The sequence below is a fragment of the Rhipicephalus microplus genome, chromosome X (assembly GCF_043290135.1).
Source record: "Rhipicephalus microplus isolate Deutch F79 chromosome X, USDA_Rmic, whole genome shotgun sequence".
Classification (NCBI taxonomy): domain Eukaryota; kingdom Metazoa; phylum Arthropoda; class Arachnida; order Ixodida; family Ixodidae; genus Rhipicephalus; species Rhipicephalus microplus.
The window spans coordinates 227,017,436-227,161,614 of NC_134710.1; the positions used below are offsets into that span (position 1 = coordinate 227,017,436).

Genomic DNA, 144,179 nt, shown 5'->3' on the forward strand with positions numbered 1-144,179 from the left:
ATGGACGTATGCTACATGGTGAAATATTCTGTACAGTTCTTAGTATGTTCAGGTAAAGTGAAAAGTAGGCTGCACGCTTGCAAACAACGGAAGACACCTTGCCGCAACGCTATCGTTTCAGAGAGCTGAAAGAAGAGAGCAACGACACACACAAAAAATATGAGAACATACTACGTTTTTTGCGCGCATTTAAGTGTTTTAGCGCATATGCGCAGCGACCAAGTTTTATGCACGTAGGTGCGTATAGTCCGGTCGCACGTACACTTTTGATATAGACCAAGTGGACATTTCTCATCAATGTTTACCTTGCCCTCGCAGATTGCACAATAAAACCTCTACGATTGCAGTACTTCATTGCTATCATTAGTCACAGTGCAACTGAAAGTCTACCCGATAATTAACGTGTGCAAATTAGTGTTGCCAAGATGCAGCATATCTTACAAAAAAAATTACTTATTGCGTATCGCAAGCATGCTTGGATGCACGTTGTAAAGTAAAAAAAAATGACTAAAAGCTACCACTGCTGGGTGGCTTGACATAGAGAGATTAATGTATAAATCATTCCCACAGGCATGAAGTCACAGACATCGACAGTAAGAATTTCGCTCTACAAAGTAAGCAAAACCAAAATGTAATTATGAATGTACAAAAACATGCTGTGTACACCTCTCATTCCTCGTTGTAAGCGGAACCCTCCTTGACCCGTCAAACGCACTGCGCCCTGATGAGGACTGCGACGTCTACACTTAACAAAAATTAACGAATAGCGATGTAGTCTTCAATTGGGTTGGTAATCGCAATAATGCGTTTTTGAAAACTAGTCTGTTCAATGGTGCGGCGAGAGGCTGTTGCTCCAAACGCTCACTGTACCTGTCATTTACTGTATTTAGAGTACTTAACTTACAGTACTGCACCACCGCCGTGGTCTAGTGGGTAAGGTACTCGGCTGCTAACCCGCCGGTCTCAGTATCGAATCCCGGGTGCAGCTGCTACATTTCCCATGGAGGCGAAAATGCTGTAGGCCTGTGGGCTCAGATTTGGGTGCACGTTAAAGAACCCCAGGTGGTCCAATATTCTGGATCCCTTCACTACGGCGTCTCTTATAATCATATAATGGTTTTGGGACGTGAAACCCCACATATCAATCAACCATTCTTATAGTACTTTCACTTACTCTCTTCACAACTATACGCATGGGGAGAGGGGAAATTTATGACTTGATATACATGCACTGCTACCGATCGTGACGTCACAGAGAAAAGCTGATGCCTGTGCTCGCCCCCCCCCCCCACGTTGGGTGTGTGACCTCCTCCCCCCCATAAAAATTCTGGCTACGTCCCCGAGTCTACAACGTGGTCACCTGCGTGCTCATTTTTGGTCTGGGTATTTTTAGTGAACAACGACCTAACTAGCACAACCTTATCCTTTTGCGTCCGACGAGGTGGGCGCAGTGTTGTGCCATAGCCTCCTTGATTTCCCTCGCCTGCCGGATTATCGGTGGTCACTTAGAAAGCGGGCGTCATTGAAACTATGGTGGTGGCGCCACCTAAGTAGGGGTGTTTTTAAATAAGTTTTTACGTTTTTTGGAACTTATATGCAACAAAAATAACGTAAATATTTTAAAAAGGCGTAAACGTAGTTTTAATCAACCCTACATAAGTGACGCCGTCATTCAACAGGCAACATCTTCAATACAAGGCACAGCCTCTGAAATTGGTAGCAAACGCCAAAATTGCCTATTCTAAAGGCCAAGTACAAAGACGTTTACCCCTACGTAGGCAGCGCCGTCATTGATGACCGGCGTTTCGCGCTCAACCGGCAGGCAAGGAAAATCTAGGAGGCTGTGGTTGTGTATGAAGTGCCCGTCGCGTGATTCGCGGGAAGATGTAGGGCTTCACCGATACAACTACTAAATTACCTAGCCAAAAAAGCGAATCTTTTTTGTCAGTTCAGCGGATGAGATCATTTTTACTTGCCAGCCGAAACAGATTGAAATTCCCTCCCAAACTAATCCACCAATCATATTTTTGCTCACTTCTTCTTCTGTACAGCGGTTATACCCGTTGACATCTTGGCAACACTGTTGATACCGCAGTGACGCTTGTGACGAATCTGTTTGTAGTTGCTCGTTCACTTGTCCTCGTTCACTTTTGCTTTGCGCCTGTCTGCATTGCCTGCAAGCGCAAAGTTATGAGTGAAAGCGGGCGTTGATATGTGAAATCGCCGTTACCGCTATCATGTGAGCCTCTTTTGATATCTGCTTCTCCCGTTTGCATGCAGGCATTTAAGCCTATATGTTTCTCGGAATTGACGTATTCCATTCATAGCACTTGTTATCCCATTCGCTTAAGTAACACCTAATAATGATCGCTTTCAAATTCGGAAAGTGACGACTGGTTCGAAACAGAGTGTTGGTATTGCTTTACGCCGAGGTTGTGTGGACGAAGTCGCTGGTGCCGCTGGTTTGCAGAAAGCTGATGGCAGATATGACGATGCATTGGTTCGTGAACGCGGGTTCGTGTCCGAGGGCGTGTGCCTTCTCTGGCACTTCACCCCGCTGATAGTGGTGCTGGTCTTCAGCCAAAGAAATGAGCACACGCGTTTCAGCGTTATTATGGTGTTTTCCCCGCGCGCGCTGAACACTTCTTGAATATACGAGCGCATGTCTGCGAACCTCGCACAATTAAATTAGCATTGGTTACTTACAACCTAAAACAGCACGGTACGCGTCACGTTCGCCTGAGCGTAGCCAGGTTGTATGTACTGGGCTAGTGCAAAGCACCGACCTTCTGCTAACTCGGTCATTGCATGTTTCCCATGTGTACGATTGTGAACTGCGCTTGCTTGCGCGTGCCACACAGAATGAGACGGCTAATGGCAAGCCGTGTCTTCCATGCATTTTTATGCTCTTCCGACGACTTGCGTGGTTGCCTGTGTTTATATTGTTTGCTTTCGCACCGCTTCGTTTCACTGTCAAGTGCTTGTGATTTTAGAGCAAACCCCTGTCACCATTTGTGCATGCTTATGGTTGAGTGGATTCGCCTTTTGTAGTTGACGTACGATACTTGTAGTAATAATAGTAAAAAAAGAATGTTGTGTTCTGGCGTAAACAAGCGCGCACGCACCCATGCGCGCACGCACACACACACACACACACACACACACACACACACACACACACACACACACACACACACACACACACACACACACACACTTTATCGTGCCTACTTGTTTGAAATAGAAATTCTTCACAAGGACTGGAACTGTTTGAAAAAGTGATACTTCCGACCTGTGCTACCTATACTGATATAAATGTAAAGATGAGACTATTGTTGCTTATGGTAAAGAAGCTGTTTTGCATGGGAATGATAACATGTCATAATGCTGCTTAATCTAAAATTTGCTAATGCTTGTTGGTTATGATTCATAATGAATGAATGACAGCATGGAAGACAAGGTGATGCCTGTGGGCTGTTTCCACCCTGTGAATTCACTTGCCAGTGAAGACTCCTTGTAAAGCATACTGACAAACAAAAACCTTTAGTAGTTAATACACTAAAAGAGATTGAGTTCTTAGAGGTTGGCCAACATGCCTATGCTAGAATTGTCAGGTCAAGCTCTCTGGCTTGACCTGGCAGCTTATGAGCTCTAGATGGTTGAATCTGTGTCACCTGTTTGTGTCACCTGTTTACTTCAAATGTGTGATTGTTCTAGCATTATGTTGCCTCGTAGGTGCATGTATGTTCAGTAAAACAGTGCAGGGCAGGCATGAACAATAATCATAAGCAATGGGGCATGTGCTTGACCCTGAACTTGGGCGGTCACCCAAGATTCTATACAAGATGAAAATGAAGCCTAAAATAACTCTGCCAAATGTCGGTTCTGTTAATTTTTCAAGGAAGTCACCTGACATGCGTGTTCACTCTGGTTGCTCATAAATTTCAAGTTGTTTAGTGAAAACTATAAGTATCTGCCCCTTATTACAATACAATATACACAATTTAAAGGTTGCAGGTTTGGCTCTTGCCAGTGGCAAGTTATCTTTTTGTCCACTTTTCTTAGTTCACATTTGCATTACAATTACTACTAATAACATCCCCTATACTTTCCTTGGCATTATTGTCTGTTAGTTCTCATTAACATTGTATCTAACAAAAAAGAACAAGCCCTTGAATTTCCACTTCATTCCTTGATTCATAGTGAGAGTCTCTTCCTGGCAGACTTCATGCCTTCAGGGGGTATGCGAGAAATTATGGGTCAGCTGCCAGCTTGTAATAAGATCACGTGCTACATGATGCCAACAAGCAGAAAGTGTTCTGCACTTGCCTGCGCCGACTACGACTTCCCTGGATTAAGTGCAAATATATGCCTCATAAATTGGACGGCGGGATGACCCCAGCTGTTCCTTAGTTGGTAGAGCGTTGGATACATTCAATGGTAACAGGTTCGGTGCCTGGCAATGGCAAGTTACCTTTCAGTCCACTTTTCTTCACATTTACATTACACTTAGTCCTGTACCATTCTTGCCATAATTGTCTGTTCTCAGTAACATTGTGTCTAACAAAGAAAAGCAATCCCTAAAGTTTCCACTTTTTTCATACACAACTATGAACATTCACCTGTCCCACTATTGGTGGGACAGCCCCACTATTGGTATCGTGACTTTATTTGTAGCTGACGCTTACGAGTGAGGATGTAGTTTGCAGGAACTATTAAGCACATTATGATAAGTACAAGCCTCATGTATCTTTTGTATTTGTTTCTATTCTGACTCTGGTGAATTGTCTTCTTCGGAAAATTGATAATGTGAGGGCCCTTCTCAGGGTTTCAGCAGTCGTAATGGTAGCGCTGGCTGATTTTCTGGCTTGTCATGGGCTTACTGTGTATAAATGTGCCTATCAGGTTTTGGTACTTATGTAATATATGGCATCTTGCATCACTAACATCTTTGTGCTAACCGTTTTCTAATACCTGTGTGCTTTATTTTACGATTTAGTAGTAATCGCTGCTATATACAAGGCTGTGTACAGTTTAAAATGTAAATGCATGTTTGTGTGTATTCCTCCATAAAATATGTATAGCTGTTTTAATCCCACTGGCTTATTTGATTTTAAACAGAACCTGGTAAAGCTTGAAAACAGACCTTTCAAGGTTTGCACTGTTTAACACCAAAAAGTAGTAATGATGATGCAGACACAAGAGGTACATGTGTGCAAAAAAAGTTTTTGGTAGAGCAGGTTTGAGGTGTGGGTTCTTCCTGTTTACTCAGCTTCCATTGCTTTAAGTGTCAACGACCGAGCACGTTATTCCTTGTTTTTCGCAATGCGCATACTTCCAGATAAGATAGGCAGCAGCCATGGAGTGGGTGTTTTCCTGCTGCATGTAGCGATGAGGAAACTGCTCTGACTGTAGGGCTTTGGAAATTGTGTGCTATGATACATCATTTGTATTCTTGGTTCTGCCTCGACAAGGTAACTCATTGTGTTGGGTGTGTTTTGTGCTGTAAATATAATCTTTACAACGGTGAATTTGTCCACATTTGTTTTTAAATTTTGTTGCCTTCGTGTGGTACTTGAAATGACTGCATCAAAAACCCAGGACCTCTCCATAAAAATGTGTGTAGCTGTTTTAGTCCCACTGACTTCTTAGATTTTAAACCAAACCCTCTAAAGCTTGAAAACAGGCCCTTCATTGTTTGCTGAGTTCAACACCTAGAGGTAGTAATAATGATGTGGACATAAGAGGTACAGCATGTCTGTGTCTCATGTGACTGTGTTTTCCCCCCTTTGCCACCTAGAAGTGAAACAAGCAGTAACCTGGGGGCATACAAAGAGTGTTCAACTTTCCGCTCAGTGCTAGCTCATTAATGGGCTTCTTGCGTATTAGTTTCTGCCATTCTTTTCTGAAGTCTAGGTGAATTCGAGACCTTACCATTCTATGGGCATAGCTTCAGATCTTTTCCTGTAAAATGCCTGGGTGTGCTTACAGAATGAAGTCTATTTCATTTTAGTTTCGCCATTAGGACTCCTGTATGTTCACTTACGGTTAGCCCGTTTTCGGTTGAAGATATTCAAGATCTGCAAATTACGTGCTGTGAACTCGAGCAGTAACTCCCCTCCAGCAATTCTAGAGCCGATGCCATTTTCCCCTACTGCATGTTCTCCAGCCTGCTTCTTGCTTACCTTGGCATTAAAGTCGCCCATCAGTACAGTATACTGCATCTTTACCTTATTCATTGCTGATTCTATGCCTTCGTGTAAATGTTCAACCAAATGATCATCATGGCTGGATGTAGGCACATAGGCCTATTACCACCTTCATCTTGTATTTATCATTAAGCTTAATTATTATACTTGCCTCCTTCTCACTAATAATATAGTATTCCTCTATGTTGCCAGCTATGTCTTCATGAATAAAAAAACCCACTCTTTGTTCTCTTGTGTCAACTATGCCATGATAGCATACAATGTGTCTGTCTTCAGCAATGTATTAGCCTTATGGGTCCTCCTAACTTCACCGAGTCCTATTACATCCCACATAACTCTAATTCTTCTAATAGCACAGCTAGCACATGCCTACAGCTAGCACAGCACAGTACATGCTGTTCACTGCATGCTTATAAGAGGTTTTCAGGGCCCTAGATCAGGAAGAATTGGGCAAAAAAGGTAATGGAGAGTATAATAGTAACCTGCATGATGATGTGTTGATGAGTAACTCGTGGGATAAATTTCAGCTCATTATTACTGAGTGGGACACAAAAAGCAAATTAATATGCATAAAACCAAAGTAATGTGCAGTAGTCTCGGGCAAAGAACAGCGTTTTGTGATAGCGGGCAACACACTGGAAGTTGTAAACGAACGTGTCCACTTGGCACAGGTAGTAACTCCGGAGCCCACACCTGAGAGTTAAAGAACTAGAAGGATGAGGTGGAGTGCATTCGGCAAGCATTCTCAATTCATGAATGGTAGTCTACCAGTATCTCTCTAGAGGAAGGTATATTACAGCTTCATGTTACCGCTACTTACCTACGGAGCAGAAATTTGAAAGCTTGCAAAAGTGTTTAAAATGAGGATACGCAGCAAGAGATGGAAAGAAAAGTGATAGGTGTAACCTTAAAAGACAGGAATAGTGCCGAGTGGGTCAGGAAGCAAACGGAAGTTGAAGATATCACAGTTGAAAAATCAAGAAGATAATGGACATGGGCCGGGCACGTGGCGCTTGAGCCGGATAGCCGCTGGTGATTAAGGGTAACTGACCAGATTCCAAGAGGAGGCACTCATGAGAGGGAGACATAAAATTAAGTGGGCAGATGAAGTCTACAAGTTTGCAGGTATAGCGTGGCATCAAAAATTACTGGACGGGGTTGATTGACAGAACATGAGAGAGGCCTTTACCCCTGCAGTTTCCATAGTTGGCAGATGATGATGTACCCATTCATAATACCCATTGTATACATGATGGGCAGTTACAGCTGCACTTGGTTTGCTGCGCTGCATGAGGCGTCTTCGGTTGAAACAGCACACTCAAGATGCAAGAAATGAAGGCAGCACACATTATTATTTTGTCTCATTTTGTGGTGCATTGTCTGATGGACAGCTTATGTGATGGTAAAGGGCTCCGTTGGAGTGTCTGGTGGTCTGTGGCTTCTGTGCACAGTGTTCCATTTAGTACCACAATTGACTCGGTAGGTGTTGGGCTTGTCAGAGCACCTGCATGGGCTGCCGACTGTAGCCTGTTTGGGGCCGCTGAAGAACAAGTATTGTTAGAAAATCGTGACCATGTACTTTTTTAAGACAAACAAGTTGGTTTCCATGGTTGTGAATTGCTAGTCACTGTTCGGTTATGTACGTACAAGCCAAAGAATGACGGTGTTGTGTTTGGTGTGGACACTTGTTCTTTGAAGACACAGGTATGGCAGCAGATTAACCGAAAGTGCTAGCAGGTGCCCTTTAGTGCCACTAGCAGGCCAGCAGTTCTCGTTCAGTAAATTCTACTGGGTTTCTGCAGCAATCTGTCAAGTTGGAGGCATTCTGAAAGTAAAGGTTTGCTGTGGTGCTTAACGTAATTGCACTGACCAAGGTCAGCAACCTGACTTCATATGTCGGCGATTGGGTCAAAGAGCAAGTGTCTTGCTCATAGGTATGCAAAGTGCACCTATTGAAGAAGCTGCTTGCAAGCAGAGAATTGTCATGAATAAGACAGTTTTCTTAGCGATAAAAAACATATAAAGCAATTTTTGTACTAGCATGTATTGGGTCTTTTGAAGCACCAAGTTGAAGTGGGGCCAGTCATCATTTGTCATAATGACTAATCGGTAAATGCAAAGAGTTACTGTTCCAAAAATAAGACCCAGCATTAAAATTTGGTGTAATGGTTTGTAAATTTCCAGAATTTTTTTATTGATGTAAGTGCAGGAATTTTACATGCGTTTAGTATACATAAGGAAGTCCGAAAGTCAAAGACTGTATTGGTTAAAGGCAGATTATGGTAATACATAGTGTTTGTAGCAACAGTAGCATCCTTCGTAAGCATGAATTTTTCTAAACACGTTTGCAGTAGAACAGTAAAGGAATATACAAAATGAAAACAAAAGATACACAATGAAACAAAATAAAAGTATGAATAATGCTCTAGAGAACTAGAAAAAAATACAAAATGAAGCTATTACGCATAAATATGCAAGTTGAAACAAAATGATGCTATAAAAAAGAACAGTAGTAAGCATGTATAATGTGCAATTTTAGTTCTGTTATAAATTGGTGCAAGTGTTTTGCATAAAAGCTAATAGTGATTAGTATTAAGTATTAAAAAGCACAGACCATTTGTGTTTTCATCTCCAAATAAAAGGGCTATTCACTGAAAATTTGGTAAAAACAGAAATTCTTCAATAATTTCTTTAGTACAAACTGGAAAGTTCCCCAGGCAGCATGAAAAGGGGGCTTAGATGCTCACATTTGCATGCAAGAAATCTGATAAAACACGGTAGCATTCACTTTTTAATGGGATCACAGTTAATGGATGAGTGGTGTGGATGAGATTGGAATGGAAAACATTTTGTAGGTTAAAAAAATGCGGAGGGAATTATGAACTAGTGGTGCGTTTTGGTGACTCGGAAAAAAAATATTTGCTGCCATTGTACTTTGAAAGTTGTGATATGCTTGGACACATAGTGTGCTATTTTTGTCATCTGTTTCACAGGAAAGTATTATGTATGTTTTGCTTGCTTGGGGTTGTGGGAATAAGTTCACCTAAATTTCCTTAGTAGGTGTGGTGCAAATTATGAAACTTTGGGGACACTACTGAAGTCTCGTAGCATAATAATAAATTTATGAATAATCAGTAAGTATGACTGCAGCTAATTGTAAATGGCTTGGTGGAGCAGGCTTTAGGGCAGCTATGTCTCATTTCATGCAATGTGTGATGGCAGCAAGGTATCTGATTAAACATCGGAATGCTGGTAAAATGTTTATCATACTTTTATTCATTTCACTTTTCTCCTTACGTATGATGTAAAGCTATTGAACGGCATATTTATGAGAGTACAAGTGAGATATTCAAGTTGCAAATGAAAGCACCAACTGTAGTCTCTCTCCTATTGATGTCTAATAGCAGCAGCCTTTGATGGATGCTGGAGGAAATATGCTTTGATTTCCTGCTACCAGGAAGTGTACGTGCTAAGGTGCCCTATGGCAGAAATTCATTTTGGTGTGCAAGTGTGATTACTTCTTTAGTACAATTTCATTATTTTTGTTCGCCTTTTGGAATCACTGTTATTACCTAAATAACAGTACATCATAATCTTACAGAAAATTCATTTATGCAGCTGAAGTGGTGTGTATAGTTATATGAACTTAAAAAAATTGAAACACCCATACATAGTACCAAAATGCTACCACTAAGTGGTTGTGGGTGGCTATGCAGCCTTTTTTTTTAGTTTTGCTCTTACTTATTATAGCTATATAGATAATAAATAATGCAGGTATAGCTTCAACTATTTCATGAAATATCTTGTGTACAACAAAAAAGGAGGGCAATAGTAATGTACCATTTTCATAATTAAGGCTTGTTTTCTTATGCAGTTTGCCCAACTAATGGAGGCATGGTCATTTTCCTAACAGCATATATTTAGGTAGTTTCCTAGTACTATGACGAAGAAAATATAACACTCTGCTTTCAGGATGTAAATGCGCATAAAGGAAAAGTCTTAGCATGGACAGCTAGAACTGTCTTCATTTGAACAATGTCAGCTGCCACCATTAGTTAGGCAAATCAATGCAGAGAGAGCACTCGCATGCTTTGAAAGAGGACTATTATTACAAGATTGATTAACTTTTTTCCCTGAAATACATGGTCTACGCGGGATCGAATCCCGGCTGTGGCGGCTGCATTTCCGATGGAGGCGGAAATGTTGTAGGCCCGTGTGCTCAGATTTGGGTGCACGTTAAAGAACCCCAGGTGGTCGAAATTACCGGAGCCCTCCACTATGGCGTCTCTCATAATCATATAATGGTTTTGGGACGTTAAACCCCACATATCTATCTATCTGAAATACATGGTCTATCTAAACTTTGTTGCAGTTGTGTGAGCAGACAATTCAAAAATCAACACTGAAGTTTTTTTTTTTTTTTTTTCTGAATTGAAGGCATGATCTAATCATTATTTTTGCCACAACATTGCATGCTCAGTTTCTATTACTATCACCCAGGTCTATGTGGAAGCTGGAGAGCTCACAATGATCAAATAAGAGAGATTTTCAAATTTGCATGTCCTGTGTGAAAATTAATGCTTGATCTATAAGTTTTGTTCTTTCTTTGCAGTGTGGAGCTACACGTTCTGAGCAAAGTTTGTTCACTGTCAACATCGGCAGCCCACCCATGTCTCAGATGATTATCTTTTTAAAAAGGTGAGAAGCCATAAAAACCTCGAAGTTAAGTATGATTGGTGTTGCTTTGTAAGTGTGCGTGCATACATTTGTGTGTGCATGCACATGCATAAGTGTGTGTGTGGGGGGGGTATTAGCCGTTATTGTTTTGCTCTGCTAAGCACTAGGTAGTGGTAAAGTTTCTAGATTTTTCCCTCTTTCGTAAGTACAAACACTCATTGAAGTGTCACGGACAAATCTCATTGGCTAACATTAGTGTTCGGTAGCCATGTTCTTTCTAATGCTTTTCCAGCACCTGCTGTAACGCGTCACCTACTTGCTAACGACAGAGGACTGACGGTAGGAGGAAGGTGCGTCGCATTAGCATATTGTTCACTGTCACTGTCCGCTGAAAGATGTGTAGCTAATGAATGTACTTAGATCTATGTGTCGTTGTAAATCTTCCTAGTTTAGAAGGAAATGGTGGCAGAGCCAGCTGCATGTGACAGAGGGCCATGAGAGGAGGCACTTGTCGGTACTTAGGTAAAAGGGCAAAATCTGAAGAGTTTAGGTAGTGGTATCAGGTCTTATACACAGTAGAGGCAAAATGCAAATACAGGCGAACCCCTTTATAAGAGACACTGATATGAGAGGAAAATGGGTATAAGAGGCACCAGTGAGCCTACAGTAAATACGGATTGGTAAGAAAATGCATACGTGGTGCCCTGCTTATAAGAGGCATGTATAAAAGACGAGAATTGCTGCCCTGAGCATGCCTCTGTTAAACGGGTTCAACTGTTGTGTCAAAGTACCACGCATTTGAGGCATGGTACTTCGAAAAAATGGAAAACAAATAAACAGTGGATGAAAAACTACCTATGGTAGGCCGAAAAATGATCTCCACATTATGTGTATGTCACGCTTCCAGTTGTGCTCCAGCAGCAGATACTCCTGTCCATATTCGAAGATGAATGTGTTTTTAAGTCTGGGAATGCTAACCCATGTTGCTTATAGTTATGGTGCCTGATGTGAAATACAGTAAAACCTCATTATAATGAAGCAGGATATAACGAACTAATGAATATAACAAAGCAATTGTAATTCCCCTAAAATTCTGTATGTATTTAAACGCTCATTTTAACGAAGCAAAAAATTCCTCACAATGGATATAACGAACCATTCATCCACAATGAGCATTTACTGATAATTTTTGTATACGTCTATTCAATATCCTATAACGTGCGGTGGTTTACGTCTCATCTTGATCGCGGTAATTCAAAACTCGCGCCTTGTACTCCCCGGGAGCCGTCTGCCAACACGCGTGTGGGAGCGAGTTTCCCTGCCTCCCCTTTACTCGGGAACTAATGGACTCGCCTGCGCAGCAACTCGCGCGAGCGTGCGCGTCAGCCGGCCTCCCCTCTCTTGTAGAACTCGTTGACCCGCCCGCGCATCTGCCCTCCTCCTCCCCTTTTGCTTCGCGCGGCGGGGGGGGGGGGCAGAGATTAAGCCACAGCCTTCGCTGTGGAAGAGCTACACCACCTCTATCAGTTTCTGCCGCTAGACACGAGATGGACAACGACAGCGGCAAATGTAAGCACAAAAATATAACAATCGAGCAGAACTCGGCAATGTTGAAAGCCGTTGAGTCTGGCGTCAAGAAGAAAAAAAAGTGGCCGAAGATTTCGGCGATGTCGCCAGTGGGTGCCGCGGGCGACCAGGCCCAGACGTTGTGGGACACTGCTTGACGCCGGCGTTTTGCCTGACTGTGACACTTTCTGCATGTACGTCGGTGCCGATGCTGACATGGCGACAACCGAAGAGTTGTCCGATGCGGAAATTGTACCCACAGTAATGGGCGTGTATAACGACAGTGACGAATGTGTTGACACCCCAGAGCCTAATGTTGGTGAACACGACGTACTGACGCCCGCGTAAGTGCTGGATGCGACAGACCTGCTGTGCCGCTTCTTTTGTGCTTACGATGATGGCAAGGATGGACTTGAAATAGCCGCTGCAGATGAAAGAGCAGTCATCCACGTGAGGAAGAGTCGGCAAAAGCATATTAAGAACTATTTTTTTTTTCGAAGTGATCTGCCAGCTGTTGTGGTTAATTTGGCAGAAATAAAGTGGATTGTTCTTTATTATTTTGCTACTTTTTGCCTTCCGACGGTCGTTTTTTTTCTGTGCGGCAGGCTGCTGTGATATTAATTTATGAGTACATTCTCTATTGCTGGCTAATTGTTAGTAAAAATAGATATTGGCTATAACGATCTAATGGTTATAACAAAGTAATTACAACTCCCCCTTCAACTTTATAACAAGGTTTGACTATCATTTTTACCCAATGGTGTAGCATAGTACGGTAACTTTAGAGGTTGTTAGCTAACCAGTTGACTCCAGTATGCTAACTGAAGGCAATGAAACCTGCTGGAATCTCGACCCTCACTAATCGGCAAACAAAAAAAGAAGTGATCGAGGGTCCTGATGAAAATATAGGAAAATTCATTTTTAGTTTTGATTGTAATGGCAGTGTTGCATGGTAGAAGAAAATGAAAGGGGACGAAAACAGCCCTTTTCTTATGAGAGTAGTGTCCATGCTTTCTATGTTTTCCTTATCTTCATAATGAAATGGCAGCGCAAGCACACACGGGCAGAGGAAAGAAGGCGCATGAAACACAGCACTGACCTTTTTTATCATACCTTCTTTCTTCTGTCCATGTGTGGTTGCACTGCCATTTCATTATAAACCAGCCCAATTTTCATATTCCCTATCTCTTGACTATCTGCCTCGGTAGATCAGTGGCTAGGGTGTTCGGCTACTGACCCAAAGGTCGCGGGTTCGATCCCGGCCACGGCAGTCTCGTTTCATTGAAGGCGAAATGGTAAAGGCCTGTGTACTGTGCGATGTAAGTGCACATTAAAGAACACCAGAAAATCTAATTTTCGGGAGCTCTCCACTACGACCTCTTTCATAATGATATCTTGGTTTTGGAATGTAAGACCCCACTTATTATTATTTGTTGACTTCACATGGTTGTGTTCCACGAAAGTGGCCCCTTGATTTATTTTTATTTTATTATTTCATTTTGAGGGTCTCGACTACCTTGAGATGGCTTATTAATAAGTTGTCTACTTGTACATTTCACATATCACATGACACCGTCTAGCAGATATAGTTAACCTCCAATGATACGCATAAATACCTAAGAAAGCATACTGGGGAAAAAGACGGCCACCGCAGCATTACTTGTAATGTGCCAATCGGGTAATACAAAGCTTGTGGGGTTGTGAAGTTGGTCTCTAGTGGTGGCAAGTTATTTTTTGTCCATTTTAATTACTTTTTATGTTGTAATTGCCTCACTTCTATAAAAATAGAAATAACACCAGCTAGCAACCCGTAGCAATCAAACTGTCATCAGTGGAGTTAGATTAGCAGAGCTACTTTGAGAATTGAGACATTAACTGGGATATTATTGGCCTTGCTGAAGTTTGACTAGTCTAACTGAATAGTAAAACACTAAATCACTGCAGACTTGCAAACTGTTATTTTAGAATCGTATTGCCATCATAGGTTCATTACTAGAAGAGAAAAGAAAGGCCGACATCTTTTTTTTTAATTATGCCATGAAGAACTGGAAAAGCATAGGCAGTGTTGACTTAATTTTCTGTCACAGAGGGCTGCTAGGAAAGCAGTAGTGTTGCATGGTGTTTCTAAACCACAAAGCTATTGTGGGTAATGTGGATGAATTTACATCGGTGAAAGAGCAGCATTCGTGACAGAACTAAATTGTAGATACAAACCTAAAGTAGCACAAGAGCACTCTTCAACATCGAGCCATGATGACAAAGAAGTGGAGCAGTTCTATGAGGAGGTCGAGTTGGCAAGGAAAAATGTATGAAAAGTGCATCATAGTTCGGGGGAGTCTCAACATGAAATCGGGAAGAAAGCAGAAAGGAGAACAAACATTCAAAAGCAGTGGCGTCAACTCGTAAGAGCAATAGTGGAGAAATGTTCATGGAATTTGCCGAAAGGAATACACACTATAATAAACATCTTATTCGGAGAACATAGGAATAGAAACTGGACATGGGAAAGACCTAATAGAGAAGCATAAAATTAAAGAGATCTTATAATTTGGAGGAAGCCAGTCACAGTACAGGACATTAAAGTACAGTTGAGAACTGATTTCCCGGACCCTCAAGGGACCATGAAAATGTTAAAAAAAATCGGCCGTCTGGAAAAATGAATGCATGTGAAAATGCACCTTTTTTACAAGTTTTTTCGCTGACAGAGAGGCTAATGGCAGCAGTACAACATTCTCGTTGTAATCCAGCGAATGCATCGTTTAGGTGGCTCTGAAAAGAGCCGTTTGTTAAAAAAAAAAAAAAAGAAATTCAATGTGGCCGGCGCTACCTTATTGATCAACACTTGGGCCCAAAAAAAGTTGCTGATTTTCTTCTGCACGGCATTCCACTTGCCTGCGATCATGTCTGCCTCAATTTCGAGTAATGTCATGCTGCCGCTGTACACCGACGACAGTGCCATCGGTGCTCGCATCAACTCCAAGCTTGTTGGCTGTGTAGGCGCTGCCTTTTCGGCCTCGGTGTTGTAGTCATTATCCTCCGTAACTAGACGACTCATTTCGTCATCTGTGAATTCCGCACACAGCTCAGTCTTTGTCAGTGTCGGCTTTGCCGACATTGACAAACACTTTGAGCTCTGTGCAGAATTGACAGATCGAAACTCCGGCAGCGCGCAGATCATCAAAGGCAACGTCCGCATATGGAAATTCGTCACACACGCTGTCTTCTTCGGGCGAGAGGGCAGTCTCGGCGCCGACTGTGAAGCCTGTGTGGCGAAAACAGTTCTGAAGACTCTCTTGCATAACTGCCTTCCAAGAGCCAGCAATCATGTCGACCGCAGACCTGAGGTCAACAGCGTAGCTTTTCCCGCTGTCGGAGAACAGCAACATGCGACTCGGCACGCGTGATTTATAAAGATGCTTCAGTTGCGAATCACGCCTTGGTCCATCGCCTGCTGGATTGCTTTGGTGTTCGGTGGCATAAATTTAATCTGTACAGCCTTTAGGTCTTTGATGTGGCTATGCGCAGCACAGTTATCCACAAACAGCAGCACTTTTTGATGTTGCTGCTTGAAGCTTCTGTCTAGCTTGTGCACGTACACTTCGAATAGCTGCTGCGTCACCCACACCTTCTTGTTGGCTTCATAGAGAACAGGCACAGTCACTGCCCCCTTGAAACTTCCCTATCACATGCAATGGAAGCTTCTCGCTACCCGATATGTAGCTGCCAATGAGGACAATAGCCGCTCCTTGCTATGCTTACCGCCGGAGCAAGGGTCACCAGCACATGCAAGCGCTTTCTCTGGCAGCAGCTTGTAAAACAGTCTGGTTTCGTCGCAGTTGAAAATATCACCTAGTAGAAACTGCTGAAGCAAGGACTGCAGCCTTCCATTTCGATATTCGGCGACAGGGAATCGTCGACGGTGCCGCTTTCGCCATACATCTTCTTGAATTTCAAGTCATTGCGGCTCTTGAAATTGCGAAGCCGCCCATCACTGAACTTGAAATTCTTCACGTTCATTCGAAGGGCAAGAACCTCTGCCTTCTGCTTCAGGATGTCACCTGACCCCAGGATTTTCTTGATCATGGCATTGAGCCACACGAGGAGCGCTTTCTCGAGCTTCAAATAAACACCCTGACTCGCATTCTTCTTTGCAGCCCCAGTTGATTCGGCGGGCAGTTCCAAGACCTTCTCTTCGTTCTTCATGAAGTCCGAAACAGTTTGCTTGCTTAGAAATTCCAAACTCTCTCCCCACCTCTGCCTGTGACTGGCCGCTTTGGACTTGTTTGATGATGGTGGCTTTCTTTCCCATTGTAGGCCTACGAAGGCGATTTGTGCACTTCGAAGGCGCGGTAGAAAACGAAGGTGCAGTTGGTGCGATCGCTGTTAATGGCAAATTCGCTTGAGGAAAAGGCAGCGCCAAACAGCCAAAAACTCTGTGGATGTGGACGCTTGGGAAATGTGAATGCTGAAGCACACAATCTACTGCTGAGCTGAATGAACACAGTGAAATTTGTAGTTTGACTGGGCTACGGCTGGCAGTTTGACTGGGCAACGGCAGCGTTGGTGGTGAATTCAAGTCCGCGGCTAGCGGTAAAAAGTCTGGAAAATCGGATGACGAAGGCTATAGGCGGAATTTCGGACTTTTTTTAATACATTGACTCTACAGGAAACTTGACAGGGCCGGGAATGTTGGGCGTCCAGAAAATCGGTTGTCGACTGTTGTGGTTATGTAAAATGTAAAAGTCGTAGGTTAGTGAGGGCAAAAAGCGCACTCAACCTGAACAGGACAAGAACGAAATTAATCACTAAGAAGCAGGCCAACCTATAGAAAATCGGAATAAAAACAGAGGAATATAGAAGTTCACTTGAGATTAAATGCAATCTATAAAAACAAGAAACTGATGACATTGAGAATACCAGCAAAACTATGATTAGGCTGATTTCCTAAGCAGCAATCGAAATGGGAGGAGAAGTACCAAGGCTTCCTCTCTTGGTGCATTGTAAGCAAGCTCTCTCAAACCCCTAAAGACCTAATAAAAAGATGACACCAGGTGAAAGTAACCATGGTAAAAAAAAATATAATGAGCTGAACTTCCAAAGCTGATCAAGAAGAAACAGCGACAGTGGAACTATGTCTGATATAGAGGCGGCAGTAAAAAGATGCAGTAGCATTAAAGTGGTTAGTAGAAAAGACCAAAATGCATGCATTAAAGCATAAACAGTGCAGTGTTATTAGCATCTTGAAGGACTTAGTGAAGGTGGCAGATGTCTGCTTGGAACAGTGCAGTTCACGTATAAACCGTCTTGAGCTGTTGTGAAATTGAAGTCGAGTAGAACACTGAAGTTTAATGTGTAACTACCGAAGAAATTAGAAGGGCTTTACAAGGAATTTCTGATAAAAAACTGGCCAGAGAAAATGGCATAACAGCTGATGTGATCAAAGCTTTTACATTTAAAGGAGCTTTGCATCAGTTTTTCAGCATTGGTTGGAGAATGCTGCCAATCGGTAATAGAGGCTCCTGAAAACATGAGAGCCAAACATTATAGCGCAGCACGTAGCTTGCAATTTACAATTAAACCTAAAGCCAGCTAGAAATTGCTTGTTCTCTCGACAAATGATGCCATCAAGCAAAACAACCGCGCCGTAAACCCAATGTCTACAGCCATTGGCTGACTTGAAAATCATGAGCTGCAGAGATAAATGGCTTTCATGGGATGCCATAATGTGGCTGCGTGCTTGCTTGCAATCACAGTGAGAGTAAGCTGCACTTTTGAAAAAAAAAAAAAAAAAAGTTGATGTATTAAGAAAATAGTGTAAACAATATTTACCAATAAACAATTACGAAGACATTCGTAGCTGATGTCAAAATCTGACATCACATGAGCTGATGCAAGAGCTTCAAGGTGACTTCACCATCTGTATTTTATTTTTTCACATTTTCTCACCTATCAAGCTTCTTCTCACGGTAAGAGTGGTGCTTTCGTTATTGTAAAATTTCAAGTTACTTGTATCAAAAAAATCTTTTTCCTTTTTAGTGTCCCTCTAAAACTTCAATTGTGCTAGCGGGTTTCATTTTGCCGCAGTGTTACCATTAAAGTGCATCTTGTGCCAACTGCTTGAAAGATCATATTTTGCCTGCTTAAACGGCTGTGGAGGGTTTCAGGCCCGAAATATTGGTAGTTTGGTGCCAGATGCACACAGCGTTCTCACATTGCTGTAGTACCTATTCCCCTTTTTTCCTTTGATCTGCTTTTCCCCATTATGAACAGGCTAACCAAAGGGCAGGCATTGTGATCTCTGTATTTACAGTGTGGAATATTGTTTGTAATTTTGAAGCTCACCACTTTTGATGAAAATCTTGTGGTTATTTGTGGGCAAGGGATTTTTTTTGTCGAGCCACTATGCTTTTCGTGTGGTGCAAATGCAGCTGTATACAATTTCAGGCACCACGTGCAATAAAGGGTGCCTTCATGCTTGATAATAATGATAATTTCTGAGGTTTTATGCTCTAAAATCACGAGACGTCTTCATGTAAACGAAGATGAGGATGTTCAGTACTTTTATATCTTGGAAAAGAAAAGTGTTCCATGTCAATCATGTCATGCTAGATTCTTCGCCATACCGATTGCAATGCACTGTCTAAATGCATGAGCATGTGTCAGACACGAAGTGGTGGTACTGATGTGCACGAAAGCGTTCGTCGCAAGTCTTCATTGTGACACCGAAAAAAATGGGGTGCCGAACCAGTGGGCATAGAAATTGAGCCATATGGATGGACATCAACATACCGGGAGTCACAAGCATGTGACTTTGCTTACATGTCCCTTATAGGACACCTTTTTAACAGCCAATATTGCTGTTAATCACCAGAAAAGTCCAGAAAAGTCGCTGTTCGCCTGCAAAACTTCAGCTGCTTTCCACCCATGCACTTGTGACAAACTATGCTGGTGAGTGGGCACAGCGGAGCCATCATGTGTCTACTAAACGCGCTATGTAGGTCGGGAGCGCTGCTGCCGTGTGAGCTGCAGCTCGCACTGTACGACAGTTGTGATAATGCTTGTAGTGGCTCAAATAAATCCTAAGTGTCATGTAAAATTAGTGTTCTGAAGTAATAAACAGTGTAAATTGATGGGAAATAAATGGTATGTAGTTAAATTAGTTCTCGCCACTCGCTACCCAGTTTGAGAGCCGCCTGTCAGCGGCAGATCCAATGGGTGATAATGGTGGAGGAGAAGGTGGAGGAGATGGTCTGTAGGGGCTGCCACACCCCTTTCTTTTTTTTCTTTAAAAAAAAGATGGTAATAACATTGTGACACGTGTCACTCGCATGAACTGTATGTGACATTCCCTTCTTTTCTCTAATGCTTCACCATAATGCACTTGTGTATTGCTGTCAAACCTGCATGTGCCATGTGACATTGTTTTGTATACAGAGCCTAATGGGTGACTGCTCTCTCACTATTTGTCTTATCTTCTTGTTTACATTTTAGCAGCACTGTACATTAATAAATAAGGCAATGCTCTGAAAATTTGCGATACAAGTGATGTCAAATACTATTCTTTCTTTAGGCTCCAAACCTGCTCCTAAACACGTTTCTTACTGCTTCAAATCTGCTCTGAACAACTTTTTTTCTGCTGCTAAAATTGCTCGAAATTCTTGCATTATTGTTGTTGGCTGTATTAACCCCAGAACAAACTCTACTTTTTGGGTTGTGCGCACAATCTTATCAGAATAGTCTAAAATAGTCAGGAAGGTTCTGAGACCTTTCGGCATAACCTGTGCCATCCAGTGGCTGAATGTGTAATGAACTGATTGCACGAAATAAAATAAGAATCGAACAAAATCGACATAGAAAAAATGAGGACTGTTAGTTCACGCTTGTGTTGTCTCATGTTATTCTTTCTACGTCGATTTTGTTTTCTTGTATAGTGCGTAATAAGCTTACACTATGGTTGTTTTAGTTTCTGTTTTGGACTGTGCATGATAGGTTCTTGTTTTGGAGCTAGCAGACCTGTGAGAGTTCTAATGAGGTGTGCATATTTCGGAACAGGATGTGAAAGGCACAGCCGGCGGGTGCCACCTGGAGCATGGCTCCTGGCGGCTGAGCCATGCTGCTAGAAAGCCTAAGTGTCGTGTCTCCCTGGTGCCATGCCAGCCAGATCAGCATTCGACGATGCATGCTCGGGGCACTGCTCCTTGGCTTCAGCTCTCTTCTCTTATCTGTCTACTTCATCAACCACAACTCGCTCCGTGTTTTTCTGCGGTCGCACCCGCCACCACGCCCCACCTTCCAGTGTCGCTCGCAGCTCGATGGCAGTGGGCCTCACGAACAGAGTGCTGCCAATGTACATGCATCCAGTGCACAGCTTCGCCTTGATCCTCGCGTTCTGGTGTTTGTTGAAACTCAATTCTCAAAGCTGGGTAAGCAGATCTGTGAAATTCTTGAGGGAAGTCGCTTTCGCTTCAAGGTGGAGACAACGGGCAAGACGCTGCCGGTGCTTACAAATCTGGACAAGGGCAAGTTTGCTGTGATCGTATTTGAGAACTTTGAAAAGTACCTTGCCATGCACAAGTGGAATAGAGAGCTCATTGACAAATACTGCCGGGAGTACAGTGTTGGCATCATTGGCTTCATTCGACCGCGTGAGGACACCTATACAGGTGCTCAACTTTCCGGTAAGTGAAAGCACAATATATAATCTGAATGCAACTATAATGAAACTGTAATTTTGGTTTCTTTTATGAAAATTGATATGTCTACATAGAGATAGGCATGGCCCAGAGCTGATGTATCTTTTAGATATATTTTTGTATTGCAATGTTCATATTTTATTTTACTGGAAGCCTAATAATTGTGGTTATCCTCCCGTTTATGTGCATATAAACCTGAAAGCATTAGTGAGAACATCTTGTAGCTAAGATGTCAAGCTGACAAAAAGAGTCTAAGACTCTTTTTGTCAGCTTTCTTCAAATACTAGCACATTATATTCCTACTAGAGAGTTTTTGCTAGTAACGGAAATACGATCTGCAAATACAATAAGGTGGTACAGTAGCACTCCTCCTTTCCAGTGACAGTGTGTCCTCGGACGGCAGGTGTCTCCTTAAACTGCAAAAACTGACAGGCAACAATGGGGCGTAACAACCCTACTATAAATTTTTAAAAGCCTTTGTGTGTTTGGGGCTCTTTCATCAAGAGGTTGACAACCAGGAAAGGAGGAGAGGTATCATCATATGGTAGTGCATTTGCTTACCATATTTTCGTAACTTGTTGAAATTTTCTACTAACTATTCTGGCTATACAGGTATCAAAATAGATGCACTGGGAGCCTAAAATACAAATATTGACATACATATGTCTTTGGCACAATGGGATATATTTCGGAAATACTTTTGCAAAAAAAGGTTAAAAAATCTCGCTGAGTAATACAGGTATAGGAATACAATTGGAAGAATACAAATACTAGAATACTTTTTTGATTTCAGAAATGTCGATGCTCCGCAATGGCATTCATTTGGCACAGGATAATATTGTGGTTAATGACGCATTGAAACTCGCAAGTCAGTCATATTGCTCAAACCACTAGTGAACACAAGTGAATTAAGAAAAAGTATACCTTTATTGTAGACACAAGATTTGTAATGCTGAGATGGTTGTTACGTTAACTAGTACTTAAAGGGCCCCTAAACCACCTCTGATATTTTTTCAAACACTTCAAGTGAACACGTGCATCGTGTGGAGAATGCCGTCACGATCAACGATGCCAGACGTGACAGTGATACGATGCGCCGGCACGTCATAAATTCAAAGAAACAATTCCTTCTCATCTCCGGGCCTTTCCGGCCTCCGTGTAATGCGCAGCACAGCACATTCTGACGCACAGCGCATTCATGCTGCAATTGGTTGAGCAACCAGTTAGTCTGCAAGCAGCTGTCTGCGCTCGTTGCTGTTCGTCGTGTTTCCCGCGCGCGCCACCTTCCTGCGGCACACACGTTCTTTAGGCATGCACAGACAGCACGTGCACCTGGATGCCACGAGAGAGTGGAAAGGGGAGAGAGGTGATTCTTTAAAAATAGATGGAAAAGTAAGAAAATGGGGTGTGGAGTGCACGATAACTGTGTCATGTGAGGACACCTCAACCGATACACTCGCGGGGAATGGAGAGTGAAGGTACAGCGAGAGGGAAAAAGGGCAAGTACGGTTAAAGACGGTTAAAGAGGAGAGGGAAAAAAACATGAAATTAAAAAAAAAGGGGGGGGGGGGTAAGTCAAAGGGGCAAAAGAAAAAAAGTGTGATGGGCAGAGAAACACCAGGAGGGGCGCTCAGCGAGAGGGCAAAGTGGCTTTGAAAGAGGATAGCAGTGTATGGTAGCAAAGGAAAGAGCTGTAAAGCAGCGATCGCTGTGTTTTCATAATCGAATGCATCTAACTCCTCTATTACGGCACCGTTTTGAAAAATTCTCACGGCTATGTGTTTGTTGTACACTCGTGTACAACTTTCCCACCACCACTGAATTTGGACCTCTGAGTGGTTTAAGGCTCTTTAGGCAAGAGCAGCTTCTCATGTAGGCTTTTATTTAGACAATGTTGGTTAGGCCCCAACACAATTCTCTTGACATGGCTTGCCGGCCCCCCAAAAATTTGGGGTGGAGCACCTGCCTCGAGAGGCCACGACTTTCGTTGACAGAACATGAGAGTACTGCCTCCGTGATTACGCCACTACGGCATTGGGTGCTTTACCACACGAGCCATTCTTGGTGTGTAGGGAAGCCTTCTTTCCCACTGTGAGCGTGACTGGCGGTGTGCCTTTGCTTAGTTTTGCAGGAAAGTCTTGCTTTCATGATAAAATTGCTTCTCTCTTCCCCCTTAGAAATATGGCAGCTCATTTCCGGCAAAAAAAGTACAGATATTTCTGTGCCCTGCACAGTATCACAATATAGTCGGTACTTCTTAAAAGTATTTCACTCTTGACATACAAATACATTTTTCAAATGTATCTCGATACTCTTGTCCTGCGTTCCCAGCCTTCTTAGTCCCCAACTGTAGCATAGTAATTATGACACAAATGGAAATAAATTAAAGCACATGAAAAATTATCTGGCCGGTGGTGTCTTGCAACTATAGCTATTACTACATCAGTTGGTCTCAGTGCTCCTTCCTGGATATGTGAATAGGAAAGATACTAATTTTGCACTTGAGAACAGATGCAATGCAGCTTGCTGTCATTAACTTGCCATTTACTAACAGCCACATGTGTGAATTAAGAGTTGTGTAGTTTCAGCAGTGTATGCATTATTGTAATCATAAGGCTATGTTTATTGTGGACAGATTTAGGTGCTGGCAGTAGTCAGTAGTGGTGCTTTATAGTGTGGGAGTCCCTCTCTCTACCATTATGGCCAGCGAGTGTTTTCTGACATGTACGGGGGGTGGGGGGGTCAAAAGTCTCAGGTCACACTCCCATAGGGATACATGGGATAGTGGCCTGGGAACTTTTGACCCAACCTGTACATTGCCAAAAAAAAATTGCTTGAGACAATGTTCTCACTGCAAATTTTAAAAAACAAGAGTTTCAGCTTGATTCTTTTTAATAATACACCTGTTTCAGTGAAATTGTTGACTATAGAGTGGCAAAATAATTTTTCATTGTAAAATTGCTTAGTGCTTTACATGAGTGTCCTTTTCATGGCCATTTTTAGGTTGTCATCGAACTCTCTTGTACCCCAAATTTGCTGAATAGTTCTTTCTTGGTTCTTTTTCTAACTTGCTGTTCATGCCAGTATGTTGCCAAACCCTATCTTTTTGTGTTACTTTTTTTTATCCATTTGTTATCTCAAAAAGTATGGTCAAGGAAATGTTACCTGGCCTTCATACCCAGGCAATATGTAAGTGGGCTGTCTGTCTAATAAAAGTGTTGTTCACTGTGTCAGCGACCTGAGTGTGATTTAGTACTTCGATGGTATGACTGGAATGTGAACCACTCTGGTTTTTCAGTGCAAGGACAGTCCCTATTATGTCTGTTGTTACTAGAGTAGCTAGCCAACTTAAATGCTGGCTATTCAAATGCTACCGAGAAGTTTAACACCTTGTAGAAAACTGTACACGCTAACACCTTTGCAGGAGAAACTGATGTGACAGACAGTTGCGTATCAGAGGCGCCGGTGTGCCTGCATTGAAATAGGGATTGATAAAGAATGCATACGTGGTACTCTGCTTGTGAGAGACACCTCATATAAAAGACGGGAATTGCTCACCAGTGCATGTCTCTCATAAAGGTGTTCCAACTGTATATGGCTAGGTTGTCCATCCTGTCTACACTAAATCTTCTTGTACATATGTGCAATAGAAATTGGGCTAGCCCCACTACTATCCTCTTGCTGGTCTACTAAAAAAAAAAGTCAATCACGACTAGTAGACACCATCAAAATCCATGATGTCATGGCATTTTGCGTAAGAATTCGAAGGTGGCGTCGCTACCCGCATATTTTTTTAATGCGCCTTCTCGCTTACCATGTCGCCCCATAGTGTTTTCGGTATTGGGAAATTGTAATGTATTAATATGTGGGTAATAGGCTTTCTCTTTAGTGTCCCTGCAATATTCTTATTTGCATAGCTCTATCCTCTCCACAAACTGGCTCTTATTCAAGTGAGTAAATGGGATGCTGGTATTGCAGCCTTCACTGTATTGCTTTTATGCTTTTTAATTGCCTGCTTAACATTGCATGCAAACTTGCCTATTAAAAAGCCTGCTTTACATCACATCGTTGAGGCATGTCCAAATTGATATCAACCTCTTCACTTTTGGACAGGTCTTCCTCTGTACATGCACACAAACATGGCCCTGAAAGACTACCAGCTGAACCCTCTGTCATCCATATTGAGAATTGCTCGGGCTGGAGAAACATTTTCTGGCAACTTACCTGGTGAAGATTGGACAGTGTTTCAGCCGAACCATTCTACTTTTGTTCCCTTGGCAAAAGCTAGGTCACAGCATGACGATATTGCTGATGGCAATGGGCCACACACTACAGTTGTACAGGTAATTTTTTTTTATTACAAATATATTTGTTTGGATAATTGCTGCTGTAGCAGTGTAAGGGAAGTGTGTTTATACTTTTAAGACTGATGAATCTGCAGGCAAAAGCCTACTAATCGCATTGTACTCTTGCCTAGTCTCTCCTGTTTTGTTGCAGCCTCAAAAAATATTAAGCCACAGAAGCTGTCACCATGGAAAGAAATGATTTGGGGATATTTCTGGATAGGCTTGAAAATTTTTTCATTATTGTACATTTAAAAATCACTTCAGTTGGAAGATTAGATTTTTCACCCCCATTTCAGGGATCCAAATTTTTTTTTTACTAAATGTGGTCACTAATGTTTTCTGTAAATGCTTAGCTTTTCACCTAATATATTTGTTCATATATATATGTTGGTGCATATTTTTCACACACCCTAGCAAGCGCTACGAAAGAACAGAGGGCAGGCTTCAGCAGTTCTTTTTGCTCCGAACTCATTTACAGCAACTGCAGCATTTTCTATCTGCATCATTTGTAAATATTTGTTCAATTTTTCCAGTAAAAATGGCTCATATTCACTATGCAGGATTGGCCACTTATAGATCAATATCCTCTACATATGCAGTGCAAACGTGGCATAGTATGGCTGCTTAGAATCGTGCGGCACTGTGTTTGCAAGTAAATTTGCCTTGTTATGCCTCTGGCAATTTTGGTAGAAGTGACATTATACATAGTTCAGACATTAATTTTCCTCAAACGTGTCCCCATTGTAATAATCGTAGAGGTTTTACGTCCCACAATCACAAAGGGATTATCGAAGACGCCGTAGTCGAGGCTCCAAAAATTTTGACCACCTGGGTTGCTTTGCACGTGGGTCATTCCACGCCAAACGTACCAGTCATTTTGGTGACCATCTCAGTTGTATCCGAAAGAAATCGTGCTGGCTTACTGCATTAGATGCAGTGAATTGCTAGAATATTTGAGAGAAAAAAAAGTTTTCCTCATGCGAATGCCTTTTCAACTTCTCAGAATGTTGTCTGGGTGGTGTGTGTGTAAATAAATTAATTTTAAAAATACCGCTATAAGTTTCTGTATCAAACTTGGTCTATATATTAAGTAAAGGCGCTTGTCTAAGGTGTTTGAAGTTAAGTAATATTAGCCCAATATTTCGGCCCCATACGCCTCCGAGAGTTTAGCCAAAATGCATTGGCATTTTTTTTTTGCAATACGGCACTTTGTATGAATATCTGAGCAATGAATACTTACTTCATAGAAGGTATATTTTGTGGAAAAAATATTTTTAGACCCCTCAAGGAGCTAAACTTTACTACAAAAAAAAAAATAAAGAAATTTCACAAGATCGTTTTTGTCCATATTGAGACTCGATTGGCACCATGTGGTGGTATGTCACGTGATGCATCACGCTTGAAGAATGAAGAACAATTTCCCATGAAATTCGTTAAGCCATGCAGCCCGGAATTCGGTGGGCTTCCTTGAACAGCTGTACAATTAAAAATCACCTTTATATCTAACTTGAAATGAAGTAACCAGTTTGTTTTACATGGCAAGTTTTATCATTACAATTCTGTTTTAAAAAAGAAAATAATTTTCGAAGTTTCCTATTGATAGCTATCTTTCCATTTGGTCATACGACAGCTTCCACCTTGAAGTTCCTTGTTGCCGTCAATGGGAAACTTGAAAAATTATTTTCTTTCTTAGAACAGAAATTGTAATGATAAAGCTTACCATATAAAAATAACTGTTTATTTGGTTTCGATTTCGGCATAAAGGTGATTTTCGATTGGACCACCGCATGAGGCCAATTGCATCTCAATATGATAAAAAATGATGATTTTGTGGAATTTGTTATTTTTTTAGTAAAGTTTAGCTGCTTGAAGCGAGTGTGCAAAGGCCAGTGTACAACATTGAAACAACATCCAGTAATGCATTCTTACGGTTCATATATTTAGCCAAGAGCAACATGATAAATTATGTAACCAAATGCAATCTTCATTATGATGACAAGATCAAAATCCATGCGATGCATATATTGTAGTGAACTTTACTTAAACCCTATAGTAATTTTAAAGTTACTACACTGGTAGCAGGACCAGCTAGGTGATTGAAAACAGTGGTGGGTGCTATTTACTGTGAGTGAAAGAAAATGTGCAATGCATGCACCTACTATGGGGGTACATACAGTATGCGCACACATGCATTTCAAAAATTGATAGCTACCGTGCTTACACGAGAATAGATCGGGCATGAATATAGGTCGACTACTACTTTTAGTGTTCTACGAGAGGAAAAAAAAAATATATATATACGAATAAGTCGATCAATATTTTTTTTTATAGTTTAGAAACAGACAAATAGAAACATAGCACACCTTTATTTACATAACTTAGCACCCTAATCGCTGCCGGGGCCGTCATCTATATCGTCATTGGGTTCTTCGATATCTTCATCGAATTCTTCGCAAGCATCCACCACTTCCCAAATGACGTCGTCTTTGCTGCCACCGCTGCTGATTGCTGGGCCGCGAAAGGCAAGACGCCGACATTTGCACACAAACAGACGGTCCCGCTGCTTTCGCCAACCCTTAATCAATGTCTCATTTACACAGAACTCGCGCTGCTCGGCACAATTGCTCGAGTCTTCAGTAATAAGTACCACGTGGCACTTGAAGTCACCTGTGTAGCTCTGCCGACGTGACATCGTCGCAGCCGCGCACAACCATATGGCGGTAGTAGTTAGAAGAAAAAAACTCCTCATTTGTGCAGCCCAGTAGGGAGCACGGCGCAGCGCCTAAAGTAAATGCAAACCGTCACCTCATCACGCCGATCGTACAATGAACAAAGCGCAAGGCAGCGAGCCCTCACAGTAGTGTCAGTGCGGCTGCGCGCCAAGAAGGCACCACCGGAAGCACGGCTAGTGGGCTTGTGTGTTTCATCGCAAACACGGCGGAGCGGCTGCATTTCGCGGGGGTGGTACGCGACTATTACAAGAATAACTTTTTCCTCCATTACTTGGGTAGTCAGAAAGGAGGAGGGGGGGTCTTTATTTTAGATTTTATGGTATATAACATGCGTATGCAGCAGGAACCGCATGAAGAATAACGGGCGCGGCAGTTGAACGCCATAACCTCGGCGCTTTCGGCTGGTTTGATTGTGCATATAGGTCGATAGCTGGTTATTAACAACATTTTCTGGAAAAAAAGATTGACTTATATTGAAATAAATATGGTATATAACAGTTATCAAGTTTAATCTTATGGGTGTTATCGAAGCGTTTTGAATTATCCAAGAATATTACATCCGGCAGAAAGTGATTAGCTGACACTCCCAAACAAGAAAATGTTCTTAACCATGATAATGAGACGTAACAGATGAAGATGCCAAGGAAGTATAGGGGATGTTATTAAAAGTAGTTGTAATGTAAATGTGAAGAAAGAAAAGTGGACAAAAATACAACTTACCCCAAGCGGGGACTTAACCTGCGACCTTCGGATAACTCGTCAACTGAACTATGGTCACAGCCATCCACTCATCCACTTCATAGAGTATTTAGCAATACCTCGTTAACTCGAAGTTGCCAAAACCAGGGAAAATTTTGACATCAGCAAATTTTCATGTTGAGCAAAGTTGTGCTAATTGTGGGGAAAAATGAGCACTTTTCAGAAAAATCACTGCTACTTAACGGCTCTTCAGTGGTAGTTTCTAATATTTCTTCTTGTGCAGGTTTAAGAGAAAAAAAAAATTACAAGAGACTTTGATCGGCTGGGTTTTGCCACACTGCAATTTTATGTAGCGCAGAAAAACAGCTTAATACTAGTCTTGCTTTGCGGTTGTACTAAGGCCTAGGAAGGCGTCCTCCAGCTGCTTGACGCATCGCATCAGTCCATTTTACGTGCCGCTGCACTCGACCCAATTTCGAAGCAAGTGCAGGAAATTTCTCACTTAGAAGATGTCGGCACCTGTCGAGGTCGTTCGTCATCGCTGTCGTCTCCGCTGTCCCCTACGTTAGTGGCTGTTTGAATGATTTCAGCGTCCGCCATTTTTGGTCACCGCCAAATCCTGCTCACACAGCGCGTACTCCAGAAAAGTCACGTCATTTTCGGTGGCACCGTTACCTGTAAGCTTGATGACCTCTTGACAGTTTCTCACAGTCTGTGAAGTCATCTGTCTCTGCCATCTCTGCTTCTGGCAAACTGGTGGCATGTGAAAACCGTTCCTGATAGTCGTCGTGCAAACTTGCTGCCAAGCACTGCCGAGAAGGTGTACTACTCCCGGCAGGTCAATTTCGTTGCCTTTGCCGTTTTCATAATACAACAAAATTCTGCGGAGAAGGCTCTTTCAGTAGATTTTTTGGGCCACTTCGATGACACCTTAGTTCATCGGCTGCAGCACAGATGTCATATTTGCTGGCAGAAATTCAACTGTCACTGCCTCCAAATTCTCTATTTTGCCATGGCCTGGGCAGTTGTCAGCAATGAACAGGACTTTTCTGTTATTCTTGGCCATCGTGTTATTTATAGTGCGATTGTACTCCTCGAAAAGAGTAGCAGTCATCCACGCTGCTCTATTCGCACAATAGATAATTCCATTCGGCAGTCGTGCATTTCTAAAGCATCTAGGCTTAAGAGCTTTGCTAATTATAAGTAACGGCAGCTCCTCTTCACCTGTGACTTTTGCTCCGGAAAGGACGGTCGCCCTGTCCTTCTGTAGTTTCTCTCCCGAGCATGTTTCGCCCTTTGGTGTGAAGGTGTGGCTTGGCAACATTTTATAAGAAAGCGCTGCCTCATCAAGGTTGAAAATGTCACTGTCGGCGTAACTTTCCTTGAACTCGGCGAGCTGGGTCCTACGCCAATGGTCTGCAGTGGCTGTCTCGGCAGTGCCGCTCTTGCTGTGCGCTGACTTAAACACCGCACTGTTCTTTTTTTTTTTTTTTTTTTTTTGAGTGGTCAAACCAGTCGCTGCTGCAACTGAAGTCCGTGTGCCCCATGTGCTAGGATAGAGCGTCTGCCTTTATCATTATTGCTGTGGTGACGGGAAGGTTGGCCGCTCTGGCATTTTGCAGCCATATCATCAACGCTGCTTCAACGTCTGCGAATTTTGACCCTCGAACCCGCTTCTACTGGCTGGAGAAGCTCTGCTGAAATCCATCCAGCACCTTCTGCTTGTTTTTCAGCACCATTGAAAGTATAGACAAAGAGATGCCAAATTCCTGTGCGAGGCTCAATTTCGTTTGGCCTGCTTTCTCAACTCTCTTAATTAGGGCAACCTTTTTTTCTAGCGTTGGCGACTTGCACTGCTTTGATGCCATGCTTGCCGCGCTCAGACTGTTGCCCCTTTTCACAGTCTGCAAAAAATCCGCACCGCTTGGTTTGAGCAGACGAATGGAAATCCCACCTCAAGGAAAATCTTGAGCACTGCACTCAGTTAGCACAAAATCCGTACCGCGTGGTGTGTGCAGATGAATGGAAATCGCACCTCAGGGAAAATCGTGTGCCCTGCACAAAGCGAACGTGACAAACTATGCCAAGTGTGAACAGAGGATTTCTCTGCTCAGTGGATGTGTCACGTGACATGCAAGGGTTGGCCAACAAAGTTGATGTGTCGCTGGGCTGAGACTTTTCACGCACTTTGCGATTGGGGAAAGCATCGACGTAGTGGCAGGCGCGGCTAAATAAGAAAAAAAAATCGAAGGTCTTCAGGCATGGCAGCATCGCGCGAATCTTGTGAAATGGTCTGGCCGAGGACTTTTCGTTCCACTCCCAGTCAAGATTTCAAGTTATCCGCAATCCGACTTAAAAATACTCCGAGATAAATGCAAAAATATACATGGGACGTATAGAAAAGTGTTCGTCGTGGCGGAAAATATTGACTTCGCCGATTTTTCGAGATATGCGAGTTCAAGTTAACAAGGTATCACTGTACTGAGATTTGGGTTCATGTAAAAAAAAAACACAGGTTGTCAGAACCAATATGGTATTGGCCACTGCAGTGGTTCTTTGTTCATGGGTATACGTAATAGGCCTGTTTCCATATTCAATTCTCAAATAAACATGGTTAGGTATTTATCATACCATATGCTGTATATTTGTAAGTCCAAACAAAAAGCAGATAGCAAGAAATATGTAGTATTTTTTAACATGCTTTATGCCTGATTTTAGGCATTTATACTGGACGATGTACTAGAGGTTCATACTAACCATGGTCTCTATGATGTCATTGTGTTGTCAGTGTATCGTAAATAAAGTGAATATTGGTTTTGGTATCCATCTCGTACCCCTTTCATTTCGTGTATACTAGTATAGAAAAACAGTGTTCTCTTCTGCCAGAAAATGTACTTCTTAGCTGTAACATCTCTCATTGGTCATGTTTATATTTGTAAAATTTGAGGTCAAAGAAAAAAAAATAAGCAATAAGCACTTAATCACCTTAACAGTTGCTATAAAAACTTGGGAAAGCCTTGACATGTAGTATTCTGTTAAGTGCTTGATTTTTTTGTCCTTGCTTTTCAGGATATAGGAAAATTCGATGGCATACAGAGGGTTATTTTTGGAAATGGCTTTGGCTTCTGGTTACACAAATTGCTATTCTTGGATTCAATTTCCTTCCTTTCTCATGGCAAGTTGAGTTTGCCTTTGCAACGCTATCTCCTCATAGACATTGATGACATCTTTGTGGCTGAGCGTGGCAGCCGCATGATGACTCACGATGTGCAGGTGAATTCTTACATCCTGTTTTTGGCATTTCCTACTGGCAAATAATTTAGCAAATTCAGAGTGCACTAGGTTGCCATTATTAGTTTATGATATGATGTGATGTTACAGTTGAGTCTTGGCAGTATTAGGATTTGCTCTCAGATATGCTGGTAGGTAAATCCCTGAGCTGCTGTCATACCAGGTCGTACATTGACACGATGCCATACTAGCTGGAGGAGGTGTGGATTGAGACCTTCTACTTCATTTTATGAACCTATTACCATTTGAACAGTTGATGTATGAGTTACCTCTTTTTTGAGGAACAAGGCTGGTACATTATTTACCTAAATGTGAAGAAATAAAGGCAGCCTCCTCATTGTATCAGTATTTCAATCTAATGGTTTATTACTTCATTCTTAGTATTTTTCCAAATTCAAGGTTGGGATCTCTAGGTAGTTAGGGTTCTTTGATAATGAAATTCATGCAACTTTCTTTCACCTGTACAGCTTTCTACATGTTTGAATTTTTTTCAGGCACTACTTGATGCACAGCTACAGTTCCGAAAACTGATTCATGGCTTCCGCTTCAATCTGGGCTTTTCTGGCAAATTTTACCATCGTGGTTCACACGAAGAAAATAAAGGAGATGACATGCTGCTCTGTAAGTTTCAAGATCAAAATGTTTACCCTGAGAGATGTGTTGGTTCACTATAAGCAAAACTTATTGATAATGTTGATTCTTTTGTTCTTACCCAGCTCATGCCCATGAATTTTGGTGGTTTTGTCACATGTGGAGCCATAGTCAGCCTCATCTTTATGATAATGTGACGCTACTGGAGACTGAAATGAGGCTAAATCGAGAATTCGCTAAGGTAAGATGCTTCTTCATTGCAAATTTTATATATAGAAAATGTGATTGCATGTGTATAGATTACAATTTTTGCAGGGAAGGGCACATTTTTAGGATGATAATTTATAACTGTGCTGTGGGCTGCAATATGAAGTAATGGCAAATAAACTGCAGCTCCCCTATGTTGTTGACAGAACCACCGTATCCAGACAGACTCTGGATATTCAGTTGCACCTCACCATTCTGGTGTGTATCCTGTTCATGAGCCCTTGTATGATGCCTGGAAAAAGGTTTGGAACATACGTGTAACCAGCACTGAAGAGTACCCACACCTTAGGCCAGCTAGGCTGCGTCGGGGATTCGTCCACCGTAATATAATGGTGAGTTGACCAGCACTGGCTTCTGTCTAGCTTACGCTTGGATACAACTTAAGAAGGCAGAAAATGCTCCATCAAGGTAACCGAAGCATCGCTGTCACTTTCCTTCATAAGTAAATAAATTGTGTCCGCGCATGTGCTGGACGGCATAGTCTCTGGGCATTCGGCTCTTGTCAATCTAGGGTGTGCACCCATTAAGGCGCTTGTGGGCATCAGCCTTTGAGGAGGAACTGCTGCTGCCTTTTAAAGTTGTAGCCGACTGTATTTATGAAGTACTAGCATGCTTCTAGTTCATAGCAGCTATGTGCCATATTGAAATGAGAACAGAGGCTGATTATGTGTCTTCTATTACTTTGCAATTTTCTTTGCTTACATTGAAGTTGGAATAGGACTGAACATAAACTTTTTGTATATTGATATATTTTGTTGTATACTTAACAATAAAAGTTTACAGGGCATGAGCTCACATCAGAATGTGGACTTGTGTTCTGTCAATACATAAGACCTGTTTGTACTTGTGTGGATTCAACAAACCATTGCAGACTAAAACTTATCAATTAGGGGCTGTGTTTCCAAGCTAAGTGATATTCATTTTCTTCACAAATGTCATGTTCTGTAAACTATGTTCTGTGAACCTCAATGCATGGTATACACTCTCATCACAATGAAATTCTTTTAAAGATAAAACATTTAATGGCTGGAATCTGTGATTGCATTTTGAACTAGATTATTCGAAGTGTCACAGTGCCAGGCTTGGCATAGTACAATGTGGGAAGTGGGAAATCTGCGTGATTGCATTTAGGACTAGATTATTCAAAATGTCACTGTGCGAGGCTTGGCATAGTACAATGTGTCAAGTGGGAAATCGGCATGGTACTTCTCAGCCCTCTTTGCTGCTATGAAGAAAAATGCTTTTTTTTTTCTGCAGTGGTACTTGCAGTGCACTTATAAGGGCCCTGAAACACTTTTTCAAGTAACCATGGAATGAACTCTCTGGAAGAGATTACTGCCTTAGGAATTAAACGGCGCAAAAATTTTTTAAATCCATCCAGTGCGAGTGGAGTTAGAAAGATTTGTCGCATGCTGCGATTGCATTCTCTCTTCTCTCGTCACGATGAAAGTGCTGGAAGCTAAGCAACGAGGGATGGCAGGCGCAAAGAAAAACGTCATGCATGCCTCATGACCTTGAGCACTTTTTTTCTTTTTTTTTTCTTCGGATGCACGGCTTTTTCAGTGTGATCGCGTGCGCACGAGTCGTGGCCTCTCACGGTGATATCTGTAATGACCGAGCCCGCCATGTTCAAATCAGCCAATGGCTGATAGATGGGCTTACTACGAGTGATTTTCGGGCTTATTCTGTGATTTGTCTAAAGAAAAGCAAGCAATTTTTAGCTGACGTTGATCATTTATTGTGAATTCCAGGCCGCGAGCTGCGCTACAATATTTGGCTCACGTGTTGTCGGGAGCCTCTATTACCGATCGGCAGCATTTTCTGACCATGCTCAAAATGTGTTGCAGGGCCCCTTGCTGAAGCTACACACCAAGGCATGCCATGCTGTGCCAAGAGTTTTATTTTAAATGTGAAGCATTTCTTAACGAACAAAAGGCACTCTCAGCATTTCTATTTGTCTGTCTGTCTAGTCTCGTCTTGTCTTGTGAGATTCCTGGACAAAAATAGGGATGGGAGGGTAAGTAGGTTTGATGAATGTGATAACACAAATAACGCCAAAATCTCTTCGCGTACGTCATCAAATGCCTTCCTCCAGACAAGTGTGGCACATACCCGTGTACTATGGGCCACGGTATGCGGGTACGTACCACAGGTGTTTGACAGTTTATATCTACCAAGGGACGGCAAGAACAGACATTGGTAATTCAATTGAGAGTGTTAAGCAAAACCAACATTGGCAGCGTTGACCGGATCAATGCAAAAAAATAAAAATTAAGATCCTAGCAGAAATCACTCAAGTATTCTGCGTGGCAGTCAGATACAGTCGAGCCCGCTTATAATGAACCTGAGCATGATGCCGCATCAATTCGCTGTATACCGAAGTTCGTAGTAAGTGAAATACAGCATTAAAGAAAAGTTCAGAGTGAAAACACAATATTTTTTTTTTTTTCAAAAGTCCGTGATGCACTTGTTTTGAAGAGTAGAAGCAATAAGGATGGCGTGATGCACTTGTTTTGAAGAGTAGAAGCAATAAGGATGGTCTCGAGCTTATTTGAAGAAGCAGCGTGCGCTTTGCGGAGGCTTGTGTCATATACAAGCGGCCTGAGTCTATTAATGTAGCCAATTCCTTACAAGCACGCTTGTGGGAACAGGTTCCAAAGTTTCGCCATCCTCACAATTCGATTCCTTCAATTCGCTCTTGCCGTGCCACAAAGCCATGCCATGTCTTGAAACTGCCTTGGACAAAGACCCTATGCAGACATAATGTTGGTACACATTCAGCTAGGGTTGTAGTGCTAGCTATCTAATTTTATAATGAAGCAGTAAGCATTACATGCAGGCATCCGCCGCGGTGGTCTTTGTTGCTGACCCGATGTCGCAGCATTGCATGGAGGGGTAAAATGCTTTAGGCTTGTGTAGTTAGATTTAGGTGCAAGTTAGAGAATCCCTGGTGGTCGAAATTTCCGGAGTCCTTCACTAAGCATCTTTCACAATGATATCGTAATTTCGGGATGGTAAACCCCAAGAATCATTATTAATCCTGTGATGGAGGCGTGATGCTGTGTTAATGTCGATAGTGGATTTAGTGTTGGCTCCGCTTTTGCGGCCCTCTAATAAACATGTTTGTTTTCTTGGGATTCAGCAAGCCATATTCAAGCATTGCTTGACCCCAAAGAAATACACTATCGAATGTCATGTATGATAATCACATCGTTGCACGATGAAGCGGACTTCATTTAGATAACACTGTCATCTGTGCTCTTATGTGAATGGCTGCATTATGTCAAACCATAGGTTGCCCTCTAAATGCCAGCATAGTCAACGTTTTTGGTTAGCTCATGAGGTGCACACAACTACTGCAGTTACAAAGAACATGTCAATCCAAGCCATGAAATGCAGCATTGACAATTACTTGCCTGCTTGGCATAGTACAATTGACTGCTTCTCATGCAGCAGATTCCCATAAGGAATCTGCTGAATCTTTAGAAATAACATGCATATGCTGGGTTAATATTTGTAGGACTGTGTACCTGCTAATAACCATTCAATTTTACAACGCCAGAATGGTCACCTAACTACTAATCAGTATTTTTTTTCTGGTGAAGCAATATCCTATTTGTCAAGAGAGACATTACACATTATCAGTTGTCAGATTCCACAATACTGACATGCCAGATGAGTACTGACAGGCTCACATATCACTCATATTGAACTTGCATTCTCTTTTATTAAATTAGTAGGAAGGGATTTGTTTGCACGTTCATTGTCCAATTAACTACATGGCAAATTACTAAGTGAACACAGTGAAACTTCATCATAATGAAGTTACATGTACATAGTAATCAGTGAAAAAAGAAAAGTGTTGATATCTATCTAAAATACAGCTGAGTGCCAAAAAGTTCAGGGTGTTTGAAAAATAAGCTGGGTGCCTGAATATATTGCAGATTTTGATGACATGTCAGCACATTGGTTTTTCTATTTTCCAAAATGGTGATTGTTTCACACGATAGCAAGTGAGGTGTTGGGCTAGTTGGTTTTTTTTTTTCATGACTGAGGAAAATTGTGCTACAATGGCTGTGGAAAATCAAGTTAGGGAGGAGACAAAAAGAAGTGGACAGTACAAGCGCAAACTATCAACTGAAGTTTATTGAAAGAACTTGGGAGAATGAAGGCTTCCCGAAAAAGAATAGTCGATTTACGAAAAGGGTAGGGCTCGGTAATCATAAGACTGTGGAGCAAGATTACCGAGCCCCACCCTTTTCTATTCTGTCTTCTCCTTGGTTTCCCTTGTTATTTCACTTTGCACCACAAACCTTTTGTTATGCAATGCAGAAAAATTAAATGTACTCAAACCTCTCTTCAACGAAGTTGCATCTTACATGAAAATAAGTTTGATATGTCTGGAAATTCGTTATCAAGGTATATTCTTAACGCTATATTTATTGCAATAGTAATTTTCATTTACTTCATTTATCTGGGTTCATTGTATCAAGACTTAAGTGTATCTGGAATATTCAGCACTTGCACCAATGAATATCATACATCATAATCATGGAATATGCAGCAGGTATTGGTGCCACTTCAGGTATGGCTTTGTAGCTACACATCTAGGTTGTACTACCTGCTGTGGCAGCATAATAGCAAAGGTGTCACTGATAAGCTTGCGAATGCTGGTTAATAAGTTCAAGACCATTGTGGTTACATTTCAATGGGGGTGAAAAGCAAACAACCCTCTGCACTTAGGTTTAGGGGCTTGGTAAACAATCCCATGTCATCGCAATTATTGTGAAGGGTCACACTACAGTGTGCCTCGTAGGCGTGTCATAGTTGTGGTTCATAAGGCCCAGAAATAAATTTATTTGTTTTATTCATCCTATGTACTGATGTGCTGTGGAGAGTGCTCTTCTGGTTCTTACTAGTAAAGCTTGCGCAAACATTGTCTCCTTCTGATAAATGCAGTATAGTAGATCTATGTCCGCATCTAACTAGTAGGATAATTCTTCACATAAAGTGTTGCTTTTTTGTTAGAGTTTTTAAAAATTTCACATAGTGGCACTGGAGTGCCCTGAAACTAATGCAGAGACACGAGTCAATGATAGTGGGTGTAGTAAAGCATATTGAGGAGTTGGGAGCTCATAAGTGCTGATTTTAGTAATTTATTTTAAGAGAATCACTCACTGGAACTTAGCTTTTTTTTTTTTTTTTTGACGCTTGTCTGTCACATTTCAAACTAGAATTAGTGAAGTGATGACTAGAGACCGGATTTTAGACAAATGCCTATTTTGTTCTTTGCGTTCCTATCATGCCACTTTAAGATATGAGCATGAATTATAGATTAAAGAGGGCTTTTATAGAGAACAGAAAGTGCCTTTGTACAGCTGCAGGAAGATGGACAACGAATGGGAAACCGTAGAGGGACGTCGGGAGAAAGTAGTAACATGTAGGCAAAAAAAATCATGTGCACGTGGCTTTTGTTTTGTTTGTAATTTACTTCTTAAAAGGCACCTCACCAGCCACTATGAAGTTTGTTTCACACTAGAAGTAGTTGTGTTCCCAATAAAGAGATTTCTACCCCAAGAAGTTATTAATCGGTTCATTATGAGCCGCGAGACCATGATGCAAGGAGGTGTGCTTGAAACCTTTGCCGCTCCTGCCAGGTAGATTTCGAAACCCATATTTCTTCCCTGCCCTCTTTGGTATCAGAGGAACTCCGAGCCAGAAGACCACACGGTGCAGAAGCATCGACACGTCATGCGCACTCAAGGTTACATACACATGGCATGCCCAAGCCAGGTCGTGCACACAAGCGGTATTGCATTGTTTCGGCGTCCTCTGTAGTGTGCTGCCCATTTCCGTGGAATGGAACCCTCTATGTGTGCACGATTAAAGAGGCTGGCATGGATCATGTATCTTATCACAACAGTGTATCACTGCTGGGACTGCTGTGAAAAACGGTCGACCAAGGACACTCCAAGCATTGTCAAGGATGGTGCCGACACGACACGGGAACAGCAAGAACATGAATGCAAATGAAATGGAGGCTGCTTAGTCTCACATCTCACTCGATTCGAAGTAAAAATAAAAAAGAAAAATGCACACAGATTCTGTTTCAATGTTTTTAATTCTTTATCTGCTTTCGTTCTTTTATTCAAGCAACATATTGCGCAAATTACACATGTCGCGTCAAATAATTCTCGCAGTGCAGTGTACTAGTGCACTCCTTGCAGTATGTGACTTCCTCCATGTTGGGGTGCATGGCTGAAACACCATTCAATATGAAGCTGAAACACCATTCTGGCCTTTTAGTAGTCTGGCTATTTGCTTCTGTGCTGCCCTTCTCAGCCATGCCGAAAAGAATAAGATGCAGTAGCGTGTTTGTGGGATGGTGGACACTGAACTCACCATGCTGAACAACAAAAGGGGAAACTGTTTTGCAAGGCGTGGGAAAAAAAGGACTACTGCATGGCTCTGTTACACCATTCATGCCTTTGTGCCATTATTATATAGGTATACATTTTTATTGCTTTCTTGTTGTATGCACAGGTCGTTGGTGTCTTCCAATTTGAAAATATGGATTTTCGTAGAGCTACTGTGCCTTTATTTACGATTTTGGTGGCCTAAAACTGTGTTTCGCCTGCCTATTTTTGGTGCCTAAATATCAGACCGTTAGTGAAGACTATGCTCGAATTACACTAAAACCTCGATATAAAGAACCCGGATATAACAAAATGCCGGTTATAATGAAGTAAAGGAAAAATAGGCTTGCAATATAGTGTGAGGAATACACCATTTAATAAATTTTTCGATATAAGGAACTTATTTTTGTGTAAGATGCAACTTTGTTTTAATGAAGTTTGAGTGTATTTCGTTAGATCAGGAAGTTCAACTTGATAAAAAGATATCGCAGTTTTTCAAAATTTTAAATTGTTACGGAGTGTCACACGAAAGCTACTATGGCATTGTTTTTGCCCTCGTCCTATGGCTTGCATGTGGGAAAAAAACCATGAGGCTGGCTCAAGGCTGGCCCAGACATGGAGCCTCCCACACCATTCTGAGATGGGAGAGCTTATTTCCAGGTAATACAGGCCAGGTCACGTGAAGCTATAACAGGCCACTGATATGCAAAGAAGCGGAGAACGAATGCAGTACTTGTGCAAGCAGTCGGAACTAGGAAATAGTGAAGGGACGATCAGTGCGGTTTGTCATCTAAACCATGGAGTAACGAAAGTAACCACTGCCGTCGCCAGAATCAGCGAGTACATTGGAGCGACACCTGCTGTAGAGTTCATTGTTCCTTCAAGCATGTGTGTGGTGTTTAGGCTTGTCAAAACAAACTGGGCCATGACTAGACTCCTAGATGTTTTGTTGGGGTAGTGCTAGAGCACACCCTCAAAGGAAAATCAGTCTGTCAAAATTGATAGGAAATGGCCACCTTTTTAATCAGTTACTTCAGAAAAAAGATTGTTAAGTCAAGTTTTATAGCCAAGTTTACTTGTTATTTCGGGGTGAGCACAACAATTAGTGCTATAAATTAGGCAGTATATTGAAGTTTTTTCTTTTTATCACGAACTTTGAAAAATTGGGTTTCGTTAGAGTTTATCTGTAGTGCTAAATGCTTTGAAACACTAGTCTACTGCTTCAAACAGCAGGATTTTGATCAAGCTACTCAACAATCGACCACATTCATACTATCAATCAGGGGATAGAGAAATGCTCAGAATAAACCCAACCACTATACGTAGCCTTCATAGATTACGAGAAGGCATTTGATTCAGTAGAGATATCGGCAGTCGTGCAGACATTGCGGAAACAGGACATCGATGAAACATATATAGACATCTTAAAAGAAATGTACAGAGATTTCACTGCCACTATAGTGCTCCATAAGGAAAGCAACAGAATACCAATAAAATAAGTATAAAACAAGGAGATACGATCTCCCCAATGCTATTTACCGCCTGCTCACATGAGGTTTTAAGAAGCCTGAATAGGAAGAGTTGGGGAATAGTAACCTTTGCTTCGCCGATGGCATTGTATCGCGGAGTAACTCAGGGGATGAATTGCAATTCATGATTACTGAATCAGACAAGGAGAGTAGAAAAGTAGGATAAGTAAAATTAATCTGCAGAGAACGAAAGTAATGTACAACCTCTCAAGAGAATAGCGCGAATAGCAGTGTACTTGAAGCTGTAATAGGGAACCTCTACTTAAGATAGGTAGTAACCGTGGAACCAAACCACGAGATTTAAGTAACTAGAAGAATAAGAAGGGGTTGGAGAACATTCGGTAAGCATTCTTAAATCATGACTGGTAGATTGCCGCTATCCCTCAAGAGAAAGGTATATAACAGCTGCATCTTGCCGGTACTTGCCTACGGAGCAGAAACCTGGTGGCTTACAGAAAATTCAGATTAAATTGAGGACGTTGCAGCGAGCGATGGAAAGGAAATTGATAAGTGTAACCTTTACTCTTTTGTTACGGCGCCTATTCAAATCTATCACCGGTGATCAACGCTTTGGATCGTCGATCTCGGCATGTTGAATTCGTTTCTCGTGCACCCAGCACTTTCTAGTAGTTAGTCCTGCCCCTCAACTTTCAGAATCATTTTGAATTTGCTCCTTTCAGCAACATGGTGATTTTCGACAGACCTTTGCACGAACCTATGTGCATGCGTGTGTTAAGAAACTGCACTTGGCTGGCGAACTTCACGAAAGTGTGTGCCCCCCTTGGTTTGCCACAGTAACATCAGATTTCTGTAATCGAAAAAACCTTTGCAAGTCAAATATTGAATTAAGGTGTCAGCTTCGCACATCTGACTGTGTTTAGCAGTAATCATTGCCAGAAATTCGTCAGCTATTCAATAGAGAGCTGTTGCGAAAAGTGAGAGAAATTTTATTCTACAAAAAGTTTTTCCAAGGTCTGCCGAATGTATTAATTGTGGAGGTGGCCTTCTTAGTCAGTTTCCAGCAGCTTTGGTTTCGCTTGTATCGTTACATTAAACACACGAAGCATCTAGTGTCACTAGTTGCTTCTATGGCATCATCACGTGTGTGTGGGTGTGCAACTGCTCTGCAAAAAACCACGCACTGCTCGAAACTGTCTTGGAATCGCAGCTGAAGAGAATGAGGACGAGCTTAGAGTCCAAAGATGACAGCACCTCACCTTCAAGGTGTATGGTGACAATGTTTTGCGTCAGCCTGAGACTTATTCAGCCGTTCATGGGTTTGTTTTCTTTATGGCCTCAAGTTCTCTCCTCCAAGTGCGTAGCTGCTGACCTTTATGCATAATCTTATCGCTACTCTAGTTATATGTGATGTCTTTATGTCTCTGGGGCGCGGTGTGCTGGCGCCAGCTACAGAGTTTCTCCTCACTACAAGAAGGCCACCGGAGCACATCTTCGCCCTGTCAACAAAGCAGCGTGAAACGGTTTAGAACTGCATGCGACACTGTTGTTGTTTTGTTCTTAAATACGATGCTCGTAATGCAAAGAAATACGCTTGGATGCAGATATTGGAACGCCAGCTTATCTGAAGTAAGAGGGCTGATGGAAAGAAGTGATGCTAGACGAAGTAGCAAAATTCATTGGACATTTAATTGATAGAGCGATTATTCACGTCACGGGCATCCATCTATAGCGGAACACCTGCAGGCTCTTATTACAACAACAAAAAAAAATTCCAAGAAAAGTGCAAGTTCATTTGGCTCTCGTAAAAAATAATGTTTCACCGCTTGGCAAAAAAGCAACGAAGCAGCATCTCGGGTTCAGATTTTTTTGTCCATTTGTATAGAGACATTCTGTACCAAATTTATTTTTCATACTGTTCCTGGGTCATTTATCTTCAATATGTATATTCTGAATTTTCTCTATTCTGGATATTTATGCATATAACATGCTTTTTATTGCACTGTGTACCAGCTGGCAACCTAGAATTTCACTTTTTGCACTTTTATTCATTCGGAAATATTTTTGTTGCTCGACAACATATATTTTCTAGGTAGAGCATTTCATTGAGGAAAATTTGGTATGCTGCAAAGCGTGCTGGAGTACTTTTCAGACTGGCAAAAAATATTTTCTCAAGACATATGAAAAATAACCAGTTTAGCACGGTAACGAAAGAGTCAAGAAACAAGAGAGCAGAGTGGGTCAGGGAACAAACTGGAGTTAAGGATATCATAGAAATCAAGAAGAAATGGACATCGGCCGGGCACGTAGAGCATAGTCAGGATAACTGCTGGTCATTAAGGGTAACTGACTGGATTCCCAGAGAAGGAAAGTGCGTGAGGAAGGGACAAAGTTAGGGGACAGATGAGATTAGGAAGTTTACAGGCATAAGGTGGCAGCAGCAACTACAGAACCGAGTCGACTGGCAGAACATGGAAGAGGCTTCAGTCTTGCAGTGGGCGTAGTCATGCTGATGAGGATGATGACATTTGTGGCACCCTAAAAAAAAAAAACTGTATACCAGGAAATTGCATACGAGAAAACGGAACAGGTAGACAAGGTAGCAGCAATGGCAGGCAGCCATGGCTTGGCAGAACTAAAGATACCATTCAGAGATCGTTTTAACAGATGTCGGACAGCTTTTAGGGCAGATTGGCAGGAAGAATGGCGTGCTAAAGTACGTAACAAACTTAAAACTGTCAAGCCAATTTTACAAGAATGGAAATCATGAAAGTCGTACTACGTTGTTTGCGAATAGGTCACACCCACCGAACTCGCAACTTTTTATTGCGAGGAGATCCTAAGCCCGAATGCGAGCATTGCAACGAACCTTTGACTATTAATCATGTTTAATTAACATGTCCAGTTTTCGAAAACAGAAGACTGGAATATTTTCAAGAATTCTAAAGAACGCAAACACCTTTGCACCCAATGTTAATGCTATCAGAAAATGCAATAATCTGCATTGAAGAGGTTTTCCAGTTTTTAGAAGCCACATGTATATTAAGCAAATTATAAACAAAATTTTCTTTTTCACACTCCTCATCTCCCCATCTCACAAAAATCACCCAGTGTCTGGCCCATCGTAGCCATTGCTGTTTTTGTGCCAAAAAACCTAACATAACTAGTTTTATTGAAATAGCAGTGCTCTTATATTGTTGAATGGTCACATGTTGAATCATTGGTACATATTTTTTTAAATGTAAGACTTCTTTTTCATACTGCTCCAAATTTGGTCTTTTGTGATAAAAAACGTTTTGTTCCCCATAACCTGCTCCAAATTTGAGTTTTGTGCTCCAAAAGTAACATTTTACTGCTCCAAAAACTGCTCCAAATTCTATTTTGGCTGTTCTACCCATGGTGTTAAGTCCTAAAACTGATACATGATTATGAGATATGCTGTAGTGGGAAATTCTGGATTACTTTGATTGCTGGACTTTTCTAAACTTTGACAACTGGGATTTCTTTAACCCATTAGGAACCAGTGTACTTTGCAAAGTACACTTCGTAGTTTCGAAATAACAAATACATAACCCAATATTCTGATTTCGCTCATTGGAATGTTGGATGCTAAGAGTTACAGCAAGATAATGCTAACTTAGTATATTGACTCTGTCCTTTTTTTTCTGTTCTACGAGTCGTGAAAGTTTACGAATATGAGAGCCCGTCAGATACACGTGGTCAGTACTCTTTTTCTTAAACTTGTTTCAGGTTTCTCAATTTATACGTTGAAAAAAAAAAAACGGATTGTTTCTGCTTCAGCAAGAACAAAGTAAGCCCTGCATAGCGTGAGAAGTGTATGGTGGGCATTGTTTTTTTCGGAGGTGCAATAAAATTTGGGTGTACTTTTTATGGTACTATGGAACTTTGTGGGAGCACACACGCACCTAATCTAATGTGGTGCCTGAGAGATAGAACCAGCTATTTTTTTTAATGCCATTTGTTTTTGGTTATCTGAGACCCACGAAGCTGCGACAGATGCAGCTGTGGATATGTGAGAGCCCGTTAAGGATTTTATTGTCGCTTCTGATTCTAACAAACACGTCTGGTGAAGGGGAATGACAACGGTATGAAGGGTGCTTTCTACGAACAACAAAGCATATGAAACAAAAGGAACGTGGGGAGTATAGTTTCTGTTTTGATGCAACAGGAAAAAAATTTTTTTCGTAAAGACCAAAGAGAAAAGCATATTCGCTATGCTGCTGAATGACAATACAGTAGTTTCTATGTTCCGCAACGAGGTGGTCATTTACAGAAAATAAAAAATAAATAAAAATATAGTGCCATTGCCAACTTTCTTCAGCAGCTGTAACAATGGCATGGAAGGGGCTAGGTTCTACGACCATGCTGTGAATAACTACAGATATTTCATCACAGGGACAATGCTACAGGCCCAGATTTACACAGATGATAGAAATTGCCGCAGACAACGCATACGGGGTCTGAAACTGCACTGAATTTTTCAAGAAATTCTCTACGTGTTGACTATAATCCTTCAGTCGCATAATGTCAAGACACTTACTCGGCGTTTTTGTACACAACATAAGTGTCAAAATATATATAGCGTCTGCTTAGCTTGCTATTATTCTATCCATACCGACATTTTTACAAAGTTTGGAAAACAATGCAGCTATGTCACAATGCATGTAAATAGTGTAGCAAGAAGAGTGACATTAAGCTATTAATAAAGCGCTAGTGTTGCAGTAAGCTGTACGGGCCAAGATGACTTTATTCATTTGGCAAGAGCCTATTGTACTCCCCATTCTTGCGTCTCACCAGCTGTCCTGTTGCTATCTCGAGGGCCCAGTGTACTTTATAAATTGATGTAATAACTTCTGCAAAAACTAATAAAACTCCATAATAATTTGCATGTGTTATTGTCTATTGCATTTAATTGTACAAAATCTCAATAATATACATACAACCAGTACTTATTTTCTGCTGCTTAATGGCTTAACATGACACCAAGTTTAAGTACACAAATGTTTTTGCGTACCACCTGCGGTTGCAACACTGATTGTGTTGCTTGGCTGCTCACCCGAAAGATGTAGGTTCAATCCCGGCTGTGGCAGTCGCACTTTGGTGGAGGCGAAATGCTAGAGGCCTGTGTACTTATTTGGGCCCAAAACCTTACGTGGTCAAATTTCTGGAGCCGCCCACTGCAGCATGCCTCATAATCATGTCATTTGTCTGGCATTTAAAACTGCAGAAACAATTAATATTAAATATACTTTTATTCCGTCTCTACCAAATAGCTCTTTGTCATGCATCTTAATGCTTAGCAGTGTAATGCAGTAGCTGCTAAGCCATTGTGGGAGGTGACCTGTGCTCTGCAAAGACAGTGCGATTTAAATAAGATTTACCACGAGACTACTGTGTAATGCAGTGAACACAAGGTAGTAGATAAAATTGTCGTGCAATGAAGCATACTGGCTGTGTCTGTTTGCTGTCCAAAAGCGAGCTTTCATGATTCTTCAAGGAGGCATGGATTAAAAATAAGCAAAATATTGCACATTTGCCTAGCTTTAAGCAGACCAGTTGATAAACTCCTGCTTTTCTCAAATTAAAATACTGTTTAAGATGTATGGAGTTTTCAAGTGAGCTCAGACATATGTTGGGTACTCGTTTCCTCATTTTATTTTGTTGGGGTTCTTGCTTCACTTCCTTTCTTTTCTTTCTTTATGCCATGTTAAATTTGTTGGTGTGTTTGCACTTACAGGTACTGCCAAGACAGACATGTGGCCTTTATACTCATACCATCTTTCTTGAGCGATATCCAGGTGGTAGAGAAAAATTGGACAGAAGCATTCATGGTGGTGACCTTTTCTACTTGTTTGTTTACAATCCGGTAAGAAGCAAGACTGTGTAATATATATGCCGTAAACTCCTGTTAAGACGAACTCTGTTAAGATGAATTATTGCTTAACAGGAACATCACGGGAGTGTTAGTTTGGTTTCCCATAGACTCAATGTAATGTAAACAAAACCTGCTTAAGACGAACCACATTACAGGCCTCTTCTGTGAAGGTGAACTATCACAGCGACCAACATTGACCAGAATTCGGTGCAACGAACATTAAGGTTCTTGATGGGGGGCATTCAGGCGAACAAGAGAGCAGCAAAAAATTTTAAAAAAGACTTCCTGGCACCAAGACAAAGCAAATCGAAAGCGAATTTCGAACTGGAGGGAGAAAGCAAGTTGAGTGGACAAGAAAGGACAGTGCCTAAAGCTCGTATCTCTCTCATCCCTAGCTTGCAGGTGGAGAAAGGGCCGGCTTTATCAGCAAAAAAAGAAACAAAAGGCATCTGTCCCTTTGTATCCTCTTCGCGTTCGTCAGTTCCCCAACTGGAGTGCAGAGGAGAACAGAAGAACACAAAAGCTAAGCTAGAGGGGAAAATGCAAGTGAAGGGTGGGCGAGAAAAAGCCAAATGAAAGTGAAAACGGGAACATAGATCATCTGTGCATTGCAATCACATGAAACCAAAACCACTAAGCACCAGTGCTCCCATCAGAAGAGTTGGATGCATTGTCAGCGCCTGAGCACATGTTAATGTCAGTTTGCGTTGTTTTGCATACAGCCTGTGCACGTCATATCTGTTCCTAGTGAAATGCAGCAAATTGTGATGCACTATTTTCATTATGAAAGTGCACGGCAAAGGAAGGTCAGTTTGTACACTAAATATAGCTGCGTCGTGTCTTTTTTTGTGTCCCAAAGGCTTGCAATCGTGAGTAGCATAAATGGAAATCTTCAGCTGCATGTCGTTCAGGAAAAGTTACTGCGGGCTGAAAATAAGAAAATATCCGAACCTTAATGATAAGCTTGCAGACTTTCATAAGAAACTCGGCATATATCGGCTTTGTCAAGGTAGTGGTATGCAATGAAGGCGTATCCAAAAGTGATAGCCAAGCTGGTAAGACAACCTCCGATAAAGTTTACAGTCAGAAGAATACATTTTCTATTCTTTGAAGGAAAATTGTGCTTGCCGCTTCTTTTTTATCTTTTTCTAATCATCAAAATAGGGTTGTGGTACACTTTTATTGTTAAAATGCGGTAGCAATATATTCACGAGCATATTTACTATAAACTTGCAATGTCGAGTACTCTTTCGATTAGTCTAAATACTCTACTTGAAAGCATAGTTTTTATCAAGCTGAGCCAAACAAATGCTTTTTATTGTTCCTTTCATCTTTATAATAAATATACTCCGTCCAGTGTTTTCAAGCTACACATTTAGGCATACCCGGCATGTTAGCATTTGGTTTTCAGGGGCACTTCTGATAAGACAAACAAATGATCGTGGTCCCTTGGAGTTCGCCTCAAAGGGAGTCTGCATATATATATATATATATATATATATATATATATATATACATATATAATGCTTTTTGTGAAATATAATGGTGCACATTGCTAAAGAGATACTTTCTAAAGATGCACGTGCCATCAGAAATAGCTTGTGCAGTTGTGATATCAATTATGGCAGTCATAATCAGACACCTCAACACATATCTGGTTGGCCTGCTGGGAGTGAAACTGAATGGTTAACAGGCATATTGTAGCTTCTGTTTTTTTGTTCAGAGCATGCTTGTGTTAACTATATTAGTAGGTAATTATGTTAGTTATGGGCAGGTTGAAGTATTGAGCGATGTTAGGCACTTGGGGCCAAGTGACACGGTGTGACACAGTGTGACACATATAAAGTAGAGGTCAAAATATCCCTATTGGGCATACATCCTGAGAGTGATATAGAGAGACAACATGAGTATGCTTGCTTTTGGCAATGCTTGTGCGTGTGTGGTCACCTTATTTTTCTCGGGTTTGATTGTGAAAGGGTTAAAGAGTTGAAATTTTTAATTTAGGTTCAGCTTTGCTGTAGAATTCATTACTGAGCACGATTATCAATTCGAGTAGGCACACGGGATTTATTTCTTGTCTAACTAGTGTCACTTGTTACTCTGCTTAAATCTTCGTTGCTCATTTGCCTTTTCATTGATGACTTGCACCTATATTTTCTGGGAACACGGACAAATTTGTTGGCATATAACTTGAGGCATTACAGTAGTGTAGCCCATGCAAGGGTAACTTGAGTGTGTTTCTTGGCTCAAATCTCATCGTGCTGTCCTTGTGCAAGAATATAGTGCAATAAAGTTCGGATTGCTGACTCTGTGCAAGAATGTAGGGTGATAACTTAGCACTGTGTAATTAGTTAGCTGGGCTGCTGAAGTCTCCTAGTATGTTAATAACATAACTTCTCTTTTCTTTATTTCTAGATTAACATCTTTATGACCCACCTGTCCAACTATGGAAATGACCGTCTCTCTTTGTACACCTTTGAGTCTGTCTTGAAGTTCATTAAATGTTGGACTAACTTGAAGTTGAGCACTATTCCACCTCTTCAGCTGGCAGAGAAGTATTTCCAGATGTACCCCGATGAAGCTGACCCTATCTGGATGGTGAGTCAGTGGAGTAATGTATGCACTGTATTTAACTAACGACAGGATGCGTACAGGTCCTTGAAATCCTTGAAAGTCCTCGTATTAAAAAAATGCGTTTTCAAGGCCCTTGAAATTCCTGGAACTTTTTCTCCTCTTTGAAAATTCTTGATTTTCTTGAGCAGTGCACTTTTATATCGACATTGTGGCCTCCTAAACATGGTGGATCAATGTGTTGAACTCCTCATTTGAAGAGCAGTAATGCGGTGTGGGCGCATGTGGTTCCATTTTGCAGAAATGCCATGAAAAAAAAAAAGTCAGTTTTGTGGCAAGGGCAAAGCAGTGAAAGTGATAGCAACAATGTTACGCAAACAGCAAGCAACTTGGTACATGCAATGCTCCACTTAAGCACAATTAAAGGACGCACGATAATGACACGCATGTTATGTACGCAACGAACAACTGTCACTGCTTGACATTTGCAGCATGCGGCTTAAACACAAAGAAGGATGCTTAAAAAGAATGCACAGGTATGCACAAGAGGAGTACTGTGAAGTAATAACTGTCACAGTTGTTACTTGTGCACAACCCAACACTCTTAAAATTTTTGTTCTTGAAAACTGCTGCGCATAAAGCATGGCCTCTGAGATGTTGGGCCAACAGGTTTCTCTCCGCCATCTCAATCGCACGGAGACGGCATAATTTCACAGGTGGACATGACTGACACCTCTGCACTGCGCCACTTGCCACCGAGATATTATCGAGGCAACCACTGCAGTTTTGGTGAGACTTCGGGCTAAGTATATGATTTCGGGCTGCAGTATGATGTTTCACCGACTTCTGACTGGTCATTATGTGCAGCAGTAATGAATGCGTTAGAAACCACAGAAAAATATAATGCGAGTTCTACACGCTGTGAGCACAATGGTGATATCTCAATGTCCTCTCAGTTGCGCAGCTATGGCTATCCTGAGTATGTGCAGCATCGCACCTACGAAAGGTAACCACTGAAACGCTCAGGTTAAGCTGCATGAGCACGGGAAAAAGAAATCAAGTCCAGCCCACGCTGAAGAGGGGCTTTAAATGAAGCGACCAAACTTGCCACCCAGCAACAGGCATGCTTTGTTCCTTCCATGTAAGCACTGCCATTGAGTCGTTAACAGCCAGACTTGCTGCAATGATGAAATCTGGGCTCGCATAGCTCTCCTGCTTCTCTATCACGATGCTTTGCGCTTTCCAAGTGGCTTTCTATATTTACCTTCCAGACTGTGGGGGGGAAAAAAACGCTCTGTAGTACGTGCTTCATGCTTCTTTCGCATGCGGCTGATGCACGAACCTACAAAATGGCGACACTGCCGCTACCGCTCCTCGCACACGATGTCAAGTTCATGCCTCCTATACGTTTGTTAATCTTTGAATAAGTCAAATAATATTAAGCTGAATGTTTTGAGTATGTTTGGTAAACTTTACAGAGCATACAGTGAAGAAATCTCAACCGCTGTTGTAAGAGTACACTGTGTGTTGAGGTTTTTTTTTACTGTTTGGGACTTGATTACTCATTGGAAGTGATTACTCATTGTTATATCATTAAGATATACATTTAATTATCTTTATATAACTGAAATAATACAGGATGTTCTGAATGTACTTGAGTAACTTCAAGCCTATGCTGAAAAAATCTCGACAGCTTTTGCAAGCTTTAATTGTGTGTTGTGATCTTGAAAATTTATTAAGACTAGATGTTTCTGTTGTAATTTGCCATATTCATTTTTTTATTATAAGGGGGATAAGATGAGTCATTTTTCATAATTTTATAGGGGAAAATCGCAACCTTGCGTGCCACCTAACCTTACATGCCACTTTGAGTTCTTGAAAAAACTAAACCTATTGAAAACTCTTAGGATGCTCAATTTTTGGGAAGCTTATTGAAGATTTCAATGCCAGTAATAATGAATACAGCCTAACCAAGCCTAAGTAACTTGTATGTCACATAATGGCAATGTAATAGGGAAGTACTTAAGCCTTGTCCTTTCTGTTCAGCCATTAGTTTTTTATCCCTTTATAAATGCTTCATACTTGAGAGCTGTGGTATGCTTGTTAGCTACAGTGCAATTTGTCACCGTAAGTAGCAACTGAGGCGAAATGGTTCTGCATAAACAAGCCATTAAGTTTACTGTATTTTTGTCAGCCATGTTCTTGGTAACTCTGTTAAAAACCATTTACAAGTTCAGTTTGAAGTTTTTGAAGTTACGTAGATCCAAGTATGGTGTCTCATCTTGATGATACAATACAATATGTTTTAACGAGAGTTTGCCTTGACTGCAGCAATTTCTTCCTCAGAATCCTTGTGAAGACAAACGCCATCTGTCAATCTGGTCATCGAGCAAGTCGTGTGAACAACTGCCGAAATTTCTAGTCATTGGTCCTCAGAAAACTGGTAAGCAATGAATGTCACACTAGAAGCAAAAAGGAGAAATGCATGGGAATAGGTTATCTGTGCAATCTTTGCCATAAGAATTTTCAGTCATGTTGCTCTCTGCCCCCTCCCCGTTTTTTTTTTGTGTGTGTATGTTATGCCAAAATCATACCAAAGCCAAAAGTCCTCATTTGTATAGGGTGATTCAAATAGGGATAGAATGATAAACGAATGAGTTTTAAGAAACATTAACTTAAGTGTTTTCCAACCTACTGTTGCAGTGTTGAGTATTTACAGTAAAACCTCATTAATTTGAATTCTGTTATTGAAAAATCTCACTTCAAAATACTTCTGCGGTCCTGTATGTTGCAATATAAGTCTGAGCGGATAATTTTAAGCAGCGTTCAGCACCAGTCCAGTTGATTCAAAAACTTGGGTGCCTTGTGCTAATTTGTGATCCCAATTTAGCCGCAATTCGCAAATTTGCGATCTCGATTTTGCTGAAAACGACGGTGCTTAAGAGTCGCAAGGCAATGCAGTGTAGCGATACTAATGAGTTGCAGCTAAAGCATCCCAGCCTCGCTACTTCCAGTGCCAAAAAAGGTGGGGTGGAGAACGGTCTCGTGGTCAACTGAAATGTGTGCTCGCGGAAAACAAGATTTGCTTCACGGCAGCACAGCAATGACGCGCAGGCTGCGTATTGCATGCTCCTCGCGACGTCAGCACATCATGATTTACCCATTCTTTCTTGTAATCTGGGAATATGAAGGAATTATTAAGGGACAGTTTGGCGGAATTCACGATGTATTCGAACCCTCCATTGTGCACTTGCACTGCTGGTGGAGTTCTTGCCTGCAATGCCTACTTTGAAAACTAAGTTCGAAAGGTTCTATGATCATGTTTTTTTAGCCATAACACATCACAAATATTGTCACATTGGCCATTAATAAATTATTTTACCAGAAAGATATGCAAATGATCTCATCATGACGTGCTGACGCAGCCAGGAGCAGGTGACATGCTGCCCGCGTGATACTACTGTGGTGCAGTGAAGATGTCTTGTTTTCTGCAGCTGCGCATTTCTTTTGATCACGACAAGTTTTTTGTTGTTGTTGTTGTTGCAGCAGCGAGGCCCGCTGTTCCCTCATGTTTGCCCCCTTGATTGGGATTGGTTATTGCTGGAAAACATAACATGTAGAGTCGAAAACTAGTTGGCACAGCTAACGACTAGCCCTGATTGATTCCAAGTTTCTTGCATTCCACTTTTTAACATGATAGCATTAAAAAGCTCATTTTGAAGGAATTCCACTGTCGGCATTGTTGGTTGTGAGCGAAAAATCATCTTGTGTGTGACCGTAAAATTGAGAATGATGCAAATAAAATAAATAAATGACAAAAAAATCTTGGAACAGAGTGGGAACCAAAGCAGGGTTGTTTCGGTCCAAGTGGGGATTGAACTCGTTTGCGTGGCAAGCGGATGTTCTACCACACAGCCACCCTTCTGCTTGGGAAACAGCGAAAAGAACGTTCTCTGCTTGGAAATGCGGTGAAAGTAGCTTTCATGCTTCACAAACACGTGCGTCCTGTATACATGCTTCACAATGCAACATGAAATATTGCAGTAATAATGCATGCTACAAGCGTCCATTGCCAGCGGGCGTCAGAATATGCGATTATCATTGTGGCTCCATGGTTGAAAGCTGGTATTTTACTACAAAAGGCACACATGCTACTGCGCCTATTCCTTCAAGGCCACGTAGTAGGTGCATAACAAATTCGAAAGGTTTCATGCACTGTTTGAATTTCGCACTAGGAACAAAATGTTGCTATCGCATTCAACCTAAAGGCAAAGCTTTAGGTTCCCCTAATATTTTTTATGTTCTGGTAATTAGAAAAAACACTTAATTTGAAGATTTCTCACGGCCTCTGTGACTATGAATTAACAAAGTTTTATTGTACTTTGTTTCTTGCAGCAAGAAATTTGGGGCAGTATTATGTAAGGTGGACCTTTTTTGAGTTGACCTCGAATAGATAATTGAAATAGGTTGAATTACCTGGCAGGTTGAATTGAGCAGGAGAAAAGCATTCAGACACACTGTTGTTTCATTCCTTTGTTTTGTTTGTAGTGCATTCAAAAGAGCGCCTTCCAAACAATGGTCGTATTTCAGTAGAACCCAGCTGATATGCTTTTCAGGGTATCGTACAAAAAAACATTCAAGAACTGGGAAATGTAAGGGCTGAGAAATAGGGCCTATTGAAAAATGAGTGGTATTGAATGCACCCTATTCTATTTCTGTGCTTATGCATGAAAAAAAGAAAAATTGTGCAGCGTTGACTGGTGCATTTTATACGGTCAGTCAGCACTAGGTGAGCACCTGCAGTGCTAAAGATAAAAGTTGGCCCTTTTTTACATGCCTCCAGTACCATGTGTCACTTGCCATCATTACTTAAGTGTACTAGTCTTGCCACCCTCAGTAAATCATTACACTGGTGTAGGCATTACACCACTCTAATAATGTCAAAGCCTTTACAATAAGAAAAATGTTGGCTCGAGAACTTAAGGCAGTATTCTCAAGGAAACACACAATGATACGCCATGTGTGGTCCATAAGATCAGGTGCATGCATGCACTCCTTAGCAATCAAGTTCAAAATGCTCTATGAAATCTGATTTGAAGATACAAATTTAAACAAAAACTTATATTCATGAAATTCTATGTGTGCAAATGATGACTTTTAGGAACATCTGTAGGCCTTGAATCACAATAATGTGCAATAAACAGATGCAGAATTTCACTTGAGAGTCATATTAACATTTCTGCTGTGTTATATTTTATTTATAAATCTAGCACTAATTGCTACATGTGTTATTATTGTATTACTATACTATGTCAAATACTAGCCTATTGACACTTTTGCAGTTTTAATGAACTGTGAAAAGCATGAATGAGACCAGTAGAGTATATTCAAGTATAATTACATTCATGGGACAAAGATGTCTACCAAACATAGAAATTTATTTCAGTTATTAAACCATAAAAACTTGTGCTTACCCTCTTCAAATCTGTTGTCTCAGTGCATCACGTATTCATCATCATCATCATCAGCCTGGCTACATCCATTGCAAGACAAAGGTCTCTCCCATGTTCCGCCAGTTAACTTGGTCCTGTGCTTGCTGCTGCCAATTTATACCCGCAAGCTTCTTAATCTCATCTGCCCATCTAACCTTCTGTCTCCCCCTAACCCGCTTGCCTTCCCTAGGAATCCAGTTAGTTACCCTTAGTGACCAGCGGTTATTCTGTCTACACGCTACATGCCCGGCCCATGTCTATTTCCTCTTCTTGATTTCAACTATGATATCCTTAACCCCTGTTTGTTCCCTGATCCACTCTGCTCTCTTCTTGTCTCTTAAGGTTATACCTACCATTTTTTTTTCCATTGCTCGCTACGTCGTCCTCACTTTAAGCTGAACCCTTTTTGTAAGTCTCCAGGTTTCTGCTCCGTAGGTAAGTACCGCCAAGATAGAGCTGTTATATACCTTCCTCTTGAGGGATAGTGGCAATCTACCTGTCATAATTTGGGAGTGCTTGCAGAATGTGCTCCACCCCATTCTTATTCTTCTAGTTACTTCAACCTCGTGGTTCGGCTCTGCGGTTATTACCTGCCCTAAATAAACATAGTCTTTTACAACTTCAAGTGCGCTATTACCTATCTCAAAGTGCTGCTCTCTTCCGAGGTTGTTGTACATTACTTTCCTTTTCTGCAGATTAATTTTAAGACTTACCTTTCTGCTCTCCTTGTCAAACTCCGTAATCATAAGTTGTGATTCGTCGCCTGAGTTACTCAGCAATGCAATGTCATCAGCGAAGCGGAGGTTACTAAGGTACTCTCCATTAAATCTTATCCCTAACTGTTTCCATTCTAGTCTTCTAAAAACCTCCTGTAAGAACGCGGTAAGTAGCATTGGGGAGATTGTATCTCCCTGCCTTACAACCTTCTTGATTGGTATTCTCTTGCTTTCTTTATGAAGCACTATGGTAGCAGTTGATCACCTGTAGATTTCTTCCAGCATGTTTATATATGCTTCGTCAACGCCATGATTCCCCAGTGTCTGCATGACTGCTGATAATTCTACTGAATCAAACTCCTTCTCGTAATCTATGAAGGCTATGTATAGTGGTTGGCTATATTCTGAGCACTTCTCTATTACCTGATTGATGGTATGAAGTGGTCGATTGTTGAGTAGCCTGTTCGAAATCCTGCTTGTTCCTTTGGTTGATTGAATTCTAATGTTGTCTTAATTTTGTTAGCCATTACCTTTGTAAGTAGCATGTGTACTACAGAGAGAAAGCTGATTGGCCTGTAATTCTGTAAGTCTGTCATCTCCTTTCTTATATAAAGCCACGCGTTCCATTTCCCAAGTTTTGTTATCGTCCCAAAACACTACACGATTCTCAGCGCAAACCGCACCTGCAGTTTTCGAGAAGCTTCCGGACTGTAGTAGATCATTTCGATAAGATCACGCTCACTCTGCGAATGGTACAGATTATTCTGGAACCTACGCCACCGCCAGCGATAACGCTAGAACATTCGACGGCAAGAGTATAAATGCCGACGCGCTTCGCCGCTTGTGAGTAGTTGATCGACGGCCGACGCTCCGTTCACTGCTATCTGTGCAAGACTGCTACTGTAATCGAACTTTCCGTTTACCGGGCACAGGTTCGCCCAAATAAACAGTTAAATCCCAACATAATGTCTCCTGTCTTCGGCCACGTCACGACCCCGTGACAATATTCGGGTGATGTTAGCATTCTTCCAAGATCGGTAGAGACTTCCTAAACAGGTTGGCTGGTTTTTCTAACACAATCTGTCGTCCATCTTTCAGCAGATCTGATGTTACCTGATCCTCACTGGCAGCTTTGCCTCTTAGCATGCTCTTCAAGGCTTTTCTGACTTCTATCATTACTGGTGCAGTGTCATCTGGGTTACTGCAAGTTCTTATATTAAGGTTGTGGTTGTCCCAGTTACTGTACAGATCCCTGTATAACTCGTCCGCTATTTTAACCATTCTATCCATATTGGTAGTTAGTTATTTTGCCTTCCTTGTCTCTTAATGCATACATCCGTTTTTTGCCTATATCAAGTTTTTGCCTATATAGGCGTTTTTTGCCTATATCTCTTAACTGCTTTGACGCTTCCACCGTTCTTCAGAGCGGTGGAAGCATCAAGCTCCACCGCTCAAAGCTCTATCAACTCTTATTTTGTCTGTTGCACTTGACGCTTTCATGCTTTCATGCTTCTTAATGAGATTCTTTGTTTCCTGGGACAGCTTGCCAGTGTCCTGTCAAACGGCCATACCTCCAACTTTCACTGCACACTCCGTAATGATACTCGTCAGGTTATCATTGATTGTGTCAACGTTGAGGCTGATTTTGCCGATAAGAGCCGGGTACCTGTTCTGAAGCGAGACTCTGAATTTCTGTACTTTCCCTCTCAATGCTAGCTCATTGATTGGCTTCTTGCGTGTCAGTTTCTGTCGTTCCTTCTTCCAGTTTAGGCAAATTCAAGACTGTACCATTCTATGGTCACGGCATCGTACATTGCCAAGCACTTCCAGATCCTGCATGATGCCTGGGTGTGCACTCATTATAAAGTCTATTTCGTTCTTACTTTTGCCATTAGCGCTCCTTCATATCTACTACTTCTCTCGTTTTTGGTAGAAGGTATTCAAGATCTGTAAATTATTGCGTGCTGCGAATTCTACTAGTAGCTCCCCTCTGGCATTTCTAGTACTAATGCCGTTATCTTCTACTGCCTAGATTCCAGCCTGCTTCTTCCCTACCTTTGCATTGAAGTCTTCCATCATTATAGTATACTGTGTTTTTATTTTACTCACTGCCAATTCTACGTCTTCATAGAAGCTTTCAACTGACGCGTCATCATGACTCGATGTAGGCACGATGCCTGTATCGCCTTCATCTTGTACTTCTTATTGAGTTTAATTACGATACCAACCACCCTTTCATTAATGCTATTGTGTCCCTCTATGTTGCCAGCTATGTTTCTGGGTATAAGGAACCCCACTCCCAGTTTTCTTCTGTTAGCCGAGCCCCAATAGCAATGGACGTGCCCATTTTGTAGCACTGTAACCTCACTGATCCCTATTACATCCCATTTAACACCCTCTAGCTCCTCGAATAGTACAGCTAGACTTGTCCCACTAGATAAGGTTCTAGCATTAATTGTTGCCAAGTTCAGGTTCCAGTGGCGGCCTGTCCAAACCCAGAGATTCTTAACACCTTCTGCTGTGTTGCAGATCTGACGGCTGCCATGGTCAGTTGCCTCATAGCCGCTGGGGAATGAGGGCAGTGAGTTGACGTATGCATGGTAGTGGCCAGATACTGCACCAGGGAGGCCAATCCTTCTCTGGTGAGGAAGTGCGTTACCAGCGGTGGTCATCGGTGAGACCGCACCCCAGGCCTATTAATGCAGTTTCATCACCAAGGTTTTTTTTTTAATCCAGTTGGGAATTGCGCGACACGGGGATTTGAACCATGGACCTCTTGCATGCGAGGCTGATGCTCTAACCACTACGCCATTGCTGCTCTAAAACGTGGAAATGCATGTTTTAATACATGCATGTGCATGTATTAAAACCTTATTGCCCGACTTCGCATCAAGGGCAGATAAACTGATCTGGTAATTATTCAAAGGACCTACACTGCTGGCTCAATGAGTAATAATCATTAAAACCATTTCATGGTCTCTTTAAAATTGTGTGGTACTAATTTTAAATATCCTGGGCTCACATAGAGCATTTCTAACAGAAGCTTGAATGCATTTAAGCAAAGAAATTTGGCTATGAGAGGTTAACGTTTGCAGTGTATTGCTGCTTTGTGTCTAATAAATCTTTAGGCATTTATTATCTATAGCTTAGATACTTTATATAACTCACACATATCATCTCTGCCAAAAATATTTTGCAGGCACAACTGCGCTCTATAGTTTCCTGACCTTGCATCCAACAATAGCAAGCAATCACCCCAGCCCAGACACATTTGAAGAAGTACAGTTCTTCAATGGGAAAAACTACTACAGGGGTCTTGACTGGTAAGTGGTTGCAAACTGTGGTAAAGTCTGACTATCTTGTATGACACTAGATGTCAGAATAAGGAATGTTTTTTCATCTCTCTGTTTCTGTGTGTATGTATACAGCTCAGACTATGATGTAACCGCATTATAGTGCAGGACCATCTATAACACAACTTTTTCAACTCTCATTTACCCTCCCTTAGAGCTTCAGGCATGCGTACACCATTTATTATGCAGACCCCTGAGATGACAAACTGCTTGTAATGCAGTTGCCAGTAAATTCTCAAAAGAAGGAGGAAGGGAGTGCGTGTCTCTGTGTACACAGCCCAGGGAGTGAGCAAGGTCAACGTTAAGAAAGAGGAGGGAAACGGGGAACATGGGATGCAGTGCAACATGGGCATGCATTGTAAAGAGGGGATCGGTTGCTTAGGCCAGATGGAAGCCTTTGGTCCGATCATTTGTCACGCAAGCTCCGTTTGGAACAAGTGGTGACGCCTACATTAAGGGTGTATTGCTGCTATTTGGCTTTTCTATTTTCTGTTGGTGAAATAGTTGTGTCGCCTTAGAGGGCAGATATCACTTGTGCAACCTTGATTTCTTTGCAAATGACAATGCTTTTAAGGCAGAATCAAGCATTTGCCACGAGCAGGCTTGATTGCAGCATAGTTGCTGCTGATTTTCTCCTGACCGCATTCCGAAACTTTGCCTCATGAGTGGTTTGGCTCGGGAATTCAATCGTGAGTGTGATATCTTCTACACCCATCTTTGTGTTAATTGGCTAGCTTCCTGCAACAGCACACAAGTCGCAACCCGAATATACTCAGCTCAACGAGCACTAGTTGCTGCTTTGCTAGTGGCCACAGTTGATCAGATTTGCAGTTTAATGTAGAGTTTATATAGTTTTTACAGTTCTTGTATTTGGAAAGGGTGACTTGCGTCTTCAACGAAAATGAGGGCTTGCATGTGCAACACTGTAGTAATAGTTTGCGGTAGCCACTGTTTACAACACTGCCACACGCCTGAAAAATTGAAAGCATGGGGAAATTCATTAGCCGTACAACATGCAGTTTCTGTGCTGTGTGCTACCGTGGTTAAGTTCGTATAAATGAGGAGGTGCCCAAAAGCTACCCGGCAACTTGCTGCTGCTGCTGTGCTTTTGTTTTTCAATTTTTCCTATGTTCATTACGTCAGTGCCATGAGTCTGCGGGCGTTAACCATTCTGAATTGAAGCTGATGCAAATTTTACACCCCAGTCTGTTGGGATAGTGCGGCTACTTATTTGCGGCTTCCCCATGGATGGTTGGGATAGTGCAGCTGCCTATTTTTCGGGTCTTGCACCCATGCAGTCTTTGAAATGTTTTGGTTATAGTGCGGTACTGCTTACATTACAGGCATTCACGACTCCAGTGACGTGCTAAAAGTGGTGTGCGCTGTATAAGTATGCATGTGTGACTGTGTGGCCACTCTTACTGGAAGTTTGTTTTTTCTAGATTTTGTAAAAACATGTAATTTTTGAAGTTTCACATTTCTAGAGGGAGGGGGGACAGAGATGCATCCCTTTAGTACTATTACAAAATCTTTTTTGAATATATCATGCAGATTGACTTATTTTGTAAGAAAGCAAGCGAGTACTTTTTAGGTGACATTAGAGTTGCTTTTATTGCATAACTTACTTTATTTTTGTGGTTGTTTTAGTGTATTTAGTTTGTTTTTAGTTCTATACATACTAAGTTATTCTTGAAAAACTTGATAAACTTGGAAAAATTGTTTTTACAAAAACATTGGCACTTGCAAAAAGACATCTCCTCATCATACCTTTCAAACACGATGTGCCTCAAGGTCCAGTTGGGTTTTTTTATTTATATAAATGACATTGCAAATATTGATAGTTTACTTAAATAGTACTTATGCAAAGAATACCAGTTTATTTGCTTCAGGAACCAAGAGAGATTAACTTATTATTTTGGCGAATGAAGTACTACTTAGTAAAGTATATCGTTGGTCAGTGAAAAACCACCTTCAGCAAAATTTCTTCAATACAAAGCAGGGTGCACAGGGGTCCTTGAAATCTTTGAAAACCTTAGAAATTGAAAATTCGTTTTCAAGGCCATGATATTCCTGCTATTTTGTTTCACTCATGGAAAATCCTTGAATATTGGGACTTTTCACAAGGTCTGATTTTATGACTCGCAATTCGCGGCACTTGAGCGTGCTCCCGGGCAAACTTCATTGCTTATCGCACGGAGGAAGGAAAGGTAGAAGAGGCCCTGACGTCACTCGTTGTGAAGCCGGAAGTCGGCCATATTGACTGGGCAAATTCTACTCTCTTGTTTACATCCGAATGTAAAGCAGAAAGCACGACTTTCTCTATGGCTCGAAAAGCACGTGGGCTGCGCAGCGCGTGTGTCCTGATGATCTGAAACTAATAGAACGGGGCTCATCACTTTGAGCCAGCGGGACACCTTCGGCTAAATCATTTCGTCCGAGTAATAACAGGGAGTAACGGCTCGCCGATAATGAAGCAACTACAAGAGAACGCGCACTAGATGCACTGACAACGGCGAGTGTTTGCACGTCATTAATTCAGCAACTGTACAGACAACACGATCAGTCGTGCGCCTTCTACGATTGCATTCCGCTACACGGCCGACGCAGCGTCCGGCCACTGTGTCCGTGTTCCGCGTGAAACTCACCGGCGTCAGCATTCTGCGACCGTGGTAACTTTGAGCACGGTGCAAGTGACACTTGAACGCGGTTGCTGTTACGTTGAGATTAGATGCAATGCTGGTGGAGAGTGTACAAAGCGGAACAGAAAAGGTTTTTTAATACGCACATGCAAGTTGTTACTGTACACACACAACACGAAACTACATATGTGCACATGGTCCTCATGGCGTCTTGCTGGGCTCAACAGCGTTGTCCGTTGTCACAAGCAGGAGCACTGCTCAACCGTCACTGACGTGCAAGGCGTTCGTTGTCGTTCAGCTTCGTCATGGTGCCCAACACGATTTCACTGAACACTAACTGCTTCATCCGCGTCATCCGCCACACTACACATGGATATGCACTCGTTCTACGCACTGTTGAAACTCCGTGATGGATAAAGGGATTTGTAAACGTTGCTAAGAGTACAGTAACTGCCAGGAGAACACTGCGTAACCAATAACGCGGCGCAGAGCACGGATATTGTTCGCCACTGCTCAGCACGAGACCTGGGGAGGCACACATGCCACTGCCAGCCGTTGCCCCTCACTGCTAGACCAGCTCCACTGCGCAACACCTAACCATAGCAACGCTGCCATTGTGCCCAGTGAATATGGCCACCATGATGTCATTTCCGCCACACTTTTCATGCCACGCGCCGGCTGGGCATGCCCTCTCCTACCTTTCCTTCTTCCGTGGCTTATCGTGTTCCGTGGCACCAGGATTTTGAAATCAAGCATGGTTAAACCACGTGTGCTACATTGGCGAGATCTAAGCATGCGCATTTGCTTTGGCTTTGGTTGGTGAGAAGCCTTAAGCTAATGCCCACAATGAGGCTACAGCATCTCGAGTTCTCTGGGAAAAAAAAAAGTTGTGTGAATGCATTCATTACAGTAGACAATATTAGTGTTTCAAAGGTTTTCTTTTGGATTTGCACTTAGTGGTGTTCCTCAGTGAACTGCTAAATGAAAAAAAGATACAGTACACTCTCACTAGCATTAGCCACTAGCCTAGCATAGTATAACAGCCTGCAAAAGACTGCAAAGGTCAAGACACCGATGAACTTAATAGCATTGGGATGCGAATAGAAATTAGACTAAAAGACCTGCCCTGAGCTTCAAAACTTTAGTGAAACTATCCAATAAATAAATTCACCGTCTTTTTTGTGCAATAAAATTTACCGGGAACTACAATCATGCTCCTTAATTTTTTTGGAAGCTCCTTGAAAAATCCTTGAATTCTTTTCTTGGAAACCTGTACGAACCCTGCAAAGGCAAAGCAAAGTTGATGTCTTGTGGTCTAACAAAGTCTCTTACCTTCAACGGCACAAAAATAGATCTCTTTCTGTCATTTAAAACCTCATGTGTCGTTTCATGATCTGTTGATATAGAACCATCATGTAGAATAGTTAAAACAAACTTTGCAATGCTTTAGGCATGTTTTGCAGATGCGAGAGATCGCTACCAATATCACGGGAACTTGCAATTTATAAGGCATCATTTTCTTCACACCTGTGCGACTATCACCCGATTTGGTCAAACAGTTCAAAAAAATCAGTAGGTAATGTAGTTACACTGCAGAAGCAAGCCTGCCGGGCGTTCTCTGACTTATCCTGCAGTGGACATATGTGTGATCTATTTCTGAAATTTTAAATTATCTATGTTGACCTATATGATATGATATACTATATGACTTCCACCCTATGTGTTTACTCAAATGTGAAATTATTAAAGGTACCTCTCATATCAGGAACATTGTGAACTTGAAAACCAACTATCTCTCCACCTTAACCAATACTCTGAAAATTGGGTTGTTCCATGATCACACACCAAGTGTGGTCTTTGAATGTTTTATCTTCTCTCAACACTAAAGAAGTATAAACTGTATTATGAAAAAATACTTTTTGTTTGTAAAACTTATTAATCCTACTGTTATTAGAATGTAACCTTCCTTGTGTGCCTCTTCGAAAAATGTTTTTGCTAATGTTTGAAATTTCTAAATTTCTGTTTTTTGTTTTGTTTTGATGCATGCATATGGTTGTTACATGTGTATGTATTGAGCATTTTTGCCTTGTTGCTGCTTGGGTTTCATAGGGAGGTAGGTCTAGTCAAGCTACCATTATGCAGCTTTCATCCTACCATCCTCAATTGCGAATGTTTGACCCGCCACAGTGGTCTAGCGGTTATGTTGCTCGAATGGCAACCCGATGTTCGCGAGATCGAATCTCGGCACTGGCAGCTGCATTTTCAATGAAGGCAAAAAGATTCTAGAGACCTGTTTGCGTAACTTTTAAGTGCACAATAAAAAACTTTAGATGGTGTAAGTTTCTGGGGCCATCCACCGTGGCATCTCTTATAGTCATATCATGGTTTGGGCTGTAAAAAATCAATGATTATTGTTTATGTGTGTTGTATGCTTGTGGTAATAATAAGAATAATAGAATAAAGTCCAGCTATTATCATTTATATGTTCTGGGTTGGGCGGTGGAGAAGAAAGATGAACTATACACACCGGTTCGCAGTCATTTCCAGACTATTCCGCGCAATGCTGTGGAAGTCTATGCTTCATGAAAAAGCTTAATAGTGAGAGACTCTCTCAGCTATCACCTGTGCCTCATAACAAATTATTTTCTTCTGAGTCACTGTAAGTTGCTTCTCATTTTACATGTAATAATTCTGTATAGGATGATATTATACGATCACTACTGATATTAAAGGGGGCAGCTCTGGTTTAACCTACTGAAAATGTAATATGATATAATTGTTGTGGTTTCGTAGCCCAAAAGCACTATGTAACCATGAGGAACGGTGTAATGGAGGGCTACGAAAATTTCAACTACCTGGGGTTCCTTAACGTACTCTTAAATCTAAGTACATGGGCCTGTAGCATTTTGCCTTGCCGAAATGCCGCCCTCGTGGCTGTGACTCTGACCCGCAACCTTAAGATCAGTATTGGAGCACCATTGCTGCTAGAATACTATGTCCAGTAAAAGCTTAAAAGATTGGCCTTTTACCAATTAGCCATCATGTCGCATCACGTCGCAGGGTTCTGGAAAACCAGAAAAAATTGCTTGTCACTCAGAAAAGAGCAGGACGATTTCCACAACATGGTGGCACCCGATTCTAGCTTCGGTCGTAATTAGCTCTTTATGTTTGTTATTTGCACGTACTTCAAGGAACACAAGATATAGGCAACCTTTTCTACAGTCACTTCTCTTGTGGAGAGTGGGGTGACAGTTGTATTTTGTCATTAATCTTGCTATCAACAGTTTGGTTTGATGCATTTGATATTTCGGCGGTAGCTTGCTGCAATGTGAACAGCGGCGGCGCTGTCGTGTGCGGTTGCCTTGGTGTTAGCAAAGTGCGTCGTAGGGCATCCTTCTGGGGGCCCCTCGAGATCACAGTGGATACCATTGTTGGAGATACCACTGTTGTGATTAAGCGATTGCGAGAAAAGAAAGCCGCAGAACGCTTTTTGGAGTGCGGAGGCAGTGCGGGGACAGTTTGCAGAAGATAGCGCCATAAACCACCAAAGATGAGTGAAGTGCAACAAAGAAGCTGTTTCCAAACAGTGTGCGCGTGTGTCAATTGCAAAAGACTAAGCGACCTAACTTTTCTTGCATGACTGCATTTTTTGCTCATTCCAAAAAAAGTTTTCGTGAAGTTTACCCCGTATAAGACATGCATCCTTAACTTTGCTTCGACTTTTCGAGAAAAAAAGTGGGTTCATTACGCAAGCTTATGCAGTATTACCTGTGGTTTGTAGCATGGCAGCCGTTGCCAATCGATTGGTATAGCTGTACGAAGTCAATGGCGCACTTTAGTCCGCAGGACCTGTTGATTAGGGGGTGCTCACACATAATTTAATACTGCATACTGCATTGTTAACCATGAGTACTGGATCAAAGACATGTGGAGACAAGCTGAACACATAGCACCAGTATCACAACCAGAGTTTTATACCAATGCTACTTTATGTGCAAAAGGGGCTGTAGTTCTTAACGACTATCCTTTATCGACCATGTGCAGAGTATCTTTTATGCAATTTCAGGTTGCTCTGGTCAGTTGGTTGAACGCTTTTATACTCGTGTATGTTTAGGATGCTTGGTTGTACTTTGGCTATTTATAATATATATTTTTTTCAGGCACACTAGAGTATTTCATTATATACTGCTCCGCTACATTATGCAGCTTTCTTTTTCTGCTTTCTGTTGCCTTTTGGTTGTTACATGAAGAGCTGTTATCACTAAGTTTGTCATGTAATACCTGTGTCAAACGTTGAACTACTGATTGCGATTAAGCTTCATCAAAACCATATTTCTCAACTTTGAGTGGCTATACCACCTGCAGCTCGCATAAAGGAGCCAATCACGATCGCGAAAATTCCATCCAGATCAGGCTCGATCATGATCAAAAGTGATCGTGTGACACCGATTTTTGTCAAGCCTGCCTTCATCTTCTGAGAGGATGGCTAAGTAACGTGTCAAAATACACTACACCCAGGTGTTGTTTTTTGTCCCACTATTTAGTACTTCTTCAAAAGCTTAACATGTGCCAATAATTTCATATTTCAACTTGATTTGTCTTAGACAATGTATATGGTGAAGGATTATCATAATTATTTGTAAAAGCAAGCAAGTGCATTGTTAGGATTCAATGTCAGCGCAAGAACAAATGATGTGGGCCAGTGCACAGTGTAAAATTTTTCAGTAGATAGAACACGTCCTATAGCGAAGAGGTAATTGTACATTTAAGGGTTCCCAAGCACATGGCTTATGCACTGAGTCTGTTGTATGACCGGAACTAGTCTATGTACTGTATTGATGGGTGTAGATATGTTTGTGGGTATGACACCTGTCCACAAATAATTATTGTGTGTCCCCATTTTTCTTTCTTTTTCAGGTATCAAAGCTTCTTCCCAGCACCTAGAAATGGAAGCGCACCATTTCTTTTTGAAAAGAGTGCAAACTACTTTGATGGGGAGCTGGTACCACAGCGTGCCCATGCTCTCCTGCCTCGTGCCAAGCTTGTTACCATCCTCATCAGCCCCACAAAGCGGGCTTATTCCTGGTATCAGGTGTGAACACTCCCACTGTATTGCATAAAATTTATATTTTGCCGGCATATCTTGTCACATTTTCAGGTTCATTAGGAGCGCTTAAATGGTGAAACTTCTGGATTGTGTTTAATAGTTAAGAAAGTAAGCCTTGAATATGTATCCAAATAGAAGTATTTTTGTATCTGAAAATAGGTTAAATTTAGAGGTTGTTTGCAGTGCATACTATAAAAGTCCTGGTAATGTTGAAATAAAATCTGCAGGGGTGTGTAAAATTAAGTTTTAAAATAATAAATCAAATAGCATTCTATTTCATTCAGCACTTGAATAAAATAGTGCATAGTTCATATATCAAATATTTTTCTAGTACTTTTTATATTATCAGCATCGATGGAAAAACCCCAAAGGAACAGCACATTGGAAGAGCAAGTGATCATTATTCTTGTTTTGCTTAGTGAATGGCAAAGACGCATGCTAGGTACTGGAACTTTTACAAGGCTATCAAAGCTTTATTCGTCACTGGACAATGGATTTTACGGTTAAAACTCCTGTGTCGTCGAAGCAAATGTGTCTTAAATTTTCAAACATGATCGTGAGATTTATAATATTCATTCATGAAACATTGTTTAACTTTAAGGCCTTAGTCTTGTTTAGAAGTCACTGAAGTAACTGCTGTATTCATCCTACAGCTGAAAAAATACCTTGAGTGCCGTAGTTGCTACTGCACACGACTTTACTTCAGTGAACAAAACTGTGGTATTTTTTGTCAGTTAGTGTAAGAATAATGTTACTAAATTAACGTTGGTGAATATTTGTTTGAAATAAGAAGTTCTAGGCCTGTCATCAAAGCGGTTGCTTTACTATTCGAAAACTACTTTAATAGTATTTGATTCCAATTCAGTTTGGTATCGTCATCCTTTGATTCATATTCAATTCTGTTTTGATTTTCACTATTCGCATGCCCCTTACAAGTTTGTCATTCCATGCTGGCTGCTATACGTGTGTGTCTCGACTGTCCCAGGTTTTTTTTTTTTTTTTTTTGTACACAGTTTTTTCTCGGAATATTGTTGCAGAAAACATATATACATGTCTCCTCGTGACTAAAACAGTGACTAAAAGGTATTGTGCTGTGTGGCACGGGACAGATTTGTTTTTGGAGCTTATGAACATTTGTCTTTGATATAATGTTTAAAAACAACTGCTAAAGCTGAAGAGGTGAATATTTTGATAAGATTTTGTCGATATGACAATGCAACTACTTTTACTGGCCAAGCTGCTACAGGTATTTTTATTTTTGTTTTGTCAGAGTGTCCTTAAGCTTAAATTTAAAGTAAAGATTTTCTTGCCCAAATTGTGCATTGTAGGTCTTTTTTGAAGAAGCCTGGGAAACTTGACAAAATGTCGGTATTGGTTTACTTTCAGCCATTGTTTGTATACTCAAGTGGCCAAGTAAAAATTAATGTCGCAAAGTTGCATTTAAACCTGTTAGTTGATATCTTTTTGAGCAAGATGCGATTTGCCTAGAGTGTAGCCTATATTTTTTTGTTTTGGTTTTGTTTTGGAAAGTAGAGTAAGTGTTTAGAACTTATTTTATGTTGTATTGAAAATTTTCTACAAACGACATTCTTTTGGATTATGCTCTAATAGGTACCCCCCCCCCCCCTTGAGAGAGTGTGCCGTAAGACTTGTAAAATAAGTATACATTGATACATATGTATTGTGCCCTTGTATGAGTTGTACTGAAGGGTAACTTTTTTTTTTCTGATTTCTCTGAAACAGCATCAGCGGTCCCATGGTGACGCAGTTGCCCTCAACTTTACCTTCTATGATGTTATCACAGCTAATGACCTCTCACCCAAGCCTCTGCGAGAGTTACGCAATCGGTGTCTCAACCCCGGTCTTTACGCACAGCACCTAGAACGTTGGCTCAGCTTCTACCCACCACAACAGGTACACTGAATGTTTCGATTATGTTCATATGCCTGTTCGCTTTTGTTCTTTCACCTTTGTATTGGATATGTGAATGTAAATTTCTGAGAGAACTTATTCCAGACACCAGTTTTTGTCACACACTAAGATGTTAGAACTTTGCTGTGGCCCTCTTTTGTGGTTGTCTCTAAATCTGAATGCAGTATGATCTCTTCAGTGGGGGTCATGTCATAGGACTGGGCTCTCTTTTTTCTTTTTAATTTTGTTTTGCTTTCCAAATGCCAGTTGGTCTAATAGTAGCTAAGTGGCTGGGATCAAACAAAATATGGTTAGTTTAATTGCCTGTGGCAGCAATGCCGGGATATATGTAAGTGGCTGCATAGGTTCAAGCTACATAAGCCAGAAATCTTAATCACAGAAAGCACTGTAGTTGTTTCTGCTTTGAACTTTCAGTTCTTAACTCCATCGCTCGGCTTCCCTGTCTGTGGCCCGCAAATAAGCTGCAGGTTTGCACGTGTGCTGTGTAAGTGACATGAAAGATTCACTGTTACAAGCTACTGATTGAACTTGTGCATCACCCTGGCAGTATGTCGATGGCCGCTTGACGAATACTGGGGAACACTGTGCCAAAGCAGTAGAGCAAATAACATTGCAGCAGTGCACTGCACAGATAAAGATGTGTGCTTACCTATTCGCTTTTTATGTGCACTGTGTGGCCTTCCATTTCAGTCATCTTCAACTTGTTCACGCAGTAGGGAATAACAATGTTAATAAAGAAGTGTAAGCCAATAAATCTTATTCAAAGTATGACCCAGTGCATTTAAGCTCAGAGCCCCGAGTGCCTGTCCATTCATTTTTTGGTTGAAGAGCTCGGAACACTTACGCATTTAATGAGCACCAATGCAATGCTTACACTCTTCCCGTCACTTTTTTTTTTAAACTTGACATTTTGAACAGCCTTGATAAATTGTTTGTCATAGTTTTGTAGAATGCAAGGTGGGAATTGAGGGTCCACTGGGCTAGATAAAGGTGCTTTGGTGAAAAGTGTTTTGTTCTGTGAAGTTCTCAAATATCAGCACTGTGGCAGAAACAGACAGTGCCATGTACTATATTGAAGTTTCTGAACATGTCCAACCAGTATGAGCTGTCAGTCGCATCGTATAGGGCCACTCCTTGCCAAACATTCCAGCCATTTTGGCCACCATCTCAAATATATATAAAAAAGTGTGCTTTCTTATTGGATTGAAAAAACTCGATTGCTAGAATTCTTCAGAGAAAAATTATTTTGCAAGTTTGATCATTCAGATGTTCATTTTAAGAAGGAAAATACTTTGTGAAGTTCCCCATTGATGGCTATCTTTCTGTTTGTCATTCAGCAGCTTCCTCATTGAATTTACCCATTGCCATCAATGGGAAACTTTGACAATTATTTTTCTTCCTTAAAACGAAAATGGCAATAATAAAACTTGCCATAGAAGAATAACTTATTTGCTTTTGATTGAGGTTTAAATTTGATTTTTACTTGGAGCACCGTGTAGTGCAAATAGCATCCCAGTATTCACCAGAAGTATCCTTTTCTCAATTTTGTGATTTTTTCTCCTCAAATTTTGAAATTGCAGTAGTCGGAGAATATTTTGTAATACAAAATATACCTTTCACAGAATAAGCATCTTGCACTTTAAACGCACACACACGCACACGCACACACACACACACACACACAGTGAAAATTTGTGCAAAAAATGCAAACAGAAAATTCTTTCTGACTGAAAAATTGCGGTAATATTAATGAACTTTGAATTTCTTATGCAAGCACACTTGCTTGATATCTGAACCACATTTGGTATTGAAATGAGAAATGATACTTTCGTGATAAATTTTTTTTATTAGGTAACAACACTCAGACAAAACTCGGCAATATTCGGAAGGCTCCCACGTGACAGAAAAAAATTTCCCCACAAAGTTCCAGCAATTGATTGTTTTCATTGCAATGAAATCGGCACATTTTTTCCAGATATGTTTGATGTGGCTGTCAAATTACCTGGGACATTCGGCGTGGAATTACCCTATACAAATAGATTTTTTAGCTAAATATATTTTTCAGTAGGAAAAACAATTGGTAGCTTTGGCCACATGGCTTCATTTTTATGCCTAGCAGTTCAGTCTTTGACGTCCATTGAGTTAAAGCAAGTGTCACTGGTAGCATAATTAGGGAGGCAATCGCCGTGCTAATTGCAAAAGCAGACGTGTCGTCCCCCTGAAACGCACCATGAAAGCATCGACAATTTAAAATTTGTCCCTTTTAGTGCGCCAGCAAACGCCGGGTGTGGTCCGAAGAATAAGGCAGAGCCGAGAGTTGATAACAAAAACAAAAATATATTTTCAGATGAGGCAGAACCAACAACACACTAACATGCACACTTGGCAATAATCCAATACAATATGTCACCAATCACAAGATACTCAAACTACGAGCTACACAACATAACAAGATACACTCAAAACAACGAGCACAATCAACACGGGCTACAATGCAATCTCATGCATTAACTAACCAAACACTTATAGACTAAAATGTTCGTGAAATGTATTCAGTCCATAGTTCTTAGAGTTTGAATGCTTTTCTTCAAAAAAACACTCGCTAAAATACAGCACCAGTTGTCGACCCGTTGCGTCCAAGGTTTCTTATCCAGGAAACTCTCGCGTTGTCAAATATACGCACTCTAATAACAAAGCTTTTTCACCGCTAAATTGTCGGCCACCCATGCGCTGTGACTGCAGAACACGCCTTCGCCCCTGAGCGGTAAACACACACTTTTCTCCTGCTTGTGAAACAAGCCTTCACCCACAGATGCAAAACCTCTTCATCTCCGCCTGCGACTCCCTCCGCTGCTACTTTATAAGCGCCAGCCGCCGGGTTCCCGAAATTTCTAGGCGTTTCATCAGGGTGCCGCACAGCCAAGGCTGTGGAAAGGGCAGGATCCCTCTCATAACGTGACGTAACTCTGCAGCATCACGCCTCTTCCCTTTGAGATGCTCCTGGAGTTCGCTGGGTGTTAGATCCAAGGAGTTTGTTTGGCGAGGCTACAGCAGTTTCGAGGAGGAACGGCAGTGCGCACGAGGCATTTTTTTTTATGCTTGTTTCTTCTTTACGCCAGCTTCTGTCGCATCTGCCTGGCGCCTCGATTTCATGTAGCAGATAGAATTCGAAGGTGCGTGCTTTGTTGAGCGCTGATTTGTGACAGCAAGCTCGGTAGTGAAGCAAGATTGCATTTAGTAAGTTCTATCTTGTTTGTCTTTGTAGGCTGTCATGGAGGTTTCACGAAACCATTTGGCTACTTTGTTTAGTTCTTTCTATTATTCATTTTTGATTTAAAAGGGAAAGCTTTATTTCATTATAAAAGGCAGCCTGCACACCCTGTATTACCCGTAATTAGTGGCTGTTCCAAAGGTTGATTGGACCAACACGGTTGCCTCATGTGCGCTCTCTGGCAACACCTTCAAATATATTCACGCACCTAATTGCCCACATTGTGTCCAATAATTGAAAGGCAATGCAGTGAGTACTACACTTTTCTATTTGTGGTATTCATTCATTGGGCATTGTGAAAGCACGATCATCAAGTCGATTGTATGGGTTAGCCTCTGCACGCATGACACCATGCTCGTTAACTTAATTAGTAAAGGAATGTTTACTGCAATATGTACTACACCACCCTTGCTTGCTTAGTCAGTTTATGTCAGTGTACTTCATACTGCTCACCCACCACTGTGGTCTAGTGTTTATGGTATGTACTCATCTGCTGACCCAAAGGTTGAGGTATCGAATCTGAGCTGCTGCAGCCACATTTTCAATGGAGCCAAAAATGTTTTATGCCCTTACACTTCAACTTAGGTGCATGTTAAAAAAAACCCAGATAATCTAGATTTCCTGATCTCTCCGCTACGGCTTTTCTCATAATCATATAGTCATTTTATAATGTTAAACCCCAACAATTACTATTGCTCTTCGTACTGCCCATCAACATATGACCCCTACTTTGTGTAACATTTTTGTATGTTGCTATCCTATTTTTTTGCTTCACCCTTCTGCTTGAAGGGTGTCTTAGAAAGTTCATGTTTCTTTGCCAGCTTATGATTATTGATGGAGAAGAACTAAAGTCTGATCCAGTGCGAGCTATGAACAAGCTCCAAACATTCCTTGCCATCACCCCTTTCTTCGATTACAGTGGATCACTGAGGTAAGTGTCAATGTTTTCTCCCTTCAATCTCTTTATGTATAATCCGTGTAAATTTTCACTATCTGCTGACTTCAAGGCCCACTCCTTGAAACGCCTCTGCCACTGTTGGCATCACGTGCTTGGCAGAATCACTAGGTCTCAGTGGCTGCGTCAGCTGCTTGTGGTGCGCTGCCACAGGCTTTGAAAACTATTTGCAAATTCCATCTGTGCTGCGCCTGTGCTAATATAAAGGGTTTCTTGCATTTTGAACACAACTGAACTATTGTAATAAATGTGGCTGCCTCCGATAGTGCCAAACATGCTGCTTCAATGCTTAGTACTGTAGTGCCGGGCATACACAATGGAGCCCGGCGTTGGCCTGCACCGGTACCCATGTGACAAAATACTATGTGAAGTGCAGGTTATGAAGCTAAGAACTGGCAAGTAGCCATAGGTTTCAAGTTACCTGCACTTCCGCAATGGAGGCTTTTGCTGCTGTCGGGGCTGCGACGTTCAGTGTGTACCACAGAACGTGCACTGAGTCGATAGTTCACTTGCGCTTCCCGCCATCTAATGGTGCTTATCTCCTACAGGACAGAAAATGCCTGCCTTTTACCGGGTGTGATACAATCTCAGAACCGTCCCTTATGACCGCTTGATCATTGGCCCTGTGCTCAGTGTTAACAAAGGTTCTACTGCAGATCCTTAGTCATTGTTTAGGTACATTGGATTAAGAAACTCTCAAGGTTCTTTATTCATTACCCTAAGATGTCTGGAAGGTGAAAGCTTTCTTTTTAGACTTCTTGTCAGTAGATACGTTGATTCTTCCTCGGCCTCATCCAAAAGCTTTCTGCACTTCTCACGGTTTATCACTGCATTCGTGATTGACTCGCCAATCACAAAGGCTATGCAAGCAACTATGTCGTATGTATACCTCATCATGTGATAGCACGCTATGTAGTGTCATAGTAACAACATAACGTCACAATTTTTGACGATCTGTAATGTGATGATAACATCATATGGTGACGTCATTACAGGATTATTTTTGCATCACTCATGTTGACACCGTCGAAGCAGTACACCAATTGTCAACCTTGCCATTTGATGAGGCCTTCATAAGCCACAGGTCATTTGCTGGTGGATGTACATAGTGAGCAAGTCAAACAAAATAGACACACTGAAAATAGCTCACTGAAAAGATAGATCAATATGCAGTGCGAGGCAACTTGTCAAATGACATCAAAACGTACCCGAATTGAGACAGGAAAAAAAAAAGGCTTTCGATAACCATGATGGCACATGACCAACAGGCACAAGTTGTAGCTCTAATGAAATTGTTTTTGAACTGATCTGACAACGTTCGTGTAACAATAGTTGTTTGTGTGCTCACAAATTGATTCTCATAACTTGTGGCCTAAAATTCACAGCCCGGTGCGAAAACATGCTCTTAGTGAAAACATATCTACCAAGTCTCCCGAATTACCGGGAGACTTCCGTATTTTGACCATTTATTCTGTTTGTATGGTTGTCATAAAAATCTTCCAGAAATTGAAATTTCTGTGCTTGATCTACCCACATTGACAAAAATAGTTTAAATGCAGGTTAATTTGCTTCAGGTTTTCTGCAAACCCACCGCAGTTTATTATAAACAAATTTAGAAGGCATTCATCTGAACGTACAGTACAATCATGGCGATGTGAAATCACAGCAGATATGAATTTGTCAAATTTTCCAGCCAAATTTCACTGTGTTCATTAGGGCAAAATTCGAATATTCCAAACACTTTTCTCAATTGTGGCACGTGATATGAACTTTCATACCGAAACCATCGAACGAACGCCGAGAGCAGCGTGCTCGAAGCTTTGGAAGTACACATGCGACCAGCGCGTGCACTTGTGCATGTAGATGTTGTTGCCACGTCCACTGTGGTTTATGTCATTCGTGACACGATCGTGTATGGCGATGACATAACTGACAGAACTTTGAAAGTGCACGCGTCCAACCAGTTGTAGCAACGTCGCTTTTTGCAATCTCTGTGAACAAAACTGTGGTAGATGCTATTGTAGATAGCATAAAATCACTTGGTCTTGAAAGTGCTGGTGCACACAGGTTAAAAATAGAACTACCACTTGCCCAACCGTCGCTCATAAAACTGGGGTTGCGATGACGTGATAGCGAGCTCCAATGGGACGCGGCTAACGCAGTGGTAGAATAAAGGCAGTAAAAACAGAAAAAAGGCTAAAAGCGTTTTGGTGTTCCTATCCGGAGAATCTTGTAATGAGTAAAGCTATGACCCACATTTGTGCGGTAGGCAGCTGCGCCGCCCCTTTCATTCACGTGTGTCCCTGGAAAACATGCGCAAGTTGTTTTGACCTCATTCAAATTTCGGGGGAGCGTGACGATTTCACCCTTCAAATTAGATGAAGAATATCTCGAACTATGTACAACTTTAGTGATTCCTGAAAAGTTGCTGTCATAAAAAATTGGTGTGCACTACAACATTCTAATATAAAAACTACCCTCATGTGCATAGTTAAAAAGTTAATCAGTATTTGTTAATGAATCTCGCCAGTGTTATTTTAGTTGTGGCAGTGTATTTCTACCTCGGGTATGTGTATGAAAACAACTGGAGCGCGATTGTCTTGGAATATTTATTAAAAACCTGTATTGTCTAAAAAAAAATATGCCCTTTATAATGGGTATCGTCCAATAAATCCACCCCAAGCTTTGTCAGCATTGTCATTTACAGTGTTTGGATTCACTGGTATACTGTATACTATACCAGTTGCAGTGTTGGGGGTGGCTGAATAGGGAGTCATTGTGCTGTGCTGCTGACATCTTGCAGGTTTGACCCCCACAAAGGCTTCTTCTGCAAGGTGCTTTCCCAGAATAACCGCACCAAGTGCTTAGGGCAGGGCAAAGGGCGCCTCTATCCACCCATGGAAATAAGGGCTGAGAAGTTCCTCAAGGCTTACTACCTGTCGCACAACGTAGCCCTCTCCAAACTATTCAACAACCTCAGGCAACCTCAGCCCCATTGGCTCAAGGAAGACCTTTCACGGGGATGAGTCTGCTTGTTTCTTTCATTTTTTTTGTGCCCCTATTAAAGGGCATCAGACATCAGGCTCTTCCGTTTGGCATAGCGATGTGTCGTGGATCACTGTGCCACAGTACTTCTTGTGCCCGCAAGGCTGATAGCCTTGTGGAAATCAATAGAAACAAGGTACATAGTCTATTGTGCTCTATGTGATCTTGACACTAGCAGGGAATAATCATGACTCTGTGTAAGCGACACTTCTATATAAAAATTTTTTTGTGAAATAGACCAGAGTCAGGGTCATAATCTATGGCCATTCGCCACGTGGTCTTTTTGAAATAAATAAAGAGAGCACATAATTGTTCAGTATTTTTGGTAGAGATCAAGAAAAAAGTGGAGAAATGGCTTCTTTAATGACTCAACGTTGGTGAGGTCGAGGAGCAGGTGCTAGAATCGGTGAAAACTTAAGCCTGCATCTCCTCTTTGTACGATTTCTTTTTTTTGTATTAGTTTAACATTTGATTTGAGCTTTACAGACATTGCTTATATTTATGCCAAGCAAGATTTGCATATATAAGTTAAAACAGTTTAGTGCCTAGAGTAATGAAAGTTTTTTTTTTTTTTTTTCAAATCTCTGTGTTTCTGCATTTTACAAGGTTTTGTATAGGTATCATGTACTGAAATGTGTTTACGGGCTTGCCATTAGGAGCAGGGGTGTCCACATCAGCCTAAATCTGGTGCACTCGCCCCTCTCTTATGAAAAGAACTGCTGATGCTACTTTCCAAAGGCCTTGTGACCAGCAGCGCCTGGGGAAACATCGATGTTGTCTGTACCGCTGTGCTGTGTGCTCCATTTGTAAAAGCTGTGCGATTAGGGCAAATGATTGTTGCTGATCATTTTTGGGTTCGTGCCATGTGTCCTGAAGTGTCATTCTCTTTGCAGACATTTTACATACATAGTGGGAAAGCACCTTCACTCACTGTGTGTTCATCTTCTGCCATAGTTGACCTGTTTAGCAAGCTTGCCATTTCAGATCATATTTAGTAGTTCAATGGTGTTGGGCTCCTAGATACAGGACATCTGGAGCAGCTTGCTGTCTCCCTGTTTGTTTTTCTTTCTTTTGCTGTTAGTGTATATTTATACTCAGTTTATAGAAGCTGTTGTCTTTTAGCATCAGTCTGAGTTAAGTAATGTGGAGTTAAAAAACCTTGACAAAAAATCAACTTCATTCACTTATGTGGATATTGTAATAACCTGAAAACAGTTCTAGGCAGCCCATTTATTTTTATAACACACTATGGGCATATTTCAATAGTCAATTTTTTATCTGTGCATCGGTTTGAAAAAATGTACATGAAAAAAGATGTCTAGCTTGTAGTTTATATATGTAAATATTTTTCTATGTTGCTCTAGTTTTTTGTAGAAACATTTGCGAGCATTTTTCTGAAGAAGCTGTCTTTTTTCTAGTTTTACATTTTACCCAATTAACACACTCCAAAGATGTATGCATTGCACAGCTCTCTGCAGCAATATTGTAGATAATGAATGGCTCGCTTTTTTGTTGCTATTCATTTCAGAATCAGAAGCTATTTGAAGCTTTGTGCTTTATTGAGCACAATACAGTTGAAAGTTGTTCACATTGGAATGCAAATGAAGTCATTCGAGGTACACTAGTAGAACCTTGCTGCTATATTTCAACGGAAGATGTAATAGAATTTTCTTAGCTAAGCATGTTTTTTTTAAGCCACTTAGGCAACTAAATGTGCCAGAAGCCCATGACGAACACATTTAATGGTGTTTTTTTTTTGCTTGTTCGAAATTTCGGTACTCTTTCTGCAGACATATGTTATGGCTTTTTGAAAAGAGAGCTTTTCGTCACAAGCACCACGAATCTGTTCTACTTTCTACCCATGTGGGAAACACTAAAGCTCAACAAATCCTGCAACGGCCTGAGGAAAAATCACTGGTGCAGTTGCTTCTTTCTGGCCACTGTTATTGCTGTTAAAACTTCATCTCCTTGCATTTTAACATTTCTGCCTCCCTTAAAGTCATGCATTTGGGTGTCGCCAATTTTCATATAATTGAGCACACTAATGCTGCTTTGTGATAGACGATATGTGCAAGAGGCTTTTTCACACTGGCCTTTAAAACTATGTTTGAGAGAATTGTTACACTTGGGTTGGGGATTGTTTCATGGTCAAATAAAGCATGCAGGTATTTTATGCTAAAACACTAAATCTTCAGGTTCGCTTAGCTGTGTTTATATTTTGGTCGATAGGAAATTACTATTTTTCTAAAATTTCAGATATATGACAGACTTTTGCACATAATGTAGTATGTATTATAATTTTTTTAAAGAATTAATTACCATAACTTCTAATAAACTATTAATAAATAATTTTAAAAAAGGGTTATAAAAACAATATCTTCGTAGCCTCTTCTAGATATAAACTACAAAAATTTGTATATCAGCATTTAGTGAAATTCTGGGAATTGTGTTGCCAGGATCATAGCTAGTGGTAAGAAAAAATGACAATAGAGATAGTAACTATTTTTAGATATCTCAGTTACTTATTATGCACCTGTGAACTTTTAAATTTACATGTAGTATTAGCAAGGTTCTACTTTTGCTATACAGAACTTTGAAAATTTAATAACATGTGCATTAGAGTTAGTGTCATGCATCTTAACTACTTAAATGGAGTTGTGGAAAACAATAGTCATGTAGACGTATCTTTTTTTATTTACCTTTGTGTCAGTAACCTTGTTTGTCTGTTGTTTACGCTTCAAGTTGGTCTTATAACGCACATATAGAAGTCCCATAGCTTTTTAAAGCTCTGGGGCGGTGTTGGGGTTATTTATCACTTGTTTTGCTCCTGCTTGTACCTAGTACACGGGCATTGACGCACAGATAGCACCAGTAGCTTATTTACTGGTTGTACCATCGCACAAGTTAATTTATTATAGCAAGCGAGAATAGCTGTGTAAGCTAAAGTTTAGGTTGTTGCAAAGCAGCAAAACTATTGCTTTTTATTGAATCATGGAGACGAAACACACTGCATTTGTGAAAGCAATAAAGATGAAGACTTGATGATAGGCTAGAAGGCATGAATGATGTGATTTCATCTACAGTTTAGAATACACAGTTTTAATGTTGCAATGTTTTTTCAAGACTGGTATGTCATACCTATCTTTCTTTGATGCATAGCTGTTATTTTTTTATACTTTTGCTGTTTCATATAATCGTAGGTACACTTTTGTGCACTGTAATTAGAATTTAATTAGAGAAAAAGTTCTCCAGACATTTTTCTGAGGACCTGATTGTGGAACGAGAGGGCTCTGTTTATATAACACATATCAACATCTACAATTGTCTTCACTTCTCTCGCTGTGTTTTCTTTACTGAAATGAACAGTTTAGAGTTAGAAAACTGTCTCAAATCTTGATACACATATGTGGCATAAAAAAATTCTGCTGCAACAAAGTCGAATATCTTTCTTTCATTTTTGTTGTAATTACAAGTTAAATTTATTGTGCACTGCAATTACCAATAGAGTTACATACTTTGTGATAAGAGACAGAATGTGCTACATTTGCTGGCTACGTTGATCGAAATTCGTTGTAGGGTGGCATTTTCTGGAATTTCAGTGTAATATACTGTTTTCTGGCAAGTTAACACACCTGGGCCTCTCAAGTTTGGTTGGATGATTATAATTTTGTCGGGCTGAGAAAATTTGTTAAAGAGGCAACTGACTCATTATTACTTGCAGAAACTGTTCGCAGATGTCCAAGAAGCATTTCAAATGTGGACTTACCTTAGTGCCGTCTCCCGTGGGATTATGGGAGATGATGATGGCAAACAATTTTCGCATAGTCGATGAGTACCACTTTGTTTCTTTCTTTTGCCATTAATTTTAACGTGATTTAAAACAACTATAGGGACCTGTAACATAGCGACGTATCTTTTTTTGTAGTAGGGCCAGTGATGTGATAGCCAAAATTTGCTGAAATTTTCAAATACAGTACATCATTTTCGATTCATATACAGTCAAACCTCTTTGTAAGAGACACTGATATAAGAGACAAATGGGTTTAAGAAACGCCACTGTGCCTACAGTAAAAAACAGGTTGATAAGAAAATGCATATGAGGTACCCTGCTTATAAGACACATCTTGTATACAAAACAAGAATTGCTGCTCGGAGTATGCCTTTTATAAAGGGGTTTAACTGTATGAGCTGGCTGCCCTTCGCTGCTTGTATTTCCCCTGGCATACTCTGCACTTGATTTACTGGCGCTTCAATCAACAGTGAACATAGAACAGCTGGTGGAATTTTCGCACATGCTATTACATTGTCAAAGAACTAATCACATGGGTTCTCTGCATAGAGCTTCCCATCTAATGTTGAAAAAAAAAAAGCAAACACACACACTACTGTTGAGCAGCTGTTGCTGTAGTCTGAGACAGCTCAAGAATTTAAGGGGAGCAATGAGGTTCTTGTGCAGAGCATATTGGGCTCTCCACATGCTCTACATGTGCATAGTTTTCAGAAAACGGCCCTGCTATGCTCCTGCGCGGTAAGAGTTACTATACTAGATTGTAACAAAGTTCCAGTCAGAGTTCCATGTCTAAATGCACCATGAAGTGGCACGGTGAGCCACTTGGCTGATCAGCAGGTGGCCTTGCTTGTGTACTGAACACTTGTGGTGCCATATGTCAAACCATTCATTAGCTGCACAAGATATTGTTATTACTTCTGCATTGACCTTCTGCCAGTGTGGTATATATTGGATAAAGATGGACATTATAATAATCTCCATCGGAAATGTGTACCTCGTACATATTTCGGACAAGAAAGGGCATGTATGCATGTACACACTTGTTCACTGTTAAGTGGTCGCATAGAGCTGCAGCAGCTTTCTGAAAGCTTTTAAGCCTGAAAATTTCAGTGTTGTGAAAGGTTTGATTTATGGCACATATGCCGACATGAAAAGAGAAAAAACTTTTTTGATGGGTATATATTTTGTGTGTTACTTAATAGACCCCTGACACCAAAATACAGACCTCAAGATGTTCAGGTTGTTCGATTGCCCAGTATATGAGAGCCCTGCCGACCGTTTATTAGAGGGGGACATAAGTCTTAAAATATTTAAAATTTGTTTTAAAGTAAGCGCGAATGCTCATCTGAGTGTGCAGCACCTCACTAAATCGCCATTGGTAAACATGTAGGTCGAAACCCCTTGTGATGTTCCACTAGTCAAGTGTGTATTGTCAACGCCACAGAAAATTTGCTGGGCGCACACATACCATGACTGGCACCTGGTCAGGGCTATTGTTCCTCACTTCTTTCACTCTGTTGCTGGGCTGCTTAGGCCAGAAATGCTTTTTATTTTCTTAGGGGACACGAGATAACAGGCTTAACATATTGAAGTACCTACATAGTTTCATTCTTTACTGCGCACAAGGTGCCAGTTTGAAAACTGCACGTTTTCAACGACACCAAAGCTTGAGTGCACATGGTTTCAGGCACTCCCCCACTGTTGGGCTCTAGTTTATGTGTTTAGGTGGGCATGTCAAAATGATGCAAAATTGGTCACAATTAACGATGTTGGCAATAATTTGGGACCAAATCAGTCTCTTCCCCAGAGGGTGACTGCGTTGGTCATGGCAGCATTGATTGCATCTTCTTAGACACGGCACGGCGTTGCTCCCATGACCAACACAACACAGTCTCGCCCCCTACGGAAGAGTCTGCATCGGTCCAAAAACAAGCTATCTACAAACTTGGCTGGAGTCATTTCAACTTTCTTAATTTTCTACCGAGCCAGACAGATGCCCGTCAGAAATGCTTACATTCAAAGCTACAAATTACAGTAAAGTTGCAAACAAAATTTTGCTGTCAGAGTTCTTTAGGTCAGTTTGGCTGACTGATGACTTAATGCCAATTTCCTTTGAGGCTTATTTGCCAATGAATTTTTAGTGTACCACTCATCACAAGCTTTTTATCGTTTACCATTTTATCACTCCTAGAAAGCAAAATGGGCACCCTGTGTGCTTTGAAAAATGTCATCCAAAAAACCTTGATTAGTGGGAATTGAAAGGAGGTAATTTCAGCCTTTCGACCATGCAGCAGAAACTTAATGAGAAGTCGTCCTAAATTGAGACAGTTTTCTTTCTCAGTGTTTCTATCTGTGACGAGTGTTTGTTTAACATTTGACAAATGTTATCCATTCAGTTGATTTTCACATTTCAAGTATATCTTAGGAACTTGACAATTTATGTTATTGTAAGCGATGTATCACTTTTTTTGTGCTTTTACAAAATGTAATTTTCTACAGTCCTGTTTGGCAGATGAATTGTTCCAATAAGGTTTTGTTTATTTCTAATATTGTTTTCATAGTTGAACCAGGAAGCCACACTCCACAGCTCTACAAATAAACTCTTAGCCTGTGGATTTTGCTCACATACCTGATAAGATGCATGGATAGGCTGGGCTATTGTACACAATAACTGTACCTTCACACTATTGCAAATGTGCCATACTGAGTGATGTATATTATGCATGGTATGCTTTCTTTCCTTCTTTCTCATGAGAGCTGGGCATAGTGTCGCAAGGGGTTTCGTGTTATTTAACTGTATAGCTTTAATGTGAATGGCAGCAAACTAAGTGGTGTGCTGGGATTATTCAATTTTCCAGCAGCTAGTGCCTGAAGGCGTGAATCCAGTCTTCTGCCTCTTTTGAGCGAGCATGTTGGCAACATGGCATGCGCAGTGCTATCAGTGATGGTGCGTATAATTTGCTAATAAACAGATGCAAGGAATCGCAGCTCATTGCCCTTAATGGCAAGGCAAAAGCGATATGCTGCATCTTCCTGCTGGGTGCGCTGATGACCCCGCATTCACCAACAAACCACTAGTCTTTCAGCGTGACATTTGCGACAGAAGTGCCATGCATTGAACTGCCAGTGAAGCTGTTTTATGTGCCTCATCTTTTGCCCTTCCTCTGTGACGCCCTCCTCCTGTGTACCAAGTCCTGTCTGTTCTTGACTTGTGATGCTGTCAGTCAATCGGGATGTCCACAGGACCATTAGTTCGTCTAGCTTCACATTGTTTTATTTTATTGCATGGTGCTAGCACAAGCTCTTTGTATTGAGAACTCGAGGCAATAGGAATTCTTTGTGTTAATTTTAATGCATGTTGTTTGCTGCTTATTGCAGAAGTGTTTGCAATGGAAAATGTTGTTTCTTTTCTTTTTCTTTTTAGGCAGAGTGATAAATTAATACTTGGTGATTTCTGTTTGTCTGTCTCAGGGTAGATTGTGCGGCTTAATAGAATTTGTGTTACCTTACTACTATTATCAGAGTCCTTCAATACTTTCACTGGTCATGAAGCTTCGGCGAAAGTTCGATATAGAAACAGGAGCAACCACTAGGAGCGCCCTCGCCCACGACAGGGCATCGGAGCGGCCGCTGCGCTGCAATCGTACGGCACGTGACAGAGCTGTGAAACATTATTAAAAGGCCAGTCAAGAGGCTCCAACTTTTTTTTTACACCCCCCAAACAAGCTCGCGCATCTTTCCTATGCTTGAACAACTTCTTTCCATGCGCAGTGACTTTAACTCGGCGATCGGTGACGTGATGCAGCACGCAGCTCATCGATTGGTCTAAACCAGGTCTCAACAAACAGTAATGAAGTCAACGTCGCCGTTTGCCCAGTTGACGTCACTGCCCGTGGAAGAAATTTGGTCAAGCGTAGGAAGGATGCGTAAGCCTATTTGGCAGTGTAAAAAAAAAAAAAAAGTCGGAGCCCTTTGACTGGCCCTTTAAATACAGCTGTGAAGGTTGAATACGTCTTCAAAGTGACATGAGCTTCAAGGAAATTTGGGAAAGCTCTAATACAGTGAAATTGAGCGTCGAAGAAAGCCTTGAGACTAGAAATTCGACGGCATGCTGATTCCACTGTAAGATATGCTACCGCTATAAAAGCATGCTTTTTTTTCTTGAAGCATGTAGAGGTTGCAACCTTTGACAGCGCATATCTAATCTTTCAGGCTATATAAACATTTGGTGTTTCTATATGAAGATATATAGATGTTAAAACTGCCTCCTATTTGCTAAACCAACTGCCACTTTGAATGAATCAGTGCTCTGAATTTAGCAAAGGACAAGGATCAAGCAATACTTCATATGACGTTTGCCACATTGTCGTGTTTTGTTTTGCGTTGATTTATCACTACAGTGCCATAGCACGTTCCAAGTTCGGTTGGCCATGCAATGTAGTTTCCCAGTCCTTTACTCTGCTGTGTAGCTTACTCATACTGTGTTTTCCCGGTCTTTCTTTATTGTCTTCACTGTTAAAGCGAAAGCCTTACATGCTTCCTCAAACGTAAAAATTGACTGACTGCGTCCCGCACCGGCATCGTCAACATGGGACACAAGAAGTTATCTTTTAGCGCTCATGATGCATTGATATCGAAAATTGACTTTAACTTGCGCAAGTTTTTTACAGCATTTCGGTGCAACCTCTCTTACACCATCACCCTAGCAAACGTCTATTGCTGGTGCTGAAGTCTCTGTTCCATGAAACGGATATGTGCTTTGAATTTTTCAAGCTGTGAGGAGCTGCATGTAGCTCCGCCTGTTTGGAATATCATCTCTAGACTTTTGGTAATCTCAGTGCCTGTATAACAAAAACGGTGAGCGTTTCACTCATCGGCCTTCTCTATTACCTACTGGCATGGAACGAGAAAGAGGCGGCCAGTATGCTCACCTTCATTGAATGCGTCATTATCCATTGTAGCTATGTCAAAAGTTCTTATGCACAGTGTCAATGCAGCCACAGTATCCAGCTCAGCTAATGCTTCCCGTCAGCGCTTGGTAGGCGGGCGAGCTCTGCATCTTTTTGCACTATAAAAATACGCCATGAGCCCGTGAAAAATCCTCGGCATAGCATCGGCAAAAGTTCGGGGACGTCGCGTGGTGACATCACAACACCTTGATTAGCCACTGGTCCATGCGAACGATGTCGCTCTCATTGAAGTGCTTTTCGCACACGCACACATTCTGGGAATCAAATGTCAAACCACCGGTGTCTTGTCGCGGCATTGTGCACTTTCACTTTTCCTGTCGTTCACTGCATGCAGGCAGCGAGAACTTAGAGACTTTATCGTCATTTGTTTTGTAATTGGATCGACAACCAGGTACACAGCAGGTATACGGCATCCTTCCCGATCTTTAGGCGCAACACACTAGGCTCAATAGTAATCATATGTTGAACACAGCGATATGACACGTGACGGTATTATGCATTGACCTCATAGCAGCACCAGTAGCTAGCTTCCCTCTGCCCTGCGTGGTGAAGCAGCGCCGCCCTGTGGCCTCCGCTCGCAGCGCACAAATCTCTCCCACAGAGTTACGATGAAGCTTCACAACCAATACAAGCATTGAAGGACTCTGCTATTATTGATGTGTCTCATGTCTTATAGTTGGTCTTGTTGACTTTTGTCTAAATATGTGCTGTAGAGAGTCAGAGAAGAGCATTCATTAAAATGCTCTAAATTGTCCTTAGATATGATGCTATGGAATGAACAAAGAACTATTTTTAAAAGAAAGTGATATTGGTTTAAAACCTGCTTGGCTATTGTTTTCTTTTTTGTTTATAAAGCAAATTAATGTCTGTGTGAAAGCAAAAAAAAAAAAGAAGAGATCAAGAATTTTTTGTTCTTTCCTCTGGCTTGGAAGTGCTAGCCACAGCAGTTGTATGAAATCCTGCCTGCACAAATGCCACCCATCTGAGTTTCTACTCGCAGTATTTTTTGGGAATGCTATTGTTCTTATATTTATACACTTGTCGTAATTACTACTTAATAAGTGTCTGCAGATGTATTGTGTGTCATTAGGCAACTTGTGGTACGAGAAAAGCACTCCTGGCACCAGCTGGCCCAGGCCCCGTGCCAGACGCATCTTCTTTCTCACATTGCCGTCCCAGTGAAGAAACAAGGCAAAGCATTGTCTCGACTGTTTATTCAAAAGTTCGCGCACATGCTAAAAGTTAAATGTTTTAGTTTTATTAAGCTCGCCTGAATTGCTAATTAATTTTGGCTGCTTATATTGCATTGTATTTTGCACTTTTTGTGTAGTAGCTGTTCTCGTGTATGTATATGTGAGTTTGCATTATTTACTGAGCTTATTGGGTGAAACAGTGCAAAAAGTCTTAACTGGCGCAACAGTCTTCTATGAAACGATTCTATTCCTGGCACTTTTCAGCTTCTAGGGGTCTGTTCAGCAGCTAGTGTTCGGACTGCAGTTCTCATACAGCCTCATGTTTCAAGCGTGTACAGAAAATTTACTGTTATAGCCTCGTAAATATACAATGTTTCCCATTGTTATTGTACTTTGTTTATTCTGTCTCTTTATTTGCTTTCTGTGAAAGCTTTGTATGCTAGAAACCTGTAAGAAATGAAATATGTGCATATTGTACATTACACTTTACACGTGTTTGCTATAATTTGGAGCATTTAGTCTCGCTTTGTGTACAATGTATATGTACTGAATTGCTGCAAAATTTGTTATCGTGAAGCCATGAACACCTATGTTCCCTGTGTTCACTAGTTACATTACCCACAATAAAAGTGAAAGCAGTTGACATCCAGTATTGTGACTCTTTTTTTATCAAATTGAATAATATTTGTTGCTACTCCTAGAGCTTGCCTTTGATAGTTGAGTGTGATCTATTGAAAACCATTGCAGAGCCATTCAAAAGTAATTTGAACACTTTTTAGACAGCCCAATCACTATGAAACTATCATCAAAAGTGGAGCCTTTGGGAGATGGCGGTGATGTGAGAAATGATGCCTTAATATGGAAATTGCTTCCTACTGTGTGATGCAGTGTTCCGGGCATGGTTTTGTGAAGGGCAGCTTCATGGCAAGTCTTCATTACTGTAATACACCAACAATACTCATTTAATACATGAAGTGAGCTCCATAGGAGCTATGTATTAAATGTTGAAGAACTGTGGCCTTGTGCGCAGCCATAGCCACATCACACCAAACACCAAGCTGTCTTCTGCAGCGAGAGCCATCGTCAAGTAGCCTGTGTTGTCACCGTCTCAGAGAATCAGTTTTTTTGGCTGTTCCCATGTGAACTCGGACCGACCAAAATGTCCGTATGCACTGGTTCTCCTGTAGATTGGCTCCTTTAGCTTGAGATCTCTGTAACATAATGGTTTGTGTGAGTAATATAGGGTTTTTTACAACATTTTAAGCTACGAGCTGTTCACTACAAAGGCTCTTCAGAAGCTTAGCTGCTTGCACATAGCAACATGTTTCACATAACAATATAATCTGAAGGTACGATCAATTCCTGTATTACTCAAAAGAAAATTATACCTTTTTGCAAATTATGTTTGTATATAAGCTTCCTTTTCTGTGCACTGTAGGTGAAACATTTAACATGGATATTTTTTTAATAAGTTATGGAAGGCACTGGTAGTTCATGAAAAAAACGTGGCTGATCCCCCTATATAGGAATCGGTATAACATGAAAGTTAAACGTACATGTCTCTACAGAGGTAGTTGAGCTTTTATTGTGCATTGTTTCAGCAACAAATTTCAGTCACGTTAGGAATGGCAAGTAGTTTAAACTTACAGCGCACACCTCAAGCAGAAAGCACACACGAAATTAAGCTTACACAGGACGACCACAGACCATTCTTCTTGCCTCGCATGTCAGCAGCGCGCTCCTTTCGTAAATGTGGTCGTGGCCGCTTGCGAAGTGACCATCCTCTCCCGAATTACAAATATGAAAAGCGCGCGCGCAGGAGAGAATGCTCGGTAGGACTGTGGGGGGGGGGGGGGTGACCTTGAGAGCACGTTGAACAGCGAGGCTGTGGCGCCATCTCGCCACTGATCACGAAAGCGTGCTAAATCTCCCGGCTAGGCTAGACTGCACCTGCGCGCGCTTGTTTCCTTACGGCTTTCTCACTCGTCGCGAATACAATGGGAGAGTTAGAGTATTTTTCGCCACCCGTCAGCGGTAGGGGCGCAGCAACCCTGACATGACACAAGATAATTTGTTGATGTGAAACCGTGGGTTGAGGGTTCTCGACGAAGAGGGGGAGGGGAGTATTAAAGAAATCGGGGATAGAGGGAGATTCTTCTTTAAAAAAAAACTAATATTACTAGCGGTTTGCCGCTTAATGTAGGTATACCTAGATATATATGTATCGGCTCGTGGATAATACAAGCTGAAACTCGGTGAAAATGTGGAAGAATAGGCTAATGAGAGGCATTAAGGAGGCATAAAGCACGGGCAATGACGAAAGAGAAAGATAAACAATGCTGCACCTGTTCTGCAAGCAGAGGGCACTAAACACCTTTGGCCCGTGGTCCATTCGGACAACAATGTCGCAATTAAAGAAGGTCGCTCAAAGAATTACGAGCTCACATTCCCTTTGCTAGCTATTTCTTATTTTCCTTTATATTTACAAATACATTTGGAGCGGTTTTCAGGGCTAATATCTGCTGTTTGCAGCCTGACAACTCTTTTAAACACGTGCGTGTCTTGTATATTTAACGACAAAAAAACTATAAGGAGAAAGAAAGTAAAAAAAAAAAGAGCGTCTTTGCTGCTGAATAACGCTTTCAGATGGCACGCACAGAGAGTGATGGTATGCATTGTGAAGGTGTTAACACCACCTGGAAATATTGATTCCGGAGACCCCTTTTGCATTCCTTTGTACTGCAAGCCACGTCTACGAAGAATGCGAATAACCCAGCTGCTTACACTCGCAAGCCGCTTGCCTCGGAACTAAAAATCAAGTGCAAATCAGTTCTGAGCTATCCTTCGAGTTCGTAGAACAACATGCTTAGAAATAGAAATTGACAACGTTACATACTTTCGGCGAGTAAGCTGCTTTTTTTTTTTTTTTTTTTTGAAACATCTGTATGAATTCTCATCTGGCTTATTGCTACAAGTAGGTTATTGTCGATTGCCCCGCCGCGGTGGTCTAGTGGCTAAGGTACTCGGCTACTGACCCGCAGGTCGCGGGATCGAATCCCGACTGCGGTGGCTGCATTTCCGATGGAGGCGGAAATGTTGTAGGCCCGTATGCTCAGAGTTGGGTGCACGTTAAAGAACCCCAGGTGTTCGAAATTTCCGAAGCTCTCCACTACGGCGTCTCTCATAATCATATGGTGGTTTTGGGACGTTAAACCCCACATATCAATCAAATCATTAGGTTATTGTCAATTGCAATTTATCTCTAGTATGGCTTGCTTTATTATGGGATTTACCCATCACGGCTGCATTTCATTCGGTGCTTTGTGAGTGTTCAGTCTACAGTGATTTTTCGAGTCGAGAATGGACTCGAACAACCTTCAGAACGTGCATTACGCACATGGATATAGATTAGTTGCATGAAGGCGTATTGCTGTGTTTTATCATGGCTGCTCGATCGCCGTGGTTCTGCATTGCAAGTCCCGTTCGGGGAAAACACCCGTTGTTTCTTCTCACCGATTCCCGAACAATATTGAGCTGTGCACCATGTGTCAAAAGAATATTGCGAAAGACAACCTCATCATCTACGACAAGTCTGCGTCGACAGTCGTATGCAGCAGATGCTTGCAGAATGAAGAATATGCGCCTGCTTTCCGTATCAGAAAACTTATTCCTGACTCCGCGCCAACTCTTTTCAAGGACTATCCTATATTCTACATGATTTCAAGTGCATAGAAGCCTCACAAAGATCCTGCTTCATGAGCTTCGCCTCTACATCAAACATCAACGAAACAGATCTGGATGTTGCTACTTCATAAGACGCTGTCACTAAACAAGAAACAGTAAATGTTTACCCCCAAACAATAAACAATGACGGTCATCGCGTTGGTCGATACCAGACTTTGATAGGACGACTGCGCTCTCAAGTGTCGCACCATCGTTCAAAATGCGAGAAGGTACAGCAATTGCTGCAGGAAGAGAGAAAGGCATCCCAATATTATCCCGAAAGCAAGCACCACGCATGTGTTAAGGAAATCGCAACAATGCACAGAAAGCAGAAAAAGTAGAATGTGACGGAAGAAAGCATCCAGAGTACCCGACGAACTTGTAAAGGGTGTGTGTTATATGGCGCTTTCTGTGACAAAGAGGCTTCGATCATGAGCGCACTTCGGGGCTTGTGATACTGCCAGCAAAGTGCTCTCTGCGGATCTATATATAGGTTCAAGCCTAGCACCATCAGGTATAAGCAATGCTATAAGCCGTTTGTGCGTTTTCAATGATTAGGCAACTTGTTTTGCAACGCGCGGCGAGTGGAGAAGCGCGCCCGAACTCATTTGCAGACGTTGCGCGTGCTGTACGGAGCAGCGGAAGAGGGCAGGGCCGCAGCACCCCCCTCAAATTAGTGGCGAGAGGCATGTACTACACCCGATGCGAAGGCCGTAAGAAGCGAGTGCGCAGGTGCAGTCTAGCTCGGCTGTGAAGCTTCTAAGCTCCGAGGACTGCCAAACGGTGTATGGCGTATATAAATGGCTTGCCGTTAGCAGCCCAGACAACTACGCGACTACGCCTAGTGGCATATATAGTGGTAAGCGCTGGGCGCTGAGATTTGAGAATGGCTTGCCGTTAGCAGTCCAGACAACTACGTGACTAGGCCTAGTGGCGTAGTGGTAAGCGCTGGGCGCTGAGATTTGAGAAGTTGCTAGTTCTATTCTGTGTGACAGATGTTTGCCTTCTGATTTTTAATGATGATAGTCTTTCTTGGGGTACTTCGACGCAAAAATTTTGGTCTGTCTTTCTGTACATTTGTCTATTAGTCAGCTGTAACGATACGCCAATCGGCCAACCCCATCCGCAGCGCCCACCAATATTGCTCACGTTTCAGCGTTCATACTTGTGCGATTGTGAAATAAAAAAACATTTATGCATGTGCGTCTTTAGTTTGCATGTGCGTCTTTATTCTAAAGAAGGCATGCATAAGTAATTCTAAGGACCGTAGTGTTTGTCACGCTGAGCTGACAATGAAACGCGATGCTCAAAAAGGCAAGTGTGTCCAACACTTTGCTAAGACGACATGGTGGTGGCACCAGCTCGTCGCTTTGCGTTCTACACCTTATCGCCTCCAAGACGGGCGCGCTCGCCAAATCTTATTCATTTGTCATAGGAATGGCTGACAACACTCTCTGTAATGCCTGTCGTTGCGAAGAGACGCCACAACACATCATGTGCGACTGTCCGTTGTATGACATCCAGAGACAGTCACTAGCGTCGGTTCTTGCGCGCATCGACAATAGCCAAATGTCTGTGGACACTATTCTTTCAAGTGCCAGAGAGAAGACATTGCAACAGAAGGGGACAAAAGCACTTTTGAAATTCCTGCACGACGCGGACTTGAACAAGCGGCTGCAACAGCAATGTAAAACACCATGAAAGACAAGACAGGAATATGACTGAGTGTGCGTGCGTGTGCTGCCTAATGTGCTGTGTTTATCTCTCTTCCCTCTCTCCTCTCTATTTTTCATCTCCCCCTCTCATATGCAGGGTAGCAAACTGGCTGTCTGTAGGCTGGTTAACCTTCCTGTCGTTCTTTTCACACTATTTTCCTTCCTTCCTTCGTTTTGGAAGATAACTACCAGATAGCGCTCGTGCCCAATGTGCCCCGGTGCGCTCCTTGGCCTTCGCTTCACGGATCGAGACTTTCTAGCGCCTCCAGAATACAATTCATCGATTTTCTCGCGCAGAACATCAAATAAACAATTTGTTCACTCTCTCCAGGCGCAAGACTGTCGTCTTTCGACGAAATTTGCAGTAAAACGTGCAGATACGGGGTCAATTTTTTTCTTTGCAGTTTCTTAGTATATATTTTTCAACATCACTTCCGGGGTGGAATTGATTTCAGGGGAGCCGTGGTGGACCCCGGAATACTTTCGGGTCGAAATTCCTTGGCAGATAACTTGGGCATAGAATGAAGTTTTGCTCCGCATGTAATTTGTCTTTTCAATTCAGAATATGAAGGACATGTTGGTACAAAAAACAAGAAAAATGCTCTCAAGAAAGTTGTTTACAGCGGGATCATGTTAGCCGAAAAAAGGCTGCATCTTGACACTGCTTGGTGTATAGAATTATGGCGGTATACTTTGTTTCCTTGCGCTGCCCTCGCCGTGGTGGTCTAGTGGCTAAGGATCAAATCCCGGCTGCGACGGCTGCATTTTCGATGGAGGCAAAAATGCTGTAGGCCTTTGTGCTCAGATTTTGGTGCACGTTGAAGAATTCCAGGTGGTTGAAATTTCCGGAGCCCTCCACTACAGCTTCTCTCATTATCATATGGTGGTTTTGGGACGTTAAACCCCACATATCAATCAATCAGTCGTTTCCTTGCGCTGTAGCGAGGGTGCAAAAGCTTATCACTGCATACTACCTCTATTTTGTATCTTTTTCGGAAATAAAACGCGAAAATCTATTTTATATTTTGCTTTTGCAATGGAGAAAATATTCCACGATAGCGGGAGGCATGAATCCGCGAATTATGTGAGATCATTTCTTTTACAGCTTCGAAAAATCTAGGCGACTACAGAAAGAATGCTTATAGGTAGGCGTGCAATGCTGGGCCCAAGAGGCGCTTTTCTAATGGTCATCGACAAGTAAATACCTCAAGGGCACGAACCCAGTAATGGGCATACGCGCAGTAATTTTACAAGGTAGATCTGCCCGAAAAGCTTTTCCGAGTCGAAGCCTATATATACCTAACTATCTGTGTATGTAGTCAAACGGTACAGCATCTCCCTGCATTGCACAAATTACAGGGTTCGATACCCTGTGCCGGAGAACACTTGCCGATTCTAATGGGTAGAGGCATAGAGTTTCTCAAAATTAACTAGAGGGCACTTTGGCACTGCGATCGTTTGGAAAAAACAGGTTTAGCAGGTTCAACTGTCGCAAGGCCCAGCTTCAGCGAGGTAGTAGTGGGGCTGGGAGGGGACAAAGCAGCCGGCGTCACAGGTGCAAGTAGCCCCCAGGTGCAGGACGTTCCAGCTGAAAAGTCACAGCATGTGATAATTGCCGGGGACTCGAATTTAAATCGATGCACAGAAGCCATCAAAGAGAGGGTAAGAGGTGACAAGAGGGTTACAGTAGGGGCGTTCCCAGGACGCAAGCTTGAAGCAGTCATGAGGCAAGCAAGCGCAAAACTCAAAACTACAGCTGATAGACGAAACCTCGTGATAATTTCAGGCGGTTTAAACGATGTCTTAAATGAAGATACAGCAGTACTAACAGCCACACTGGCGAAAGGCGTCGATGACATGCGCGCCACTTCTCCTATGGTACAGGTAGTGATATGCACGATACCGGAGGTACCGGAGCGTGATAGCAACCTGCAAAGAGCGGTTGTCAACGCAAACCAAGAGATATGGCGTATGAGTCGAGAGAAAGGCTTTGAGGTGGTGGAAATAAACAGAGAGGTGCATAGGTGGGGTGGTTTTTAACGAGACAGAATTCATTTTGATGGGCGGCTAGGTCATGAGGTGGGTTGGCGACTTGCAGGACGCGCGGTAGCTTTTTGGGGGGGGCAAGTGAGCCCTTCGGGGTGCAGGATAGCTAGTAACGAGGAAAACAACCAGGGAGACTCTTCGACAGGTGGTATGGACAGATACGATTCCAAAGTGGCACCAATATCTAAGATAGGTAGAGTCCAGGGCATAAATAGACGTAGCCACGAGCGCCGAGCCATTTCAGACATAGGGTATATTAACATGCAGGGTGGTAGGAACAGGCTGAAGTGGGAAGAGATAGAAGAACAGCTAAGGGAAGAGAGGCCGATGGTATACGGTTTTGTAGAAACACATCTAAGGGACATGGAATAACCTCCGAACAATCCGGACTACGCGTGGGAATATTGTAATAGAACAGAAGGCAGCAGAAAAGGGGGGGGGGGTGGTATTAGGGCATTCATTTATAAAAGTACAGACTGGCAAAGGGTCAAGCAGGAGTGCAAGGAACATTTATGGCTAAAAGGGAAAGTGGCAGGTCAAAATGACACTCCTTGGTTTCGTGTACTTGTGGACGGGAGCAAAGGCCAGAGAGGAAAACCAGGCAATGGCAGAGTGTATATCAAAGGACATTCAGGAGTTAGGAAGAGAGTGCGAGATAATTATACTAGGAGACATGAATGCGCACATAGAAGATATAGATGGGTATACCGACCCGACAGGCAAAATTATCATGGATATGTGTGAAAGGCTTGATTTGATCATTTACAACAGTACCGAGAAGTGTGAAGGGCAAATAACATGGGAGGTAGGAAGGCTGCAGTCGACGATAGATTATGCACTGATGTCACATAGGATGTATGATAAGCTCAGGGGAATGCACATAGATGAAGGTGGCTCCAGAAGTCTGGGTAGTGATCACAAACGTATCAAGCTAAGTTTTGGAAGAGCAGTGAAAGTGGGAAGGAGACAAGATGAGCAACTACAGGAAAATTTTTATCCAGAAAGGCAAATCGAAATAGCCACTAAACAAATTGAGAAAGTAATCACGGAGGATAATAAGAAAGTGTGGACATGCACGAATCTAATAAGACTCTTTGAGCTAGAGCTTGCTAAGACGCGTGACAAGTCACCCCGAAAAAGAAGACACAAACCCAAAAGTTGGTGGGATGAGGAAGTTAAGAGAGCCATAGCAAAACGTCGGGAAGCCTCTAGGGAACACAGACATGCTAAGCAGCGGGGTGAACCGACAGATGATGTTGAAAGAAAATGGGAAAACTTTCTAAGCTGTAGAAGGGATGCATCCCTTCTGATCAATGAAAAGGTTAGAAGAAAGGGAGCTCAGTGGCTGGCAGAAGTACATAAAAAAGATAGAAAGGCAGCTGCGAAATTTTGGAACCATCTAAACTCCCTAAGAAATGAGACGAGCCTAGAGCAGAGTTTTATAACTACAGCCCAAGGTGCTAGGCTAGAAGGGGACGAAGCTATTGAATATATAAGAACAAGGGTGACAAAAATTTCAACAAAGAAGTACTTTATGCACCACAATAGACAAGGACGAATCAAGTGGTGCAATGGCTCCATTTTCACAACGAGAGTGGGAAAGGGCTGAGAAAAGGGTTCCTAGTAGTACATCAACAGGCCCAGATGGCATTCCAATTAGGCTGATAAAGACATTAGGTCCGAAGTCTAAGCAGGCTTTGAGAGAGGCGGTGAGCAAAATAATAATCGATGGTGAAGTTCCCGATGGATGGAAACTTAGCAGGATGAGCATGATCTATGAAGGAAAGGGGGACAAAGCTGACATAAACAACTACCGTCCTATAACAGTGACATCAGTGGTCTACAGGCTGGCGATGCAGATTATAAAGGAAAGACTGCAGGCATGGATAGAGGATGAGGGGGTACTGGGGGAACTGCAGAACGGGTTTCGGAAACACAGGAGGTTGGAAGACAATCTGTTCTCACTGACGCAGTGCATCGAAATAGAAAAGGAACACAGGCCCCTGTGGCTAGCATTTTTGGATATCAAGGGAGCATACGATAGCGTGGTTCAAGAGGAATTGTGCGGAATACTGGACTCACTAGGCGTGGAACATGTAGTCACTAATCTTTTAAAGGGTATCTATAAAGGTAACAAGGTAGTTATAAAGTGGAAAAAACAGGTATCCAAGCCTGCAGAGGTAAAACGGGGGCTTAGGCAGGGGTGCCCCCTGTCACCCTTATTGTTCATGATGTACCTACAAGGATTAGAGGCAAAATTAGAAGGAAGTGGACTGGGCTTAAACCTCTCTTTAGTCAAACAAGGAAAACCTATTGATCAGGCACTACCAGCATTAATGTACACAGATGATATAGTGCTAATGGCCAACAACAAGGAAGATTTGCAGAGATTGATGGACATCTGTGGTAATGAGGGAGATAGGTTAGATTTTAGATTCAGTAAGAAAAAATCAGCTGTCATGATTTTCAATGACAAGGAAGGTAGTGAGCTTAGAATACAGGAGGTCACGCTAGAGATAACAGATAAATACAAATATCTGCGCGTATGGATAAGCAAAGGGACCAAGTACCTGAGGGAACACGAAATATACGTGACGACTAAAGGTAACAGGAATGCAGCAGTGATGAAAAATAGGGCACTGTGGAATTACAATAGGTATGATGTTGTGAGAAGAATATGGAAAGGGGTCATGGTTTCTGGGCTGACGTTCGGCAATGCGGTCTTGTGCATGAGATCAGAAGTTCAAGCAAGATTTGAAATTAAGCAACGTGGAATAGGTAGGCTTGCTTTAGGAGCTCACGGGAATACACCAAATCAGGGAGTACAAGGTGATATGGGATTGACATCATTTGAGGGCAGGGAAGCTAGCAGCAAGATAAAATTTGAGAAGCGATTGAGATAAATGGGGGAGAAGCGTTGGGCTAGGAAGGTTTTCAGCTACTTCTACATGAAGAATGCCGATACAAAATGGAGGAAGCGAACCAGGAAGTTGACTGGTGAATACTTGGAAAACAGCAGGTGGCCAAATCAAAAAGAACTATCGGTTAAGAAGAAAGTGAAGGAAACGGAGACTGACATGTGGAGAATGGGCATGATTAAGAAGTCCGCACTAGAGATCTATCGAACTTTTAAGCAGGAAATTGCCAAGGAAAGGATCTATCATAATAGTCGGGGTAGTTCTCTACTGTTTGAGGCCAGGACGGGAGTACTGCGAACCAAGACATATCGGGCCAAATACGAAGGGGTAGACACAGTATGCAGTGCGTGTGGAGAGGAAGAAGAAACTGCCGAACACTGGATAATGTTCTGTAAAGGGCTTCACCCTATAGTTCAGGATGATGGCGCAGAGTTTTTCAAAGCACTGGGGTTTAGGGACCAGGAGGGCAAAATAGACTTTAAGCGGGTAGACTCAACTAGAAGGAGGTTATCTGATTGGTGGCTAAAGTCAAGGCACGAGTGAAAATCAAACTCTTCACTGGAAAGTACGAATCCACAAACTCACTTTTTAAGGGAAAAAAACTAAATATAGTTTTTGGTTCATTAAATATTATGGCTTGATGGCGCTAGCCACCGCCCAATCTAAAGGGTACAGCCATATCCATCCATACACTCATCCATCCATTCATCCATTCATCCATCCATTCAGCGACCATGGGAATGATGGGTAGTACACACATTTGCCTACTCTTCGTACTTGCGGGCGGCGAATCGTACTTGCGGCTTTGTTTATTGCTGGGTTTCGGTTTTGTTTTGAAAGAAAGAACGAACCCTTTTGAACTTAGCGACTTGATTTGAAATAGTAAGCTTAAAAGAATAAGGTTGTGGGTTGTGAAGCACAAATGGTGAACATTTGCTAATTTATGTTTTCGTGAAAAAACAGCTCCAAGTCACATGAACACACACGGAGCCAGAAGCAGGCCAGAAGTACGAAAATTAGAGAAATATGTGTGCTACCCATATGGTGCCCATCTAGCCACCATACTACCCATCATTCCCATGCTCGTTGAAGTGCCGTGCGTTGCAGCTCCCATAGACACTAGCGCCAGAGTTCCCTCTAGTTAGTATTGTGGGAAACTCTATGGGTAGAGGGGTACATACTGACCTGGTGAGCGATGGTCATGGTTTAGGATAGGAAAGACCGATTTCTGCAGCTCGCTTGAGAGCACAGCTTAGCGCAATCACTAGCTGGTGTCGCTCAGTGCCGATAAGGGTAGGGGAAAGGAAAATGGAAGAGAGGCCAGCTCGAGAATGGAGTACTCTCAACACCTGGTGCTAGCCCGTGTTCCCTTATACCCACTTGACAGGTGCCCGGCGGCACTTGGTGACACTCTCGCTCGTACGAGATCGATCGGGTCATGAGTTGCGAGAAAAAAAAAAAAAAAACGCCAGGCCTGCGCGGAAGGCGCAGCACACAGTCACAGCGAAAGCTAGAAGAGCGGCCTTTCAGAGCCCTTTAAAACGCTCATTGGGTAACTACTACAAGCACACTTGCTTGATGCCCACTAGGGGATTAATTATAATTTTTGGGGGTAGTAGGCCAGCATTCGCTATGCTATTTTTTCATCATTCTTCGAGAAGCCTGGTATCCGCTAAACACTTGCAAGGAATTTTGTGCCAATTGTTCATGCAGTGACTGACGACGATGAGGAATTATGGCTCAAGTGGGTATGCGCCACAGCTAATAGGGGAAGAAGAGCTAACTTTTGTAATGGGTTCCAGCATTGAACGGTCCACTCGTTATGCCATTTGTATTGTGCGACGACTGATTGTTCTTTCGCTGCTTTAAAACACTTTATGCGTCGTATTCACGCGATTGCATTCCCGACATCAATCCTGCCTAAGGCAAGTTTGCTGACGAGCCACAAGCACCGGCGTAGCTCAGAGGTAGAATACTGGGCCGGCATACAGCGGACCCGTGTTTGAGCCCCACTGTGTCATTGGTGCTAGGTCATTTTTTTACGACCACTTACAGAGATATTAAGCAGTTTTAGAGGCTAAGCAGAAAATGTATCCTCCCGCACACTCGTCATTGAACAAAGGACAGGCGGTGGCGTGGCGCCTACTCCAGACCCATACGTTTCCTAGTCCGGTAACAATGAACCGCTGCGTGCCGGAACTTCATTCGGACAAGTGTAAATTTTGCAACAACGGGGCGGACTTGAGCCACATTTTATGGGCATGCCCGCAGGCCCCCATGAGAGGCGAATTCCCAGACGGGGGTGGATGGAATACCGCGCTTCTGAGCTCTGACTCTCAATTACATGCCCGCTTATTACGGCAGGCCGAAGACGCCGCCAAGGTCTATGGGATCATGGCCGTCGTCTAGGTTTGGTCTTTCCTTCCCCCTCGCACCTGAAAGGGGAGGAGGATCTTTCTGCTGATTAAATAAAGTTTGTTCATCATCACCTAATTTCGCGTGATGTGGTTACGGACACCGGCGGCAGCAGCGGTGGTGGCGGTCAACTGCGCGTGCGTGACCCGTGGGTTGTGATCTCAGAACAGCTTTCGCTGTAAAATATTGGCAAGCCGCAAGCGCAGAGTGTATTTCTTGAGTGAGTCTGTGTGAGCTTCACGTTTTGTCGCCGACCTATGTCAGTCATCTTCAGCATTATTATCAGCCTTGTATCGACTTACGTTTATATGCAAGTTTATTCACACATATGTGGACGTACTAGCTTTCAAGCGCTACCTTGGCTTTTTTTTATCAATTAGAGGCGAAGTGGGTGCCATGATAACCTCCGTTAACTGTTTCATGGCAAGTTCTCGATAAATATGCCGCTACTGGATCGAAACCAACCGATTACTCGTATTTGAAGGTACAAGATCAAACGCCCTATCTTAGAACACCGATTATGTGATATACTGGCGTCGAAGAGCATCAAACCATGATCGAGAAAGCCCAATTTTACTTTGATGGACTCGAATCGACTTACTCAGACTCGGGTGAAGCTGCGAGTCCGGCTTTGTAATATGTTGGCGAGTTTGGGTCCGTATGAGACGTTTAGTGAGCAAGTTCAAATGAGCCTTCAGAGCAAAATAAATATATTTTGAGCAACTCTGAGTGAGTTGCATTTTTTTTTCTGACGATGCTGAGAACCGAACCCATCAGATGCTCCAACCACTAGACCATCGGGGTCGTGTATTAGCAGAGTCCTTCTAGCATTGAAGGACTCTTGTATTACTCATCTGGACAAGGTTGCCTTTTCTCTCCGCCCTCTTTCATCTCTCACTTCCCCTGCGACCACGGCGTATTTCGTAGCCTCAAATTACTGTCAGGTGGGTTAGTCACACAGGGCAGCAAAGACCCCGCCCTCTCGTCCACCAACACGAGTGGAATGGCCACGCGCGCGGGATAGCAGGCACCTAGTGTTGACGAATCTGGCGCATTATAAGTAACACCGCTCGTCATCATGTGCTTTGGTGGCTTTTGTATGATCCCTCCCCCCTCCTTTTTTCCCCTTTTTTAGGGGATACTGAAGAGAAAACGAATTCGCTATGCCAGAATCTCCGCGCTTACCTCAAAGAGACGCCTTGCAAGCGACAAAATGCGGGGTGGCGACGCCATCTTGAAGTTTCCGCAACAATCACCATGACGTCATAGGTTTTGACGGTGCCTACACGGACCTAGTACATCGTTCCTATTCAATAAATGTGAAGCTCATTGCCCTCTTGTGCGAGCAGAGGCTTAACATATTAAGTCCGAGAAAATTTCGTTGGGTGAATGTTGTCAAAATATGTAAAATGCACTTTGAAATCAGTAACGTAACGTGCGGAGAATTTTGGTGCGAAATTTAAAAAAAAACGAAGCTTTTTACTGATTTTATCTGCGTATTATGAAAGGCCCGATCGCGAAATTAATGTTATTAGAATTTTTAGGGTAGAATTTGTCAATCTAAACCGATTAATTGTTTCACTTCAGTGTTCCTTTAGTGTCTAGGCTACCCTGACTGGGCTCAGGACTTCAATTGATTGATTGATATATGGGGTTTAACGTCCCCAAACCACCATATGATTATGAGAGACGCCGTAGTGGAGGGCTCGGGAAATTTCGACCACCTGGGGTTCTTTAACGTGCACCCAAATCTGACTACACGGACCTACAACGTTTCGCCTCCATCGGAAATGCAGCCGCCGCAGCCGGGATTCGATCCCGCAACCTGCGGGTCAGCAGCCGAGTACCTTAGCCACTCGACCACCACGGCGGGGCCTCAAGATTTCAAGATTAAAGTTCGAAAGCGCCTTCAGAAACACGCATTGCATTATATGCGGGGAACAAACTCTCAGGTAACGTATGAAGTTTTTTTTCGAAGCTGCAAAGAAGTGCCGCGAAAAAAAAAAAAGACCACGTGACTAGCGCATTCGCGCAACGAGAACGTGTTGCTGAGATCCCCGGTTTCAACGAACGAAATCAGCTGGGGCGTTGACTCGACGGATCAGTGGCAGGCCGATAAGGCTGGCTACAAGTTGCACCGTCACGCGCGCCAACTGGCTGGCAACGGGCCAGGCAGCATGCTTCTGTTAAAGCTATTTCCCGTCAACCTTTCATCTGACTATGTCTACGTTTTTGAGGGGAAATTTCAGATAGTGCTGAATACAAGTAAACATGCGTCTAAACAAATTGCTATCTGGATTATTTAATACATGAAATTACTTATTGAGAGTCCTTGATGTAACTCATGTCTAAAGCGACGGGAGTTATACTTTGCGAGAACTAAGTATAGCCCCGATGAACGTGAACATATTTATGATCATGTGCAATTAAACAATTGTTAGCCAACAAACGTCGCCAATGATCTTGATAGAATGTTAGCGTAATCAATTTTTTTTCTTGCAAGCTTCGTAATTTTCTGGTAATCTCCGCTCTACTTACTTGATAATTTTTCCCGGTCTGAGGTCGAAATTCTCCTTCACAATGTGGAGTAACTCCCTGGGTGTCTTGATCGCAGTGCCGTAGGTGAAGATTGAAATGGAAACGGGCTGGGCGATGCCGATGGCATACGACAGCTGCGAGTGGGTGCGGCACATTATTACAAATTCCAACCATGCTTATATAGCAATTTGTATAGCATCATTGCATTTGAAAAGACCGCATCGGTAAAATCAAGAGGACCGTTCAACACTTTCTTGGACTGAAAGGTAAGCCTGCCAAGTCCCTGCCATGTCATTAACCTAAATAGGAAATAGACAGCCACTTCGTGCGATACGTAACTTGTTATCTGCCATTATTTATTCGCTTTTTTATTATTATTTACTCCGAACAGCAGTAATGTGGCAGAATATTGATTGAACGCGTTCGTCTGTTCCATTATTGAACGCCATCAGCTGTGTCTTTGCAGCAAGCTCTGCGCGGTAAGTGACGAGGATACCCTTGGCAAAAGTAACAGGTCACCAGAGCTCGAAAAGAAGCCATTGCTTGGTTTCTTTCCAATGAATATTACCACAAAACTAACGGTCACCCGTAACTAATTATACTAATTAATAAGAATACTAATATGCGCAGTTCGAGTACTGCGCTCGAGTGCAACAGGTGATGCTGACCTGAACGAGGCAGCGCTTGCAGAGGCCGGCCACGACGAGCGATTTGGCCACCCAGCGAGCGGCGTATGCAGCCGAACGGTCCACTTTGGTCGGGTCCTTGCCGGAGAAGGCGCCACCTCCGTGCGCTCCCCATCCGCCGTACGTGTCCACAATGATCTTGCGGCCCGTCAGACCTGCATCACCCTGTGCCGAGAGTGGAGCTTGCAACTTCCACATTATATCTTATCTCGCAGCTGGACGGGGTCGATATGACGCGAATGTCTATTACGACCTCGTGAAGGAGGAAATGGCTCATTTAAAACGGCCAGTCTGGAAAGTATTGGCTCCCTTCCCAAGATGGCAGCCACGAGTCCTTGGGGCCCTGGCGACATCCCCGGATTGCCGAAGCAAATGCCTTTCAGAGTCCGGGCATTCTCCGTTATCGTATTTTCTGTTTTGCCCTTTCACTCTGCTACAGTATATGATTCAGGTCCGCTCTTTTCTCGCATAATCTACTCATACAACTATATTTCTCTGTCAGCATGAGCGGTAATCAGTGCCCAAATTGTAATTTGGTGTGCCTCGCCATTTCCTCTACAACTCATCATCGCATTGTTCGTCTTGTTTGTTTTGTTATTCGATGATGGGATGTTAAGGATGGATAGTTTGTTAATGACGCTACCCTCTCCTTATAACTGACCACAGAAATATTTTGTTAGGAAGAATTAAATTATATTGAACCAAGTACTTAGAGAATTCATTTTACCCGTTTCCACTCGCCTCTTGTCCCTATATACATAATATAGTTTCCCCTTCGTCAAAGAGAATGCTTGGTGTTCTGTGATACGTATTTGTAATATACGTATATAGCTGTGGTCGACGTTTCGACAAGCGGTCTTGTCTTTTTCAAGGCTGCAAATGTTTATGAATTGCTCATCGCAAGCCTTTCTTTTTGCGTTTATTTAGTCACTGCGGTGCTGGGGCAAGGTTCACATATATATATATATATATATATATATATATATATATGCCGGAGGAAGGTTAGGCGGGCACACTTATTCTATCCTATGATGAAGTAAATTTCGAAAGTATTAATGACGGTTTGGCCAGAACTTTTCAACACAGTGGAGGTGGTAATATTATGCGGCAAGTTGGGAAGAATGGATCACTGTTTTTAAACGATATTGAAAATTTCACCAAAGACAAGATGTTCGAAGTGTAGTTCCAACGCTCAGCCTAGCAAATATTAGGCCCATTTGATTTACCCTGCACTTCCTGAACTGGTTCATGGTGGTGCCATCTGGGTGCCGTCGTCGTTAAGGGGATGTTTCAGCAAGTGCAGCAGCAACATGACGCGAGAACGAATACGAGAGTGCAGATGTCGTGCAAGCCCTATGCTACTGGTCGGCCTTCTCGCGGGTTCTGGGGGCTGTGATCCGTAAAACACTGCGCCGCCTACGTTGCCCAGCATGTGCAACTACCGTTAAACGTTGACTGTCGCACCACGAATGCAATCGGCTGTGTCGTCTGCTGCAGCTGCAGCCATTTTATGCTACACAGACTCGGCACTACTTCACAAGCAGGGGCAGGAAATTAGTGTACTTGCCTTGCGTGACAGCTGCACTATTTCGAAACGAATACCGCGGTGCCACCCCGCTACGCTGAACTAGTGAAACGAATGCCGAAGTTCAGCGCCTTCGTGAACCAGTTCACAAACTGCAGATGAAACGAATGAACCTATTGAAGCGCACGGGAAGCGGCGCCTATGCATATGCGTGCGCTCGGAAAGGGAGGCAGCGGGTGCCCGTCAGGGGGGTGCCACTTTAATGTGAATGGTTATAGCCATCAGAGGCGTAGCCAGAAAATGTTAGGGTGGGGTGTCGGCCGACCATGTGTATATTCGCGCGTGTTAGTATGTGCGTCTGTTGATGACGATAATAATGGCCGAGGGCCACTGATGTTGCCTTCAATGTTGCCCGCGTTTAACCCCTTCGAAGTCTTGGACCCAAAGCAGGACATTTCGGAGAAGCACGTAATCGCTCCGTTTTCACTTTTGCATTTCTTTCTTTCTTTCTTTCTTTCTTTCTTTCTTTCTTTCTTTCTTTCTTTCTTTCTTTCTTTCTTTCTTTCTTATTCAACCAATGGGTGGAAGGGGGAGTGGAAGGGTGCGCTCATTCTCTCCGCACGCCTATGCTGCTACATCTGGTATTCCGGTATCGCAAAGGCGTAGCGTTATGCCGGATACCGTCCCGCAAGAGCAAAAGATAGAGAAAACATCCAACAAACACGCAATCTATGTCCTCAGAGATTCCGGAAGCGCCCATCGCCACTCGCTAAGGCTACGGCATCTAGTATTTGAATAAGACTCTCGAAAACGGTGCCGAATCTACACGAATACTTTGCTATCGAAGCTCAAGGACATGAATCGAAAACAAATAAAAGTATCACTTCGAAGCTAACGAGCTACATAGCGCACGACCGACCGTCACACGATAGAGGTAGATTGCATGCAACCGCTTTCAGTGGCACGGCCACGACTTTCGGGCTTGCGCATGCGCAGTTCATCCTGTACACCGGCGCGAGGAACCTTTTTCAAAGACTCGCACCGGACCTTCGACACAAAAATTTTGGTCTGTATGTCTGTACATTTGTTTGTTTCTCTACTTTTAACAGCATCGGGTACTTGAAATGGCCCACCCCATCCACAGCGCCCACCAACGTTGCTCAAGGTTCAGAGTTCATACTTGTGCAATTGTGGATTAAAAAGCGATTACTGTGCATGTCTGGGGCACCACAACAACACGTATATATTCTACATGTGCGTCTTTACTAGAAAATGCATACATGGGTAATTTTAAGGACCGTAGCTCTTATCACGCTGCGCTGACCATGCAACGCTTGCATGAACAGGCAAGTGTTCCCAACGCTTTGCTAAAACGAGACGGTGCATGGTGGCAACTACCCGTCGCCTTGCGTTCTACACCTTATCACCTCTGAGACAGGCGCGCACACCTATATCAGAGCCACGTGCTTCTTTTTGCAAGAATACTGCCAGATGGCGCTCATGTCTCACGTGTAACGTGACTTGATGCGCTCGTTCGCCTCCGCTGCACGCTTGAAGCACTCTAACGCAGCGCCTCCAGAATACCATTCACCGATTTTCTTGCGCAGAACATCAAATAAATGTTTTGTTCACTCTTTCTACACACAAGACTATCGTATTTCGACGACATTTGCATATTAAATGCAGATACGGAGCCATTTTCTTTTTGCCTTTTCTTTCTCTGATGGGGAACCCTGCGCACGCCTCAAGGGTGTGCAAAAGGGGCGCTTGCCTACCTCCTCGCACCGCATGCCGCAGCAGCACTTGCCGAACTACGGTTAGTGAACGAGTTTGGCATTAACATTAGCTTGCGCGTAAACTTAACTGGTATATTACGCTTGATATTAGCAAGGATTAATGATATAAAGTCTTGATTTCGACATGGTCGGTGGCACCAAAGGAGTGAAGCTAAAGTGAGCATCATTGCACTTACCATGGGTCCGCCTTCTGTAAAGCTGCCACAAGGGTTGATGTGGAAGACAGTCTCGTCGTCCAGGTACCTCTCGGGCACAACGACACGAATCACTTGCTCCATCACCTGCTCCCGGATCTCCTCGAGCGAAACCTCATCCGAGTGTTGCGTTGAGACAACGACCGTGTGCACACGCCTAGGAACCGTGGCGCCGTGTCGAAACGCGTATTCGCATGTCACCTGCGAGCGCGATAGTTGGTGTTGCATATGAGTGACGGGAATCCATAATTAAAATATACTGTCGATAGTCTTTTCAAGTGTCATGCTGTCCAGCTATAGCTGGATTTCAATTATTCAATCAATAATACTACCAATAGTGATTTTCAGCTATTGATAATAATTGGTGACTAAACTGTCGATTGTATCTATGGTACTATTGATTATTTCAATAATAGCGCTCGTACATATCACATAGTGAACGATATGCATCCCCTGCGCTTTCTCTTACAAAGGGATTTTCTCTCTTCTTTAGAAGCGTTGTATTGTATACAACGCACATTTGACTGGCAAGCGAGCCTGTTTTTAATTGTTTTTAATGGTTACAATGTCTTCGCGGTCACTCTGTTTCATTACTTGAAATGTTATTGGCAATGCTGATGACACTTTTGTTTTTGGTCGTCAGTGCTTCCACAAACGTTAAATTGTTTCACGAATAGATGGTTATAATAAGAGCAGGCGTAGCGATAAGACAGAGAGGATGGTTTGACACCACCTCTCTGGGCTTCTTGAGTATGTATGTATGTATGTATGTATGTATGTATGTATGTATGTATGTATGTATGTATGTATGTATGTATGTATGTATGTATGTATGTATGTATGTATGTATGTATGTATGTATGTATGTATGTATGTATGTATGTATGTATGTATGTATGTATGTATGTATGTATGTATGTATGTATGTATGTATGTATGTATGTATGTATGTATGTATGTATGTATGTATGTATGTATGTATGTATGTATGTATGTATGTATGTATGTATGTGTATTTTGTCTGTACGTTAACGGGCACGAACTAACACACGCAAAAATGAAAAAAAAATATGAATCTAAGGGTTGCTACTGTACCGGCAATCTCGCCAAGGCGTTCGTAACTTAACACCCTTAGGTGATCTACCCATAGCGCTACACGCCAAAGATGGGCAGCGAATACCCCGCGTGGACTCCATACGCATTCTCGGCCTCCTCGTCGAGGCCACTGGCTGTCATGCAAGAACAATTAAACATATCACAGCTAAAACCGAGAACATGCTCCGACTCATTCAGCGAGTCTCGGGTCGTAGACGAGGCCTTGGAGAGGCCAACCTTCTGCGCATATACCACGCGTTCCTAATGAGTCACATCAATTACGTCGCCTCTGCCCACAACTGGACGAAGGTAGAAAAGACGAAACTAAACACACTCATGCGCAAAAGCATTAAACAAGTCCTTGGTTTGCCTCAAAACACGAGCACTTCCCGTCTCGACCAACTAGGCATGCACAACGGCATCGATGAAGTGATCGAGGCCCAGACCACGGCCCAAGTGATCCGCCTCTCCTCCTCCAAGGCAGGCCGCCGACTTCTAAGCGAGGCCGGCATGTCCCCACACCCCTGCCTTGAACGCGCAGTAACCCTCCCCAGAGTTGTCCGAGCTACTTACATGGTAACCCCATTTCCGCGAAATGTCCACCCACAACACAACGAAGGCAGACGGCTGGCCCGCGCTCGCGCGATCCTAAACCGTACCGCCGCGAATCGCAACTCTACCGCATTCGTCGACGCAGCGCAATACGGTAACTCCTCCTCTTTCGCACTCGCGGTAGTAGATGGCGACGGAGCCCTACGCTCAGCCGCCTCGGTTAGGCTATCAACAAGCGCCATAGCCGAACAAGTTGCTATAGCTTTAGCGATGACCGACCCCTCACTCACTAATGTCTTCACAGACTCTCGCGCCGCCATTCGGGCTTACGAAACCGGCAACATCGCTCCAGAAGCAGCCCGCATTTTACAAACACGGAAATATACGGGCTCGCACTACCTCTCTTGGTTCCCTGCCCACATGGGCAAAGACGTTCACCCACAACAACCCAACCTCAACGAAATGGCTCATGATCGAGCACGAGAACTGACCCACCGTGACGATCAATCAGCCACCGAAGAGCTGGGCCCAGACGTGCAGTTTAATGACCCACTACTCACCTTCCATGAAATTACCTCCCACTACCGACACAGCAGAAGCCGATACCCTTTACCCCATTCAAAACTCGAACGCGCGCAAGAAGTAGCCTTTAGAATGTTACAAACGAGATCGTACCCATCACGGGGCCGACTCAGCCATTATAATTCAGACATAAATTCACAGTGCCCAGATTGCACAGAAGTGTACTGTTCACTCGCGCACATGCTCTGGCAATGTCCCGCGTTACCTCAGGGACCTCTCACCAGTGAGTCCGACTGGGAGGAGGCACTCAGGAGCCCCAATCTCCGAAACCAACTTAAGGCAGTCCAGAGGGCCCAAGAACTGGCGGAACGCCACCACGTTCCCGCCCCGACTCGGGCGTCGCCTACGGTAGCGGCTGCTAGGACGTCCCACGTGGGCACCCTGGTGGCTTAAACTCCTCAGGACCATATATTAAAGTTCTTGACTGACTGACTGACTAATCTAAGGGGAGTGTCGGCCCCCTTTTGAAATGCAGTCCTCGAGGCGCCTGTAAATATGAGCTAAAATAAATGCTTCACGCAGCAGCGGAAACACTCGTGCAGCATGCTGTCTATGGTCTGCTTGCTCATAAGTTAACAAAAGTAGAGGTGTAGCGGATAAAACATAGGGCACTAATGTACAGATGGCATTTGTATTGGGAGGCTTCAAAATCATGGCAATAAATTAGATTATGGCGAGTCTATGTCGTACGGAGTTATTTGATGGGCGCTTATGTCTTGTAAGTAGCCCACGTTCTCCAAAACTGCGTATTAGTTTAGTTTAAATTTTGCACCCTGTCCTGTCATTTTGTGGCTAACCTTTATTTCAGGATTATGTGCTGCATGTGTAATGTACGCAAACTGTATATGACCACAAGCCCGTCATTCTACTCTTGTCATTCACTGTATGCATATTGTGAGAAAATCTTGTAGCTCCTTCTACCTGGACTCACCTGAGACTTGGAATCGGGCCTTGCCCACCAGAAGGTGCCATTCCTTCGAAGCTCGGCGAGCCGTTCATTCAGTTTGTGGGCCAACACGACGGTGAGCGGCATGCATTCGGGGGTCTCGTCGGTAGCGTAGCCGAACATCAAACCCTGCAGGAAATTAAGGAGACATTGTTTGTACGCGTGACATCCGTCACACCAGAGACATAGGCATATGTACTCGTAGGGCCACGGAGGTAGAAGGGGTTGAATCCCGCGGGCCGAAAATTTTCAATTCGTGTGTATACGTCCTTACACATTTAAACAACACACGCATATGCAGAGGGGTCAGGCAGCAATATATGTAAAGCCATAACTCTTTAATATGGGGCCACGGCTGTTCATAATATATATTAGTGACACTGCTAACGCTAAAAGCCTCCTTAATGTGATTATTCATACAGACGTGAACAACATACTATTTATGGCGAACTTCCTTATCATCATCATCATCATCATCATCATCATCAATCATCAGCCTGACTACGTTCACTGCACGACAAAGGCCTCTCCCATGTTCCGCCAGTTAACCCGGTCCTGTGCTTGCTGCCGCCAATTCATGCCCGCAAACTTCTTAATCTCATCTGTCCACCTAATCTTCTGTCTTCCCCTAACCCACTTGCCTTCTCTGGAAATCCAGTTAGTTACCCTTAAGAACCAGCGGTTATCCTGTCTACGCGCTACATGCCCGGCCCATGTCCATTTCCTCTTCTTGATTTCAACTATGATATCCTTAACCCCTGTTTGTTCCCTGATCCACTCTACTCTGTTCTTGACTCTAACGGTTACAACAACCATTTTCCTTTCCATCGCTCGCTGCGTCGTCCTCAATTTAAGCTGAACCCTCTTTGTAAGTCTCCAGGTTTCTGCTCCGTAGCTACGTACCGACAAGATACAGCTGTTATATACCTTCCCCTCAAGGGATAGTGGCAATATACCTGCCATAATTTGAGAGTGCTTTCCAAATGTGCTCCACCCCATTCTTATTCTTCTAGTTACTTCAATCTCGTGGTTCGGCTCCGCGGTTATTACCTGCCCTAAGTAGACATAGTCTTTTACAACTTGAAGTGCAGTATTACCTATATCGAAGCGCTGCTCTTTTCCGAGGTTGTTGTACATTACTTTCGTTTTATGCAGATTAATTTTAAGACCCACCTTTCTGCTCTCCTTGTCTAACTCCGTAATCGTGAGTTGCAATTCGTCCCCTAACTTACTCAGCAATGCAATGTCATCGGCGAAGCGCAGGTTACTAAGGTACTCTCCAGTAACTATTATCTTTACCTGTTCCCATTCTAGGCTTCTGAAAACCTCCTGTAAGCATGCGATAAATAGCATTGGGGAGATTGTGTCCCCCTGCCTCACACCCTTCTTGATTGGTATTCTGTTGCTTTCTTTATAAAGCACTATGGTAGCAGTTGATCCCCTGTAGATTTCTTCCAGAACTTCCTAATAGTGAAGCCTAAATTACAGCGAATACGTACTTTGGCTGCCTGCTGTCGTAGTTGCAACAAGTTCTGTTTGAATTATTTAATTAATAAGCGCTTAATATTTCGGCCAATTAACAACGCTTATTTGCAGTTCATTAGTATTGGGTTCAGCAATACGAAAGCGAATGAAGTAACACACATAAAGTTATTCTTGTTTCCACGCTTAATGGATTCAGTCCCATCTCCAACTTTATATCCCATTTGTTTCGAGCATTGACAGTATGTTGAAGCTTGCCAGAGATCAGTTTTCACAAAGATAAATTAATTTTGCCATATTTATTACGAACTGTATTACATTCTTGTGCGAATGATATCTTTGAATGAGCAAAATTTCGAAGGGCATTTCGGCGTTTCACAACATTTCCAGTTCATTTTACAATGGTGAGCTGTGGTGAAAGTCAAGCCTAAGCTGTTCAGTAAGCACACTTCATATCAAAATTTCAGGGCACATGGATAATGCTTTCTTCGTGATTACGTTCAGAAGAGGCCATTCGTTGTTTTACGTGTAGACGACAATTAGCCGAATAGTTTATCTATATAAACACTCAATGCATGTTTATTACCTCATATCAGATTAATTCATTATTGACGAGAATACCCCTTAAATTACGTCCTCTAAAAGAGGCGACAAAACTAGGTGAAATTTTGGAGCACTGGAAACCGTATATATGTATGCCATCAGCATTCATCAGGGCCGTAACTATTATGAAAGGGGGGGGGGGGGTGCAGAGGGGGTTGGGGCATACCTTGGAATTTTTTTATGCTTTAAAATTTCATGTATTCACACGCCTTCACATCAACCACCAGTTGCCAACGTTAGCCGTTTTACACTTGAACACACCCTGAAAAAAAAAGTTCTGGGCCCGGCCATGACATTCATGATGTACTAATGCGGCAAACACAATGCACGCGCAGTTCCATCTAGTAAACATGCACTGGATTGATGATTGATATGTGGGGTTTAACGTCCCAAATCCACCATATGATTATGAGCGACGCCCTAGTGGAGGGCTCCGGTAATTTCGACCACCTGGGGTTCTTTAACGTGCACCCAAATCTGAGCACACGGGCCTACAACATTTTCGCCTCCATCGAAAATGCAGCCGCCGCTGCCGGAATTCGATCCCATGACCTGCGAGTCAGCAGCAAAGTACCTTAGCCACTAGACCACCGCGGCGTGGTAACGTGCACTGGCGTACGTCTTCGCTTTCGAGGTTTACAAAGAGCAGATTTTTTGGTGGTGGTCCCCACTGTCCGCGATGCGTTTACCTGGTCGCCGGCACCAAGGTCGTCTTCTTCGCGGTTGTGATGAACGCCCTTGGCGATTTCTTGCGTCTGCTGTTCGATCGTGACGACCACGTTGCATGTCTTGTAATCAAAACCTGCGCGAAAAGACCACCATCTCATTACGACTCCTATTTTTATTTGTGATTTGTTTCCTCACTACGCATCTCGACAAAGTCTCGTACTGTTAGTTGAAACCACACTGTGCTATAGCACAGTGCGGTTTCAACTGTGGTTTTAGTGTAAACAGGAAGGATTGACATTGTATTTCTCAAAGAACAGGTGTGACCCGCGACGCGTTATACTGCTCGAAGACGTGGTCAAATGACCTCATTTCATAATCAGTAGAACATCTTATATAGTCATGACCACTGCCGCGCAATCAAAGGTTGCTTATATTATCTTCGGTTTATTTAAATAAACTTGGAATAAACTCTGACGATTACTTTGAGAAACACATCGGTCGAGCGTCACGTCACAAGCACGACGATTGCATCAAACCTGCATTCACAAGAACTATTTTATAGAAATATTCATTCTCCCCTCGAATAGTCACAGAGTGAAATTCAATTACATCATCTTCACCCTTGTTATGCAGAGAGCTTTGATCTTTTTGTTTTTTGTGTCTGTTTATGTACATCCTCTCCTGCATGCTTGGACTACTGTCTGCAGTGTTGTACAAAATAAAAATAAAATAAATCTCTGTAATGATGTGACGTGGTTAGACGCATGTTTGTCATACCGCTTTGACTACAAACGGTAAACAGAAAAGCTGGCACGAACGTTCAATATGGGTAAATCATGTCTGATCAACGTTTCTTCAAGCGCGTCGCGCCAAAACGAAAGAAAGTTAAGCTAGTTAATCAGGAAACACCACGCTAGTTGTCTGCTTCTCTCCCCTTGTGCACGTGTATTGTATACCTTCTTTCATGGGGACTCGTGCCTCAAGCTTCATCGATGATTTTCCAGAGTAGCAGCACACGACAGTTCTAATGAGGTTCATGGCACATTTACGCCACTTCAGTAACGAAACGCGCTTGAGTGTCGATGCATATGTGGCTGCATTTGCGGGGGGGGGGGGGAAGCAACTTGCAACTATCATACAAAAGACTCACAAATTAACGGGAGTGTTAGGAGACAGCAATTCTTCCTATCTTATATTTTCGCAGACACTTTTTAAGGGTTAACAACTTTACGAAATAATTCTACAGTCATTATTTCTTCAAGCAGATATTTTTGTCTGAAAGTCCATGAAGAAGTATATATTCCTGAAGTACTGTGCTATATCAGACAGCGAAACAAGTATTTTGAAGCCTCATATACAGTCATGTCATGTTCATGCCAAGTACTGGTGCTTTTAGACCAAGCTGTCCTTGAACAATATAGTCTGAATGCTTTTGACTGCAGTGGACGTAGATTTGCAAGGTATGCAAGCAGTAGTCCCTCTTGGAAGCCTCCATTTAAGAAGGCTTGCGATGCTTTGTCAATACTCGAAGCGCAACCCTATGCAGGCGAGCAAACTGATGCGTTTGGCGGCGCCAAACAGGGCGCAAGCCCGCATCCTGAGTACCATCACGCCGCGCACTCTTCTATGCATACTGACAACAGTCTGCCGATCATTACTAACCATACGCTAAGCCCGCGTTACTTAAAAACTTCATGGAGGAATTGTGACAGCTCCATTTTGAATGTATGCAGTGTCCACGTGGAAACATAACAGGGTTTCAAGCGTTACATGCCTCTTCGTGCAGTTTGCAACACGAACTGCAGTACAGCAGTAGCACCATGAAGCGTGGTTGAAAACACAAAGCGAGTTAATCGTACTTGAACTCGCCAAGTTCACGAGCGTTCAAAAACCTTCTTCCTCTTCTTTAGAAGCCTTCTGATACTATAGTTCATGCCCCAAGTGGTGACGTGTCAGAAGAAGAAAAAAAAATTCTGCCACAAATGTTTGATGTAAAGGAGCTGCGGTGGCACATTAAAACATATGGAACGTACCTTTGGAGGAGTCGTCGTATCCTATGTGCTTGATGGTATCTCGAACGACCCTCTGGTAGTCGATCGTGTGACTAGAGCTGATCTCACCGGCAAGGAGGATCATGCCCGTTTTAGCAACCGATTCTGAAAAGACGAACAGTAGCCATTATTACATTGTTTCGCTTCCTTATTATTCAGAACTTTTTTTCTGCTTTGATTGCCCGCCTGATAGGAAGTCACGTGCAATGGGAAATGCATACGTACCACATGCCACCTTTGCGTCTCGGTCCTTGGTCAGGTATGCATCCAGTACTGCGTCACTGATGAGGTCGCACATTTTGTCTGCACATAAAGTCACAAGGAAGGAGGGAAAAAACTGAGTAATTTACTTTTACATTGCAGCTGAAACCAGACATTCACACAAAAAATAACCATTCAACTTGACTGATGTAGTTGACGTAGATTATTCTTTACAAAATAATGTCAGTTATTCTTCACATTGCAGACTAAACAGTTGCTTGCTTTGTTTAAGACTAATGAGAGAATCTGGCGTTCGTGTCTATGAGATAAACCCTGCAGTACAGGAGTAATATTTTAGAGCACGTATATAACGCTGTAGGAACACATTTCTGAGACTATGGCATTAATAATTCCGCCAAAAAAATGGCAACATGTGGTAATATTAATTTACAATACAATAACACATTATTCTATAAAAATCACAAAAAATAATAATGATGAATGTGTCAGATCCACTTGTTGTACTCAATAAATGGAAACCCAAAACTTCCGAGCCCACTTTGTCACAATGGCGCATACCCAACGAGGGAGCCATTGAGGGAGCATACCTAATGACGCCTAGTCAATGAGGCTTTAGAGGAGCTCGCACTCGATGTCATATACTTACACGAATTCATGTATAGTTAGTTTTTGCACAAAACATAAATGTGCTCCTTGTCGCTGTGTACTTTGCTGCTCAACAGCCCGTGCTGGATCATGTGATTGCACACACACTTCGCTTTAAAAGTTTGCCATCCCAAAATTAAGAAGACCAAATAAACCGCCCAATATCACGCGGTGCCTATTGAAGAGGTGCGTGTTTTTTGGGAGGTGGTACAACCAGAGCTTTAGTGTATGTGCATGTTTCATGTCGGTATATAACATTGGATTACGCAAAACAAAGGTGTGCTCAAGCGTTTACTTTGTCAGCATGTTATAAGAGCCATTGCAAATACATGTGCCCGCAAAAGTCCTGCGTGCTACCAGCTTGCCGATGAATGGAAAATGACTGTATGCTAGACAGAGCAGTCTTCTTCCGAATAACTCCTAATTTCTTTGTGTTCTGCAGCATCTTTTCTAGTCCGATGCTAGTACGACGCGCGCATATTGCGTTGGTTTGCAGTTAAAAAGTTCTCATGCGCTTGTATTTCGCAAAGATAAACGCAGCGAGGGTGTGTGTCAGTCTACTGAAATCACTTTGTGAAAGAAGCGCTTTTTTTGCAGAGCCCCACAAGCAACAAAAAGAAAAGAAAAAGAAGGGAGACCAAACAAGCGCATTTTCAGTGTTCTCATGATATACCATTTAGGACAGTTCGAAGTACTATGCGCCGACGATGGATTCACTCTAATATGTTATTAGCAGGACACGTTCCCGCCTGGGACAGTTAACGTATACATGAACACCGTGCAGTATATATGCCTGAATAAGAGAGAAAAAAACGTTTTCATTGCATATAGGCATGGTGATATATGAAAGGCAATTATTATCTGGGTTTCACGTCACAAAATTACGATATGACTATGAGTGACGCCGTGGAGGGCTGGGAAAATTCTGATCATCTGGTGTTTTCTAACGTGCGCTCACATCGCACAGCACATGTATGGGTCTTAACGATTTCGCCTCCTCCAAAATACGACCGCAGCAGCTGGGATCAAACCGCGATCTTCAAGTCAGCAGCCGAGTGCCTTAACCGCTACACCACCGCGGCGGCAGATATATTGAATGTGGTAGTGTAAAGTATCGTTGTGTTGAAGCAATGTGCGTACTGAATAAGGCGCGTGCCCGAGCAGCAGCCGTGAAATAAGCCCTACGCCCCGCCGCGGTGGTCAAGTGGCTAAGGTAATCGGCTGCTGACCCGCAGGTCGCGGGATCAAATCCCGGCTGCGGCGGCTGTGTTTCCGGTGGAGGCGGGAATGCTGTAGGCCCGTGTGCTCAGATTTGGGTGCACGCTAAAGAACCCCAGGTGGTCGAAATTCCCGGAGCCCTCCACTACGGCGTCTCTCATACTCATATGGCGGTTTTGGGACGTTAAACCCCACATATCAATCAAAATCAAAATCAACCCTACTAACCCTTATGGTCAATGATCGAGGTAGAAAACATGTCTGATTTACTGTTTCGTTTGTTCGTATTTGTGAAGTGTTGAAACCAAGTCATTCCTGCGAAGTAGCTGAACGATCTTTGGCTTTTCCGCTTATCATATAAACTCGAAGGAATGATTTTCGCCAAGTGCACAAGATAGCTTCCATCCTTTTTTAAGTTAGTTCTTTCAGCGTATCATCATCACGAGAACCTGGGTGTAGTCGTTTTATCGCAGTCACCTCACAAAATGCGCAACTGCAAGCAAATATCTTTTAAATAACTCACTGCAGAGCTTTGCAAGTTTTTTTCTTCTTGGTCACTTTGTTCTTTCTTGACAAGGTGACAAGTTCACTTTCTGAACGGTTCTGCCAGCATCAGGATATTTGTCCACAGAACCCAATCGGGTCGAAAAAAGGAAAGTTTGACTTATATACTAATGAAACCTTTCGACGTTACAGCCTCCACTTGAACTACCGTACTTCGTGTGTAGTGATTGAAGATTTCACCCCTGTCGTCACAGCAGTCTTTGCTGCGGTACGCATTCAGCTCGATTTCCTAGCTGCTCGATGCAAAGGAATGCTGAAGAAGGAATAACTATTTTTATTTTTATTTATTTATTTTTTGTACGCGAGCTACGTTTGGCACGTAGTGCTATCAAGGCCTATCTGACCAGACGAGTTTCCTGGAAATTCTATAGCACGTAGTTGCGCAGACACCCATTAGTAACACTGCTGCAGGGCCTTCTTTCAATGAAAGACCGTTTATCTAATCCGTCAAGTACAATAACGACAGCAATCGCCTTTCTACCCTGTCAAGGGTGCCCGTTCAATGAAGGGGTATCGATTGTCCATCACAAGGACAAGTGTCAAAAATGGGTGAATGTTACTTTGCTAGCTCAACATTGAAGTGCAGCTGTTATACAACGTTGATCGTTCGCCTTACTGTCATAGTCAAAGGCAGAACTGTGTGATGAATCGCGTGGGTGTTCGCAAAAATGTTAAAAGTTTAGCATAATCACTGCTTATTGTCATGCATTAAACGCACTCTATAGCCCGTTTCTTACATATAACTGAACATCAATGCATTTCTTACATTCATGTATGCGTGGCACTGCCTGATTTATTCTACGCGAAGGAATTTCTGTGAAAGAAAGGTTGATAGTTTTGAGAAAGTATGCTACGCATTGATTATTGTATAAGACCCTACATTGATTACACCGAAGAGGTAGTTGGTGTTTTTCAACGCACAAAAGTTCTTTGCAGATGACCATCATAGGGCGTAAAGAACACGTAGACATTCTTCTCAAATTGCAGTTCTCCAACTCAACAGAGCTGCGAATTAATATGCTGTCCTTTGGCTGGCGCTGACTGCGCCAGGGTGGCCAATCATAGCATTGCTTTAAGACAGCAAGCATGAGGCCCGTTGAGAAATATTTTGCCAATGTCTCCACTGAAGTTTCTAAGAAATTATATTGTCAAGAAACACGCTACATTCGCAAGTTTCTTGCTGCTGGGGCCTATGTGTGTCAAAGCGACAAAGGCATTTCGTTGTGCTTAAAGTCACCATGATGAATAGTCCTTGCATTCAGCTGGAAGACGTAGTTGCAATAGGACGTTTGCAATAGCTGTGAATTAAGATGATTTAATTTTGTCACGTTGTCTGATATCTATCACGAGGGTAAAATAGTGGGAAGTTGTATAGAGAGTTAAATTGATTAAAAAGAGGCAGTCCTTGTTGGCTATGCTCCAAGGTGTAGAAGGAATAACGGGTACAAACGAGGCAAATACAAACGAAGCAAACTCATTCTATTACGCAGGCCAATCAACCCTACTAATATATCAAGAATAAGATATGCACCTTCTCGGTTCTCAACTTGCACATCGTAACTGCACAGATTTTTTTCATCAGTGTAATCGCGCTGATATCTACCCCACTGTATGAAACTATGAAATCCACTCAGTGATCGAAATAGCATTTCCTTACCTCGTTGTCACTTCTAATCACCTTTTATTTTCATTTATTCTTTCCTTCTAATTTTTCTACCCATTCCTCACATGAGACATCGCTCATAGGAATACCGTACAGGAAGAAGTAGAATGTACACGTATGCATAATGGTGTAGACAACCATGAGTGCTATAGTGCTACCTACGGGACACTCCGAAGACCATATCTAGTGTTCAGTGTTTGTGTTTCCGATATGTTGTCGAACGTAAGGCACTCCAGGCTATCTTTGTTGCACGAAGTATCGCCCGTTCTCAGAGTGGACTGCGGGTACATTGTCAGACGTTGGTAACTGTACCGGCTCGCAACAAAGGTGATGTTTGAGATCGTCACGTGAAACACATTTACATGGCTTGTTGTGAAGCGTATCGGGACTATGCGTGCTTCTATGGAAACTAGGCAAACATTGGGCACAATACAATGATATATAATGTCCGCAATGTCCGCCAGCTAATGTTTACTGTGAACAAGTTTATTGTGTATGAGAGGCACCACTCATTATAGGCTATTACGTCGACACGTCCCCGTTCTTTGTTGTTCTCTCTTCCCGCATCTTTAGTTCTCGATGTAATTGGCCAGATAGTACTAGATATGCTATTCCCGACTCTTCACCATATTAACCACGTTCTCGAAGCTCCCTAAATTCGCCCAACCGTAACAAAATGATTGTAAGCAAAAGGCGCGAGATAATTACAGATACTATCAGTCAGCAGAAACCAGAAATGGGACTGATTCACAGTGACCACCATGGCTGTCACGGCTACAATGCCGACCCAGGTAATGGCTTCACTTCCATCGACGCAAAATGCCAATATCAGTTCATACCAGTGTTAGTATTTGGCGTTTGACATGCGTGCAACGTCTCATTGGGAATTCACATAGTTCCTTGCACAGTTCATAGTTGTAATAAACTTCCACTACCACGTACAGGCAGACATGAAGCGTTTCTTTTTATTCGCAGCCACTGCGACTTGGAACGTCCGTATACGGCAGGATTCGCATTCATCAAACTAACCTGAAACAACACGCAACCGCCATATGGCTTACATATAATACAGGATTTTTAGAGAGGGTGCGATGAAAGGGGGGCCGGGGGGGGGGGGAGTCGTTGAGTCGTTATCTTTGATACTCAAAGAGGCAAGCTGGTTGAGAGCTTTCTTTGGAAAACGAGCATCAGACCGAACGTGAAGAGGAAAATGAACACCATCAGGGTGGCTTCACACACGTGAAAGTAATAAAGGGATTAAATTTTCGTTATTTGAATTTCCTTCTGAAAGTAACGGGATTATTGAAAAAGGGAAGGAAAATGACTACAGGTAATCTTTTTTACTAAGAGGAAAATGTGTTTTGGAAATTCGTGTTGCTTATTTAGTAGTTGATAGTTTAAGAAACATGAAAATGTGATTTTGACTTCGTTCGACAGCACAGTATAAATTTAGTCCACATATAGGAGCTGTTATATGGCACAGGACGTCGCACAACGCTCTAGTTTTGTTTACTTTGTCAGTTTTGCAATTTTCTGGCACATGAAAGACTATTAGGCTCTGAAATTGGAAATTTTTGACAAACGATGCATTGCAAAATTTAATTGACCGGACGTTGCGCTATATAAAACCGAGAATTTGCGGCCGTTGCAGCACTTGGAATGTAGATGTATATCCTTGTATGTATATAAATACACGAGTAATACGTAGCTGTGCTTTGGTGTACGGTGACGCGAGGTCTGGCAGCGTGGTTTGTAATTTACTTGCTGAAGAACAGTCGGGGGCGTGAGGGTAGCAATGCGCCACTACCAGTGCGCAGTACACGACGTGCTTGAAAGGCATCGCCCAATGCCTCAATCACTGCAACTTCCACGGCACATCTCCTGGGCCAGGTCAGGGCCCCACGGAGACGTGCGGTGACAGTGCGGTACTACTACAGCTACTTCAATTTTCTGTTTGTTTTCTGCGCGTCTTTTTTTCTTGCAAAGTCATACTCACCGGGGTGTCCCTCACCGACCGACTCGGAAGTGAAGAGGAAGGTCTCCTCTTCGCCGGGCATCTCCTGTTGTCCGTCCACGTGGCGGACGCCGTTGACGCCGACTCCGTTGGATCCTTGTAAGGTGCCCATGCTGCACGTCTTCTTGATCGATGGGAGTCGTCCACACGAGCCTGCTCCTGGCGCTTTGTCGCACACTATCGGCGACGACACTGATTTGGAGCTCAGCGTCCCGCCTTGCTTGCTTTATACTAATCTCAGCGCGAGAGTAATCACGTGGACGCAGGTCCTCTACTTGCAATGCCGTCCGCTGACCGGGTGCCTTATCGTGTGTTTTCCTTTCTCTATACTTGCGAGTGGCTACCCTTCGCAAAGCTGTCGTGGGCGAGGGCTCGGCGGCAGCCTGAGCGATACCGTTAGCCTCCGATGCCGACCTTCCTACTTCTCGATTTCGGTTCGTTCAGCTCACCATGAACTTAGCCACGCGAAGGTACCAGAGGCTTAATTCCGCATCAGATACAGGAGCTACGAGAGGCTTCTCTTTTGGCGTCATGTAGCGGTTGTTGTTTTAGTGGCTGCCTTGTTCCTTGTTGGCGCCTCCTTACCTGGGGCTCGCTCGCGTTGGAAAACGTTCCCGATGCTTTCACTACGAAACGAAATATTTGTTTTATATTGTTTTACGCTTTCTTGAACTACATTGGTCTTATGGTCTCGTAGGGACACCTAAGATGCCCTGCAAGTGTTGAATTTGTAGGTCAGTGATTCTCAAATGGCATTCATTAGGAGGTCCCCGAAGCCATTTTTTTAGAGTAGCCACAAAACCTAGCTAGCTAGCATCGAAATATAAACAAATATGTTTTTTAGAGGCACACTATGTTCCGTGATAAGAGCTTTTGCTGATTTTATTATGCTTCGTCTCATACAATTTTTGAATTTTGCCGCAGCAGACCTACGTTTCCCTTTCTCTATGAATGACTGTAGAGCTTTTGTTGCTGTTTTTTACGGCATCTACAACGCGAGCATAATTTATCTAGGCTTGGATATTTGAATAGCAAACATGGCTAGAAGCAAGTCGAATGTAGCTGCAGACCGCACAACTTAATGACAAGCTGTCGAGATGTGATTTTACGTGTGACTTTAGTTTGCCCCCTCTTTGCCAGGTAGAAATAAAAGGTACCTGATTCGCGCGGCATGTTGAGTTAATTTATGACACCCACCCCACTCCCTTTCTCTCACTGCAAGGGTGTCCGGTTCTCCGAAGCACACATGGCTGAAAACCACTGGTGTAGATAGTTATGTGGTTATAAAAGGGAAAAGAAGAGAAAAGTGAGCCCCATAACTGTCTGCATTTGGTGTGACACCTCAACAGTAGCTCACAAGAGACGGAGGTGAGGAAGAATTAAAAGGATATGGATAAAGGTATATATATATAGAAAGAAAGATGCGCAAAGACAGCGAGCGACGATGGAAGTAAAGAGAGTATAGGAAAGGTGAATACGGTCGCAGGAGTCCGAGGACGGGGCACCACTGGCTAGAGCCCTTGTCGGCAACAGGAAATGGCGTAGGGCTAATCCAGTCGGCCAGAGCTACGCTGTCGTCGTCGTCGGGGACCGGCGTCAGGAGGCGGCGTAGGACCAACCCAGTCGGCCAGAGCTGCACTGTCGTCGGAGATCGCGAGGGCACAATTGGTCGGCACGGAATCCAGCGAGCGAACCGTGTAGATACTCAACCGTGCCGGAGTGTCGGTTGGTCGTGTGTCCAAGAAAGCTATCTGTATATCGAATCCCGAGAGCCTGTGGGACTGCTTTGCAGTCCATATTTGGCAGAATTCCGTTCTGTACAGTGTTTACACTTAAAACAGAAAGAGTTATCATTAAGAAACTGACACGCACAGGCAAGGAAGGCGGTACGCATATAATGCCGTATATGCGCATAAACTTCTCTATCTGCACTGGCTCGTACTATGATGTACAAACAGCACTGGACACCGACTCACAGAGAATACAGCTCTTTGATTCAGTCATTTCATTCCGTCTTACGATAAGGGACGTAGATAACGCTTAGTGTCGGTGGTTGTTATCATGTAGCGCCTGTCTCGGTCATGCGGCGGTCACATCAGGCAGCCAAATAGAATTAATGAAGACAGGCACAGTTGTTGCCGTCTCTGACTGCACTAAAAAAAAAAAAAAAACCCAAGTATTTGGGGAGTCTTTCTGCTACATAACAATAATTGTCATCTGCATGACTTGCTCGCATTTTCTTTCTGAAAAAAAAAAACTGGTGCTGGCCACTTTCCTGTTGAGAATGCTATGTCACACTGATAACGCGTGCGTCCTTCGTATAGCCGCGACGGAACCGTACTCAAAAGTACTCGAAGTAGATGATGATTATTTTTGGGTATTAGAAACATTCCCCAAATACTCGATTTTTTAAAATTGATATGCGATGGCAGACCACCTGGCTGGATTTGCGAGCGAGATCCACAAGGCTCTCCACGCGTTTTGTTTATTCTTTTTCGAACGCAGCTGCTTGTCAGCGTCATTCCGGAGACCCACATAGCGTGACCTATAGGTAAACTGTTCCAATCACTACAATTTTCTAGCTTTGTTGCCTACAGACAAAGATGCATTTTAGGTACTTCCGGGCTAGACATCTTGGGTCATCACATTCCTTAACTTGGTATACTCGCCTTACCATCACTCATTGAGACAGTCAAGAACTCGAAATGGAGAACCATCGGAGTATTCTAGTACATAAGTTTATGACAAACACGATATACAGTTCATGACATGAATAACGTGATCTTCCTGGTGCATACGTCATGAATGATATCACATGTGGGGTTTAACGTCCCAAAACCACCATATGATTATGGTAGACGCTGTAATGGAGGACTTTGGAAATTTCAACCACCTTGGGTTCTTTAAGGTGCACCCAAATCTGAGCACACCAGCCTACAACATTTTCGCCTGCATCGAAAATGCAGCCACTGCCGCTGGGATTCGATCCCGCGACCTGCGGGTCAGCAACCGAGTACCTTAGCCACTATAGACCACCGCGGCGGGGCGCATACGTCGTTTCCACCAGCCGTTTCCACCAGCCATGTGTGTGACACACACCAACGTAACAAGGCCCGTGGTAGGCGGGTAGGCGCCAAAGGTGATTCACAGAATATACCACGGAACTCAGGAATAACGACAATTGGCTTTGGGCATTTTAACGCGAAAGTGTTAACGAGCCCTAACCACAGAAAATCATGTACCCGTATTCACGACGTTGTCGATAAGCGAAAAATTCGGATGATAGCAAAGAATAAACATCACAGCTCGATCATGAATTTAACCCAGGCATTCTACGCGTGGCAGTCAAGTACTCTACCAGAGAACCACGCCAGTGAACTTGCTCAAAAAAAAATTCCACAGAACATTGAAAAAGTGAGTATTCGCGGTATTTCTGCCAGGGAACAATAACCGTCATATCAACGTTACTAGAATAATTGATTGATTGATTGATTGATTGATTGATTGAACGTTTATTATCATTTGTCACATGAAGTTTACAAACACTGGTTGGACCCATAGCCTGAGGCTAGTGTAGGGTCCAATGAGAAAAGTAATGGACAGAAGCGGGAAATATAAATTACACATAATACATATGTAATAATACATAATACATATGTAATACATAATTATGGCGTGCTCATGCTCATTTTCTTGAAAACTCAGCTTTCGCCGAAAAGGAAGGCGGGGTGGGGGAGATGCCTTGTACGCTGCAACCTTTGCGTCTTTTAAATTTTAAGAGTTCTTACTCGCCATGTATATCGCTCTGTTCAAAAACACCTGTGAACTCTACTTGGAGATCATATACTTCTCTCGGAGATTCGTGGCCCCGCCGCGGTGGTCTAGTGGCTAAGGTACTCGGCTGCTGACCCGCAGGTCGCGGGTTCAAATCCCGGCTGCGGTGGCTGCATTTCCATTTCCGATGGAGGCGGAAATGTTGTAGGCCCGTGTGCTCAGATTTGGGTGCACGTTAAAGAACCCCAGGTGGTCGAAATTTCCGGAGCCCTCCACTACGGCGTCGCTCATAATGATATGGTGGTTTTGGGACGTTAAACCCCACATATCTATCTATCTCGGAGATTCGTGCGGCCCCAAAGAGAGTTAACGCGTCCAACGTTGCTAGACGAGGTCTAGTACTGTTGGAAGCGTCTGTTTAAAGTGAGTCTTATACGTTGGAAGTCAGGAGATACTGAAAAGAGTCGCACATATATACTGTCTTTCTTTTTCTCAAAGTGTACTGCACGAGTCTATTTTTTCCCCTGTCGGTGAACACGTTAAGAGGTAAATGACAGACAAAACAATAGCCATGGTAAAACCAAAATTTTATTTCTTCGGACCTGCACTGCCCTTTCCCCTGACGGCTCTCCACGACTCTGCATTCACCAGCCACTCGCGGCACGTCACTGCAGCAGCGTATGATGGTCGTCGCGTCCCATTTCACTGCTGCTGGTGGTTGTTTTCCGTTTGTTGATTCAGAGGATTAGGTTGAATTCAGTAGGAATTCAGAACAGTCACTGGTGCCCACTAATCGAAATAGTGGTCTCAAGAGGCACCCGAAAGCGAAGTTTCAGGATAAAAAGTGTTCGTATGGGCACTGATTTTGCAAATATAGGGATTATAACAGCACTATAGAAGCCGTTCTTAACCTTTAATTCATGCTCAGGGAGTTTCAAGAACTGCGTCCAATATTGTTAAAAAATCAGCAAAAGATGCTACTTGCTCGCTGTTTTCAGAGTTACTTTTCTGTAGTGGCAGGCATCTTAAGAGGGTTAAAGACATAATTTGGAAAAAGTAATTATGAAACTTAATTATTTTTTAATTAGGAGATATTGGCCATTAAATACAATTAGAGAATTGAAGTCCTTGATGCGGAAAACCCATTCTCCTTTTGAGATGTTAGAAAAGCGGCCTCTAGTAATGACTACAAAATGAGGAAATTCTCCTAAATTCTTCGGTGAAACCGAAACCAAAGGACCGATGAGCGCAACAAGCGGACGACTACAATGACATCATTGTTCAAAACAGCAGTTACAGAGGTGCAGTTTTTCCCTGTTCATTAACGTATCTGTGCCATGCTGGCTGTAATTGCAAGCGCAGCTCACACACGCACACAACAAAGTCGGTTGATGGTTGATATAACAACGCGCCCTGATTTCAGTTGCGCTTATTCGCGTTTCGGTTTCGCCGCAGAATTTTGGATAATTTGATTAATTCGCAGTTATCGCTGGAGGCTACTTTTTCAAAACCTCAAAGTGGTAATTGGTTCTCGGCATGAAAGACTTCAATTCTCTCATTAGCCTTAACGGCCTAACTCCACTTATTAGAGCTAATTAATTTAACTTTCCTAATTACTGTTGCTAATGTTGTATTCAAGCATCTTAAGATGGCTGGCGCTACAGAAAAAGCAACTGTCATGACAGCGAGCAAATAAAGTTTTTTGCTGATTTTTAAACAATAATGGACACTTTTCTTGAAACACCCTGTATAACGTGTACGTGGCTGCTTCACGTCTTCAAAGTTTTGTTTTATTTCTTTTTTTTATGCGTGTGTTGTGTTGTGCGAGTGTCCGTTGGCCTCTTGAAGGGACCTTCCTTCTTGTTTATGGGCAGCTGCGATCGGCGAGCCCCCCAGTACTGCGGGCGCCGCCGGTTCGGCACAAGCGCGGGCAGCCCTGCTTTATTGCACTTTGCTAGTTCGGATGCAAGAACGGGGGAACACGACACTTTGCGCATTCGTGGCCTGCAGGACATTCGACACTTCGACACTGCTTCCCCGAATGGCGAAGCGAAGGACTTCACCCTCTCATTTCGTGGAACCATTAGTGCACGTGTGTGTGTGTGTGTGTGTGTGTGTGTGTGTGTGTGTGTGTGTGTGTGTGTGTGTGTGTGTGTGTGTGTGTGTGTGTGTGTGTGTGTGTGTGTGTGTGTCAGCGTGCGCGTATGTGTGCTCGTACCTGTGCTCGAGAAAGCAGAGTGAAGAAGCGCGGAAAGAGCGAGAACAGAGAGCGAAGAGGAGTCCGCGAACCGCGAGAGACTTGAGCGGTAGTGCGTTGTGCGATGTGCTGTATTGAGCAGTTGTGCGGAGAATATTGTAACCTAGTTTTCTTAATTAAATAGAAGCTTATTTTTTACATATTTTAACAGTGCGTGAGTCGTGTGCTGCGTCTTCTATCATATTTTATCTTTTGACGGTCATATCTGCGAAACCGCAATATTTAACAAAAGCGGGATAGAGGATGCTAACATTCATCAGAAGTGAAATTTGACCAATTTTAGGAAATGTGAAGGAGCAGTTTGAAAAATCTATAGCGAGAACTGCGACTGCGCCAGTGCGAGAACAAAGAGTGGTCACCGGGATGACGACGAGTGTGTTGGGCTCACCAAGCGGGAACTTGTCGACACTTTGCACAAGAAAGACCACTTGTTGGCGAACCTGCTGCGGCGGCTTCCTCAGCCGGTATCGTCGGGGGCTCTAAGCCAGACGTTCATCAACACGTTTCAGGTGATGCCTGATTTGAATAGGAACATTCCAGACTTTTTCAGTGATGGTTGCGCGTCAGAAGCACGGGAATAGATGGGAAGCTTGTGGCAGACGGCTACGCTTCACCGGTGGCCAACGTCGTTCCTGCTCGAAACTGCCATGTGTCAACTGTTCGGCGCAGCAAAAGATTGGTACCGTTCGAGAGCTGTGGAAATTTCATCATGGGACGATTTCGAGTGGATTCTCGGGTGACTTTCTACAGCCAGGCTCGGGCGGCGGAGCGATGGAGGCGTATGCAAGAGCGCATGCAGCAGCGAAATGAGAACACGGCTGCGTACTTCCACGAGAAAGTGCGTCTTTGCAGAGAGGCGCACTTGGATTTCTGTGACAGGAGGTAGCAGATGCTGACCGGTCTCCGATCGCGGTTGTTATGCACGATGCTTCTTGGAAGGTTGCACGAGGACGAGGATGACCTGCTGCATGATATTCAAGAATTCGAGAGATGGACCGTGAGCGATGAGAACGCTTCGGGAAAGCGACTGAATGAAGAGCGAAGAGCCATGCGCCTCGTATGCAACCTGCACCCAAGGCGCTGCCACAGGATGCGTCCGGGTATGACAGGCGGGACCAGCAGCCAGCGGTCACAAATTAGAACGGTGAGTGCAAATGTTACAGTTGTTTTAGATTTGGACAAATTTCGCGAGATTGCCCAGAAGAAAGACGAGTAGAAAAATGCCTAAAATGTGGGAAGACAGGGCATACGCAGAAACACTGCCAAGCAAAAGGCCCCGGAAATGCGACCAACGCTGTCTCTGGAGAAAAAAAAACGACCCTGGTGTGTTCTTGAAGCACTTTAAATGGAACGGCAACAGAACATCGGTCGGAATAATAGACACAGGCAGTTCGGGATGCTTACTGCGGGAATCAGCTGCAGGCGGTCCGGTGCGGAGCGGAAATGCTGGAATACGCTACCGATTTGTACGGCTTCGGTAGTCAGGGCGTTCCAGCTGTTCGTGCGATTGCCAAGTGCAAGGCGGATCTAATGACCGATGGTGTCAGGGGCAAGTCAATTGCCGTACTTGTACCAGACGAGGCCCGGTCGATCGACTTGATTGTGGGCGGCACATTTACTGAGCTGTCATACGTCACATATGCCAGGTTGGGCGGCAGCATGAGATTCTGGCATGATGAGTGCGGATAATATTGTAACCTAGTTTTCCTACTTAAGTACAAGCTTCTTTTTTTTACATTCTTTAACAGTGCGCGAGTCGTGTGTTGCGTCTTCTATCAAATTTACCTTTTCACGGCCATATCTGCTGCAAAACCCTAATATTTAACAAAAGCGGGATAGAGGATGCTAACAATTGATAGAGATCGCAGAGAACAATACAACCGTCTGCCCTAAATCCGGTCTTAGCATTAAACACTGACGACTCAAGCTTTAGTCTAGCACTGCTCGACTACGCAAACTAACGCTTTTTATCATATGCACATCATCGAACCGTATCTTGTACTTCGTTGCGACAAAACTCTCATGTGTGCTCTAACGTGATTTCCGACTATACGTTAGACCGTGAGACCCCTTTTAAAGGCCGGGGTAGTCGACTTGCCAGGGAAGCCCGCGATGGGCGCACAGCTACTCAATTTACACGAAAACGTCGATCCACCTCGTTACACTTGGCTCAAAGGAAAAATGCGGTATAGGCTTCTACTCACTGAATGCTTCGCATGTAATCGATTTCCACTCAACAATCAGCGTCCTCATCAAGATTGTCGCCAAGAATGGCATCCAAAATTGTCTGAACATCACGACATTATATAGTATATATAGAATACGAAACGGCGTGAAGCGTGTGATCTTTTGCCTATAGAAGTATTGCACGCGAATCTTACATAGGACAGTGCCTCAACACACCTCTTGTACTGTACGGCTATGTACCTAGAATGCATATCAATAATCGTTTTGCTTATGCTTTCGGTTAATCTATTTGACCATGGGTTACAGGCCGTTATCTTGCGCAGCTTAATGTAACTTAGTTGAAAAAAGTAACGTGTTCCAGTGGCCTTGCCGTGAACGCTGTTCCTTGGTCTATGACAACCACCGTGGTGATGCCACATGATGAGGCAGACAACGCTTTATATAGAAAACTGTGCAACTTCATTGAAGCTGTACCTTCGCGTACCTTTGGAAAAAGCCTTTATTTCAGCGTAGCGGGCTCAAAATTTTGTAGATATGTGTAGCAATAATTACCCATTTGTTTCCCGATGACGACAAGGGGATCCTGCGTATTGACAGAGAAATATTTTCAGAATACATCTGAAGCTCTCCCTGGTGTATCTTGTCGAAAGCGGTGATACCAATTACGGCATGATATTACCATTGGAATTTAGTGTATCCGAAAATGCTTTAGCTATGCGCGTGGCGCGATGCGTACGGTGACATGATGGGGTAACTACAGTGGCTAGTATAGTAGGCACTGTAATGTCCAAATATATAACTTTATTAAGAGGCCAATTGGGATAGGCTCGGCGATTTAAGTCGCTGGTTCAATCTCAGGGTAAAATGGCACAGCTCACGAGCTATATGAACATTCTTTATTGTTTTCGAAGAATGGGTGCGTGTCACTGACAGGGCCGATACAAGAAAAGTGACACATGTGATGCCGAATGTCTTGCGCAATATCCTTGCAGTGTTTTAAAAATCAATTTCGCAGTTGGCGGACATAGTGCAACTGAACGTGGATAAAGTATGTCCCGTGACAGGTCCTGCTTCTCACATTATTTGTCAGTGCAATATCATTCCGTACTTCTTTATTTTTTATTTTTTATTTGTTTCCTCTCTGAGCTTTACATATCAAAGAACCACAGGCCAACAGCTTTTTTATTTCTCTGCTCCCAAAAGGGCTGCTGCAGATATTTTTGTGCAAGTTCTCACTAAAAGGAAAATTTGCTGCCGTATTTGAACGCTGGTAAAGCAAGTTTGTCGAGCGACGGCTCGGTTTCGCTTGCTTTGGTAAAGGACGAGAGCATTGGTTTGCACAGACGATTTTATAGCATATGTCGACCTAATCAACGACAGCGAGAAGTCTACACGTCTCGACTACGTGCCACGTCAAAGGATCCAACGTGTTGCCCCGCAGCACAACACACAGACACTGCCTGCCGTAGGCGTTCTATGCGAACGCGCAGAGGTTTTGCTGAAACCGTTTCGCCGAGGTTGACCTTGTCTGAGCTTGAAGAACCAATTCACGCAACTAGTCGTTTTCTGGGTTTCTACTGGGAGGAGTGGAGCTATCATGCAAAAAAAAAGAAAGAAAATAAACGCACTCGTTTTTGCGAACCTTCTAGGGAAAATTAGAAAGCGTGGCTTGCTATGCAAACGTTGTCACTGTCACTCATCTTTACCCCTGCCACCATTAAAAAAATGGCTTTCGCGGTAATCCTTTGTGCAGCCTAGACACTCCATCTATATGCCATCTTTATTTAAATACCTCGAACAAAAAACATGGCTGATCCCTCTGTTTAAAAATTAGTATAACACGAAAGTAAAACGCGTCTTCGTCGAGGTAGGTGAGTGTTTATTTTGCATTGTTTCGCCACAAGGGGGAAGGAATGAATTCCAAAGCGAAAAAATGCAATTTCATGCGAAGAACGACAAGCAGCTGGAAACTTACAGTGTGCTCCTCATGCAGAAAGCACGCACGAAATGAGCATACACGTATGAGCGTGGACAAACAATTGTCTCAGCTCGACACTTAAAGCACGCTGCTCAAAAAGAAAAAAAAGACGCACCAAAACGAACGCACAGCTATACACAGGATGAGCGCGACCATCTGTTACATTGTTTACTCCATCTTCTGTGAGCCACGTGCTCGTTTTGTAAACGCGGCTGCGGCAGCGAGCGAAGTGACCTCCGTGCTCTCTTGAATCACGAGTCTGATCTGATAAGCGTGTGCACATTCCGAGAGACCATGCCCCGTGAAGGCGCGCACTCCAATAAACACGAGAGGCGCCCTACGCGAGGCCACTGTTCCATCTCGCTACTGGTAACGAAACCGTGGTGAATTTGAGGAGCTCTGAGGACCGCCAACGGCATATGATGTATATAAATCACTTGCCGTTAGCAAGCTTCGTAGTGTATGCTCTGTGGCATAGTGGCGTGATTGATTGATATGTGGGGTTTGACGTCCCAAAACCACCATATGATTATGAGAGACGCCGTAGTGGAAGGCTCCGGAAATTTCGACCACCTGGGGTTCTTTAACGTGTGCCCAAATCTGAGCACACGGGCCTACAACATTTCCGTCTCCTTAGAAAATGCAGCCGCCGCAGCCGGGATGCGAACCCGCGACCTGCGGGTCAGCAGCCGAGTACCTTAGCCACTAGACCACCGCGGCGGGGTGGCATAGTGGCTTGTGTCGCGAGCTCAAATGTGAGAGGTCGCTAATTTGACCCCCCGCTATGGAACTTATCCTTTTAGTTTTTTTATGTAATCTCTTAGTATGTGTTTTACCACGTAGTATCCATGACAGAAATACTTCAGTAGAGCCGTGATGGACACCGGCATCAAACACTTTCGTGTTAAAACTGTTTAATACTGCTAGTGGTGAAAAAGAAAAACAAGTCATTTGCAAGGCCGTATATAAGGCAAACATTTATCTCACTGGTTCAACTGTGGGGGCGATTCGGCAGATTCTGTAACGGGCGTTCACATGATGGGGTCTACAAGCAACAGCACCTGTCAACGACGATCTATCTAATCTCTATCCAGATATGCAGTAACAGCCAAAGGGGCTATTGTGTACGCGCTGAGAATATGCACAGTTGGCAACACTGGAAGAGCAACCGAAAACAAACACATGAAACGCGCAACGGTCATCAGAAATGCGGACAACTGAGAACAAGTGTTCTGTGTTATCTGCAGCCGCACTAACAACAAGAACAGATATCAACAGCGAGCGTCACAAATAAACATTGAGTGAAAGTACAACGAAGAAGGAGATTCCCGCTCCACAATAGAATTAAGGGCCACAGGTAACGCCAACGATGAAGTCTAAGGTAGTACACATAGCGAATTTCACAGTGAACATTGTGCTTCATAAGAAGAAACAAACTCTGGGCATATACATGCGCGTGTTTGTTTCATGCACGTAAGAGAAAGGAGTTTTTTTATACTAGGCCCATCACTTGAAGCGTGCTATGTAACGTCGCACATAATCTTTTTTCTTGTCTGTTTTTGACATTATACCTATGCAAATACAGTAGCCCTAATAAAGACTTGAGGACACACTTTTACTAAAAAAAACTATGGCACCATACAAAGCGCGTGTTCAAGAGGTAATTATTCATTTTATTCGCATCGTTGCGTTAGTTGTCATACCATCGCAAGCGTTTAAACTAATGTTTTGTATGCTGACCAGGAATGCTATTACCAGATGTACAGAAACATTAGATGTATTACGTTAAGTATGTAAACCAAAAACGTGTTCAAAGTGTAGTGTATAAATTGGATTTTTCCTCTTCAATGTGTTCGCTATCTGTGTATAAGTGATATGTTTATCAAAACAATCCGCATCTTAAACTAAAATGTCGTTCATTATACAACTCTTTCTCCTGCCTCTAATTAATGCATGTTATAATTGCATGGATCCATACTAGCATTCTGCTAAGGATCCAGATGTTGCTAACATGTTTTTCTTGTATGTTGTTTACTCATAATAAAGTTCAAAGTTCAAAGTTCAAAGTTCAAGCGTTACCTGACACGACCTGTCACGTGACATGGTTTCATTCAAGTCGCTGTTTGGATCATGTTCGTCTTCATGCGTTGATCGCCTCTGGCACGGACGTTCGCCCGTCGAAAATATCCGGACATAGATGGACTGAGTAGATCGTGGGCTGGTGTATATTGTGCCTATGCCGAATGCGTCAGCGAATCGAAGCCGTACGAACTTCGTTGTCGGGGTGCTGATAGTTCGTTCAACATAATTATGCTTTGAAAAGTGATAACACAACTACCTGCGTGAGTGTCTGCATGTTCGCGTGTGAGGCCACTTTAAATCCAGCATCCGCCGTCTTGCAACCGACGAATAAATTGATTGATTGATATGTGGGGTTTAACGTCCCAAAACCACTTCATGATTATGAGAGACGCCGTAGTGGAGGGCTCCGGAAATTTCGACCACCTGGGGTTCTTTAACGTGCACCCAAATCTGAGCACACGGGCCTACAACATTTCCGCCTCCATCAGAAATGCAGCCGCCGCAGCCGGGATTCGAACCCGCGACCTGCGGGTCAGCAGCTGAGTACCTTAGCCACTGGACCACCGCGGTGGGGCAACCGACTAATAAATAACCTTGTAGTTGACTAATAATTATATGTGTTTAACGTACCCAGATCACGTTACAATTAAGAAGGATGCTGGGCTCCGTTATTTTTAACCACCTTCTGTTCTTTGACGTGCACCTTATGGTCGGCACATTCTCGCGATGTTACGCAGAGGGTGAGCATAAATTGGCGAAACTTGTTATTGTGAGGAGAAATCTAAAGCAATATTGTTCTGCAACGTAAACGCACGCGAGAAAAATTTTAAAAGAGCGTTTTCATTGTTGCTGAACATACCAGCTCAGAAAAAAAAAAACAGCTGCATGTCAGCAGCGTATTTGCAAGTGTTGCAGCGTACGAATGACACTTAAAGCCTGAATTTGCCGTTTCAAAGCAACACCTTACTTATGTGGTAGACGCTGTGACCTCAGATTAATTTTGGCAGACGGAGTTGTTTCCAAGGCCCCACCAGGCCTGCTTTCAAATCTTAGCTATACACCGTAAGTTATAAGTCTGTGTATACATCTTTATCATAAAAAGAAATTTCAAATTCATCTTTTATCAGAGGCAATAAAATGAATTGAACTGTCTTCAAGTATGACTTTTCTGAGGCGAACTGTACACGTTAAGAGACAGACTGTTCTGCCTCGGTAAGCATCTGCAGTCGCGGTTCGCTCCCTGCTTTTACTTATGCAACTTATACAAGTGACCATATGCAGGCCGCGTGATTAGCCCCACCGTTTTTGTTTAGCATTTTTCTTCGCCGCGCATTTGTAGTAGAGGAATTCAGCGTCTCTCATTGGATGCCTGCCATGTACGGCGTCGTTGCACTAAATGCGCGCTGTGCAGGACACTCGTGCGCATATGTCCCGTCATTTATGTCCCAGTCTCACGTGTTTGGTTATACGCAAAATGCAGTATGTCCTGCTTTTAGACGGCTATATTTTTTCATTTTGCTTGGTGGCACGTGGGTCGTTTGTTAAGCTCAGCGACTGAAAGTGCGATACCCGAAGGGTATGGCTGTTGGCGCTAAGCGTGGCTGTTAAGACAAGTGAGTTCGTGACGCATGGTCAACTCACCCGGTAAACACTCCTTCAGCCGATGGTTCTTAGCGACGCTAGCGAAGCGCTGTGATCATCCGCAACGCATGCCCACCAGCTCCAGCCGCTTCGCGCGGCGCGGAAAGTTAGAGTAGTATTGATTGATCTATGGGGTTTAAAGTCCCAAAACGACCATATGATTATGAGAGACGCCGTAGTGGAGAGCTCCGGAAATATTGACTACCTAGGGTTATTTAACGTGCACCAAATCTGAGCACACGGGACTACAACATTTCCGCCTCCATCGGAAATGCAGCCACCGCAGCCGGGATTTGATTCCGCGACCTGCGGGTCAGCAGCCGAGTACCTTAGCCACTAGAGCACCGTGTCGGGGTCGTTAGAGCAGTGTTTTGAATGAAAACCATGGCAAGCAGCGCTTTGTCAGCGCCGTCAAGAACCACAGACTGAACTGATGCCTATCAAATGCCGTCAGCATGTGACACGAATTCTCTCATTGGCACGTATTAGGAGTATTTCATTTCTTCTTTCCCAAACCACTTTCACCCTCGCTTTCTCTCTTTCTCGACCAACGAGCACTGTACGTATACGCATTTATGCTAATGATTCCACAACTTTACCCAGTATTTGTTCGCAGCAGTATTTGTCTCAGCGGGAGCCACTATTGTCACTCTCAAGGCACTTCTCACCCACAGTGGTAACCTGGGGGTTCGTATAGCGGGGTGCACTTTAGAGAACCTCAGATGGTCAAAATTTCCGAAGTCCTCCACTATGGCGTCTCTCATTACCATACGGTGGTTTTGGGACGTTAAATCCCACATAATATTATCATCGCATAGGGATTCACCCCTCCTTCCCCAACCTGCCGCTTTATAGAAGCTTTGATGTGTTATGATTGCACAGCTCTGAAAAAAATATGAAATAAACAAGATAAACCTCATGTATCGTGACACTGTATTAATATGGTCTATACAGTGTCATATCACGTTTGAGAAACACTTTAGCGTATATCGTTGCGATATCGGGGTGGTGTTTCTCCTTACGCCCGCGCGTTTGGAGCATCGTGGTCCGGGGCAGGCAAACAATATTGGGATATGAGGCATATACCACTAGAAAACCTGGTGCTACCATGAGCGTGACGTAGTAGGGAGGATCACGTGGTGACAGCAGCTTCGTCATGTGCTTCGATAGCACCGAAGCGAGCTGAAAACAAATTTTTAGCATGGTACCGTCTGCGGTGTGCGCTTTAAAACACTTGAAAACATAACAATACAGTCGCCACATTTGAAGGCGTCTTTTATTTGTGCCATACTCTACCATATTGCGAAATTAGCATGTACACTTTGCGCCATTTTCTTTGCAAATAATTTTCATAACCACTTTCCAACACGCGTGTTTTACATTTATTTCTACTACCACTATTATGTCTTTTCAACGTGATTTCAAGGTTCTTGGTATGCACGGTGAGTGCTGCTATTTATTCATGTGAGCGTAGTATACTTCTTCTGTTTTACTTTCTCTGTTCTGATATTCCCCTTTTCTGCTCTCCACGTGTAGGGTAGCAAACGGTATGCAACCTGGTAAACCTCTCTGCATTTCTTTTGCCTTTCTGCCTCTCCGTTCAGGCGACTGCAAAGATTCCTGGCTGCGCCGTTGATGCCGTCCAATGGCATCGGTGCCTGCAGAGCTTGCAGCTCTTCACGCTGCACTCCATGTCGTCGGGCAAGAGAAGCTTTGAAAATGGTTATTCAACGACCCGAAGGCACAATTGCAATCTTTGCTATCAGCGCTGCAGTGCGGACCATGCGAACAACGTGTATTCAAGATTGCGAAACTGACCCATACTTTTCCTGCTAAAGGACATCACGTGACATTTCACAGGCTTCCTTATCACTGTGGCGTCATAAGTGACGATGATAATGTGGCTCGTTCAACCGTTCAACTTTCTAAGGCAAGAAAAAAAAAAGAGTCGATAAGGCTATCGAGGTCAGATGCCACTTGAAAACTTTGAGGGCTCGCACGCTAGATCGCGTTCCCCGTGTGCAACATTCCAAGTTATCAATACAATCGGTTGCAACACCTGCACTCTTGACTCTGTCTTAACATCCCAAATGAACGAAGACCGATGCCACCCCGTTTGGTCAGCTATGGTTTTAGGCGTGGTTCTTACGAAGTATCTTTAGTTTTGGCATTAGAATGGCTGACAACACCTCGTGTTTTGGCTGTGATGGCAGCAAGACCCTTCAATATGTTCATTGTAACGGCTATCGCTATAGTGCACAAAAATAATCTCTCGCAATGACATCAACGCCCTAAATTTCACCATATGTTAATGTGAGAGCAAAGCATTTTGTAATGTTGACCTCATAAATGAACGCAGCTGAGGGCAACTGAAACAATACGTAAATAAGGATGCAGCATGCTCGCACAATCTGATGAAGCCTGAAATTTCTGACAAGCAACACTGTTCATGTGAACATTCCGAGCATATATTAAAATAAAAGAGAAGAAAAAAAGAAAAGGTATTTTTTGTGATACACAATTGATTTTATATGCGGCCAGTCGACTGCTGCAGGGACCAACTGAGGTGGTGTGTCTGCCGCTTCATCTTTCTTTCTCTACGTATTCTGTTAGTTTTCAACATCCCCAGTTCTTCAGCCTATAGGGTAGAAAACCAGTTTTTTTTCTGCTGAGTTGACTTTCTTCTCTTTGTAGTCTCTCCCGTTGCGCAGCTCAACGTAAGTGAATTTCTATCACGAGTCACTTCGTAAATTATGACTACTTCTCTGAGAATTTCTACAGTCAGCTAATAAGCTTGGAATGGTAGTGCACTCAGCGTGCCGTGGAAGGAAGGATGATGGGTATAACAGTAAGAGATCGGAATACAATCCAACTAGCCTGAGAATAAACAAGGGTAGTCGATATTCTAGCCGATCCACTAATAGAAAGAAACGAACCTGGGTCAGCCACTTAATGCGTGGGACAGATGAATAGAGGGTTGGTTAAAGAGCAACGGAATGGATACCAAAGGGAAGGGAATTGAAACAGAGGGTGGTATTGAGTTTATTAGAGCGACGAAATTAAGACATTCTAAAGAGTAAAATTTAATCAGCACGTGCAAAATAGAAAAAAAATTGGACATCGTTGGGGGGGGGGGGGGGGGCCTATTTCCTGCAGTGGACATCATGGACAGAGGCTGAGAATGATGATGTTGACGGTAATGATGACCGATATAACTTGAGTATCAGTTACGGGGGGAAGGGGGCAATGTGTGGGGTACTTGACCAGCGTCTCGAGTTCGGCTTGCCTCCTGTTCGAAAACATGAGCCGTACATATACAACAGGCATTCTTCAAAGCACGGCGTGACAGCACAAGCACCAGTGATTTTATTTTTTTGTCATGGGGCCTTTCGCTCCCTGCCCTCCGTGAAAGCAAATGACAATAATCACAGATTCGAAGGCTGCATGTTGGAATTACAATAAAGGTAGAATATGTATGAAGGCCTTCAAATTCTAACTAAAGCTCATAAAGACTTTCCAATTGAATACACCCAAACCATTATCTGTGCGCCAGGGCACGAGGGCGTCACCGGGAACCAGTTTGCGGATGAGGCGGTTCGAGGCTTCACAAATCACCGAGCTTCCTTGCACACTGCAATAGAGGATCCAACGCCCCTAGACCCTAACTGTGGTACCATTCTCCAGTATTACAGGAACCATAGAAAACTGCACCCAGCACCGCATAAGAAACTAACAGCAATGGAATCGATGGCATTACGCAGAATCCAAACAAACACATACACGAACTTACACAAGCTGCATGTATTCTACCCCACAGCATACAGAGATATATGTCGGTGGTGTGGGGCCACACCAACTCGTTTCACATCACGTGGGAGTGTACGCATCACAATGAAGAACACCACAACATGAACAGCACAGTGGAACAATGGGAGGCATTGCTGTCTAGCTCGACCATTGTTGATCAGCGCTGGCTGGTCCAATGGGTAGAGATGACGGCTAGGGCCAGCGGAGCCCTGGAATAGGGACCCGACTATTTAGAATGCTCCGCGTTATGCGCAAATAAAGTTTTCTCTCTCTCTCTCTCTCTCTCTCTCTCTCTCTCTCAGGGGGCCTATTTCTTAGCCAACAATACAATGTTTTCAAGGCTCATAGAAAAAGCCTTCGTACTGACAGCTGTGATATTCAATTGACTTGATGACTATAAAGAACTGCACTCGAGGAATTTTCAGTTTCTTGCCACCCAGATACGTCTTCGATGGAACTGAAACGTTTACGCACCCACTATATGTGCCTTTCGTTATTGCCCCGTGTAAATAGGGTACATACGGCAGAATTCATACATGAAGTGCGTCCTTAGAAAGTCGTCGCTGAATTTCGTCTTCAGCGTAGTGTCACGTTTATTCGCAATGTGCCTCAGAGACTTTCGCTTTGATTTGAATGACATCTGAACGAACACGCGTGTTGTCTGTTTTTAGGAAAAGGTAAGGCAAAATCTGTGGCATGGCAACAAATGAAGTACAGCGGCATTGGCCACAATTCCGTCAACAGAGCTATACTGCGTTATGGCGTTGTGACAGCCCCACGTATCAAACTAGTGGGTGCATTGAAAATGCTGGACCGTAAAATAGATATTACTACCACAGTGTTATATTGTTGGATTTGGTCAGAGTGGTTAGCTAATGATAAAGAAAGCTCATGTTGTCCCTCATGCATCCGCCGCAGTCGAGTAGAAGGCGAAAGCCGTCATCTTTCTTTTTTATTTCAAGTCGATCTATTGAAGCTCCAGCGTCCCCCTCCGAAAGCGTTCAGCAATTATCATAGTTTTGCAATGACTCCATGATCAGAGGCATTCCAAGCGTTCTGCACCTCACTTTGTTTTGTACTGCGTCCGGAGTCGGCCCAGCTTTCACCAAGCAACGGTTTCTGTGGCGTCACATTGATGTCATGATCACGTTGTATGGTGACATCTCGAGGTGATTTTTTGCATCACCCGTCTTGACGCCATCGTCATCAGACGCTGAGACGCGGCATGCCAGGGAATTTTCGTGTTTGGTGAGACATCTAAGGATCTAGCCTTAAAAGGCGTTACCCCTTCATAGCTGTTGAGCGTGACACCCGAAAATCGGTCAGCACTTCGGTGAGCCGAGAAATGATAATAGTGTAAGCATTGAGGAGGTTTTATGTTTCAAAAGCACGGCATGATTATAAGGGATGTCGTAGTTGAGCGCTCTGGAAATTTCTCATTTCTCAACTTACTTTTGAACCAGACTACCAATGTGTCAATACTCCCCTAGGTAAGAAGCCCCTGCTTAACTATAGCTCATGCCATTCAAGTGTTGCGAAAAATGATATAGCTTCGGAAGATATGGCACTGGCGGTAAAAAAAATTGTGCTCTCATAAAATCGGCCCGAGCCTCGAAGCTCAAGTTGTCCGCTGCAGAGATGCTAGTTACAAGGATGCAGTTCTTGTTTCGTGTGCTGGCAAAATCTTCAAGAAGCTAGAATCTCTCAGACAGTGCACTAGATCACAAGGTGGGTGCAAAAATGTAACTTTCCGTGGACGCTCACGGAGACTTAAGAAAGTAAGGGCGCTAAATTTCGCCCTGGTGTCCTTTTTTCGGCTCCCAATTAGGTGAACTAAGTGGGAGCCGTGGTAGGAAGGAGACAAAAAGAAACGGGTGCGAGGGGAAGCTGTAAAATAAAACATTAAAACGTGTTTGTTCCATGTAAATCTGATGTAGTATACTAGATCCCTCTGTCTTGCGGCCACGCATATATGACAGACAGGCAGGTGGGTGAATGTAAAACTGCTTGGTCACAAGAATGGTTTAGCAAAGAAATGAACCAGCCTGTCGAAACACTGCTGTGATTGTGGCAGCACTTCCTTCTTTGTTGATACTGGTATTCTGTTTGCTCATAATGATGCATGCACTGGCGAAGTGGCGGAAGCCTTTCACATTTCATGGAAACAAATCAAATGTGTAAGCCAGCCTTGTGTTGCATGCCTTGTCTGCTAAGGAGATTAGCCTGCCTTATCAAGGCTAACGTCGACATTTTTCTCGCGTGCGTCTATGAGACAAAGCTTTTTATGCGTTTTCTGTACTTACCTGCGTCGTTTCTCACTTGAGTGTGCACACATAGCTTGTTACGTAGTTTGTAAAGGCCAAGTTTTTCTTCCAGTAAACTCAGTTGCAAGCACCACGCGTGCGTGTCTTATCATTTTTTAGTCGTGTCTTTTTCGCTGCTGTTTAAGTACAATGCATTTCAACCAACTCGCCCAGTTCGCTTTCTGTGCTTGAGAAATTTTTACCATCTGTGGTTAGTTAATTCGCACCTATATCTACGCACGCGGGTTTTCAGCTTTTCGCCTCTATTTAAATGCGGCTGCTGCACCTGGAATTCGATCTCGGCACTTTCAAGTCATAAGTCGAGCACCGTAACTGCAACGGGTGCTCGATGACTCGAAAGAAACTATGTATACATCGTTTCTTCCAAACTTGATAGGGCCAATAGCCCGTAATGTCAATAGTGCCTTGCTAAAGTGTTCTCAAACAGGTTTTACGAGCAGAGCACTTCAGGGAGTCGGGCAGTCGTCTCATGTTGTCTCATGTCATCTCATGTCATCTCATGCCATCTGCTATCAGATCTCTTCATTTCATGTCGGTGTATACTTTGTGTCGCAAAGTTACATGCATGTAGAGTACCAATTTTTATGAAAGAGAACACGGCGACGCTTGGCTGCTGGCAGCGTGTTCAAGCGGGAGCGAGAGCAACCAGTCTCTTTTCGCGTTATCTCGCGGTGAGCGAAACAGCCATTCGTTGCTGATATAGAATGGCAAGACTGCAACCCCTCCCCTTTAAAACCGATTATCGGCTCTCGCGTGATCGCCTTGAAGGGGGAGGGGGTCGCACTCTTGCCGCTGGTTCCATATCAGTAACGAATGGTTGTTTTCCTCACCGCGAGATGACGCTAAACGAGACTGTGGTTGCTCTCGCTCCCGCTTGAACACGCTGCCAGCAGCCGCCAAAGCGTGCAGGCCACGCGTTCCCATGTTTCCTTTCATAAAAATTGAGACTGTACAGCTCAGCCAGGTATAATATAGCCGTGTATATTGTAATACACTGAGTGTGGGTATAATATAGCCGCGTATATTGTAATATACTGAGTGTTTGTGAAAGTGAGGGGTGGGTGAAGAGCAGAGATGTGAGATTGACGAGCAGAGACAGGGGGAGAAGGAGGCTAAATCACAGCATAGCTATAGTCTCGTATGGCAACGTGGTTGAAAAGGCAATTGACGGGGAGGGCACATGTGAGGATGAGGAGAATGGAAAGAAGGAGTGAAAGAGTAATGCATGGCATAACCGTGTACAGTGCAGTGTATATCAAAGGGGTGAGAAAGAAGGTGAGGTAGAGAAGAAATAAAAGAGGAGGGAGAGGGTGGTTTTGTTTCACGTCATGGACTCTGAGTAGGCTGCACGGTTGAAACGCCAGCGCTTGCTTGCTTGCCCATGAACGCCAGCGTCACCGAGAGGCAGGTGAATGACTGCTCCACCCTGCATTCAGATTTCATTTTGAGAACAAATGCATAATTTTCTTTCGCATTGTGATTGGTAAGACGGAAGCGTGCAAAATGTTTTCGCTAAGCCAAATGAACAATGTGAACAATTTTTATTTCGTAGACAACGTATTAGCGGGTGCACTAATGACTGGATGTGAATCTGAATAATATCTTTTAAACAGATCTTTCTGCGTCAATGAAAACTGGATCTGATCGTTGCCCTATTTGCTAGATGATTGTTAGCCCCTCACCAATAGTAAACTGCGGGATGTGGATTTTGTGAGCAAGTCTTTTTGAGAGCTGCTTAATTTTTTGGGCTCTTTAGAGCTTGTGTCCGATGTCTATATGAATTTTCAAATAGATAGAGCGAGGCTTTGAACCGAAGAGTTTTTTTTTTCAATAATTACAAAACTCTACTTGAAAACTACAAACTGGAGCGACGGGTGTACCCTCCACCTCACCCAAAACTAACTAAAGAAGAAAGTGTGATCATTAGACACCTGCAAAGCAACACGCACATATAAAAACCACCTGTACCCAACGACACATGGCTACATGTTCCCGCTCTGCAGCGTACCGGATGCCCTAGCACACTTGCTCCTGGAATGCCAGTGACAAAAAAATCCCGACATGCTACCAGAGTGGTACGTGACCCGAGCAACAAGAACGAACGACGGCCACGTAATCGAAACGTGGGAGGCCAAGCTCGTCCTCGAGGATCTGGAAGACCAACGACCACTCGTCGCCAGGGCCAAGAGGGCAGGCGAAGCCAGAAGGTTCCTGGACTAGGAAACCCTCCCTCCTTAGGGTGATACCGAGCATTACTCAGAACACTGCTTCGAAATACACGTTTATTTATCTCTCTACCGCCCCACCGCAATGGTCTAGTGGCTAAGGTACTCGGCTGCTGACCCACAGGGCGCGGGATCGAATCCCGGCTGTGGCGGCTGCATTTCCGATGGAGGCGGAAATGTTGTAGGCCCGTGTGCTCAGATTTAGGTGCATGTTAAAGAACCCCAGGTGGTCAAAATTTCCGGAGTCGTCCACTACGGCATCTCTCATAATCATATGGTGGTTTTGGGACGTTAAACCCCACATATCAATCAATTCTCTCTTTCTACCGAGGTACTTTCTTTAAACTCGAGCCAGCAGTTCTATACTCAACTGCCTTCCCCTGATAACAAGGGTACAAAGTAAAAGAGTACAACCACCAGCGATCCTTACGCGGTCACGCACGGAACTCCTCGTGCGAGCACTTCTGTCGCCTCTGAGCTCTCGTCCCTTGCTTGTTTGATCATATGCTCCTGGTACTTGTTACAACATTGTTTGCTGCCCTGTCGCGGTCAGCTCACGCCAGCCTTGTTGCGACGAGCGCAGTTGACGCAAACGTCGCCTTCGCTCGGGCGCTCTTATCTTGGAGGCCTTGTTCTAGGCGTTGCGGTGATGCGGCGCTGATGGAAATATAATCGCAGCACGAGCTACTCAAGCGGGGCAGTTTCACCGCTATTTTACGCCTATAACTTTTGCGTAGACATCTCTGTGGTGTACGAAGCGTCGAGGCCGTGATGTCTACACATACCTTGGGACATATAGTCGAGCGAGTAAAACATGTCTTATAGTTTCCGATTACGATTTGCACTGGAAATGTATCAGCCGAAAAAGGATACTCTGAGGCAGTAGAACAAACATGCAGTTTGGCTCATAATAAAAAGGTACTGACAAAGGCAACAGACAAATTAGCAACAACTCCGCTTCCGGATAAAACTTGATAAGTTCTTGCTTATGCATCCCGTATCAATTTTCTACATCATCGAACCACACCTGATTTTTCCCCGAAGTTCTGGAATTTTGTAAAGGCTGAAAAGAAATGCAAGCGTTATTGTTACAAAGGACAATAAACACCGACCGCCTTCTGCAAGTGGCCAGGTTAAACATGTCATCATTGGTATAGAGTGGAATGTCGTTCATATATTTCAGGGGCATTAAGAATAAAAACGTATTAACCAGAAACCACATTATCCAAACCGGGTCCAAAAGATCACAATCAGTACATACATATTTGACTCAGACGTTGCTATTCATAAAGCACGTTAAAGTAGCCCGTCACTTGCGTTGAACTCTTCCGTTCTTCGATGCTTCACAGGAAGCTTTTTTGAAACTGGTAGAAATGTTTAACAGTTTTATCGCCAAACTTCTCACCTGAGACAGGACTACGAAACGTGTCCAAAGCTTTGAGTGCATACTCAATATAGTAACTGGCCGACGATTGCCGGAGTGTGCTCCGGTCTCTTTGTTGTCGTCATTATATATAACGAAAGCGCTGCGGCGCGTCGATGGGCCAGCACCGCGCGGGCGTAGTGCTTCGTGGCGCAAAAGGGAAAACCACGCGAGGTCTTTAGGCCTCTTCGCGATCGTATTGCTTGAGCCCACGCGGAAATACGATCGTATTGGCCGTCCAAAATAAGTTACCTCTATGTAGCGTTGGCCAGGAACAGAGGGAAAAAGTATTATGCTGAGGTTAATACGTGTTTTCTTTCCTCTCATCCGAGCACTTTCGTGAGCGTCTGAAGATTTTGAGTAAATGAAATATTGTTGACCTTTCGCAGCTGCATATACTTGAAGGTAGTACGCATGGAGCTTAACAAAGCATTTCTTGCACGTTGGCACATATTACGTTGGCAAAATCTATGCAGTTCCTTACGCAATTTTCTGAGACAATTTCAATGTGAAAGCCTTGGTTGATTGTCATACCCCCCCCCCCCTCTCCCGGACAGCCTTCCGTACCCAACGCAACATGATTTTGCGGTGCCCCTGGGACTGGTCTAACTTTGACCACGTGACGATATCATGTGATGACGTCACGATGACGTCTTTCGTGACGTCCTTCTATGTTAGTTTTTCTCGCGTTGCTGGTGCCGAAGCCTACATTCAC

At 43.0% G+C, this 144,179-nt stretch overlaps 2 protein-coding genes across 3 annotated transcripts; one reads left to right on the forward strand and one right to left on the reverse strand.

The window, feature by feature from the left end:
* The first annotated feature begins 2,100 nt into the window (after positions 1–2,100).
* sfl (N-deacetylase and N-sulfotransferase sfl) lies at positions 2,101–76,113 on the forward strand. Of its 2 annotated transcripts, none has more exons than XM_037435560.2 (16): positions 2,101–2,239; positions 10,822–10,907; positions 20,505–21,130; positions 25,259–25,488; positions 31,992–32,195; positions 32,708–32,834; positions 32,930–33,045; positions 33,218–33,403; positions 46,733–46,861; positions 49,286–49,468; positions 51,788–51,884; positions 58,849–58,972; positions 66,559–66,733; positions 68,492–68,662; positions 72,773–72,882; positions 75,710–76,113. In XM_037435560.2, exons 3-16 carry the CDS (start codon positions 20,563–20,565, stop codon positions 75,930–75,932), a joined length of 2,643 nt encoding a protein of 880 aa, XP_037291457.1. In that variant the 5' UTR covers positions 2,101–2,239; positions 10,822–10,907; positions 20,505–20,562; the 3' UTR covers positions 75,933–76,113. The 2 variants fall into 2 exon arrangements, with proteins under 2 accessions (XP_037291457.1, XP_037291458.1); XM_037435561.2 differs by lacking the exon at positions 2,101–2,239 and adding an exon at positions 5,339–5,474.
* Positions 76,114–86,839: 10,726 nt separating this feature from the next.
* Positions 86,840–119,971, reverse strand: LOC119187449 (S-adenosylmethionine synthase). Its single transcript, XM_037435562.2, has 9 exons — positions 119,749–119,971; positions 113,666–113,743; positions 113,423–113,545; positions 111,410–111,522; positions 108,621–108,764; positions 105,443–105,661; positions 101,928–102,110; positions 101,260–101,393; positions 86,840–87,115 (listed from the first exon to the last, which is right to left on the reverse strand). Exons 1-9 carry the CDS (start codon positions 119,876–119,878, stop codon positions 87,013–87,015), a joined length of 1,227 nt encoding a protein of 408 aa, XP_037291459.1. The 5' UTR covers positions 119,879–119,971; the 3' UTR covers positions 86,840–87,012.
* Positions 119,972–144,179: the final 24,208 nt, after the last annotated feature.

Coding starts and splice junctions, on each gene's coding strand:
- sfl (XM_037435560.2), top strand. CDS start 20,563: ATGCTGCTAGAAAGCCTAAGTGTCGTGTCTCCCTGGTGCCATGCCAGC. Junction 58,973..66,558: donor TACTACAGGGGTCTTGACTG/GTAAGTGGTTGC, acceptor TTTCTTTTTCAG/GTATCAAAGCTTCTTCCCAG. Junction 68,663..72,772: donor GCTTCTACCCACCACAACAG/GTACACTGAATG, acceptor TTTCTTTGCCAG/CTTATGATTATTGATGGAGA.
- LOC119187449 (XM_037435562.2), bottom strand. CDS start 119,878: ATGGGCACCTTACAAGGATCCAACGGAGTCGGCGTCAACGGCGTCCGC. Junction 108,765..111,409: donor ACCTTGGTGCCGGCGACCAG/GTAAACGCATCG, acceptor AATTTCCTGCAG/GGTTTGATGTTCGGCTACGC. Junction 87,116..101,259: donor AGACCGGGAAAAATTATCAA/GTAAGTAGAGCG, acceptor ATTATGTTACAG/AGATCTCAAGCTAAAGGAGC.